General features: G+C 38.8%; 2 protein-coding genes across 4 annotated transcripts; both read right to left on the bottom strand.

Moving 5' to 3' along the window:
* Positions 1-17,579: 17,579 nt before the first annotated feature.
* LOC111150254 (ribosomal protein S13) lies at positions 17,580-20,789 on the bottom strand. Its single transcript, XM_022507688.1, has 5 exons — positions 20,682-20,789; positions 20,408-20,535; positions 19,031-19,200; positions 18,275-18,375; positions 17,580-17,658 (listed from the first exon to the last, which is right to left on the bottom strand). The coding sequence occupies exons 1-5, from the start codon at positions 20,702-20,704 to the stop codon at positions 17,625-17,627; spliced, it is 456 nt and encodes a 151-aa protein (XP_022363396.1). The 5' UTR covers positions 20,705-20,789; the 3' UTR covers positions 17,580-17,624.
* A 6,909-nt stretch (positions 20,790-27,698) lies between these two features.
* Positions 27,699-129,653, bottom strand: LOC111149457 (phosphatidylinositol-4-phosphate 3-kinase catalytic subunit type 2 alpha). 3 transcript variants are annotated; one of them, XM_022506548.1, is made up of 33 exons: positions 129,600-129,653; positions 103,575-104,709; positions 91,326-91,429; positions 83,915-84,072; positions 81,603-81,723; positions 80,764-80,875; positions 78,852-78,931; positions 78,657-78,720; positions 73,587-73,730; positions 72,083-72,131; positions 71,792-72,002; positions 69,591-69,713; positions 68,316-68,483; positions 61,899-62,010; positions 61,368-61,513; positions 58,787-58,975; positions 57,494-57,587; positions 56,917-57,011; positions 56,382-56,562; positions 52,040-52,144; positions 50,549-50,641; positions 48,255-48,384; positions 42,981-43,117; positions 40,270-40,439; positions 38,574-38,730; positions 37,852-37,961; positions 35,113-35,320; positions 33,652-33,776; positions 32,166-32,283; positions 32,011-32,083; positions 31,564-31,673; positions 31,354-31,479; positions 27,699-29,720 (listed from the first exon to the last, which is right to left on the bottom strand). In XM_022506548.1, exons 2-33 carry the CDS (start codon positions 104,643-104,645, stop codon positions 29,535-29,537), a joined length of 5,070 nt encoding a protein of 1,689 aa, XP_022362256.1. In that variant the 5' UTR covers positions 104,646-104,709; positions 129,600-129,653; the 3' UTR covers positions 27,699-29,534. The 3 variants fall into 3 exon arrangements, with proteins under 3 accessions (XP_022362256.1, XP_022362255.1, XP_022362254.1); XM_022506547.1 differs by lacking the exon at positions 129,600-129,653 and adding an exon at positions 129,382-129,428; XM_022506546.1 differs by lacking the exon at positions 129,600-129,653 and adding an exon at positions 115,900-115,913.
* Between the last annotated feature and the right edge of the window lie 1,645 nt (positions 129,654-131,298).

Below are 131,298 nucleotides of genomic sequence, written 5' to 3'. Positions count from 1 at the left end.
AACCCACTGAGCAACCCAGGTGCTCCTGTACCCAGAACTATTTGGATCCTCCCCTCATGTAGTGATTGTGTGGGTCAGGTCAGTGCTTCTCAAACGTTGATGGCTATCAGAAGTGCCCAGGGGAGTGCCTTGCTGCCTCAGTTGGAAGAGCATGCAATTCATGGTCTCGGAATGTGAGTTGGACCCCACATTGGGAGTAGAGATTACTAAGAAAAGTAAATAAAAATTTTTAAGAAAAGAAAAGAACCCACTGAGCAACCCAGGTGCTCCTGTACCCAGAACTATTTGGATCCTCCCCTCATGTAGTGATTGTGTGGGTCAGGTCAGTGCTTCTCAAACGTTGATGGCTATCAGAAGTGCCCAGGGGAGTGCCTTGCTGCCTCAGTTGGAAGAGCATGCAATTCATGGTCTCGGAATGTGAGTTGGACCCCACATTGGGAGTAGAGATTACTAAGAAAAGTAAATAAAAATTTTTAAGAAAAGAAAAGAATGCCCAGGGTAGTTTGTTAGAATCAGGGATGCCCTTACCCTGGTTATGGTGGGCGATGTGAGGCCTCAGATTCTGCATTTTAATAAGTGATATCCCCACCAGGTGATTCTGTTGAAGGTGGTCCCAGACCGCACTTTGAGAAACGCCACTCTGCTCTCAGCCTGCGGGTTCAGAGAGATATGGCAGGGAGCTGGTGACCCACAAAACAAATATAAAAGTTCTACAAAGGTATGCAAAAAACACTGTCAGCCTCTGAGGAGGCTTGAGGGTCTGCTATGAGAGGGAGGTTTATTTTTAAATTTTTGTTTTATTTTATATCTTTTATTTTATTTATTTAAAGATTTTATTTCTTTATGTGTGAGAGAGAGCACGAACAGTGGTGGGGGAGGCAGAGAGAAAAGCAGACTCCCCACTGAGCAGGGAGTCCCACCTGGGGCTCTATCTCAGGATCCACACCTCCCCCCCACATCATGACCTGAGCCCAAGGCAGATGCTTAACTGACTGAGCCAGCCAGGCACCCCTGTTTCGTAATTTTTACCCTTAAGAATGTACTATTTTTCAATTTAAAAACTAACTTGAGGGGCACCTGGGTGGCTCAGTCACTTAAGCGTCTGCTTTCGGTTCAGGTCATGATCCCAGGGTCCTGGGATCCAGCTCCGAGTCAGTCTCCCTGCTCAGTGGGGGGCCTGCTTCTCCTTCTGCCTACAGCTCTGCCTGCTTATGCTCTCTCTTCGTCAAATAAATAAATAAAATCTTTAAAAAAAAAACAACTTGAAAAGAGAGGTCATGAACTTGAAGAGCTTGTTATTGGCATGTTGCTCCACAAACAGGTGCTCAACAAGTAAAAATTCCTTTTATCGTCTTCCACTCAAACATTTGCCATCCCTGTCCTTCCCTCCCTCCCCCACCCAACAGTATCTTCATTTGTGCATTTGATTAGCAAATACTAATTTAATGTGTATTCCAGGCAGTATTCTAACAGTACAGCTGCTCCCATAAAACAGACAGTCCCTCCCAGCCTGTCTAGAGCTTTCAGTCCCCATCCTCACCTCTGGCAATTTTGACTTCTTAATTCCTGTCTCCCCAGGCTTAAAGGGGCCATCCCCATACACAAACCTAAACTAGCTTTTCCACTCCCGTCCCTCAGAACCTGACTTAAGCTCTCCTCCATGGAGCCTCCAGACCACTGATGATATTCCTTAGTCAGGGGACTCCTAAGAGCCTTTGGACCAGCTTCCTGCTGCCCTCTGCTGGGGCTCCTTAGGGCTCACATCCTTCTTCAGGGCCTGCCTCTCTCTGCTTGGCATCTACTCCATCTTGGGGGTAGACTTCAGGGACATGTGCCCCAGAATATACTGGCTTTTCCTGGCCCCTGTGACTCAAAGCTGGGATCTCTGTGATCATAAGTCTGAGCCAGAATGTCCCTAAAGACCACTCTCTTAAAACAGACAATGCTGTATGGGCAGGCAGTGGAACTACTCTGTGTGTGTGTGTGTGTGTGTGTGTGTGTGTGTGTGTGTGTGTGTGTCTGTGTGTATGTGGTGGAGGGAGGAGGGTGTGGGTCCTTCAGGTGATGCCTTTAATAGGATTTTTTTTAAAGATTTTATTTATTTATTTGACACACAGAGATCACAAGTAGGCAGAGATACAGGCAGAGAGAGAGGAGGAAGCAGACTCCCCGCTGAGCAGAGAGCGAGATGCAGGGCTCAATCCCAGGACCCTGAGATCATGACCTGAGCAAGGCAGAGGCTTAACCCACTGAGCCACCCAGGCGCCCCCTAATAGGATTTTAAAAATTCTTTCTTTTACTCTTTGTTTTTTATCTTTTGCCAAATGCAATTTATATTCATTTAGAAACATCAGAATATAGAGACATGAAAAGATTTAATTTCACCTAGAGACCATTTCTGCTCATACCTGGAGCAGGAACAGAGGGGAAAGAGTACTAGGCCAGGAGCCAGGACACTGAGTTCTAGTCCTCACTGTCCTCTCACTGTATGACCCTGAGCAAGCCCCTTCTTTCTTAGAGCCTCAACTTATCATACACACAAAAAAATGAGCACTGCAACAAAGTGCCCCAATGGCTTTCCTCCTCTGAGGTCTAAGTCAGTGGTCCCAAGTCAATTAGACCCTTAGGCTGCTCCAACTTTCAAACACTACAAATATTGAAAAGCAATAAAAGTAGGCTAAAACAGATTACAAATGGGGGGGGGCTCTGAAAAGTTCTGAAAATGCACAAAAATCCTTAAAAACTTTTATAGGATTGAAAATTGCCTTATGGAGCATTAAACAGCTGACACTACCAGGGGAAAAAAACCCAGCAACTGGGGAATATTTATTTTCAATCAAATCATTGTTTCAATCAAAATGTTTTATTTGTGGGGTGCCTGGCTCAGTGGGTTAAAGCCTCTGCCTTCGGCTCAGGTCATGATCCCAGGGTCCTGGGATCGAGCCCCGCATCGGGCTCTCTGCTCAGCAGGGAGCCTGCTTCCTCCTCTCTCTCTCTCTCTGACTCTCTGCCTACTTGTGATCTCTATCTGTCAAATAAATAAATAAAATCTAAAAAAAAATGTATTCGTGAGAATGCTTTCACAAAAATTGCTTTCAGTTCCATCGTATATCTGTGTGAGGCAGCCGGCAAGCAAGAGTTTCCATCCAGATCCCCCGTGAACTCAGAAGACGTCTGGGATCCCCGCTCTTGGCGAAATAAACATGAGACCGGCCGCAGGCATGCGTACACCCAGCAAGCATTTACTGATTCTCTTCTTGTCAGGCTCTGTGCCGGGGGCCTGGGATACGGGGCAGCCAGGACAGCCCTGCCATCCTCTTCCCACCGGGGCTCCCAGCCAGCCTGCCAGTGCAGACAGACGCGTCCATGTGTCATTCCAGGCAGGGTAAGACGAGGTGAGAATTGGAAGTCACAGCAAATGAAAGAGGCAGGCAGGGAAGCCACCACCCTGTCCCTCCAGCTGCCATGAAGATCCTCAGAGAGATCTACCAGCTATTTTTGCTGTGAAACACATTATCCCAACATTCAGTGTCTCAAACCAACCATTGTATCTTGCTCAGAATTCCGTAGGTCAAGAAATCAGAGGGCGCGGCAGGAAAGGCTTGCCTCTGCTCTGAAATGCCTGGGGCCTCCACTGGGAAGATCAGTGGCTGGGGGTGACTCCAGGGCTGGGGACAGGAGTCACACAGAGCTATGTTCACCCGTGTGCCCCGAGGTTAGTACTGCCTGCTGCCTGGGCCATAACTGTGGCAGTTTTCCAGAGTGCAAACGCATGGCCTCAGCACACACAGCGTGGAGGTGTCAGGGTCCCTGCGGCCCTATGTGGCAGCTCGGACCCCACACAGGAGCATCCGAGGCAACAAGGCCTTTCCTGCCCTCATTACAGAAGTCTTGAGGTGCGCTTCCCGGAATCCTATTGGTTACAAGCAAGCCACAGGCCTGCCAGGTTGACAAGAAGGATGATTAGACACCATGTCTTGACTGGCAAAGAATAAGGTTCCAAGAAGACGGGTGAGGAAGGAGGTTGTGTTGTGGCCATCTTTGACACCATGTACCACACCTGGGGTGATCCAGGCACCACATTTACTGCCCAGCATGGGAGGGCAGGCTGAGTGGAGCCCAGCTGGAGGTAGGGTGGAGGTCAGAAGGGAAAGAAGCTGGACTCCTCTGAGGGGCAATTCCATTGGACTGTGGCTTCAGTTTCTCCTCCTCCCTGAGGGTCCCATGTCTCCAGCCCAGAGCCTGCTTCTGAACTTCAGACCAGTGTGTCCACCTTCCCGCCCACTCTACCTTTCAGTGCCTCAGCGTGTTCTTGAGAGCAACAGAGGCGCCGATACTCTCCACCTCATGCCTGACACATGGACATGCCCAGTAAGTGGTAGTGATTATTCAGCATCTTTGTATGGAGATTTCAAAGCCAGTTCAAACCCAGCGACTCCAACACTGAACTCCTAATGTGCTGCCCGTGCCTGCCCCTCCCTCCGTGTCCCCTACTGCAGGAACAGACTACCATCCCTCCTCTTGTCCATGTCAGAGGTCTGGCGGTCATCTTTCATACCTCGTGCTGTCTCTCTCCCCATAGCCAACCCGATCCCAAATCTTGACAAATTTACCTTCTAGATGTGTCTCTAATTTTTCCACTCTTCTCCATCGCTACCCTAACACCTAGTCCAAGTTTACAGTCATTTCTCCTTTGGACTCTGGCCTCCTTACTGGGCTTGCAAATTCCCTAGGTCCTTCCACCCACCCACATCCATTTTTCACACAGCAAGCTGACAGAATAGTTTCAAAACATAAAGCTGATCATGTCACACACTCCCCCCCCCACTTAATGCCCTCTATCCTTTTTGCTCTAAAGCAAAGGCAGATCTTTTAAAAGGCCTACAAAGTCCTACCTCTCTCCCTCCTGTCAGCCCCACTCTCCATCCCGCACACTCACTGTGCTCCCTTCTGCCACAAGGCCTTCGTACCCCTGTGCCGGCAGTGCCCACGCCCCTTCCCACTCTGATCCCACTTCCTGCATATTAACAGCTCAAGGGTCACCTCCTCAGGGGAGCCTTCTCTGCCTACCTGTGAGATTCACCCACCAGACCTTGGTAGGCTCTTGTAGCACCAGCAATCTCCTTTGTGGTACTTGTGACAGTTGGCATCTACATTGGTATGGTGATTATTTGAACATCTTTCTCCTCCAAAACCCTGCAGGCTCCATGAGGGTAGGGATTGTGTCTGGTTTTGCTCACTCTTGTATCCCAAACCCTAAAACAACACCTGACACACAGTTCAATAAATATTTGTTGATTGGATGGATGGATGGATGGATGGACAAGAGAGAGAAGAGGGATCAGGGCCATAGGAATCATTTAGAGAATGTTGCTGAATAAAGAAACAGGCAGGTCGGACAGAGCCCAGCTGACTCTGATGACAGTCAGTACCCCTGATTTTCCAGCCTTCCAGCAGACGCGAGACCGGAAGGGGATCTGTTAGGCTGGAGGAAAAAGTGATTCCGTTAGGACTGAAAACACTCATCCTCCTTGCCCCAAGGCCTGTCTTCTGGAGGTGCTGGAGACTTGAATAGTTTTATCTGCTTCCAGAACTTAGTATGCCTCCCTGGTCCAACCTCCTTTTCCAGATAAGGATCAGCCCAGCAGTGAGACTTGGCCAACACTGGGAGGCAGTGCAGGGATGGAGAAAACGGGGCTTAGGCACTGACAGACTGTGCTATTCACAGACTCTCCAGCCCAGGCTCCTCCCCCTGGGGTAGTAGGACCTAAGTCTCGCCACCTGAATGGCTAACTGACCACACCCCCAAATCCTCAGTGACCTCCGGCAATCATCTGCGGGTGCCTTCCCATGCCCACCCACAATGACTGTGGCTTCCCTTTCCAGCCCCGACCCATTCTTCACTGGGCTTGCAGAGGTCCGAGAGCCGCCCTTCCACAGGGCTGAGAGTGTCAGACTCCAGGCTGCTTTGGAGAAATAGGAATAAATAAGTCCTCTGTTTCTAAAAGCTAACATCCAGTCTTTGTGGCCCCATAATTGGTCATGTGGGACTTTATATCCAGTTTACAGGAGGAAACTGAGGCAAAGAGAAGTTTAATAATTTGCAGCACAAGGTTGCTATAAAGTTCCAATGAGATTAAGGAGGCAAAAGGGTTTATAATCCATGACTCCCTGATCCAGGTTAGGAGTTCTTCGTGCTCAGGGACGATTTGCTCAATGAAGACACTTTACTTAGGGTAGGGCTTCCTTAGAAATCTTTGTGAACTCGTTAATAGAGAACTGTACTAAAGTAGGCTCTCAAATAACGTGCCAGACCCTCTAGGAAATGTGTGTGGCTCTCCGGTGACGGATTTCAGACGCTGCAACAAGCTAGCTGGAGAGATCTGCGGCAGCGCGGAAGGCTCGGCCTAATGACCTTCAAAGGGTATCTAATCAGTCTTCCTTAGAAGAAGGAAGACGACCAGTCTTGCCCCAATCTTTGAACCTAAAACCATACTGGTGGAGAGTAAGGACCAATGTGATGGCTCATGCTGAGAGGATCCCAGATCAGTTGAGACTAGAAGAGGAAATGCCAACAGAGGAGAACCCCCAGGATGACCCAGACTGCCCCCATACCTCCTGCACTAGATGTTCTCTCTGTCCCAAGTTCCCCCTGTAGGTTGGGTATACCAGTCCCAGCACCATGGCTTTCCCATATGGGCATCACAAAGGCAACCATGAGCCGCAACCTGCAGCCCGTTGGTCAGTGCCTAAAGGAACATAGCCCCAAAGCAGCCTCTCCCCCTTCAGAAGCCCCCGCTGGGCTCACCCTCAGGCACAATGACAACCAGAACCAGAGAGGACAGTCCCTTGCAGAAATAGCATGCTTTCTATTTGTCCAAGTTCCTCCTCTTCTACCTCCTTCCCCCTCACCACACTCCTGTGCAGTAGAGTTCCCTGTAAGACCTAGTACACGAATGAGGTAGTACTACCTAGCAGTAAAAACCAAAATTCTTTTTTTTTTTTTTAAGATTTTATTTATTTATTTGACAGAGAGATCACAAGCAGGCAGAGAGGCAGGCAGAGAGAGAGGAGGAAGCAGGCTCCCCTAGAGAGCAGAGAGCCCGATGCGGGGCTCGATCCCAGGACTCTGAGATCATGACCTGAGCTGAAGGCAGCGGCTTAACCCACTGAGCCACCCAGGCGCCCCCAAAAACCAAAATTCTTGTGTGTGGTGACCTTCCCATCCCTGGAGGAATTCAAGCAGGCACTAAATTACCACCTGGGAAGAGCACTCCCAACCCAAACTTAAACAGCCAGCAGGTCCTGCGGATTCTACGCCTGTGACCCATCTCCCCCTGCACCTGTCTCGGCAGATCCCAATTCTGCCCATCCAGGAGCCATTCCCCTGCCCTGTTGGCCCTTCCTAACAGCAAATAGCCCTAGGTCTCCTATAGGACAGTCTAGCAGTTTGGCCTGGACCTGGGCCATCTGGGAGTTGACCAAACTGCTTTCCCAGACTTTACTGCTAGGTTCACCAACCAACTAAAATACTCACTGGACCCTCACACTGCAGACTCTCCACCTCCATATTGTGCTCATGCCATTACCTCTGCTTAGCAGGCTCTTTGCCTGAAGTGCACCCCGTCCCTGCTTGCCCACCGTGTCCTTCCTGATCCAGCTTAACTGCCATCTCCTCTGTTGAAGCCCTTCAAATTCTGTGATTTGTTTCCTTAACACTTGGTCTGCATCACTCTTCTGAAGCTCACTTCTGTCTTGTGAGCTTTGCATACTTCAAGGATAATGTGTAGTAACCTGTACTAGTCTGCAAGTCTTCTAGAGTGCAGGACCGGACACGGGTCATCTTATCAGCCTCTGGCATAGCATGGGGCCCACAGTAGGAATGGTGCATTCAGTGTGCCTTGTGAATGAATTAGCGATCAATCCAGACCCTAGCTAGACTGCTGTTCACTGCTGAATAGAAGAATATTTGTCCCAGAAGCGCTCGATAAATATCTGTGAACAAACTGCTTTTATAATTGTAGACCTCCCTGAGACTTCCTGTGTTGCACATACAAAAAGACACAGAGACTGTGACAAAAATCCCTTGTACCTAAACCTAGGTTAGAAAAGAAAGCATCACAGGGGCGCCTAGGTGGCTCAGTGGGCTAATTAAGCATCTGCCTTCGGCTCAGGTCATGATCTCAGGTTCCTGGGATTCAGTCCTACATCAGGCTCCCTGCTCAGCGTGGAGTCTGCTTCTCCCTCTCCCTCTGCCTGCCTCTCCCCCTGCTTGTGCTCTCTCTCTAATAAATAAAAAATTTAAAATAAATTAAAAAAATAAGAGCATTACAGACACAGATGGACCTGTCTGTGTAGCCCCACCCAATCCTGCTCAGCTCCTCCCCACTAGAGAGGCGCTGCTCTCCTGATACGGAGCCATTATGTCATTACGTTTGGAGCCACAGCAACTCGTAGTAGTGGAAGCAGCAGTATGACTGCAGGTGAAGCTAGGATGCTGGGGACAGCACTTGCTGGAGTGGAAAGGCAACTCTTACCCTTAGCTTGGGAGAATGTGAATTGTTACTTATAGGTAACAAAATTAGAAACAATATAAGAAAGAGCAGTGCCTAAATTCACTTAGATGTCTGGAGATTTTAAAAGTTGATTTCTCGGGGCACCTGTGTGGCTCAGGTTAAGGTCTGACTCTTGATTTCAGCTCAGGTCTTGATCTCAGGTTCATTGAGTTCAAGCCCCACACTGGGCTCCATACTAGGCATGGAGCCTACATAAAAAAATAACAACAAAATAAAAAAACAAAATCTGATTTCTCTAATGGATGTATTTCCATACATTATGAATTAGCTAAAATGTTACTGTTAATAATTTTTAAATTGATTTGTCTAGAAGAACATGGATCTTTTAAATAAAGCTTTTGTAGGTATGTGTTTGTTTATTTTAAGTAATCTCTATGCCCAATGTGGGGCTTGAACTCATGACTCCTATATCAAGAGTTGCAGGCTCTACTGACTGAGCCAGCCAGTTGCCCTGAACATGGGTCTTTGTTATTTGCATTCCTCACAAAAACAAAATAAAAGGATTGCAAGAGGTACTGAGGGATAGTGATAGGAACATTAGACTTTCTAATGGTCTTGGTTTGAGTTACCATTTCTAAACCTCAATTTCCCCATCTTTTTTTTTTTTTTTTTTAAGTGGGCTCCACACCCAGCGCAGAGCCCAATGTGAGGCTTGAATTCACAATCCTGAGATCAAGACCTGAGCTGAGATCAAGAGTCAGCCCAACTGACTGAGCCACCTAGGCACCCCTCCCCACGGAATATATGTTGTTTTGAATTTATCCCAAGCCGCCTTTCAAGAATAGCTGGAATTAATTTGGGGGAGTTGTAAAAATCAAAGAAATAATAAATATGAAAGTACATGCAAATTATATGAAGCTGCAGGTTATTTGGTAGTGTTAGCACCAGCAACACTAAATGCGCCACCTAGTGGCAAAAAGAGTAACTGCATCTGGGTATGCCTGCTTGGGCTCTCTCGCCAGCTCTCTCTCAAATATTTTTTAAATGTGCAACCATAAGCATTTTATTTTATTTAAGATTTTTAAAAGATTTTATTTATCTGAAAGAGACAGAGATGGTGACAGAGAGCAAGATCAGGAAGGAGAGGGAGAAGGATGCTCCCTACTAAGCAAGGAGTCTGACTCAGAGCTTAGTTCCAGGACCCTGCGATCATGCCTTGAGTCGAAGGCAGTTGCTTAACTGACTGAGCCACCCAGACATTCCTCAAATAAATAAAATCTTTTTTGAAAAAGATTTTATTTATTTATTTATTTATTTATTTATTTGAAATAGAGAGAGAGAGATCACAAGCTGGCAGAGAGGCAGTGGGAAGCAGGCTCTCCGCTGAGCAGAGAGCCTGATGCAGGGCTCAATCCCTGGACCCTGAGATCATGACCTGAGCCGAAGGCAGGGGCCCAATCCACTGAGCCACCCAAGGGCCCCTAAAATCTTTTTTTTTAAAGGATATTTATTTATTTTTTTAACAGTAAGAGAGAGAGAGCACAAGCAGGGGGAGCAGCAGGCAGAAAGAGGGAGAGAAGCAGGCTCCCTACTCCATGGAAAAGGGAGCCAATGTGGGGCTTGATCCCAAGGTCCTGGGATCATGACGCAAAATGAAGGCAGACACTCAACTGACTGAGCTACCCAGGCGCCCCTAAATAGAATCTTAAAAGAAAAACAAAAACAAAAAAAAAGCTGACTTGATGGCTCAGTCAGGTAAGCATCTGCCTTCAGCTCAGGTCATGATTGCAGCATCCTGGGGTTGAGCCCAAAATTGGGGAGCCTGCTTCTCCCTCCCCCTCTGTCTGCCACTCTGCCTACTTGTGCTCTCTGTCAAATAAATAAGTAAATAAAATCTTTTAAAAAAATGAAAAAAAAAAAAAACAACCCTGAAGGTATTATTGCAAAACTGAGAGAATTAAGCTATAAAGAGATTATCCTAAAAGCGAGTACACACACACACACACACACACACAAGAAAAGAAAAAAGAAAAAGAAACACAGATTACAAAGGAGTAGGAAATAGAATGACACCTGACTTCTCAACAGCAGTTTTTTAATCTAGAAACAATAAGCACTAAAAATTCTTAGGAAAAGTTACTTCCCACCTATTTTCTATTCCAAGTCAAGTTCTCTATCAATCATCAGTGAGGGTTGAAAAAAGACTTTTTTTCCAAGATCTCCAAAACTTTTTTCAACTCCCATGTGCATTCATTTAACATTTATGTGCATTAAGATTGAGAACCTACTACATACCAGACATTATTCTAGATACTAGGGATATAGCAGTGAACAAACAATGTCCTTGTTCTAATGGTCTTATAATCTGAAAATATCAACATAATGTGTCAGGTAGTAATCGGTACTCTGAAGAACGGCAGGATTGAGGGGAAGGAGTGCTGGGTGGGAGGGTGCCCTCTTTTAGATAGGGCCTATGATGTTACAGTTGAACACACCTAAAGAACAAACCATGTGGATAGCTGGGGTTAAGAGCCTTCCAGGCTGAGGAATTAACCAGGGCAATGGCTCTGGGAGGAGGGTCTGTGAAATCAGGCCACCAGTACTGAAAAGGGTGGTAGGAGAACAGAGGTGGCTGGAGGAACCCAGGTCACAGGGGCCCTTTGTACTGGATATTTTCCTCTTGTCCCTCCAGACCTACTCTCCACCCTTCTTGGCTGCCTGGGAGCCTGATGTTCATGGACCATACCAACAGCCTCCCTTGGCCTCTGGCTTCCTGTGAGATTGGCTGATGGAAAGACTCTGCAATGAATCAGAAGGCACGAGTCCTTACTGAGGATCACAGCTTCTGCAGGTGACTCTCCGTAGCTGAGTTCCCTTGCACTCTTCACACTGGGGTGGAAATGCTAGTATCTCCCCCAGGTTGCTAGCTTGAGGGAATCATACGCGGTATGCCCTGTGGCTTCCCTAAACCCCACTCATATCTTTGTAAAACATTGCTTTAATAGATTCTTTCCAAATTCCTCAATGCTGGTATGACATCCATTTCCCATCAGGATCCTAACACTCCCTTATAGGGCAAGATAAGGATTTTCCCAATTTCATTCTGAGATGGGAAACCACTGGGGGTTTTGGAACCTATGAGACATCATGTGACTTGCATTTTACTTTTTAATAAAATAAAACGTGGGGGCACCTGGGTGGCTCAGTGGGTTAAAGCTTCTGCCTTTGGCTCAGGTCATGATCCCACTGTCCTGGGATCGAGCCCCACATCGGGCTCTCTGCTCTGCAGGGAGCCTGCTTCCACCTCTCTATCTGTCTGCCTCTCTGCCTACTTGTGATCTCTGTCTGTCAAATAAATAAATAAAATCTTTAAAATAAATAAATAAATAAAATGTGAGTGGTGCGGCAGGGGGTGGGGGAGATGGAGAGTAAGAATCTTAAGCGGGACTCCATACTCAGCACGGAGCCTGATGGAGGCTCACATCTCCTGACCCTGAGCCAATATCAAGAGGGGGACGCTTAAAAAAAAAAAAAAGAGCTGGATGCTTAACTGACTAAGCCACCCAGGCTCCCCAACTTAAATTGTAAAAGGTCACTTCAGATGCTGGATGTAGAAAATGCCTCAGTGGGGTCACAAGTGGTAAGAGAACAGGCAGCTTTTTGAGTGGGAAGGGTAGAAAGTGACTTGGGCTAGGGTGGTTGTAGTAAAGGTCCTAGGTGTTTAAATGTAGGCATAGGGGCGCCTGGGTGACTCAATGGGTTAAAGCCTCTGCCTTTGGCTCAGGTCATGAACTCAGGGTCCTGGGATCGAGCCCCGCATCGGGCTCTCTGCTCTGCTTCCCCCTCTCTCTCTGCCTCTCTGCCTACTTGTGCTGTCAAATAAATTAAAAAAAAAAAAAATCTTAAAAAAAAATAAATGTAGGCATATGCTGTAAACGTAAAGGCAGAGCTAAGAGGACTTGGTGATCAAGTATATGTGGCGTTAAGAGAGCAAAGTCAAAGACGGGTTTTTGGTCTGAGGATAAGTTGCCATTTACTGAGGTGGAGATGTCTGGGGAGAGAGCAGGTTTGGGCTGCAAAAATCAAGAGCTCTGTTTAAGATTAAAACAAAATATCTAGGAGTTTATTAGAGATCTAAGTGGGGATGTTGACTAGGCAGATGCACACTAAGGCTGGAGTTCAGACTGCAAAAGGGAAGAGATTTTTAGTTGTCTTGTAAAAGGATACTTCTAAAACCACACATATTCATAACTTTAATAAATAAGGTGGGGACCCCTGGCTGACTCAGTAGAGCCCATAACTTAATCTCAGGGGTCCTTGTGAGTTTGAGCCCCATGCTGGGCATAGAATTTACTTAAAAAACAAAACAAAACAAAAACAAAAACAAAAACCAGCTGTCACTTGAAGGAAAGATGATTCTCAAGTTTTTTTGTTTTGTTTTTAAAGATTTTATTTATTTATTTGACATACAGAGATCACAAGTAGGCAGAGAGGCAGGCAGAGAGAGGGGGGGAAGCAGACTCCCCGCCGAGCATTGAGCCCGATGCGGGGCTCGATCCCAGGACCCTGGGACCATGACCCGAGCTGAAGGCAGAGGCTTTAACCCACTGAGCCACCCAGGCGCCCCTTGTTTTGTTTTTTTGAAGTAAACTCTATCCCCAACACGGAGCTCAAACTCATGAGGATGCCGAGGTCAAGAACTGCATGCTCTACCAACTGACCAGCCAAGCATCCCCCAAAAAGGATTTTTAGATGAAGAGAACAGTTGTTGAAGGAAGCCTTCAAACCCTAGCTGCTCACATATGGGTAGATTTGGACAAATAGTACGCACATGCTGATTCCAACTGTGTCAGAGAAGATGTTACAAAGAAAAAACAAATGGAAACTTTTGTTTAAAAAGGAAGAATAGGGGCGCCTGGGTGGCTCAGTGGGTTAAGCCGCTGCCTTCGGCTCAGGTCATGATCTCAGGGTTCTGGGATCGAGCCCGCATCGGGCTCTCTGCTCAGCGGGGAGCCTGCTTCCTCCTCTCTCTCTGCCTGCCTCTCTGCCTACTTGTGATCTCTGTCAAATAAATAAATAAAATCTTTTTTTTTTTTTTTTAAAGATTTTATTTATTATTTATTTGACAGAGAGAGATCACAAGCAGGCAGAGGCAGGCAGAGAGAGAGGAGGAACCAGGCTCCCCGCTGAGCAGAGAGCCCGACGCGGGGCTCGATCCCAGGACCCCGAGATCATGACCTGAGCCGAAGGCAGCGGCTTAACCCACTGAGCCACCCAGGCGCCCCAATAAATAAAATCTTTAAAAAAAATAAATAAAAATAAAAAGGAAGAATAAATGTCTAAGTCTGAAAGACAGATGAAGACCATATTAAAGAGAAAGAGAAGCAGGAAAAAAACAATTTAATTAGACTGATCCATTTTTATAAAAACAAATAAGAAAAATCATTAGGCACAGTACCAATAAAATTCCTAAACTTCTAAACAAGATGAAAAGAGGGAAAAATATTTGTAGCACATGATAAAGCGTTAGGAATTACAATGTTCCAAAAGAGACAAACTAGAATAAGGCATGAATAGGCAGCTTCCCTAAGATATTCATTAATCTAATAAGTAAAACAGAATAAGGTATAAACAAGTATCATTCTCATTCCTTCAAAACCAATTTTGAAAGGATGTGAAATGACATTCTCATGCACTTTTTGAGAACTTTACCAGACTTCTGAAATGCAGTTTTGCAAAATATACAAAATATAAAAGATACATGCCAAAGTTCCCATTCGAGTTTTATCTTGAGACAACTACAAGGCAAGTTACAGTAGATGACACCTATGGAATGCCAAAACCAGAACATAACCAGTAAAAAATAATGGGATGATATGTATAGTATGATGCCCAGGTACCAAGTCTCTTTGTGATTATCTGAACAGGTATTATCTGGAGGAATGTTCACCAAATAAGCTAAGTTTCTCTCTGAATGACTGATGACCACCACATACGAAGCACCTCATGCAATCCTCACAATAATTTAGATTCTTGAGATTTCAGCCCCACAGCCTTCAAGTGGCTGTTGCTGAAAACTCATTTGACCCCCTCTGCCCACCATTTAAAAGGACTGCATGTTTTGGCATTTTATTTACTATCAAGTATACTACAGAAATTTTTTTTAAAAGATTTTACTTATTTATTTGACAGGCAGAGATCACAAGTAGGCAGAGAGGCAGGCAGAGAGAGATGGGGAAGTAGACTCCCTGCTGAGCAGAGAGCCCAATGTGGGACTCGATCCCAGGACCCTGCGATCATGACCTGAGCCGAAGGCAGAGGCTTAACCCACTGAGCCACCCAGGCGCCCCAAGTATACTAAAATTTTTAAGGCACTAAACACCTCCCACATATAGTCATATTTAATATTTGCAGTAATTCTCTTGGCTTGATGGCAAGAATCACAAATACACAAATGCTTTTTAAAGTAGGCTCCATGGGGCGCCTGGGTGGCTCAGTGGGTCAAGCCTCTGCCTTTGGCTCAGGTCATGATCCCAGGGTCCTGGGATCGAGCCCTGCATCAGGCTCTCTGCTCAGTGGGGAGCCTGCTTCCTTCCCCCTCTCTCTCCCTGCCTCTCTGCCTACTTGTGATCTCTGTCAAATAAATAAATAAAATCTTAAAAATAAATAAATAAATAAAGTAGGCTCCATGCCTAGCGTGGAGCCCGAAGCAGAGCTTAAACTCATGACCCTGAATCAAGACTGAGCAGAGATCAAGTCGGGACTCAACTCACTGAACCACCCAGGCGCCCCACAGATACTTCCTTTAATTAAAAAGAAACCTAGATATGCTTTGAAATGTCCCGCCAACTATTATTAATTTTTGGTCCAGAACCATCAATACCCAGCATCTGCATAGCTACTGAGGGATTACGAAGGACCGTGCCGGGTGTTTTGACTTGTTCATCACTCTGGGAGATGTTTGTGCCCTATGAGTCAGTTTAATTCCTGGTTTATAATGTTTAACCACTTTTAAGACATGAACACAAACACAAGAGATTTAAAAATCTACCACCAGGTAAGAATTGGGTAAAATACTGCAACAGACCGTTTCCCATTATTTGTGAGCCTATTAGTGAGGGAGACTGAGTCAGCTTGCATACCCAGCACAGAACACAGTACTGGTTAGGTGAGTATATAAGTGCCGTAAGAGGGGCACCTGGGTGGCTCAGTGAGTTAAAGCCTCTGCCTTCGGCTCAGGTCATGATCCCAGGGTCCTGGGATTGAGCCCCATATCGGGATCTCTGCTCAGCAGGGAGCCTGCTTCCTCCTCTCTCTCTGCCTGCCTCTCTACTTGTAATCTCTATCAAATAAATAAGTAAAATCTTTAAAAAAAAAAAAAAAAAGAAGTGCCCTAAGGAACAACCTAAGTCACTTAGTGTCTGTACCCTCAGTGCACAGCACTCAAATGGTCATCAATGATAGCCGAAGCTGGTCTCTAAACAATGGACTTTGCCTAACAGTGCGATTTCAAACACAACTTAGATTATTACTTAGGGTAAAACTTAAGTTGATCTTAGGGTCCTGGGACCGAGCCTGGCATCAGCCTCTCTGCTCAGTGGGGAGCCTTCTTCCCCCCACCTCTCTGCCTGCTTGTGATCTCTGTCAAATAAAGAAAGAAAAATCTTTGGAAAAAAAAAAAAAAAAGCTTATTCGAGCACCTGGGTGGCTCAGTGGGTTAAAGCCTCTGCCTTCAGCTCAGGTCATGATCCCAGAGTCCTAGGATCCAGCCCCATATCCGGCTCTAGGCTCAGCAGGGAGCCTGCTTCTTCCTCTCTCTGCCTGCCTCTCTGCCTACTTGTGATCTCTGGATGTAAAATAAATAAATCTTTAACAACAACAAAAAAGGCTTATTAGTTTACGGTCTTAAAATCTTCAACTCACCAGCTTGCCTCTTTAAGAAAAAAAAAAAAAAAAAAAAAAAAAGATTTTATTTCAGAGAGAGCACAAGCACGAGGGGTGGGGGACTGGGGGAACAGAGAGAGCAGTAGCCTCCCTGGCGGGGCTGGATCCCAGGAATCAGGACCTGAGGCGAAGGCAGATGCTTAACTGAGCCACCCAGTTGCCTCTTTTAAACAGGGATACCCACTTACCTCACTGGGTTAAGAATATTCTGAAAAGACCCAGGTGAGTACATTTTATTTTAACTCATCCAAAGTTGCCAGGCTCAGTCCCTGAGTTCCTCTCACAGACCATTCTTCGGTTCCCTCTGCTCCAGATAGAACTGTGCTTGCTGTTACCTGAATTCCTTCTTCCTCATCTTTAAGCCTTACCAGCAAGACTGGGATCCAATACCAGTTCTTCCTGAAGCCCTCTCCATACTGCAGAGGAACTTTCTTACACATTCCCGACGAGACTATACCACTACATACACTATCTGGATGGTATTTATCACAGGCCCAGCTCAGTATTAACACTGAATGTATCGAGAACACTTAAGAAAACAGGGAACCTGGGTAGCTCAATGTCTAATTTTGGCTCAGTGGAGCCCGAATCAGGCTCTGTGCTCAGTCTGCCTGTCCCTCGCCCTCTTTCTCAGTAAATAAATCTTAAAAACAAAAACAAAAGCTTAACATCTTTGTCATGACATCAAAAAAATTAAGTCACAACTTCCTTGTTTCTTCCAGTCCTGCCACCCCCACCCTCCATTTAACAACCCCTCATGAAGTTATAAACTGCTCAACTAGTTAACAGTGAAAGGATGAAAAAGATAGGTGCTATCTTGTTGCCCCCCTGCGTGGAATCACACACTTCTCACTGTGCTAACACACTCTCACATCTAAAAAGATCAACATAGGGGCGCCTGGGTGGCTCAGTGGGTTAAAGCCTCTGCTTTCGGCTCAGGTCATGATCCCAGGGTCCTGGGATCGAGCCCCGCATCGGGCTCTCTGCTCAGCAGGGAGCCTGCTTTCCTTCCTCTCTCTCTGCCTACCTGTGATCTCTGTCAAATAAATTAAAAAAAAAAAAAAAGATCAACATATATGAATCAACTTGTTATTTTTAGGAAAAGAAATACAAAATATGCTTCTAATTAGACAATGATTTTATTGCTTGAGTACATAGTCAAATTTACGCGACCAGTGCAGAGGCTGTGGATGACTCGCTGAAAAGGAAAAAAAGGGGGAAGAAGAGCTCATTAAAAGAGGTCCTCCATATTCATTCAGACTCTCACACCTATTGGAGCTACTTCTAAACAGCTAAAAATAAACCACAAATATATAAAATGCACTATAATGCCAAGTTCCTGAATTAGTTCATTGTGCCCAAACATAAGGAATGAAGATGGCTCACTCATCTAATGAAGAACCAGCCAACATAAGGAAAAGACCTTCTGGTGGAAAACTGACAATGTCTGGAAATTAATTATTATAGTGAGCAATCTATGCAAACCTGAAGACAACATAAACACAGGGAGCAGAGGTATGAACTGAAACTATACCCACTATCTAGAAGCGATTTAAAGGGCTTATTAATGTTTTAAAAAATCAGGGATCTGAAAACCACATCCCTTTGCTTGTCTTTGGAAATAAAGTTTCTGTGGACCACAGCCATGCCCATTTGCTTACATACTGTCTACGGCTGCATTCCTCCTAATAATGGCAGAGTTGAAGGATACCTGACAACGTAGCCATGGCCTAAAACAGCTTTTACTAGAGTTGCTACTGTATTTACTGTATGGCTAACGTCTGCTCTTATTAACAAAAAACGTTAATACTTACTATTTCCAATTGGGGGGGAGGACTCGTTTGGTCTTATAGTATCGAGCCAACCGGTGAATACGACTCTCTATCAGAATCAGTCGGAATTTAGCATCCTTGTCCTAAAAATAGACAGAATTCAAGAAAAACACTCAAAACATCATCAAACTTTATTTTAACATAAGAATGGACAGACACCATGCAGTCTAATGAAGTTACCCAATGCCCTGTAACAGATTCATAGACTAGGGTTCATGTGGCTCGAATTAAGTCCTTAGGGGGGGGGGGGCTGGGTGGCTCAGTGGGTTTAAGCCTCTGCCTTTGGCTCAGGTCATGATCCCAGGGTCCTGGGATCGAGCCCCGCATCGGGCTCTCTGCTCAGCAGGGAGCCTGCTTCCTCCCCTCTCTCTGCCTGCCTCTCTGCCTACTTGTGATCTCTGTCAAATAAATAAAAAATAAAATCTTAAAAAAAAAAAAAAAAAGTCCTTAAGGGAATTTAAAGTTTCCAGAAATCTTAACATGAATGATTTGCAACACTCTGTAACTAAAAAAAAATAATTAAGCAATAAAACTTTGCAAATAAACACCTTAACATTGTCAACCAACTGAATATACTGCAGCTACTAGAGCAAAAATCATGCCCCCACAATTTCTTCTGGTACATTTAAAGCAGCTGGAGTGTGATAAGTTTGTGCTTTAAGCCTCTTTAGGTAATTCACATCAGATGCCTAATACTTTACTGAAATTAAGTTCATATGAGCAATTCTATTCTCTCACCTTTCTGTTCCTCTCAAGATGCTTTCGAACAGCAACAGCTTTCTTAATCAAATGGTAGAGATCCTCAGGAAGATCAGGAGCGAGTCCTTTGGACTTAAGAATTCTCAAGATTTTATTGCCTGTCACAAAACGTACTTGTGCCACACCATGGGAGTCTCTCAGAATCACACCTGAAAAAGAAATAATATAAATTCCCCCACCAAACACGCAGCTGAAGCATGTGATGTCAAAGCTCTGAGATCAAGTCCTTTTCCAAGTATTCCTCTGTAAAACAGGGTTACTTATCTATCACAGAAACCAACATGAGAATGCATGCAAACCTGAGACATCCAAGGTTGGTTTACCCAACACTAAGAAAAACCCTTCTGGAGGAAACTGCAAATGTTTAAAGACCATCATCAGAGCAAACTTGCTGGATTATAGGCCACCAAAGAAATCAATGAGATTCCAGCTATGTGTATTTCCTCAGTAATTAAAACCCAACATTTATTAAGAAATTGTGTCGGACTTCTAAATTTTTTTTTTTTTTAGATTTTATTTGTCAGAGAGAGAGAGGGAGAGAGCACAAGCAGGGAGAGTGGCAAACAGAGGGAGAAGCAGGCTGCCTGCTCAGCAGGGAGCCCCATGCGGGACTTGATCCCAGTACCCGGATCATGACCCGAGCTGGAGGCAGACACTTAACAGACTTGAGCCACCCAGGCGCCCCTGTATCACAAGTTTTTGTAAAAACTTTACACGCGTTATTTTTTAATTCTCAAAACAGCACCATCTGAATACTTGACAGTCTATTACCTACTTCCTATAGTATGTAGTACCTCTGTTAGACTACATAAGCTCCAAGAAGGCACGTATTTTGTCCTTTTCTAGACTACTGTATTTTCAGGGTCCAGACCCACACAGCAGGGGAACATCTGCTGAATGAAACCACTTGGACAAAGTAAGAAGTGTGACAAGTACTCTTGTGTTGCCAATCCCAACTCCTCCATTTAATAGATGAGTGATCTGGGCGAGTTGTATAGCTGCCCAGTGCCTGTTTCCTCAACTGAAGGATGGAGAAAAACTTCGCATTTGAAGGGACAGCGTTCAGAACGAAATGAGGTCGGTAAAGGTAAAATGTCTAGAACCAAACTAAGAGAGCACCAAGCCCATAGTAAATGCTGATTAAATTTTGGAGACCATTTTAGTAATTTCCTCCTCTTCCAAATAAAAACCTGAGAGTCCGACGAATGAACACTAGGTCCCGGTCATCCGTAGTAAAGCCAGGAAAAGGAACAAAAGGCTTTCGAAGTATATATGCGGCACATTTACCCCCAGCGACTTTCCCAGCGAGTTACATGCGGGCAGGCGGAAGGCGCTACGTTACCCAGGAACACCCACCGATCTGCGAGGGAGTCAGGCCCTTCTTGGCCAGTTTGTAGATCTGTTCCTTCACGTCGTCAGACGTCAACTTCAGCCAGGTGGGAACGCTGCGGCGGTAAGGCAGAGCCGACTGGGACAGGCCCTTCCTGGGAAGAGAAACAGTCTCCGGATGAGGTGGTGGTCAGTGCCACAAAGGCCTAGAAAATCATCCTCTCGACTCGCTGCCCACGCGCTCTCCATTCCCCCAACCCCGCGGCCCAGCCCTGCAACCCGCTCAGAAACCCGAGCTCACCCGGGAGCATGCATGCGACCCATGATGGCGGCGGTCAGGCAGCGAAAAAGAGAGCGAGGGTAGGAACGCCGCAGGAAGCCACCCAGCACACAGGAAGTGACCTCACACACGTCCCCGTTTCTTGCGTGCGGGAGGCGGGACTACGCTGTGTGCTACCCGGCGGCCGCAGGCTGCCTATCCCGAAATGCATTTCAGCGCAGTACTGCGAGAGTCCTCAATCGACAGGACTACACTTCCCAGCATCCGTCAGGGTTTGAGGAGGCTCGAGGCAGGAGCGGGAAACGAAGACCTTGGCGGCGGACTTTCTGGAGCTGCCTTCGCTAAAAACGTGCAGGTTCGAATCCCGGCCTGGGAGAGCGCAGAGCTGAGGGTTTGGTGGATTTGGTCCCTGTCCTAGAAAGGCCGTTAATGTGCGACACCGCCGCTCAGTGAAGTTCAGCCATAGACAATCGTCCATTCATTCGCCAGCGCCAGGTCTCGTACTGGGACTAGCTACCTCAAAGTCTGCCCCTGCCCGTAATAAATTCACTGGTAAAATACCATGCTAATAAGTGCTACACTGAAAGTCACGTTACCTCCCAGCCACCCCTACCATTTATTTTTCTTTCTTCCTTCCTCCCTCCCTCCCTTTCTTTCTTTCTTTTTTTAGATTTTATTTGAGAGAGCACGCTCATGAACAGGGAGGGTGAGCAAAGGGGAGGGAGGGGCAGACTCGCCGCTGAGCAGGGAGCAGGACTGGAGGCCCCATCCCAGGACCCTGGGATCATGACGTGAGCAGACGCTCAACGGACTGAACCATCCAGACTCGCCCCCCCCCCCCATTCCTTATTTCTAATCCTAATTTAACATCTGGGGGAGAGATTACTGACCACAGAGAAGAACGCAGGGATTTGAACTAGGCCAGAACGGACCCCTACCCACTACCTACCCCTCCACCTGGTAAACTTGCTCCTTCCCCTACACGGCGCTGTAGAGCGCTTGGCTGGGCGGGGAGGCGTTTTGGGTGGATCCTCATAGCGCTGGGTGCCCCAGTGAGAGAAACTGGCCAACAGGGAAGAGTTTGGAAAACAAGATTGCAGAGGCTGAAGATGGGTGTGGAGATGAAAGTGTGGAGGATGAGAAAGAAAAACACGTAATGAACTCTGGCAAAAGGGAACTGCCACTAGAACTCTTAAGACTTACTCAGTGCTGGTACATAGGAATGAGTTCAAAGAATGGACAAATGAAGGGGCTTGTTCAAAAGCAGCATGGCTCTGGGAAGATGGGAGGTCAAATCAGGAAACGTCGGTCAATGTTTTAAGAAACTGGTAAGACTTAGAAACTAAAGTACTAGAACATCCACCTCCACTTTTTCAGCCTATCACTGCCTGATAATTTTCTTCTAAAGCATTAGGAACTCCATTCAAATTGAGTAATCTATTTTCTCCTAGCAAAGATGCATTCTTACCGTTAGCCAAATTTACATCTTTAGTGCAGATATGGAATAGATATCTCAAAATTAACAAGGCTCCAGTTCCTAAGCCCCTTACCTAGCCACCTACTCCAAACCCCTTAATTTCAGTTAAACACTACCCATTTGCTCAAACCACAAACCTTGGACTCTCGTTTTTTCTTTTTGTGTTACCACTAAGAGTCATCTCAGGTTTACAACAAATGTATCATGAATACGTTCGCACTTCTCCATTCCTGCTGCTGTTACCCCAAATCAAGCCACTATCATCCTTCATTTGGACAACTCAGTGGTATCCCAGATGTTTGTGCTTCCACTCATGTCTCCACCTCCAACACATGCAACCCATTCTCCACCTAGCAGTGATCTTTGAAAAAAAAAAAAATTTTTTTTTTTTTAAAGAATGTATGTTTTTGAGAGAGGGAGCGAGAGCTAGCATGAGTGGGGGTGGGGGAGTGTTGCAGAGGGAGAAGCAGGCTTTCCACTGAGCACGGAGCCGGGGCAGGACTCCATCCCAGGACCCCAAGATCATGACCTGAGCCAAAGGCAGAAGATGCTTAACCAACGGAACCACCCAGGCACCCCAAGCACAGTGATCTTTTAAAAACAGAAATTGATGTCCGCCTGGGTGGCTCAGTTGGTTAAGTGCCTGCCTTCCACTCAGGTAGCCATTCCAGAGTCCTAAGATGGAGTCCCACATGAGGCTCCTTGCTCAGCGGGGAGCCTGCCCCTCTCACTGCCCCTCCTCCTGCTTGTGCTCAGGCACGCTCTAGCAAATAAATATAAAAAGATAAAAAAATTGGATAATCTATTACTCTTTTGAGTAAATCCCTCCTGTGTTCTCAGTGCATTTAGAATAAAATCCAAACCCTTGATCTTGCCACACCCTTGGTCCTAAACACTCCAGCCACACTTACCCCTTTCTGACTCTTTGAGGTAACAGGGGTGTTCCTTCGCTCTTGCGATTGCCACTACTTAAACTGCTTTTTCCCAAGGTTTTCTCATGTCTTTCAGATCCTGACTTCCAGGTCATTTCAAAGGCAGCCTTCCCTGAGAAAGACCATCTAAAGAAGTCCTCCCTTCCAACATAGTGCACAAATCTCTAACATTTTCCTTTCTACTTGCTTGTTTGGTTGTCTGCTTTTTTCATTGCCTCCAGCAACCAGAACAGTGCCTAGCAGGTAGGGAGTTAGTCACTCAATATTTATTTGAATGAACCTAAATATTTTTTCCCCCATTTGAAGATGTCTAGACTACTAACTTTATTTCAGAAGGCAGAAGATAGTGAAAAGAATAAGATCTGGCAAACTAGACCAGATCACAATACATCTGTATGTAATTTGGATCAGGTCAGTTATTTAGTTACATGGGCGTTTAAGCCCTCAAGCATTGCTGGAATGATTTGCCTTGAGCCCCCTGACTTGTCATAACAATTATGTCCTTTAGTGAAATTGACTGAGGGAATATGATATAACCAACATTAATGCTAGATTGTTTTTTAAGAATGGCACTCTGGTTAAAAAAAAAAATCACTAGAATTGGTTGCTATAAAGACCCCATAGAACTTTTCTAAGTAGGAATGTTCAATTGAATATTCATGGAATAGGAATTATAATTATTATTTCAGGAGGCCTTTTGTTTTAGTCACCTTTAAGACTTTCACTAGTTTTTTGTTTTTTTTCTAATCAGAGAGAGACCGTGAGCTCAAGCGGGGTAAGCAGCAGGCAGAGGGAGAGCAGGCCTCCCGCTGAGCAGGGGACACCCCCCCCCACCCCGAGATCATGACCTGAGCCAAAGGCAGGCAGATGCTTAAGGACTGAGCCACCCAGGTGCCCCACTTTGAGATCTTTTGTAAATCAAACCTGATTTTTTTAAAAGAAAATAATTCTATCTAAAAAGATTTTTTAAAAGATTTCATTTATTTATTTGACAGAGAGAGAGATCGATCACAAGTAGGCAGAGAGGCAGACACAGAGAGGGGGGAAGCAGGCTCCCTGCTGAGCAGAGAGCCTGATATGGGACTCTATCCCAGGACCCTGAGATCATGACCTGAGCCAAAGGCAGAGGTTAACCCAATGAGCCAGCCAGGCGCCCCTGTTAACACAATTAATAAAAAGAGATTCAGTGATTAAATAGTTCTTAAGGATTGAACTTTTGAGGATTTTATTTGAGAGGGAGAGAGAGTGTGCGCATGTGCATGTGGGGGATGCAGAGGGAAAAGGAGAAACAGAAACCCTAAGCGAGAAGCCCAAGGTGGGCTTTATCTCAGGACTCTGGGATGATGACCTGAGCTGATACCAGACACAACCGACTGAGCCATCTATGCACCCATAGGGATTGAACATTTTAAAAAATTTTTTTAAAAGATTTTATTTATTTTTTTGACAGACAGAGATCACAAGTAGGCAGAGAGGCAGGCAGAGAGAGGAGGAAGCAGGCTCCCTGCTGAGCAGAGAGCCCAATGCGGGGCTCGATCCCAGGACTCTGGGATCATGACCTGAGCCCAAGACAGACGCTTAAGGACTGAGCCACCCAGGCACCCACCCCTGAGTTTTAGGGTTCTTTAAATACTCTAGATACCAGCGCCTTATTAGATATGATTTCCAAGTATTCTCTCTCATTTGGTAAAATGTCTTTTTCCTGAATGGTGCCCTTTGGTGCACAAAACTTTTTAATTTTGATGAGCCAATTTATTCTATTTTTCTTTTGTTGGTTGGGCTTCTTGTGTCATCCTTATGAAACTCATCTAATCCAGAGTTACAAAGATGTACACCTATGCTTTCTTCTAAGAGTTTATTTTAGCTATGTTTAGGTCTTTGATGTATTTTGAATCTTTGTATATGCTGTTTATAGTCCTACACTTCATTCTTTTTTTTTTTTTTTAAGATTTTATTTATTTATTTGTCAGAGAGAGAGGGGGGGAGAGAGAGCAAGCACAGGCAGACAGAATGGCAGGCAGAGGCAGAGGGAGAAGCAGGCTCCCCGATGAGCAAGGAGCCCGATGTGGGACTCGATCCCAGGACGCTGGGATCATGACCTGAGCCGAAGGCAGCTGCCCAACCAACTGAGCCACCCAGGCGTCCCCTACACTTCATTCTTTTGCATGTGGTTAGCTAATTGCCCCAGCACCATTTGTTGAAAAACCTCTTTCCCCATCGGTGGTGGCAGTCTGGTGTCTTTCGTGGATCATGATGCAAACAAAAACAACCAAATACAACCAAAGTTGTTCTAGAAAATAAAAATACAACAACCAAAATTAAAAACTCAATGGATGAGTTAAACAGTTGAAGAAAGAAGTAGTTAACTGGAAAAGAAGTCATAATAAATTATTCAGAACTGAAGAAAAATTTAAGAATAGATTGAATCCTAATAAATAAAGATTTTTATACCTAAGCCCATCTTAGCTAATATGGATAAGACAAGATTAGCCCTAAGGTAGAAACTATTGAAGTTATGTGATAGATTCATTCATGAAATTCATTACACTGGTGTCTAATTTTGTATATGTCTAAAATTTGCATGATAAAGTATTGTAAAAGAGGATAAAATAAAATTTTTTTTTTTCTTTTTCCTGACAGAAACCCAGCTTCTGATGGAGGTGATAAACCCCCCTAAGAAACTAGCTCTAATTGTTTAAGTTATTACTCTTTCATGGTCTTTGGGCCCTTTTACATGATCTCTTTAGGGTCAGAAAACCATAGCCTCACACTGGTATCATTCTGGAATGATGGAGGTAAGATATGAGAAGAATCTACATTTCAGGATGCCTGGGTGCCTTAGCCGTTAAAGCACTTGCTTTTGGCTTAGGTCATGATCCCAGGGTCCTGGGATCGAGTCCTGCATTGGGCACCCTGCTCAGCTGGGAGCCTGCTTCTCCCTCTTGTCTGCTGCTCCCCCTGCTTGTGCTCTGACAAATGAGTAAAATCTTAAAAAACAAAAAAAACTACATTTCTCTGTTCTGTAGATAGGTGTAAGACATGTTCTTACTATACTACTTAATATTTAAGTAAACCACAAAAGGCCAGGGACCATACTTATAGAAATCTGTAAATATTGCATATTTCATCATTCCAATGATATGAAATGGTGATGGGGCTAAGTGGCAATCGAGAACCATGATTTGGTTTCAAAACCGTAGGTAGAAGTCAGATTTGTCATTTTTAAGGGCAACCGACAGGCCAGGTTTGAAATTCAGGAGTTTTGAACCTAATAAACTCCTGGGTGAGATACGAAGAATACATCAGTGAGTTCATATTAAAGTTTATTAAATTTTTAAAATTTAAGTAAACTCTATGCCCAATGAGGGGCTTGAACTTACCAACCCTAAGATCAAGAGTTGCATGCTCTACCAACTGAGCTAGCCAGGCTCCCCAAGCTCCATCGAAGTTTAGAACCAAAATATTAATATGTTGATGAGGAAAGAAATGACGGCAGAGTTCCTTTATTCCAGAAATAGTTTAATACAATCGTAGTACAGTTATGAAGTCACATTCAATCCACTGAATATATTCAAGGTATTAATAAAAATATTATACATCTTTACTCACTACCTTAATATAATTAAAGTATTTGGTTCTTATAGATGAGACTACTTGCCATATTCATTCATATCTGCACTGCAGCATGTAAGTAAATCCATGGATTATGGTAGTGGGGCTTTTAGTGCTTTCTGATCTGAAGTCTAAGCATCAAAACTGAATATATTTTTTTAAAATGCCACAATACTTGAATCCTAGAAAGAATAGTCAACCAATTTAAGGCAAGATATTGAAACTTTTATACAACTTTAATTTGAAAAGATGAATACTTTATCAAAGATCATACATGCCTTAACAGTTAGCTACCTATAGATTTTTATAAAGGCAGTAATAAAAATGTCAGTGCAAGTTCTATCTTGGGTTCCTCAGTAGAGAAAATAATAGGTTCTTGGAGTACTCCATTATTTTCAAATCCCAAAACACTGCAAGAGGAAAGAATTCTGGTGCAGGACTTACATGTAGCATTATTTTTATTCAGTAAAGATAGGTATAAAACATTGTGATTATACATAAAAATTAGTGTCTTGGCCAGTTTGTTTAAACTTTTGCTTCAGATTTACTTTAATGCAAGCTTTAAAAAAAATGTCTAAAAAAAAAAAAAACTGATTTAAAATCTACTTAAAGTAGTAGTGCAAAGAGGCGCCTCTGTCCCTTTTTTTTTTTTGGTAAGGGCTGAAGATTAGCGTTTTACAAAGAAATAACTTATATTAAAATATATATAAAATATGTGTATTTTTTAATGACCAAAGAAGGCACAAAATGAGTTAAATTAAGAAAAACATTACCACTTGTCCTGAACTCTGGTTAAACTGTACAGTATTAATCATAATATACATTTTTAGGTAAGAAATCCAGATGTCTTGTAATTGAAAAGTGACACCACATTTTCTACCTCTATTATTTGTGCTAAAAGACACGGCTGTAACAGACTGCAAATAAGCAGTACATACTGCATCCCATTAACAATGACCTTTTACCAAGACAGGTTTGGGTTTTGTTTTTGTTTTTGTTTTTTTCTTTTTTCTTTCCTTTTTTTTTTTTTTTTACAGTGGCTATGTGACAATTCATGGAATGGAATTATGTCTCCAAAGCTTAAGTGAAAATATCTAACACTTCTTTATATCTGCAAAAATACTTACACACTTTAAGGAAATGTTCACTGTATGTGGAAAAAGTAAATAAATGGTGGTGCTTTGATTTGCATTTTAATTAAATTATTAAATAGACAACATATTTTAACATTAAGAAAAAAAAAAGACATTCATATATCATACTAATGGGGTTTCCTACAAATGGACCATTAGTGTTAGGCACCAAAAATTTCAAGTTTTTTTTTTTTTTTTTTTTTTTAAACCTATCTCACTGATACATCCTCAACTGTTTTATTTCTGCTCTACAGGTTTCACCACTTACATTAAACACCTGCACAGTTCATAAAAATTGTTATGGGCAACTGAACTGGAGATTGTCCTTTCTCTGTTGGTATTCTTCATTGCGTATTTTACCAGTTATCTCACAGCAACTAGATTACTACAATCTCTGTTACCATTTAAAAAGTGTCTGAACTTCCATTGAGCCATGAGAATTAATATATCAACATATTTACTCAAACTAAACATAAAATTATGTGTGTAGTTGAGTGAATAATAAAAATGAATTTTATCCTTAATGGTAACTGTAGAATAATTTCAATCATGTCCCTTATGATTCTGAATCCCACTGTATTAAGTAATTCATGTGAATGTATAATGTTTACAAATATAAGTAAGATACCTTACAAGACAAACTTTGCTATAAAAGTCTACATTAAAATTCAGCCTGGACCCTAGAATTCTTGTCCTGGGCCTCCTGTGAAGAGTCTGCCCTATTCATGGAGTTCTACCAAACAGGAATGGGTATGTGAGTGAACAATTTTCACTTGCTTAATGAGTAAGTGGAGTATAGATACATGGGAGGTGGATTACCAAAGTTCAATTCACACTCCTGGGAGTAAATGTAGTATTATAATGGAATGATGGCATTTAGTATACAGTTACATTGATGAATCTCATTCAGTTATGGGGCAACAAAAACATAAATCACCTGTCTAAGTCACACGAGAAGAAATAAAATCTTTCTGTGGGAAAAACACTAGTAAATGTAGGTAATTCTTTAGTAGGCTGAAAGTGAGTGAAAACTTACTAATTATCAAGTCAGGAAAAAATCAGAATGAAGTGCCAGGGAAGCATATGAAGTTAAGGCACCATTATTTACAACTTCAGTGATTGGCACTTATTCTGAAAAAGGTTTTAAAGACATGAGTGATAAAAAGCAGTATTATTTTCCCCTACTTCTATAAACTACATAGTAGTTCTGAACATAACTATTATTTGTGCTTTGCTTTCGGCCCTGTGAATAGCAGCTGCATTTTCTGGTAACATCCTGCACCTTCCCTTTCCTTTGGTGTTTGTGAACACACACAGTGGTAAAGGCTGTAAAAGGTGCAAAACAGGAAAACATGCTGTGTCTGTGTAAGAAACAATGTAAAACAGATGGCTGAATTGACACCGTACTGTACTATCAGACCAAACTAAAGCTATTACTCTGAAAGGATTAAATCCTTCACCAACTCAAGAGTCTTTTTCAGGACTTACTGTATATTAAGTTTAGGGTTTATAGCCTTCTATATGACTTTAAAACAGCAATGGCTTCAACTAGTTCATAAAACTTAATTATGTGATGTTGGTCCAACAGATGTGTTGAAATGCAGTAAGTACATTTACTTCATAATTTCTAAGTTTAAAAATATTATACAAAATTCCCAAGTGTGTGTGTGTTTAAGTATTTATAACTATTCTTGCTTTCAAAGCTCAGAAATTCACTAGCTTACAAATAGGTTGCTGCAGCAGTCAGCTGATACCACTTAACTGTCTCTTTGCTCAAGTTGAAATCTTTTAAAGGCAGGGTCACTCCACCGAGGAAAAAATTCTCCCGCAGAGACTCTGCACTGAGAACACTGAGTTGAAGTTCTCTTTGTCCTAGGGTTTCCTTGCTATATCCACTGTACACAAGCTAGAGCAAAGGCAAAAAGAAAACAGTAAGTTACAAATTTTTTTGTTTGCTTGGTTTCTTGGATTATTTTAAGTGAAAACAGAAGTGAGATTAGTAGTTAAAGAGACAACAATTAACAGATTATGACATGTTTAGTAGAATTTGCCTCATATTTAGATGCACATTTTGTATTTCAGGAGTCTTAGATTTTATTATCATTCCTCTGAGTGTCTGACATAGAAATGCACAGAGTAGAAAATTATTATTGTCTAAACACTGACAACATGGATTTTCTGAGCTGGAGTTATGGGGAAGGGAAATGCAATTACAAGGCGTCATGCCTTGAGATGGTCTGACACCTGGGAAAGAGAACGGAAGGTAGCAAGTGGGGATAACACAGCTATTTTACAAAATATGAGGGATTAGAATTTCTTTTTGTTGTCTTTTTTTTCTGTTAGATTTTATATGCCATGAAATAATTTCTGATTATCCATATTTCAATGCAAATTCACCAACTACCAATACAGCTTACAGCAAATCTAGAATGCTAAAAATTAGCTCTCTGACACACAACATTCAGCACTTAGAACTTTTTTCCAGCAAGGCCTCATCCTAACTTCTAAGAAAGATCTCTTTAATCTAGTCCTTCTTATTGTTTGACTAATAAAAATTAAAAACTGACCACATTTCATTTCTTGAAAGTATACTAACTAGGAAACAAACCAATACTTCTTTTTGGGAATAACACCAACTTGTCTTCACTAAACATTGTATATGCTTTTCAATAGCTACAAGGCTATTCTGCGGTTTTAACAAACTTAAAACCTGATGAAAATCCACATTTATTTCCAGACATTTTTGTGTGGATGTGATGTTAATGTACACAAATAGTGTGGTGCTTATCCTAAAAAGTATTAGACTAAAGGTTAGCAGGTTTTAATAGATGAGTAAGTTCATAAGGTGACCATGAATAGCTCAGCAAAGTCACAGTTTTGCTCCATCCTGTTCAGCTGATGCTTTGCTTACTGCTTTTAGCGGAGAGCACCTATCTGAAGTGGCTTGCTGACAGCCTGAAATGAATTAGGAGGATAATTTTGAAACTATATCCTATCAAACAAAGGTAAAGTTAGTGAAGATGGTTTAAAAGGATAAACAGGAAGGGCTTTTGAGAACTTCAGTTATCTGAGGAGCTGCCACAGAGGAGAGAAAGACTAAATTCTGTATAGTTCCAAGTCATACAACTGAGACAGGTGCAAACTACAGGCAGTGAAGATTCAGCCCAGTATTTAAAAAAAAAAAAAAAATATATATATATATATATATATATATATATATATATGCTGTAACTGCCCAAAACAAAGTGGATGGACTAGAAGTATTTCAGCATAGACTGGATAACCACTTCTTGAAAATGTTGTAGAGGGAGTTCAGTCACTGGAAAGGTGGTTGAAGATAACTCTTAAGATCTTTTTAAAACCCAAGGCTCAATGATGGTTTAATTCTGCAACATTTGATAAGTATCACTAGATTGCTACTGATTGGCTTTACTAGTACAATAAATAGTTCTGAATCTGGTACCTAAAAATTTTAAATTTAAACTGTTCAAAATTTAAAGAACAAATCTAAGATATTTTTAGAAATGACTTTAACTTACCATCTCATTGAATGTTGGATTCCTGGTTTTTCGTGAAATTTTGGTTTTACGTTTGGATGTTTTGTGGGTATCTGGAAGTAGGTATGTTTTGACGTATGGATTTGGATCAGCTCCATCCTCAGTAACCTATAAAGAAAAGTTTTCCCTTAATAGTAATGCTTCCTACCAAGTTATAGGTCTTCTCTACAATCATTATTTATAATCACTCACAAGGTCTTTGATGTGCATCACCATGATGAAAAGAGTACCATTTCGGTAAGAGATAGATAATTTCACTGCTCCTCCAATTTGGCCTGGAATAGGACTGAATGGACCTGCATCTGAAAATAAAAATATAATCATCTTTATTTTATCTTGCTTATAGTGGTACAAACCATGACAAAAAAATTTTGCTTTAATTCCAGGATCATCCTATGTGGGGAAAGGAAAGGGTAAATAACCTAGTAGGCCACTGATTTGTAGTTCTTTAATAATCACATTCTATTAGGAAAATTATGTTTATCCAGAAATTGACAGGCTTAAAAGGACTATCCTCTCATTCTCACTGGAGTATAGCCAGTAACCCCACTGTCACTGTACTACATTCACTGAGAAATTATTAACTTGCAAGTCATAGGGAAGCCATCAATTATCGATAAAGAGAAAAAATAATCTCACCGGCAGACCTAGCTATTCCTTCAGCTTTTTCATCACGAAGTAAAGGATGGAAAAAAGTACAAACAAGATCACACTAAGAAGAGAAAAAAAATGTATTAATTTAAATAGCATGTAGCACCAAGAATAGAATATTCTTTTTCAATTAGGACAGTCACCTCTGCTACATCGGTTGAAGCATTCATCAAACTCTGTAAATAACTGTTTAACTCAATTTTCCTTTTGGCTGCTACATCTTTTATGTGTGTTCTTCCTAGAACCATCCTATTAGGAAAGCTACAAAAGAAAACACAAGGGGGATTTAAATTATTTCACTTGGAAGTATTTATAGAATTAAGCACAATATTTATTTAGAAATATATATATTTTAAAAATATATATACTTAAATACAAAGTGGAATTTTAATCTACTAGAAAGTAAATTTCTGTAATTTCTTTTCAAGTACTAGAGATGAAATAGTTCAAGTACTTGTTAGCCTTTTATAAACCTTGGTACAAAAGAGACACTATTTTGCTATTTATTACTTATTTTCTACTGTTTTTTTCCTAAAGATTAATCTGTTTACAAATATTTTTGCATATCTTATCCTCCAAAATCATTACTCAATCAGCCACAGTTCCTGTTGATATCAGTCCCATACCCTTGTCAACACTTTGTCCACAAGTGAAATAGGACCCAAATCAAGAATAATCTTAACTTTGCTTATTTTGCTAACAAAGAAAAATGATACCGCATGTGGAAATAAACTGATACCCACACTTTGTTGACTCTTCATTTCTGAAATCTACTCTAAGAAGAGTATGAGCAGCCCGACACCAGAAATCTATTGGTCATTAGCTACATTAAAAATGAGGGTTTTAAAAGGGTTAACAGAAAACTAAGTACTAAGATTTTGACCAACAATCTCACTGCCTCAGCTTATTCTTTTTTAGAGGGGCTCGGTATGGCCATAATTATTTCTACAGTGATTTAAAATCCGATTTTGCTAAAACCAAGATTCCAAATTATTATGTTATGTTGCAGACTATGGTAGAGACAAATAATTAGAAGATTCTACAATTAGGAGAGCTTGGATGGCTCAGTTGGTTAAACATCTACCTTCAGCTCAGGTCATGATCCCAGGGTCCTGGGAAGAGTCCCACATCAGGCTCCCTGCCCGTCAGGGAGCCTGCTTCTCCCTCTCTCCCACCTCCCCACTCCCCCACCACCTACTTGTGCTCTCTCTCTCTAATAAATAAAATTTTTAAAATAGATAGATGAACAAACAAACAAAAGATTCTACTAAGTTCCTTGACCTCACTGTAAAGGTAGTTGCAGTAACAATTTACCTAATCCGGTATGACTTCAAACAAACAAACAAACAAACAAAAAAAAAGAAAGAAAAGCTTCAACTGAAATTAGAAAACTAGAAAATCCCCAACTTTAAGTTTAGGATCCCATTTATTCAGTTTATTCACTCAGCAGGATCTTACAGTTCCCTGTCTATGGATAGTACTGTTATCAGGTCCTTGGGATACAGAGAAAAGTCAGTCACACATGGTCCATTGTATCTTACTAAATGTTTACACAAAGATTTCGAGTGACACATGGTAAGAAATTGTTTCCTATAAAAAAAGGATTAATGTACAAAAATGGGAACATACCCTGGTAACTTCCAAAGTGGAAAAATAATACTGAGCTTATTGTGAAGTTCCTGAAATTCATCGAAAGTCCGGAACACAAATGATGGTTCTAACTGTCCTTCCCTCAAAATTCGGACTACATAAATCTGAAAAGAAACCACACCCCAAACAGATTAAGACAAGCAAAACAAAACAAAAAAGCCTTTCCCGACAGAAAATTTACAGCTTGGTCAAGTGCTTTTAACTTAGTAGTATATATGTCACTGAGAGGAAAGCGCATACATGAAAGTCATTGTATTTATAGACATCTAACTAAATCTAAGAGTGATATTAACCACTGTACAATATATAAACAAGAACTGGAAAGTGAAAATCATTTATTTCCAGGATTATATATAATAAATGTACTTCCTGAAATTTATAAATTTAGGACATTTCCAATGAATACATTAATAAGCTCCTTTAAGAGCATAAATAGGAAAGGCAAAATTTATGGTGGCAGGAGGATGAGAAAAGACTTGTCTAACTGGATATTTAAAGTATTATAAAGTCAGAGTACTTTACAGAATAAAATACTGGTGTAGAAAAAAACTATTTCTACAGAAGACCAGAAATAAATTCAGGGATATATATAAATTTAGTACATTTAAAATATGCTAACATTATAGTATCTATAACATAACATAAATCATTGGGGGAAAGAATGGAATATTCAATGAAATGGTGTTAGGATAAAATACTAAACTTACAAAAATTTACTAACAATAAAACAGGTGAAAATTAAAATAATAAAGTTGCTTTCTAAAACATCAGTTTGTCAAGGATTTAAAGACTGCTGCAGGGTGCCTAGGTGGCTCAGTTGGTTAAGCGACTGTCTTCAGGTCATGAACCAGGAGTCCCAGGATTGAGTACCGAATCCAGCTCCCTGCTCAGTGGGGTGTCTGCTTCTCCCTCTGACCCTCCCCTTCTCATGCGCTCTCTCTCATATAAATAAATACAATATTAAAAAAAAAAGAAAAAAAATAGACTGCTGTAAAGTATTTCCCAATAAAATTATGAGCACAATGATGATAATGCTATTCATGGGGTGGTGGAAAGCATATTGAAGATCTTGCTTTTGTTCAAACTTGAATTTTATATGTGTGTGTATTTAATAATACTTCATCCCTAGAAAGTGGAATGAGAACCGAAGATTTTATGTGTTTTTACATAGGTGGATTTTGTTACAGTGAGCAAGCTTTACCTTAAAATTAACAAATTGAAGAAAGGAGAAAAAGCACAATACCACCTTGTCTCTGGAAGGAATAATACTGTTTGTCCCCCATAGTTTGGGAGCAAATTTACCAATAAATAAATACCAAAAAACAATTAGGGATTCCTCAATTATTTGTTTATTTTTGGACCATCCATGGAGGAAAGACGTACGAAAAGAAAAACAAGCATGCGTGCATTAGTCTCTACAAATACCAAAACCAAACTTACATAATGTTTATCTGGGTTGTATTTCTTATGATAAGTGAAAACAGAGACTTCCTTGATTCGACCATCTTGTCTAAATGAGTATGTTTTGGGCGAAAATGAAAGGATGGGCTCATCATTGGAAGGAAGACCAGAAAAACGCAACTGAGCAAGATTGTGAATGAAGAAGTTAAACTTTGTGGCAATGCTTCCCAAACTTGATTCAATAAGCCTACAAAAAATCAGAAAATATCTTAATAGTAAATATTCATGGGAAAACATGTTCAGTTCTTTGAACATAATAAAGGATAAAGACATTTTCATACCTTTTAAAAAAAAGTTAAGATTTTATTTTTAAACTACACCCAATGTGGGGCTCAAATTTACAACCCTGAGATCAAGAATCTCACACTCCATCAACTGAGCCATGCAGGAGCCCATTAAATTCTTTTTTGTTTAATCTATCTACCTATCAACCAAGATATGTAAATCTCCTTTTAAAGTAAGCTCTAGGCCCTTGGGCCACCTGGGTGGCTCAGATGGTAAAGCACCGACTCTTGATTTCTGTTCAGGTCTTGATCTCAGGGTTTTAAGACAGCCCTATCTCGGGCTGCAGGGAGCCTCCTCAAACTTATCTCTCTCCACCTCTCCCTCTGTTCCTCCCCTACCCCATAAGTAAACTTTAGGCCCAACTCGGAGCTTGAATTTAACAATCCTGAGATCAAGAGTCACATGCTCTACTGACTGAGCCAGTCGGGCGCCCCCATTTTCATTCCTTTTAAAATATTAAGCATATTCTCACTTTGCCAGGATTCTCCCTTGTTCTTTAGGCCAAAAACCTATTAAAAGATAGTCCATCCCAACAAAATGTTTTAGCACAAGAAAGTGTCTATTCCATCCCATCCCACAGTCTCCCAAGAAATGATGCTGTATTTCTTGAGCTCTGTGGGATCTAACATTAACTTAAAAACTATTAGGGATAGAAGATGATTGGTATAATGCCAAAAAAGATGATCATTATTTAATTCCCTTTTAATAAATAGGGAAGTTGAAAACAGGTATAGAAGGAAGCACTGAAAGTAATCCAGGGGCGCCTAGGTGGCTCAGTCGTTAAGCATCTGCCTTCGGCTCAGGTCATGATCCCAGGGTCCTGAGATCGAGCCCCATGTTGGGCTCCCTGCTCAGCGGGAAGCCTGCTTCTCCCTCTCCCACTCCCCTTGCTTGTGTTCCCTCTCTCGCTGTGTCTCTCTCTGTCAAATAAATAAAATCTTGGGAAATAAAAAAGTAATCCAAATTTAATAAAATCTTTTCTATCAAATAGTAGTAGAATCTGGTATCAGACTTCTTCAAATAATCGTAATTTCCCTTAGTTGGAAAAAGAAGTTTTGACAGAATAGGGAGTTTCATGGTAACAAATCTGGAAAGCAGGCTTGGATAAAACATTTTAGGCATGCAAAAAAAAAAAAAATACTGTCTCAGAAGCAGGATAAAGAAATCCAGAAAGAGGAAAGAGATTCAAAAAAGAAAAGTCTAGAACTTCACACAAACGTTCTTGCTTTGCTATGGACTGAATATTTGTATCCTCCAAAATTCCTATGTTGAGCCCCAACCCCACAGGGCCTTTATGGAGTCAGTAATCAATATCAGATGCAGTCTTAAGGATAAAACTGATCCAAAAGAATTAGTGTTCTTATGAGAAGAGACAAGAAAGTTTATGCTTTCTTGCTCTTTATCTCCTCCTTTCCTGTGAGGAAACACAAGAAGGCAGTAGTTCACCAGGAAGGGAATAAGCTGGCACCTTGATTCTAGGACTTCCCAGCCTCTAGAAGTAAGAGAAAATAAGTGTCTATTGTTTAAGCCATGTCATCTATGATTATTCTGTTATGGCAGCTCAAGCAGACCAATACCTGCCTGCTTTATAGTTTTGTCTAGAGAAGCCAGCGAATCTCTTTTGAAAAACAAAACCAAACCCATCAATACCTAAATGATCAGGATTAGTTTGGAAGGCTATACAAAAGTCAGCTTCCTTCAATTCAATTCAGCCCAGACTCTTGAGACTAGAGAAGTCCAGTCCAGTTTTCTATCTCTTTTCCACTGAGAGGAAGAAGGCAAGAGAAAAGAGAAAAAAGAACATGAGCTCTTGGGTCCCTCCCTTCTGTGGCATAATAATGAGGTGGTATCACTAGATAGTGACCAACCTGGTCACCAGACTTTTAGAACATACTTGCCAGGAAGATCTGCTTTTAAAGCAAAAATGACAAGTTCAAATGCCAGTAATTAATATATGTATTTTAAGTACTACATCATATAGTAACAATTTATTATAGCAGTGTCCCAGAGTTTGCAGTTTTAATTATTTATGGTATCCATGAAAATGGTTATGGCAAAATCCTGAAAAACAGATTAGTACAGGTATTATTTTAGGGGAACCCCCCCCCCCACACACACATCCTTGTACTTGGCACTATAGAAAATATGCTTTGCAGAAATAGGTCATAAATAGGATGTTTATAATTCAAGTCATATACTAAATAAAACCTGAGTCATTTTGAAAAATAAATCTTTTAGTGTTATTGCAAATCCTTTACATTTATTCAGTAAAAAACCTTCTGACATAAAATATACTTCTGATAAACCTATTTACTAATACTGTGAATCACAATTATTTCCTAAAAATCAGATTCTGATATATAGCATTTATTTAAACTAAGGAAAACAAATCAAAGCTCTGTGCCTTCTCCAACATATTTAAATATGCCTTACCTAGTAAAGAAAATTGTAGCTTCTGCATCTGTAGTTTGTGGCTGAAGTGCATCTCTAACATATTTCAAGTCTTGAATACTTGTAAGTTCTGGTAACCCTGAAGGAATCATCTACAGAAAGGGAAAAAGAGTTTGTGAGTTACTTTTTAAAAGTCTATTCCCCACCCATCCCTTAAAAGCTGGCCAAGTAATTAGAACTAAAGCAAACAAAGTAATCACAGTTTTGAGGAATTTATATTAGTCTTATAGGCACCTAAGTGATTCAGTTAAAATGAGAAAAACTGAGGTCATATAAGTCAATTGTTGGAAGTCACAAAGCCAGTTTATGGAATAAAACCTGTGAAATCCAGACCTTTTGTCTAGTCCTTTTTTTTTTAAAATCAGGTTCAGTCTCAATAATCATAGCAGAGGTTTAACTTAATACACACCCAGAAAAGTACAGAAATCTGAACACACCAAAATTAAGACACAAAATATGTTCCAGCATCCCAGATGGCTCTCAGGGTCCTTTTTAGTCAGTTACTTTTACTCCACACCTCCAAGGTAGATGTGACTTACATTTTATATTTTATATAAATGATGTCTGGCAATTTTTGAATATTTGGTAACACTATTTCTGACATTTGAAACTACGGTAAATTTTATTCCAAAATATCCTTCTTTAGCTATTGAAACAGAACATTAATGTAAATTAATTAAGGGCTTGTAAAAGAACACAGTTACCAGTGAAAGAAGGTTAAGAAAGAGGTTTGTCTGCTTTCTTATTAAGTTGTAGGCTTGACAGCAGAGGTCCACAAACAACTGGAAACGAATGGTAGGCTTTTCACCCCCATTAATGACATATGCCATATCAGAGGTAAGCACAAAAGGAGCCCGATCCCTATTTAAAAAGAAAGTACACAACACAAAGTAATATTTACAGAAGATAATCAAATAGTGCTTTTGTTACCACATGGTTATTGAACTAAGCTACCTGAGCCAGAGCAATTTCCAACTGGGAAATTAACAATCAGGCAGGTTTGAATCTGCATTAAAACTTATAAATTTGCATTTTTCAGAAAAACCATCATATAATCAATCTCATTATTTAGATAGAACACATATATGAATTTTTTCCAAGATGATATTTATAAACTCACACACTCAAATAGAGAACAGTACTTACATACAGAGAGAAAAATTCGGCACTCATTGCCATCATACAAATGGGAACATTCCTAATAGGTACCACTAAGTAGTTAAATACACCTTAATTCATTCCAACAAATGTTACTAAACACACGCACACACACAGGGAGAGAGACAGACTCATTTTTATCTACTACATGGTCAAGACATTTGTTAGGGTCTTTTTTTTAATCCCTAGTCATACTCAATGAGAGCTACAAGACAACAACAAGAAAAGAGGCAAGTTTGGGGACATTAATTTGTGGAAAAGTGCCTTTCTTTTAAAACAAGCTGTGTTGGGGCGCCTGGGTGGCTCAGTGGGTTAAGCCTCTGCCTTCGGCTCGGGTCATGACCTCAGGGTCCTGGGATGGAGCCCCGCATCGGGCTCTCTGCTCAGCAGGGAGCCTGCTTCCCCCCACTCTCTGCCTGCCTCTCTGCCTACTTGTGATCTCTGTCTGTCAAATAAAGAAATAAAATCTTAAAAAATAATAATAATAAAATAAAATAAAATAAGCTCTCTCCCTGCTGCTCCCCAGCTCTACCCTCTTTGTGGTCTCTGTCAAATAAATAAATAAAATCTATAAAATAAAATAAGTTGTGTTTACTAATTAAAATCAATGTTTCACTAAATGTGTCGAAAGGTTCCTCAAAATATACACAGATATCAATCTTAAGTAAAATTCTGACCCTATCAAAATGAAAACATTTTGATTACTTGAAATGACAGAACTTAAAGTCATTTTAGCATTACTTGAAATGACAGAACTTGAAGTCAACGGCCTCTTGAATTAACCTAGGAAAGCAAACCAAAGTTTCACTTTTCTTGGGAAGAAGACAGTGGACAGAAAAGGAATACTTAGATTGTAAAGTGGCTGACATTAAAACCATCAAAAACTTAACCACTGTGTGGTAAAAAAAAAGTCGAATTCTTTTTCCTTCAAGTAAAATTATTGAAACGCTTCCAGATATACATACACATGTAGACAGATACAGATTATTTTACTAATACCTTTTGAAAAGTGACCTACAATGTGGAAATTCTGCTTCAGAATTACCTGGAGTACTTATTTTTCTTGTTTTTGTTTTTTAAAGGTAGGCTCCACCTGAAGTGGGGCTTGAACTCACAACCCTGAGACCAAGAGTTGCAAGCCCTACTGATTGAGCCAGCCAGGCGCCCCTCAGGGTACTTGATTAAAAAAAAAAAAAAAAAAAGCGCCCCCCTTTTCTTCAGCAACAGTAACAATGTGAGTACCTTTTGAAGCTACCAAACATCTGTGCATGGCCCAAAAACTTTCCAAAGTCAATGTGAAACATGTGTCCTGTGCTTCGAAGCATTATATTATCATTGTGTCGATCACAGATGCCTAGGACATAGGTGGCTACACAGCATCCAGCACAAGAATAGATAAAATTTTCTGAAGCCTATAATAAAGATATAGAATTATTTATTTTAGAAAAAAATTATTTTTAAAAAGGAGGCAGGTTATAAAGATTAAAGTAATTCATCACCCTTTGAAAACACTATCGTGATTCACTTTTTCAACACCTTATAAACTAGGTTATGATAACAAGAGTCAGCCTTGTCATATTTCAAAAAAACAAAAACACCCTTCTAAAGGTGGTTACTGCCCTATCTCTCCATCTATTGTCCTTTAATAGGCAGAGAAACTGCCAGTCCCTACTTGGGGTACATGCTGCCTTTAAACATCTTTTAAGAATCATCTTTGTGCAACTCTGCTCCTCACAGGCTCTACTGTTTAGTACAAGTGGTAACACTGTGACAAAGATTAATCTGAATAAAAGAATATTTTTCCCTTTTTTGGCTTATAGGGAGGGCATGTATGAAGAAAGTCAGCTTGTATCTTTAAACATACAATAGTATAATTAATATGTTTTGTTGACTCCTTATGTCATCTGCAAGTTTTTCGAAGCTGGAGATCGCTCACTTCAGTCTTACCTGCCCTGGGGGTTAAATCACTAACGTAGTATCATGCAGAAGGATGCAGCAAGATGTATATAATGAGGACTTTTATCTAAAGCATGTGCATTTAGTTTATCCTCAGGGAACTGAATTTCCGAATAGCGCAGTCCTATGGCTCTACATGTCCATGCGGTTATTTCATAACTCCCCAGAAATCATAACTGATGATGGTAAAGAGCCAAGGTTTACACAGCACTTATCACAAACCAGCGACTACACTACTCTTCCTACATACCTACAAACCTACACACATGCACACCATATGACATAGGTATGATTACGATTGTCATTTCCCTCATTGTCATGAGGGAAACTGAAACATAGAAGTTCTTTGCCCAAGATCACATAATTTTTAAGTGGCAGACACAAGGTTCACCCCAAGCAGTGTGACTCCTCTATGTGAAGTACATTAAGAGTCAAATGCATAAAAGGCACTCAGTGTATGCTACTTGACAATTATTTTGTGTCAAACCACTTCCCCAGAACCACAGAAGAACCAACGTTACTATGAAGTATCAGCTTCTGTTGCACTGCTTTCCCCACACCACAAGAAAAGGAAGTGATCTTAAACAAAGAGCTAAATTCCTCTACCTTCTTAGGTCAACAAATAGAATTTGTATTTATCTGTAAATGTGATATGTTAATGACCTGATGACATAAAGGAGGCAGGCAAATGACATTAAAACTGAGATCTCCTTACATTGCCATTGAAAGTGTTCTTGAGGGTGCCTGGGTGGCTCAGTGGGTTAATAAGCCTCTGCCTTTGACTCAGGTCATGATCTCAGGGTCCTGGGATCGAGTCCCACATCAGGCTCTCTGCTCAGCAGGGAGCCTGCTTCCTCCTCTCTCTCTCTCTCTCTCTGCCTACTTGAGACTATCTGTCAAATAAATAAAGAAAGTGTTCTTGAGTCTTTCTTAGGCAGTTTAGGATCAGAGGCCTTATGTCCTAAGAGATTTCCCTTTCCCTTTTCCCCCCATTTTTTTTTTCTTAAGTAAACTCTACTTCCCCCAGCCCTCACCAACATGGGGCTTGAACTCACAACGCTAAGGTCATGGGGCACCTGTCCGGTTCAGCCGGTTAAGTGTCCAACTCTTGGTTTTAGCTTAGGTCATGATCTCATGGGTGGTGGGACTGAGCCCTGCATTCAGCTCCATGAAGAGGGGAGTCTGCTTAAAGATTCTCTCTCTCCTTCTCCCTCTGCCCCTCCTGCCACTGATGTGATCACACGCACTCTGTCTATAAAAAAAGTAAGTCATACACTACCGAATGAGCAACTCAGTTGCTCTGAGAGTTCCTTTCTTGTTATAGAATTCAAAAATATGCTAAAACAAAAAATTGGCACCTCTAATATTAACAGCTATCAGCTACAGGATTTACTCTGTGTAGGGCTTTCTTTATAAACTCATCTAACTCTCACAATAGCCTTGTAGTGTTATTATTTTTTACAGCCATAATATGTACTATATTATCCCAAAAAAGTACTATAATACTGTAACGTATACTATTTCATATCCCAGGTTACTGAAGCACAGAAGAGGTTAATAATTTGCCTAAGGCTCAATACCTGATGACTTGGAACCTAAGTTCAAGCTCAGAAAGTCTGGCCCATAATTTTCCTCTCAACTCCACACTTACACACATGGAGCCACTCTTACTCATTTTCATAACTTGTCCCAAGATCTTTGTGAAATGTGAACATTCTGGGTCATAAAAATACCTGTTTTGCTGGCCTCTAAATGCATGCTTGGAAAGTTTTGGGGGTAATTTAGCATTGGTTTCTCTCAGATTCTTACCATTAGATGCACTGTTTATATAGAAACATATGTGTATATAACTTCTTTTTTTTAAACTTAGAGAAAGACACTGCTTTCACAACTTAGACTACATGGCTAGTCACCAGAGCTGGAAAATGAAAAGCACTTATAACCTATGTAATACATTTGTGATAAAGTTATCTGGAATAAGGAGACTTGCCAATCACCTTTTCATATTCCTCTTCAGAAGGATTGTATTTCCTCAACCACTCTGCAAGCGGTTTATCTTTAAAGGATCCAGTCACACCATATTCCACTTGGATTTTCCTGAGGGTATCTGAAGCAGGAACTAGCTCCACCATACCTTTAACAACAAAACATTAAGCTATGCAAAAATACCTCCCCAAAAGCCTTTAAAAAATTTATAGCTTTCAATCTTTGACATAAGATATCAGTTAGGAATTGTTTTTAAAAAATCAACTCTGGCAGCCCATGCAAAAAAAATCTGAGCAATCAAAATAATTTCTTATTTTCAGAAGTACCCAAAATATAACAGTTGAATGTGAATTTGACGCTCCATAATCTGTACAACCGTGTGCTATTACCCTCTACCAAGAATAATAATTTTAATTACTAACTAGATGATATTGACCTAGTTAATAAAGTTACTTAGTTAATAAACTTACTCTGATCACGTATTTGGGCAATGATGGAGTGTTTCAGAGTATACTAAGCCCTTTCAAAGGGAAGAACAGATTAAGATTGTCCTTATGAGGGGCGCCTGGGTGGCTCAGTGGGTTAAAGCCTCTGCCTTCGGCTCAGGTCATGATCTCAGGGTCCTGTGATCGAGCCCCACATCGGGCTCTCTGCTCAGCAGTGAGCCTGCTTCCCCCTCCCTCTATCTACTTGTAATCTCTGTCTGTCAAATAAATAAATAAAATCTTAAAAAAAAAATGTCCTTATGACATGTGTAAGTCTTTTTTTCTAAACATTTTTTTTTAAAGATTGTATTTATTTATTTGACAGAGATCACAAGTAGGCAGAGCAGCAGGCAGAGAGAGACGAGGAAGGAGGCTCCCTGCTGAGCAGAGAGCCCGATGATGCGGGGCTCAATCCCACGACCCTGGGATCATGACCTGAGCAGAAGGCAGAGGCTTTAATCCACTGAGCCACCCAGGTGCCCCAGACATATGTAACTCTTAAGTACGTGTTCTCTCTTCCTAAATGAAATGTAAATGCTTGGCTGGGCAAATCATTTTTTATTTTCTCACTTTTAAAACAAGTATCAAATTATGGCACATCCACGTAAGGGAATACAATGATGTAGATCTTTATGTGCTTATACTAAAAAATATGCTTTAGGGGCACCTGGGTGGCTCAGTGGGTTAAGCCTCTGCCTTTGGTTCGGGTCATGATGCCAGGGTCCTGGGGATCAAGCCCCGCATGGGGCTCTCTGCTCAGCAGGGAGCCTCTTTTCTCCTCTCTCTGCCTGCCTCTCTGCCTCCTTGTGATCTCTGTCAAATAAACAAATAAAATCTTTAAAAAAAAATGCTTTAAATACAAAATCCAGATAAAGGGGCGCCTGGGTGGCTCAGTGGGTTAAGCCTCTGCCTTTGGCTCAGGTAATAATCTCAGGGTCCTAGGATCGAGCCCTGCTATTGGGCTCTCTGCTCGGTAGGGAGCCCACTTCCCCCAATCTCTGCCTGTCTCTATGCCTACTTGTGATTTCTGTCAAATAAATAAAATCTTTAAAAAAAAATCCAGATAGAGAATTGTCATTTTGCGCTTAAAAGAAAGACTGGGGCACCTGGGTGGCTTAGTCAGTTAAGTGTCTGCTTTTGGCTCAGGTCATGATCTTGGGGTCCTAAAATTGAACTCAGCAGGGAGCCTGCTTCTCCCTCTCCCTCTGCCCCTTGGCCCCCTACCTCTTCCCCACGGCACTGGTGCTCTCTTTCAAATAAATTCTATTACCTGCTACATTTACTATATGCATGTATTATTATTATAATTAAAAAATTAAGTTTTATTGGGGCGCCTGGGTGGCTCAGTCGGTTAAGCAGCTGCCTTCGGCTCAGGTCATGATCTCGGGGTCCTGGGATCAAACCCTGAATCGGGCTTCCTGCTCAGCGGAGAGCCTGCTTCTCCCTTTCCCACTACCTGCCTCTCTGCCTACTTGTGCTCTCTCTCTGTCAAAAAAAATAAATAAGTAAAATCTTAAAAAAAACAAAAACAAAAACAGTTTTATGTATTTTCAAAATCAAGGAGATGCACTGGTGTCAAAAGATATGGACACAGAGACCTGCTTCAGACAAAGGACTGGAAAAAACCAAGTTGGCCAAGGTCTTCAGACCATCCCAAAAGAAGTGTATCATCTAGTTAATAGTTCACACTGAGATACTTTTTCAATGAGTACCTGCACCTTGATTCTATGACTATATTTAATCAAATTTTAATATACATATAAATTTCTAATTTCATAATCATATATACATACATATAAATCACTACGTGCTAAAACAGTGGACCAAAGTTCATAAAATATACAATGTACTACTCGCTATGTAAGATACGGTCCCTACCCTAAGATAACTTAAAATCAAGCATCCAGGGTGGGGAGAAGATACACCACTAAATGTGTCATGAATATTTAAAGACAACTGTTGAGTCTGAAAAAGTGAGGGATTATTAGAAACACTGAAATACTAGTAAAAAGTTCACAGAGGATATGGATGTGATTTCATTTGGAAAATAAAGGTACTTGTGAGATAACACAAATGAAAAGCTTAGACCAACCAGGGTAAGACACAAAGTAAGTCCTCAATAATCAGTTAGAAACAACATAAAAAAACAAGAGGAATCTGATTGCTTCTAAAGTTACATGGAATTCCATAAGAAAGAGAAAGTGCAACTACATGAAGTAAGTGTGGTGACAGAAAGACAACTTAATGAAATGGTAGGCTCTCATTGAGGAATCTTAGTAAAATAACTTCCATTTACAACTTATGAAAAACAATATTTTTAATCAGCAAGAATTCTTAATGTTTTATTTATTTTAGTAGGCAAGAGCAAGAGACTGCATGCAAGTGAGTGGGGAGAGGGGCAGAGAGAGAGAATGGTCAAGCAGACTTCCTGCCGAGTGCAGAGCCTGATGTGGGGCTCCATCCCACAACTTGAGATCATGACCTGAGCTGAAACCAAGAGTCAAAGGCCCAAACGACTGAGCCATCCAGGTACCCCCAACCAGCAAGAATTCTTAAATTGACCTAATTTTCTTTTTGACAAGATAAAGTTTGTAGGGATGCCTGGGTGGCTCAGTCGTTAAGCGTCTGCCTTTGGCTCGGGTCACGATCCCAGGGTCCTGGGATTGAGGCCTGCATCAGGCTCTCTGTGGAGCCCTCTCCCACTCCCTCTTCTGTGTTCCCTCTCTCACCATGTCTCTCTCTGTCAAATAAATAAAGCTTGTACATTCTAAACTGAGAAAGGAAAGTGATAAGGCTCTCATACTGTCCTAATGGATAAAATGGAGAAATGTGGAACAGCTGATAACACAATGAAGTAGACAAGTACCCAAGTAAAATACAGTACCTAAAGATATTTTTAAAAAGATTTTATTTATTTATTTGACAGAGAGAGAGACTAAGCACAAGAAGGGGAAGCATCAGGAAGATGGAGAAGCAGGCTCCCCACTGAGCAGGGAGTTTGATGTGGGACTCAATCCCAGGGGTCTGGGATCATGACCTGAGCTAAAGGCAGATGCTTAACCAATGAGCCACACAGGTACCCCACAGTACCTAAAGATTTAGCAATCACCTGACAGGAAATCTCATGTCTCTAGCGATAACAACACATTCGTTGGTCCTTGGTCCTCTCTTAGTAAACACTTTTTTCAATGCCTTAGCAGAAGCTACAGAATATATATTCTTCAAATCAGTTCATGACAGAAATTAAGAGGTTCGACAGATAACAAAACTCGGATTTTAAAAAGAATCCAAGTGGCTGAAAAGTAATGGATCCAATAATAACAAGTTAATAGGTAAGGTCCTATACTTGGGTCTAAGATACAAAATGTACAAGTACGAAATGGCCAAGACATGATTAAGCAGGAGCTAGCTAGTATGATGGTTTTATTTGTGAATAAGTCCTGCATGTGCAATATTTTGCCTATTTTGCATTCTACAAAAGTCCGGTGCCATTCTCAGAGACTGGATCACCTGAGCCTTTACAATGGGAATAATCAGATAATAAGGTAATCTAAAGTTATATGACAAATGGCTGAAGAATGTGGAACTCAGGATCTGAGGCCACAATATTCATCATCACAAAGACTTATTATATGACTGTCTATAAAGAGAACTGGAACTGATGGGTAGAAGACATTAGGAGTCAGTTCCCATTCATTAGACTGTAAGAAAAAACTCTACAGCCATCAGAGTTATCCAGGATAGGACAGACTACATTGAAATGCAGTAAACTTCCTTCAGTATAGGCATTTAAGCATAACGTTAATGGCAAATATCATAAGGATGACTAGATAATTGTTCAGGTGACTTTCTAGTGTCTATGATTAGAATCTGAGAAGCATTTCTCATTTCCACCAACTATAAATGATCTTTCCCTCCTTTAAAACCCCAGAGCACTGCCTCTGTTAATCCTCTTAGAGATTTTCGGGATTCCTGGGTGACTCAGACAGTTAAGTTTCTGCCTTTGGCTCAGGTCATGAGATCCTAGGGTCCTGGGACAGAGTCCTGCATTGGGCTCCTTGCTCAGCGAGGAGGCTGCTTCTCCCTCTGCCTGTGCGTGCGCTCTCTCTCTCTCTCTCTCGCTCTGATAAATAAATAAAATCTTAAAAAAATTCTTTTAGAGCTTTTAGCTAATTAAAGCATCTTCAAATTACTTTGTAGGTCTTTAAACTGCTTCCCTCTAAATATAAACGCTACATGTTATTAGCATTTTGTGGCTGGCAGATCACAAACATTTGTTGATAAGAGTAATGACAATGGCTAAAATTACTGAGAACCTAATACATGTCACGTGCTGGGTGTTTCACATTCATTACCTTTTAATTATCACAATATTTCTGGGTGTAATGCTTTTATTATTCACACTAAACATATGTGGTAAGGAAGAAAACTTATGCAATAAAATAGTAAGATGAAGCCTGTGCTAAAGTAGAAAAAAATTTTGAAACCATTATTTTATTTTGCAGAAATTAAATCAAAATTGGTTTAACTTAAGACACCTTAATTTTAAGTTAAAAGCTAAAGACTATGAAGTCCTCATTTAGTCAATCAATGGGAACCTCTGGTTACTGCAAAGCATTTATTAGGGCTACTCAATGAGTTATTTAATTATAAACAAATAGATCAGTAAAGTAACACTAAAGTAAGAAACAACTGAGATTATAGTGTACCAGCATCAGGACTCCCACAGGACAGGTGTACTCTGAGCTAAGTTCACAGAGAAGAAATAATAAGACACCAAGACAAAGCTGACAGACTTACCTCGATCTCTGCCAGTTGAGAGACATTTGAAAATTACCATCCTCAGATCTAATCCTTCTTTAAGCCAGATCTTGTCCATAATCTTTATCATCTGTAAAGCTAACATATCTTGCCGAAGATCTTCACCAACCTTGAAATCAAGGAAATAAAATGAAACGTATCTTTCCAAAAGACTTACTACGTTACATTCTGTAAAAGACAGGGGGAGGGGGAAATGGTGGAAAGAATGAAGAATGAGATGAAACAGAACTGCCTTTTATTTTTCTTTAGTATTCCAGAGGAAATTACTTAACCTCTTCACATCTCAGTTTCTTGAACTCTACACTTTTTAAAAGGTTAGATTTTGTGGTATGTGAATTATACTCAATTTTTTAAAGGGGCAAAATGGAGGATCTTTGCCATGATAAAAATATTCCTTACCTTGACTGTATCATTGCCAACAGCCTCATTGTGATATTGTAGGATAGTTTTGCAAGATGTTACACAGAAGGAAACTGGGTAAAGGATACTTAGGATCTCTGTATAATTTCTTACAATAGACTAAATCTATAATTATCTCAAACCAGAAGTTTATTTTTTTTATTTTTTTTTTTAAAGATTTTATTTATTTATTTGTCAGAGAGAGAGAGAGAGGGAGAGAGAGCAAGCACAGGCAGACAGAATGGCAGGCAGAGGCAGAGGGAGAAGCAGGCTCCCCGATGAGCAAGGAGCCCTATGTGGGACTCGATCCCAGGACGCTGGGATCATGACCTGAGCCGAAGGCAGCTGCTTAACCAACTGAGCCACCCAGGCATCCCCAGAAGTTTACTTTAAAAAATGGAAAGAGTTAACCCTCCCAAAATGAATGAAATCTAACTGGAACCACATCAATTTATCATTTTCTTTTTTAAGCTGGATAAAATAACTTTAAAACATATAACAATGAATATATTTTTTGAGACCAATTAAGAAAATTATGAAAAGAAATTACAGGAGATTAGCCCTAACAAATATTAAAACTTAATATATAAAATTTTTGTACTCAGATGGTACTATTTTAGGAAAAGGCAAATATATTAGTAAAATATAGTCCAAAACCAGATTTGAGTTATGAGAACTTGCTCTCTATATATATACACACACATATATATAGAATATACATACATATAAATATATACACTTATATTCATAAAGATAGCTTCTCTTGAACCATCATATATATACATTATCTATATAAGCCTGCACTAACTGAACTCACTGAATTAACTACAACTCTCCATTCTTCCTTAAAAATATACAAATTATGACCACAACACACAGGACTTTGGTAATAGATTACTCTTGTAGTATTCCACTCCTGCTGCTTCCCACAGGTAAGTTTTATGTTTCCAAAACCCAATGCCATTGCCCATGGTTTTGCAGTATCATGCTGCACAACTCAGGGGGTACCATTCAAATCATATCTGTGTGAAAGGCATTATCTGCGAAAGCTATGGCCATAGGTAGCAGCTGTAGCTCAGGGCTGCATTTGTTCCCAAATCTGTTTTAGAACAGTTTATATCAGCAATAACTTTTCACATAATTATTCAATTTTTTTTTTAAAAGATTTTATTTATTCATTGGACAGAGATCACAAGTAGGCAGAGAGGCAGGCAGAGAGGGAGGAGGAAGCAGGCTCGCCGCCGAGTAGACAGCCCGATGTGGGGCTCGATCCCAGGATCCTGAGATCATGCTCTGAGTGAAGGCAGAGGCTTTAAACCACTGAGCCACCCAGGCGCCCCATAATTATTCAATTTAATTAAATATTAAATAAAATTACATTTGCAATTTGGAAAAGGAACTTGAGAAAGTAATTTTTATTATTTTTTATTTTATAAAAATTTTATTTATTTATTTGACAGAGATCACAAGTAGGAAGAGAGGCAGGCAGAGGAGGGGGAAGCAGGCTCCCCGCCGAGCAGGGAGCCTGATGAGGCGCTCAATCCCAGAACCTGGAGATCATAACCCGAGCCAAAGGCAGAGGCTTAACCCACTGAGCCACCCAGACACCCTGAGAAAGTAATTTTTAAATTACCACTTAAAAACAGCGTAACCTTCGGGTGCTTGGGTGGCTCAGTCGGTTAAGTGTCTGCCTTTAGCTCAGGTCATGATCCCAGGGTCCTAGGATGGACCTGCACTGGGCTCCCTACTCAGTGGGGAGTCTGCCTCTCCCTTTGCCTCTGCCCCTCCCTTCGGCTTGTGCTCTCTGTCTCAAATAAATAAAATCTTTAAAAAAAGAAAAGAAAAGAAAAACAAAGTAACCTGATTTTGCTCACCTTAAACATGACATTAATTTCTTCCCCCATTGGATCAGCATTCAGCATTGTCACTTTTAGGGGCACAGCATTGGAACTGAAGAAGGAACATGACTACAAATACAACATGCTATGCATTAGAAGGATAACACTGGAATAAAAATGGGTTTAAGATTTTTTGTCCTAAGCATCGCTCTCTTCACCTGTTCCTCTGAAGTATGGCCAATGAAATAACACATGTGAACTGCTTTTTAGATCATCCAGCAGATAAGAGGTATTTAAAAATATTTTGAAACTTAAACACAGCATGAGTAAAATATCATTTACTACTCTCTAGATGAGAAGAAAAACCTTAAAACTTGAGACAAAATTATTAAAAGTTTGAGCTTTAAAAGTATCTTAATTCCTCAAAAGAGCTCAGAATTTTGTATATTCTTATCTCTCTCTAAAGCAGTATGATCTGGGATGAGATCTCTACTTCTCCTATTTATGGTAGTCTTCTAATTAATAATTAGCCACATAGGGGCACCTGGGTGGCTCAGTGGGTTAGGGCCTCTGCCTTCGGCTCAGGTCATGATCCCAGGGTCCTGGGATCGAGCCCCGCATCGGGCTCTCTGCTACTCGGGGAGCCTGCTTCCTCCTCTCTCTCTCTGCCTGCCTCTGACTACTTGTGATTCTGTCTGTCTAATAAATAAATAAAAAAAAAAAATCTTAAAAAAAATAATTAGCCACATAATCAAATAATGACACTAAATTTAAAAATTTCATCAGCAAAGACCAAATCTTATTTTAAAATGAAACTGGTTAAAAAAACTAATTTAAGAAAGACCAATTAAAGGAAATAACAAACAAAACACAAGGAGAAAATGTGATCCCATGGCCACCACCAATAACATACAACTCAGGCACCCACTGTTAAATTTCAGTAAAGAGAAGCCATGTATCAACTTAAAAAGAAATAAAACCTGAGACGCTTTTATGGATACTTATACCCTGGCCTTTCCAAACCAGAGACTCTAATGGATGAATTAATTGATTGCTTTTGCTGAATTCATTAAGGGAAAATCTACTATTTGCATAACTACTGGCCCACTCTGAAATATAATTACTCAATGCTGATGATTCAACTACTTTTTGATGGCTCTAAAAAGTGTTATAAACTTGAGAGTCTTTCTGACCATTCACAGGGGAGGAAAGGAAATGCTATCGGTGACTGGAATCATAACATATGCCTACAAGGCAGCTATTATATCATAGTAAAAAATAATTTATTTTGAGACAGCAAATAATTTTATATTGTTTTTTCTTTCAGGAATGGTGGTTAAGTAAAATATACTGAGGTAAATATGGATCTTACACAAACAGATATCCATAAATACTAATAACCAACCTATATGCAGATATTATCCTTATTTGCCTTAAGTATATCAGCCCATCTGCTTTCTTCCTACACATTTTCCCTACAGATTATTATGAAGTATAATATTAACTTATTAGTATTTTATATGTCACCTTAATATTTAATTCTTTTGCAACAAGACTTGGATTGAGAGGAAGACGGCATTTATTTCTTAGAAAAAAGGACTGTACTCGTTCCATACTCCTTTGAAGGACAACCTAGGAAAAGAGAATGACACTGTAAGTACATACTGAAAATGAAGACCTACTTTTTAAAAAGATTTTATTTATTTATTTGACAGAGAGAAACACAGCAAGAGAGGGAACACAAGCAGGGGGAGTGGGAGAGGGAGAAGCAGGCTTCCCACTGAATAGGGAGCCTGATGCAGGGCTTGATCTCAGAACCCTGGGATCATGACCCAAGCCAAAGGCAGACGCTTAAGCCACCCAGACACCCCAGGAAGACCTATTTTTAAGACAAAAAAAAGCTGTTCCTAAAGTGTTAATTTTAGAATTAGAATGGGCAAAGGCTTATAAACATGGGGGGGGGTACATATGGTTTATTTAACGTATTAATTAAAAGTCTCTAACAATCAAATAAATAGAAATTAAGCAGAAATGAGATGCAATTTTTCCTGACAGTATAAAAATTTAAGGTTAACACCCCAGTCCCAGCAACAGGGCAGAAAAAGATACTTTCATAATCTATTGGTGGAGAAAAAGATTTAACTAAAAATATACAAAGTTCCTGACTCAGCTATTTCACCTATAGGAATATCATATAAGGAAAGAGTAGCAAAGGACAAATACTTATACACTATATTCACTGTAGGAATGGAAAAAGAAAAATGTGTAAACGATCTACAAAGGTAACGGTTCACAATTTACTCTACAATACCTTGTAATACTATGTACCCATTAAGAAACATGAGGTGTGACTATAGGTCTTCACATAAAATTCTCTAAGATGAAGTAAAAAAGAGCAAGCTGCAAAACAAAACAAAACCCCAACAAAAACCCCCCCCCACATAATTGCTGAAAGAAATTAAAGATCCAGACGAATGAAAAGACATCCTGTGTTCATGAACTGGAAGACTTAATATTATTAAGATTGCAGTATTTTCCAAATTAATCTACAAACTCATCACAATTCCTTTCTTTAAGATTTTATTTATTTGACAAGAGAGTGAGAGAGAGAGGTTAGGGAGAGAGAGCATAAGCACACGGAGCAGAGATGGAGAGGAAGAAGCAGGATCCCCGCTAAGCGGGGAGCCCAATGCAGAGCTCAATTCCAGGACCCCGGGATCATGACCTGAGATGAAGGCAGACACTTAACTCACTGAGCCACCCAGGCGCCCCACAGACTTAACACAATTCTTATCAAAATTCCAACTTCCTTTTTGTAGCAATGTACAAGATGGTCCTAAAATTCAGACAAAATTGCAAGGACTTCTGAATAGACCAAAACAACAACAACAACAACAAAACCCTTGAAAAAGAAAAGTTAGAAAACTCATACTTCTTGATTTCAAAAATTACCACAAAGCTACAATAATGAAAACAGTATGGCATAAGGCTAATCTTATAGATCAATGAACTAGAATCCAGACCCATAAGTCTATGGTCAACTGACTTTTATCAAAGGTGCCAAGATCATTTATGGGAAAGAACAGTCTCTTCAACAAATGGTGCTGAGAAGTTTTGAAGATGCTGCCCAAGGGAAAAAGCAGATCTGGAAAAGGCGGGGTGCTGAGGGGGAGTGGTGAGCAGCCTCTAGGAGAGACAGTACTGACAAGAAGTCTCAGGGTTCCAAAGGTGGTGGCAGACATTCTATGTGAAAAACATGGGGAAAATAATGGAAGCTATGGAAAAGTTAAAGTCTGGAATGAGATTAAATAAAGTGGCTGCACATTATAGTGAAGATAAAGTGATGTGGTTGGATGACCAGAGGTTCCATGGTGGGACCACTTCAAAAAGCAGCATTTAGGGGCGCCTGGGTGGCTCAGTGGGTTAAAGCCTCTGCCTTCGGCTCAGGTCATGATCCCAGGGTCCTGGGATGGAGCCCCACATCGGGCTCTCTGCTCAGCGGAGAGCCTGCTTCCTCCTCTCTCTCTGCCTGCCTCTCTGCCTACTTGTGATCTCTGTCTGTCAAATAAATAAATAAAATCCTTTAAAAAAAAAAAAAAGCAGCATTTACCTTGCTTTTAAGTGGGTTGAATAGGCCAGTATTTACAGACCCTCCAGTTAAGACAAAATCTGGCTATCATATCATTATGAAGGGAGAAAATTGTACAAAAAACTGGAATAAAAATGGTGCTAGAACAACTGAATAATTGCATGTAAAAGAATAAAGTTGAATCCTTACTTCCAAGCATATTAAAAAATACTCAAAATGGATCGAAGATTATATAAGAGCAAACAATAAAACTCCTAGAACTGTATAATTTTTGTGACCTTGGATTTGACCACAAATTCTTAGTTATCAATTGCACAAGCAACAAAAGGAAAAATAAACTTTATAAAATTAGTAACTTTTGTGCATTAAGGGACACTACCAAGGAAATAAAAAGATAATTCAAAGAATGGGAGAAAATATTTTTTTTTAAAGATTTTTATTTATTTGAGAGACAGCGAGAGAGAGTATGAGAGGGGAGAAGGTCAGAGGTAGAAGCAGACTCCCCGTGGAGCTGGGAGCCTGATGCAGGACTTGATCCCGGTACTCCACGATCATGACCTGAGCCAAAGGCAATCGCTTAACCAACTTAGCCACCCAGGCGCCTGAGAGAAAATATTTACAGTGTCTCTGACAAGGGTCTAAATCCCAAATACATAAAGAACAACTCAACAACAAAAAGGCAAACCATTTAAAAGAAAAACAACTGAAAACAGAAACTCTCCGAAAAAGATATACAAATGGTCAACAAACACACAAAATGTGCTCAAAATCACTGATCATTAGGAAAATGCAAATCAAAACCACAAGGAGGTACTACTTCATACCCACTAAGATGACTATTATTTTTTAAAATTATTTTTATTAACATATAATGTATTATTTGCCCCAGGGGTACAGGTCTGTGAATCATCAGGCTTTACACATTTCACAGCACTCGCCATAGCACATACCCTCCCCAGTGTCCATAACCCAACCACCCCATCCCTACCCTTCCATCCCCCAGCAACCCTCAGTTTGTTCTGTGAGATTAAGAGTCTCTTATGGTTTGTCTCCCTCCCGATCCCATCTTGTTTCATTTTTTCCTTCCCTATCCCCCAACCCACCCCCCGCCCTGCCTCTCAAATTTGAGGATTATGATTTTTTTTTTTAAAGGCAGAAAATAACAAATGTTGGTGAGGATGTGGAGAAGTTGGAATCTTCATACATTGCTAGTAGAAATATAAAATGATGAACCTACTTTGGATAAAGGTTTGGTGGTTCCTCAAAAAGTTAAACATAAAAATTGCTTTATAGCCCAGTAATTCTACTCCTAGATAAAGTTAAAAGAGGTATCCTAACAAAAACTTGCACACGAATAGATAAACAAAATGTGGTATATCCACAGAACGGAACATTATTCAGCTATAAAAAGGAGTGAAGTACTCATACATGCTAGAATATGGATGAACCTTGAAAATATTAGGCAAAGTGAAGAAACCAGACACAAAGGCCACATATTGTATAATTTCATTTAAATGAAATGTCCAGAATAGGTACATCCACAGAATAGAAACCAGATTAATGCTTACCAGGGCCTAGGAGAGGGAGGGAATGAGGAATGAAAAGTAAGTGGGTACAGGCTTTCTTTTTGCTATGATGAAAATGTTCTGGAATTAGTGGTAGTGGCTGCATAACATTGTGAATGTACTAAAAGAGAATGAATTAAAGAGGTGAATTTTATCTCAAGAACAATATGTATGTATATATGTATGTATGTTTATTTCTATAAAAATTTTTTAAAATCCAAATATTTGTGTATATATTTAAGTGCATATATGTATAAAGTCATATGGAAGACCAGAAAGGACATAAAGCAAACTATGAATAATAGATACCTAACAGGGAGAAAATGAACTGGAAAATTTTAATTTTTACATTCATTTAACATTTTAATAAAAAAATTTTTATCCTATAAATTTATTATTTGGATTTTTTAAACATTAGCATCAACTCATACTTGCATTACTTTCATAGTTACAAAAAGTTAAAAACAAAATAATGAAAAAGAAACTCAAGAATTGTGACCAGGAAGGAATTCATAAGCATGGAAATTAAAAAACCGTTTTTGAGTTAGGTCGTAAAATCTTTTCCTATGGTTTTAAACAAACTGAATTCATCTGCTCAAAACAGCATAGGTATAGTTAGTCTACTGGATATCAACTGGTAAAGAGTAACAACTCATCAACACTATAGAGATCCTTCAAGATCAAAATATTCATATTCCCTCTTTTGGGTACATACCTGTCTGGCTGATCCACTAGCCTGCCTTACTTTTTCTGCTACTCCTCCTAAAAGCTGCACAAGTTTAGTCTGCTTCAAAAGTTCTTCTCGGAGTCCTTTTCCTCCTACTGAGAGGAGAGCTCCCAAAACATGTTCGTATCGGGCACCAAACTGTGCATCATGCAGGGCATCCTTGAGGAGCCTAATACAGCAAAACAGTTATGTCAGCCACTTCTGAAAACTGGATGAATGTCTCTTGAGTATCGATGTAGGTTCATTTTTTTGGTATCTAGGAATTTATTTTAAGCTATATAAGTAAAAACTCATTATTATGGAGCTCTTAACATTTTGTTAGCTCTTTATTGCAAAGAGATTTGGCATTTTTGGTTTTATTTCTAAGGACATAAAAATCTGCCTTCTTTATAATAATACCCTTAATAAAACATCTGGTATTGACATAAGCAGTCTGAGGATACTGTTTAGACTTTCAGAGTATACCATCTCTATAAATACTAGGAACAGAAATAAATTACTTTAAAAAAAGTTTAACTCTTACCAATATAAATTGTGCGCTATGTGTATATTTCCCAATGCCCTGGACAGAAGGAAGCGCACTAATGAACTGTTCAAGTAAATTTCGTATTTCAAAGCCTACACATAAAGGAAAGTAAGAATTACTAGTGGTCAAACCCATACCATATTATTAGGATAAAATTATCAAAAGAGAAACTATATAAAGCAAGATTTAAGATAACACTGATAAAAATGAAATAGATGAATTAACTTAGGCTATATATGTTATAAAATCAAGCAGAAAAGTGTAGGTTTAATATTCATTAGTTACGTTTAAATAGCTAATAAAGAAAAATCAAAGAAAAGTTCAAGTCTGGTTTGTTCTGAGAATCTAAAAATGTAAGTATTAAAAATCTAGGTGTGTGTGTTTGTATATAAAATATTCAAGTGGGGCAGTTAACAATAGTGGAAAGAAATTCATACTACATCCAAACTTAAGGTACCTCAACATTCCCACAAAAGTACTTTTAATCAAAACAGAATGGAGATCCTCTAGCAAGTTCTCTACTCAAAAAATGGGTGGAGAGTAAGGTGAACAGGTAAACCAGTAAAAAACATACCTGTACAAACTGTGGAAGAAGATCAGTTAGTTCATCATCACTTATAGCCTCAATCCAGGTCACAGCCATAGACCTCACTTCCTGATCCGCAAATCTAAAGAAGCACCACAAAAATCAAGATTTAATGGTGATTTCTTTCTAGTGAAGCTGCATTTCCTTTTTTTTTTTTTTTTTTTTTTTTTTTTTTTTAGATTTTATTTTTTATTTGAGGAGAGTGAGTAAGATAGAGAGCACACAGGAGCAGGGGCAGAGGTAGAGGGAGAAGCAGGCCCCTTGCTGAGCAAGGAGCCTGATGCAGGGCTCAATCCCAGGACCCTGGAATCATGACCTGAACCAAAAGCAAATGCTTAGCCAACTGAGCCACTCAGGCGCCCCTGAAACTGTATTTCCTAAAAACACAATCTTAATCTATACGTGACAAAGAATATTCAAATAGCTCTTTATTCAAAAGCAATTATCTTTTTTTTTTTTAGGAAGAAAAATCTTTCTGTACTATACAAATTCAACTTCAGGACTGTTCAGAAACTGTTTAATTATGAAAATTTTGACCCATATCATAAAAAAAATAACAAATTATTCAAAATTTAGAACTTAAATCCCTCTTTAGGCTAGTTTTATTATTTTTTTTAAAGATTTTATTTATTGACTGAGAGAGTGAGAGCCGGAGAGGACAAGCAGGGTGAGAGAGCATGAACAGGGTGAAGGGCAGACCAGAGGGAGAAGCAGACTCCCCACTAAGCAGGGAGCCTGATGTGAGGCTGGATCTGGGTTAGTTTAAAATGATAGGACAACTTTATTCTTTTTCTAATTTTTAAAAGTGAACTCTACACCCAGTGTGGTGCTTGAACTCATAACTGCCCCCCCAACCCTGAGATCAAAAGTCCCATGTTCCACCAACAGAGGCAGCCAGGCTCCCCATGACATCTCTTTTTAATAACCCTAGCACAGGGCGCCTGGGTGGCTCAGTGGCTCTGCCTTCAGCTCAGGTCATGATTGGGATGGAGCCCGCATCGGGCTCTCTGCTCAGCAGGGAGCCTGCTTCCTTCCTCTCTCTCTCTCTCTGCCCACCTCTCTGCCTGTCAAATAAATAAATAAAATCTTAAAAAAACAACAACAACAAAAAAAACCCAGCACAAAAAGTATGTTTATAAAAATACACATTTACACATTTATATTGCACTGAATTGCTTTCATGGTGAAACAAAGGGAAATACTCCTGCAACATAATATACCCTATTGGAAAAAATGATAACAATAAAATAGAGCAAGTACATTCACTCACGGTTAACTTACTTTGAGTCAAGTAGTTCCAAAGCAGTCAGTGGGTGTAACGGAGGCCATTGCTGAAGCAGTGAGTAAGTTTTGGCAAGATTAACCCATTTCCAGTTTGGGGCACTTGCTAGTACTTTAGGAAGACAATTTGGGTGTCTGAGGCAGTAATAGCGTTTGTCCCACAAAAAGGCTTTATCTTCTTTAGAAAGTCTGCATATATGACAAAATTAAATTACTTCTCAATGATATCATAATGACAGTTATAATCTCAATGATTAAAAATACGAAAAAGAAATTTATTCATTTTAGGACAGCCACTTCTTGGTAGAATCATTAATACTAATTTTGAATAGAAAAATACAATATACAGCAAACACTACTAATTTACTCTAATTTGAGGGATAGAAAGAAATCATTCTGCCTTGATAAAAGTCTTAGTTATGAAAATGAAGGATAATTCAGTATTATAAAAATTTGTTGAGCTCTAACCAGATGCCAAGCACTAAAAATCAGAGTTGAATAAGCAGAACCCACCCTACGAGATAGCAAGGATATCATCCATTTTATACAAGTAAAATCAAATGTCATGCAAAAAAAAAAGCTACTACATATTAGAAGATGATTTTAGAAGACGATTATTCAGCTCAAATGAGGAATATTCAAAATGAGAAGTATTTGTTTGGAAGACTCTAATTCAGTCTTAATGACAAATGTTTATGTGAATGAAATATTCACTATTTTACCACCCATCCATCTACTTTTGTGTATAAATACATGCACTGATGCATTCATGTGGAGAACTGAAAAAATTCAAATATTCCCAAAAAGTGCACAGTTAAAGTCTCTCCCGCCAGTTGCCCTCCCAGTGACAGCTGCCTTATTTATCTTATTAGACTGCATATCCTTGGGGTGCCTGGGTGGCTCAGTGGGTTAAGCCTCTGCCTTTGCCTCAGGTCATGATCTCAGGGTCCTGGGATCAAGCCTCTCTGCTCAGCAGCGAGCCTGCTTCTCCCTCTCTGCGTGCCTCTCTGTCTACTTTTGATCTCTGTCAAATAAATAAATAAAATCTTAAAAAAAAAAAAAAGAAGACTGCATATCCTTCCAGAGATAGTCTATTGATATAAAAGCATATACATAGGCATGTGTAGATTCTTTTTTCTTTACGTAAATAGTAACATACCACATAAACTATTCTGCTCCTTGCTTTCTTCATTTAACGTCTTACGTATTAGTACAGCTAGATGTAAGTTTTTTTGTTTTCTTTAAGATTTTATTTATTTATTTGAGAGAGAGACAGTGAGAGAGAGCATGAGTGAGGAGAAGGTCAGAGGGAGAAGCAGACTCCCTGTGGAGCTGGGAGTCTGATGCAGGACTTGATCCTGGGACTCCAGGATCATGACCTGAGCCGAAGGCAGTAGTCTAACCAACTGAGCCACTCAGGAGTCCCTCTAAGTTCATTCTTAATAGTTACATAATACTGCACTGGATAAAGGTACAATAATTGAACATTTACTGATGGACACTCCCTGTCACTTACAATAATCCAAATACCACAATGAATATTCTTTACCCCACAAGCAAATATAAAAGGTTTTCTCGAAGACATATAATTAAATGGAACTACAACCACTAGGTTACAGACTATGTACACTGTGACCTTTACTGATTTTGATCTCCCAAAGCTCCGTAGCCAACAGTTTTAAGTCCCATTTTTCTGTATCCTCATCAATACTTTATGAGACATTTTAATTTTCATCTACGACATGTGTATAAAATATTATATTGCAGTAATTTTCCTTTTTTTGATTACTGAGGGGTCAAACATCTTTTCAGATATTTAAAAGGCACTGTATTTTCCAAAAAATTATCTAGTCATATTCTTTCTATTACTAAGTTGTTGGTTTGTCTAGTGTCTAAAAAACTGAAGTTCTTTACACATATATTTTTAAAATCTATTGATATTTACTGTTAATTAAGTTCTCAATGTTGTTTGCTTTTTGATCATGTAAAAGTTTGACTTGTACAAGTTTTTAAAGTTTTACATAGTTAGGGATGCCTGGGTGGCTTGGTTGGTTGAGTGGCTGCCTTTGGCTCAGGTCATGATCCCAGCGTGCTGGGATCGAGTCCTGCATTGGGCTCCTTGCTCAGCAGGGAGCCTGCTTCTCCCTCTGCCTCTCTGCCTACCACTGTCTGCCTGTGCTCGAACTCTAACAAATAAATAAATAAAATCTTAAAAAAAAAGTTTTATGTAGTTATATGGGTTTTTATAGAATTAAAAACAACAAGAAAACCTTCCATACCAAGATTACTAAATCATGAACTAAATCAGGGCATTTAATAAACTATTAACTTGAGGGGCACCTGGGTGGTTCAGTGGGTTAAAGCCTCTGCCTTCGGCTCAGGTCATGATCTCAGGGTCCTGGGGCTCTCTGCTGAGCAGGGAGCCTGCTTCCTCTCTCTCGCTCTGCCTGCTGCTCTGCCTACTTGTGATCTCTCCCTCTCTCTCTGTCAAATAAACAAATAAATAAAAATCTTAAACTATTAACTTGAGATTTACAACATAAGAAAATACCCAGGCAAAACAAAAATCGAAGGAGCATACCCAAGTGATGAGTCTCTATGAATAATATCAAGAAGTTTCCCTTTTGTAATATTCTCCAGTGTTTCTAAGTTGTGTTGCTGTATGATGCTTCTGTCAACTTGAGGAGTAGTATAGATGACATCAAACATAGGAGAAGGAAAATCAACCTTAAAAAGTTAACAGAGTTTTATCAGACTGTAGCTAAATAGTCCACTTATCTGCCACATTGTCTTTGAGAAAACGGATTCTGAGCCATCAGGGTGACTATTAGATTGAATGTTGAATTAATACTTCTTGTCCTTTTGCTGAAAGTGATTACCATCACTGGTAATTTTCAAAGGCACATATATTACATGGGATAAATATAAGCCCCCCCCTTTTTTTTGCTGTTTCTCAGAAACAGGAAATGGTTTATTAACATTTAAATTGAAGACAGGTCCTAAGATCAAACAAGACCAATTAGGCTTCTTTAGTTAACAATCCAAATCATGGAATACATATACATCTTAATAAGAAATCTCAACCTCCCCATGTATGAATAAGTACCATTACCTGTAACACTATTCTTTCCATCACATAGCCTTTTCTGGGTACTGTTCCAGGAACAGGATTTGTATGTGACGAAGTCCAAAGATACAGAAGCTTAGTTCCACATGTTAAAAACCTTCATGAATGTAGACAGAATACTGTAGCTTTCATTTTATTTTTGTAGTTTTCATTTTAAAAACTGCTTCAAAATTCACATCACACACACACACACACACACACCAAAAAACTCACAGTACATGGTAATGAATTTGAAACATTTATCCATTTATTAAGCATCCATTAGATAAAAGTATCATCTTTAAGAACATACCAGAGTCACTCTCCATAGAGTATTAATATTTCAGGTAAATGTATTGATGAGTGGGGGCTGGGACAAAGGGAGGGAAGAATGAAATAATGGATCTTGGGAAGAATGGGTTAAGGATAGAACACAAGAAGGTAAAAACTCAGAGTCACTTGTTCCTAAAGCAACTTTAAAAAAGAGATCAAGTTGGGGCGCCTGGGTGGCTCAGTGGGTTAAAGCCTCTGCCTTCAGCTCTGGTCATTATCTCAAGAGTTCTGGGATCAAGCCCCCAGTCGGGCTCTCTGCTCAGCGGGGAGCCTGCTTCCTCCTCTCTCTCTGCCTGCCTCTCTGCCTACTTGTAATCTCTGTCTGTCAAATAAATAAATAAAATCTTAAAAAAAAAAGAGAGAGAGAGAGATCAAGTGTTGAACTGTCTTCTGACTGAGCTAGCAGGCGCCCCACCCTTGGTCCCCCTCCCCCACCTAAAGCAACTTTTATAAATAGAAAGGTGAAGAACAGTCTTTAAAGATCATCTACAATGGAATACATCTCAAGGTAATAGTTTGGATTACATAACGGCTCACTTTCACCTTAAGAACAAACCACATGCCAAGGAAACCAATACAGTATACTTTGCAACAAAACACTAATCATCTTGGAAGTTGTATCTGTGCTCTAAACCAGGGGTCAGCAAGCCTTTTCGGTAAAGGGTCAGACGGCAAATATTTGGGGCTTTTCGGGTCAGACAATCTGTTGCAGACTCAACTTTGCTGTTATACTGCAAAAGTAGCCATGAACAATACATAAATAATGTATACTGCAATCTAACAAAACTGTTATTTACAAAAACCAGGCAGTACACGGGAGTGTGCTGACCCTTACCCTAAACTACCAATTTAAATTAAAAACATTTATCAGTAAGACACTGATATATCTTTACACAGAATAAATTTCTGAAAAATAACATGAACTAGACTCAAGTCTTAGTGTTTTCTCTTGAAGGTTAACAGCCTTTAAATCTCTGACACATTATATTCTTTTTCAGATCCACCCTCACCCCCAACTAGATTTTAAGGCAAATTCTGATATTATTTCATCTGTGAATACTTTTAGATCTCTCTAAACAATAAACACTGTTTTATTTTAAAATAAGTACAACACCATTATCACTCCTAAAATAATTAACAATTACTTAAAATCATCAGCTGTCAGTATCAGTATTCAAGTTTCATTGTCTCAAAAGTTTATTTAAAATTGGTTGTTTGAATAAAGATCCAAGCAACTTCCAACACTGCATTTGGATGATGTCTTTTTAAGTATATTTTAATTTAAGGGCCTAACTCCAGGCCTATCACCTGGTTTTGTAAATAAACTTTTATCAGAAGGAAGCCCCACTCATTTATTGACTATTGTTGCTTTTTGCCTTTGATTTTGCATTTGTGACAGAGATTACAGTTAACCCTTGAATAACACCCTTGAACTGTGCAGGTCCACTCATTTTTTTCAATATAGTACTATAAATATATTTTCTCTTATGACCTTAATAACATCTTCTTTTCTCTATCTCACTTTAAGAATATACTATGTAAGGGGCACCTGGGTGGATCAGTCTTTAAGCCTCTGCCTGCTTCTCCCTCTCCCACTTGCCTTGCTTGTATTCCCTCTCTCGCTGTGTCTCTGTCAAATAAATAAATAAAATCTTAAAAAAAAAATATATATATATATACACTATGTAATACATATTAATATACAAAATACATGTTAATCGCTATGTGTTACCGATAAGGCTTCTGGTCAACAGCAGGCTACTAGTTGAGTTTTTGGGGAGTCAAAGTTATTTGCAGGTTTTGACCACATGGGGGGGGGGCAGGGCAAAAAGGCACTGCTAACCACCCCCCCCACTGTTATTCAAGTGTCAACTGTATTATGACCTGCAAAGCCTTAACTACTTCCACCTGGTCCTCTTTACAGAAAAAGTTTGTTTTATTTTTATCTATACATTCTTCCTCTCTTTTTTATCCTTGCCATTTGTTGAAAAAAAAAAAAACAAAAAACGGGTTTTTTGTTCTAAGAATTTTCTATATCCTGGATTTAACTGATTGCATTCCTCTAGTGTCATTTAGGATGTCCCTTTATCTCCTACACTTCCGTAAAGTAGTAGTTAGATCTAGAAGCTTGATCTGATTCAGGTTTAGTTATCTGGCAAGAATACTTAAATAAAGGTAAAATCGCATACTACTTCCTATTACATCAAATAAAGAGAGACACTGTTTGGTTTCTCTCTCTTTCTAATTATTTCTAATATTTAAGATAATCAATTTGTTTGGGTCCAGTCAGTCTAAACTACCCATTACGAAGTTCCAGAAAAGTTAATCACTTAATGGCTTTAAGCAAGCACTGATAATACTTAAATCAATGGTTTTCAACCAAGAGTGATTTTGCCCCCAGTGGATATCTGGCAAGGTCTGGAGGCACTATTGGTTGGTAACTAGGGGACAGTACTGGCAAACAGTGGGCAGAAGACACGGATGCTGCCAAACATCCTACAATGCACAGGACAGTATCCCACAGCAAAGAATGATCTGGCCCAAAATATCAATAGTGCCAAGACTGAGAAACCCTGGCTTAAATCTATTATTTCAGTAGGGGTTACAAAATTGTGATATTCTATCATTTCTTGATGATCTATTAGCTGGAATTTTTCTATTAACTTTCTCATATCAATTATTTGGTAACCCTGAATTACAACTGCTAAGGAAAGGCAGGTTAAACGCTTGGTTCTGTTTATTTAAAAATGAGTTAAGAACTCATCTGTTATTGAAGCTGACTGAAATGCCTCTAAGTTTTTTGGCTTCCCTCTGAGAGTGACTTTATCAGGTTGTATGCAGGCTGCACCTTAAACATAAATTTTTATTTTAAGATTTTATTTATTTATTTACTTGAGAGACAGAATGAGCAAGAGAGAGAGAGCACACAAGCACAGGGAGAGGGAGAAGCAGGCTCCCCTGCTGAGCAGAGAGCCCAATTCCAGGCGAGGCTCCAGCCCGTACCCTGGGATCATGACCTGAGCCGCAGACAGACACCTAACCGACTGAGCCTCCCATGCACCCCCAACATAAGTTATTTTTACAAAGAATTTCAAGACCAGGATTTCTGATCACTGTACTACAATAAGTTAACTGAATTAAATCATTAACACTTTGAATTAACGTTTAACCATCTTCCCTTTGAGTGTTTCTTGAATGCTAAGACCTAACAACATTACCTACCTAGACCAATTGCACTATTTGGCAAAATCTCAAGCTTAATGCCATCTGCTTATTGTTTCAATAGCAGAGTGCTGGATGCAGACTATTTGTCTAACAAAAGTCAACTGCCCTTCACCTTACTCTCTTGAATTTTTAGAGTGTTACATCATTCATAAAAACAAGCAAAAGAACCCCACACATTAAGAAAACATTTATTACCATACAATAAAAAGGAACAAAAAGTGATGTTACTTCTCTAATTAAGCAAAGATCCATAGTTTTTTAATTTTTTTTTAAGATTTTATTATTTGATAGAAAGTGAGAGAGAGAATGACAGGAGAGAAGGTCAGAGGGAGAAGCAGATTCCTCGTGGAGCTGGGAGCCCGATGCGGGACCCGCTTCCGGGACTCTGGGATCACGACCTGAGCGGAAGGCAGTCGCTCAACCAACCGAGCCACCCAGGCGCCCGAACCATGGTTCTTTTAAGAGCAAGGTTTTTAGAGCTGACATATATATATATTTATTTATTATAAAAGATTTTAGGGGCACCTGGGTGGCTCAGTGGGTTAAAGCTTCTGCCTTTGGCTCAGGTCAAGATCCCAGCGTCCTGGGATCAAGCCCTGCATCTGGCTCTCTGCTTGGCAGAGAGCCTGCTTCTTCCTCTCTCTCTCTGCCTACTTGTGATCTCTGTCAAATAAATAAATAAAATCTTAAAAAGAAAAAAGATTTATTTGAAAAAGTGAGCGTGCGCATGCGCATGCGCGCACGCGCCAAGGGGGGGGAGAGAGAGAGAGAGAGAGAGAGAGAGAGAGAGAGAAAAAGCACGCGCATGAGCGGGCGAGCATGCAAGCAGGGGAGGCACAGAGGGAGAGAGCGCAGCAGACTCCCATGATGAGCTCGGAGCCAGAGGTAGGTAGGGCTTGATCCCCAGACTCTTGGGATCATGACCTGAGCTGAAGGTAGATGCTTAACTGACTGAACCACCAGGTGCCCCAGAACTAACTTATTCATAAAAATTAATGATAATGATGCAATTATTTAATTTTCTCACATAACTGTTCCCTGACACTAATTCACCACAACTGAGAACACAATTTCCCTCCTTCACATGGCCAATATTCTGTTTTAGAGTAATTATGGATTATATTTAGCAAAAGGTTCTAAATACTCATCCATAATGATAATAACTTCAACTGCTTTTCTCTAGCCTTTGGTGGTTCAGAATTACTTCAGATAGCAAATAAAATTTGAGCCTACCTAAAGGTAGCAGATAAAAAAATCTCATACTGCCTCCTCAAATGGGAGGAAAGTAACTAAAGAGAAAAATAAAGGAATAAATGCTATGTTTAAGTACATAGGAAAAGAACATTTTAAGAACAAAATTTGTGGGGATGCCAGGGTGGCTCAATTGGTTGGATGACTGCCTTCGGCTCAGGTCATGATCCTGGAGTCCCAGGATCGAGTCCTGCATTGGGCTCTCAGCTCCACGGGGAGTCTGCTTCTCCCTCTGACCTTCTCCTCGCTCATGCTCTCCCTCACTGCCTCTCTCTCAATAAATAAATAAAAATCTTTAAAACTTAAAAAAAAAAAAGAAAGAAAGAAAAAACAAAATTTGTGAAGTCAATGTTTCAAACATATGATTTTAATAAATGATTACTAGAAAACCAAAGTATAATTGCCATTTAAGAGGAAAAAGAACTAGATTAGCAAAATTTTTTCATTCTTCATTTTTATTATAGAACAGATAAGTTATTAAATCACTTCTCAAACTGTCCCACAGAATACAATGTTTTAGAGCATATATTCCAGAACAAAAAAAAAGTACCATAGTATCAAATAAATTTGAGAATAGCAATTTAGGGTAATAAGAACACAGACCCTGAGGCCAGATTGCCTAGATTCAAATCCCAATTCTACTCCTTATTAGCTAAGTGCCCTAGGGCAAGTCACTTAAGCTCACTCTACTTTGATTTCCCCCTCTGTAAAAAGGGACAGTAACACCTGCCTTCCTAGGCAGTAACCCTACACCTAGGGTTGGTGTAATACATATATAGCACTCAGACTAACACCTAGCATAACAAATGCTGTGTGTTTGTCATTACAGTACTACTGTTACTAAACATAATAGGTTTCTTGACTGCACAACTTTATAGAGATACTTTAATATACTAATGTGCTATCACTCGGCAAAATATTATTCTGTACTGTATGAAAAATATCTGGAGCTTATTCAATTTTTTTCCCCTCATTTAGATAGATACTTGATAGTCTCATGGAACATACTACTTAAAACATAATTAAAATAGTTGAAAGGCCAGATAAATTATACTACCACAGGGCTATTAGATACAAGGCTCAAAAGGAATTCCTTTACCCCTAAGGATCAATAAGGTTTTGAACATATGCGAGACTTTTGGAGGTTAAAGGCTGGGGCCCACAGCAGCAAGGGTAGATCAGTTAGGTAAAGAGAAGGAAATAATGTGAAGCTGTAGACTCTGAAACTCTGGAGAAGAATGGGAAAAGTATGAGAAGAGGAAAAATGGGAGTTTTATTGGTATCAAGGAAACTTAGAAGACCATGATTATTATGTCAAAAACATAGTACTTTGCATAAATGACAGAGCATAAACTGGCTGCTGCTTTTCTCCTGGAATAGTGAGTGGCAAACAATCTTCTAAGTACCCAGGTAGATATGTTAAAATTACAGCAGAGTTACTTTGTGATTTCTTCTGATCTGTGTCTCTGAAATAACCTCCTTTTATTCATACTGCAAAAACTGAGGTAGCTCATTATCTCATATATGTCATTGTTCCCCACGCTATTCTCTAGCCAATTCTGATGTTGCAGATGTGTCCACAGTAACTCACCATCATAACTCAGTAAAACTTACCGTTTAAAATCAAAAAGAGGTAAAGAAACTTTGCCCAAAGCTTCTGGCCCCTTTCTCTGCTTATTAGAATCAGGGGAACTTCCACTGCTCTGATTTAAAATTCCAAAAAGAGTAAGGTGAAGAAGTGATTCTAATGGCAATTGTGATATCTGGATGGGAAAAATGATTCTAAGGGGGGAAAAATGTATTAATAGAAAAGACAAATTAGATCAAATATGAAATTTAACCATTTAATGAGACTGACAATTTTAGGCATTTCATTTGACTTATCAAAAAATCTTTAATCCTGAGTAACTTTTACTTAAGCAGCAAGTTTGGCCAATATCTACTATAAAAAGTCTTAAATAAATTTCATTAAAATTTCAAATATGTAGTAGGTCTTAAAAAATTTCTTAGTGCATTTTCTCAAGACTTGATACCGTCAACTTCTAGGGAAAATAATAGTCATTTTTATTGCCTTTAGGAAAAACTAGATGATTGAGTATTTCTGATTCGGATATACATATATATAAAATATATTTTATACATAAATATAGATACACACACACACACACACACACACACACACACACACATAAGAGCAGACATGTATGTTTACCTTTTTAAATTTTTTAAGTCTGAAAGGATACATTGGGTCAAAAGTGGTCACTCTGAGGGGTCATAAGATGGTTAAGTGTTGGAAATAAAATGATACCGTTTTTACCCATACATATTTTTGTATTATTATTTTCAAAGATGCGTTATTTTTATAATTTAAAAAAGTGAAAATAGGAAAACACTTAATAAATGCAGAATAAAAAGTTCTGCAATTATATACCTCCCTAAATAGTGAAAGCATCCCCTTAGTTTAAAAACAGTATTATAAAAATATTAACAATGCAAAGTATCTTGTACATGGATTTAATTTTCTAATGTTAAGAACTAGGCTTCATATATACAATATTACAGAATAAATACTAAACTAAGCAATGTTATGAAAACCGTATTTCTATGGTATGTGTGTACAATATATGTAAATTTATAGTTTTCGCTTGACAAAAGTCTAAGAACAATTAATGGCATGTTCTGTAATTTAACAATATGCACATTTTTCAGAACAGTATTTCAGATTTTTAAATGAGAATTTGTCTCTTCTATAGTATATCTAGGAGAGATCTTAAGATATAAGAATTTAGCGGACTTTAATGGAAATTGTGATAAAAATGAAAAGTAGGATGCACACATGGAAAAGAGAGGGCATAATGAAAAAATAAAAAAGCCAAAACTTTCACTTACAGTTCATCCCATTTAATAAGATAGAAGAAATTCTTATAAGTGCCAACCTTCTTTGACTGAATAGGTTTAAAAAGATCCTTTCCATTGTGAGACAGGGAACATATCAAGTAGTATTTTTCATAACTGAGAAAAGAAAGATTTTTTAATTTGATAATACAAATTTGTTAACTGATACAAATGCATATCATTAGCCATTTTTCTCTAAAAGCGATTATTATCTGAAATTATGTGGCCACCATTCATCTGAATTTTTGGAAAACATCTAAAATTCAACTACTGCAAATGCTACAAAAATAAAGTATAGCAGAGGATTTGGAATACAGAAGAAACGTGTATGCCCAAGTGCAAGTCTAAGGCGGCTGCGCTAGAAACCTCCTCATGACTTTGTCATCAGTTATTAGCTTTAGATTTTAGCTGAATGGCACTGAATAATTATTTATTTCTAGGTAAATTCTTAGAAGAGAAAGTAGAAACATTACCTTCCGTCGGTGCTATTTTCTTCGCTAAGTAACTAGAGTCAATTGAGCATACTAATGCATGGGCCTGACTTGCACTGAGCCAGTCTTTCTAATCTATTAGGAGTCTTCCATCCATGGAATACATGCTATTGTATTCTCATTAGACAGCAATGATTTAGCCCCTAATTGCCACAAGTACAGAGCTGGTTGGATACCATCAGGCAATCTTGCAGGCTAGGAGCCTTAGGTTCAATAAAACTGTATTCTCCTAGATTTCTAACTTACTGCTAGGCTTACACATTAGCCATTTCGTTCATATATACAATCTATTAATCATTTGGAATATATTTTAAATCTGATCTCACTGGTTCACAAAACACCTCTAGCTAACTACTTGACTACTTTTCTCAACCTCACTTTATTTGTCCCTCTTTTCTTCAGCATTTTACTTTCCTTCCATCTTAATTATCATTGCAGTTTTCTGTACTATCTTCTACCAAGTATCTATTTTCCTCATTAGTATCCCCAAATTTGTGTGTATATAAGAATCTGTATGGAGGATGTGGAAGGTATTACCCCTGTAACATTTAAAAGAATCAAATACCTTCACATGGCAGTAGTACCCATACAAAGGCAAGTCCCAAGAGGGCAGAGATTCTTCTCTTGCCTTGTTTACTGTTGAATCCCTAGTATGAAGAACACTGCCCAAAGATGGTATTCAGTAAATATTTACTGAATGTTAATATATCACTTTCAAGTAATTACGTATTCTAGTATATTAATCTAAAGCTCAATTTAAGCAGAATGTATGTTCAGTATCTATTCACTAGTCTTTATTTTACTTTATAGCATTAAGTTATTATGGAACTATTTCACTAAAAATATTCAATTCAGACTTTTCAGTTTATATTAGTCATTTCATAAGCTGAAGCTGGCAAACTTTGTAGCACTGACAAAAAAATAAAAAAGGCAGGGTGCTGGGGTGGCTCAGTGGGTTAAACCTTCTGCCTTTGGCTCAGGTTATAACCCAGGCTCCTGGGATGGAGCCCTGCATCTGGCTCTGCTCAGCAAGGAGCCTGCTTCCCTTCCTCTCTCTCTGCCTGCCTCTCGGCCTACTTGTGATCTCTGTCAAATAAATACATAAAATCTTTAAAAAAATAAAAATAAAAAAGGAAAAGCCCATATTAAAAATTCAGTAGAAGAGGGGTGCTTGGGTGGCTCAGTGGGTTAAAGTCTCTGCCTTCGGCTCAGATCATGATCCCAGGGTCCTGGGATTGAGCCCCGCATCAGCTCTCTGCTCAACAGGGAGCCTGCTTCCTCCTCTCTCTCTATGCCTGCCTCTCTGCCTACTTGTGATCTGTCAAATAAATAAAATCTTTAAAAAAAAAAAAAAAAAATCAGTAGAAAACATATGCTCTTATAGACTTCAAAGCCTAGCAATCAGTAAATTGCCTTTTCTAAAGGAAAGGCTGAAAAATAACAGTCATAAATGGACTAATTTATTAGTATTTGTCTTTATAAACTTACACATATATTTTCCTGCCTTTTTTTGCATGTAGTGCGTGGTATTTTTTATTGCAACAGTTTCAAACATCTCTGTAATTTTTATGAAAACCACAAAGGTATCTGGTAATTCCTGTATCATCCACTAAATATTAAGAGAACAGTGCATGGCTGACATTTATAGAATTAGAACAGCTTCTGGGTAAAGCTGTACATATTCCATTTTAAACAGTTACTTACTTTGATACCCAATTACTCGAAATTCCATGTGCAGCAAAAATTGTAAACTGAAGCTGCTCTGTTGTTGTCCAAGCCTCCTTGACATTCCTGTTACTTTGGGCACCGTTTGTAGGACTCCTACCACAATTTGCATGGAGTCTGAGAAGATCATAAATTGCTGCAGTTAACTGGTCCATGCTTACTTGAACAGGATTTTCAGAATTCAGTGATCCTAGATTTAAAGAAATTGTTAATATAATTCCCCGAAAAACCAACAATTGTTGCTAGAATTTAAAGAACTTAAAGACATACCCCTAGATGAACTCTCACTAATATCTCCTTCTCCAGACAGTGAAGTCACCTGCATGCACACATATAAATTAGTCAGAAAATTGCCCATATGTACTGAAATTAAAGGTAAAAATTAAATTAAATGCTCTATCAGGAAACCTCCCAAAAGTTCCTACAGAATAAAACAAAGCAAAAATTCAAAAAAGGGTGAAAACCCCCAAATAAACAAATTATTTTTAGTTATCAAGAAAATCAGAGTAACTGAAAATTAATGCATGATACAGAAACTCAACAAAATCTGCCTCATTCAATCAGTCTAGTAATTAAGATCTGAAACCCAAAAGTGATAAATACACTAATATGATGCTTTATATTCCATTAGTTGCTTTACTATTAGTATAGTAAGAATATCTTTGGGGTGCCTGGGTGGCTCAGTCAGTTAAGCATCTGCCTTTGGTTCTGGTCATGATCCCAGTGTCCTGGGACTGAGCCCCACATCGGGCTCTCTGCTCAGCAGGGATACTGTTTCTCCCTCTCCCTCTGCCTGCCGCTCCCCCTGCTTGTGCTCTCTGTCAAATTAAAAAAAAAAAAAAAAAAATCTTAAAATGGGGCGCCTGGGTGGCACAGCTGGTTGATTGTCTGACTCGGTTTTGGCTCAGGTCATGATCTTCAGGTCACACTGCGTCGGGCTCTGCACTCACTGCAGAGTCTGCTTAGGACTCTTTCTCCCTCTCCTTCTGTCCCTCCCCTGCCTCTCTCTCCCTCTCTTAAAAAAAAAAAAAAAGAGAGAGAGAGAGAAGAGAAAAGAGACCCAAATTTCTATATACCCTATAGATAGGCTCTCTGTGAGAATGAATCGATAAAGCTTTCTCTTAGATATGCTGAAAGGCATACCATCAATATAACTTTTTCTTTCGTTAAATTTATTGTGTCTTGGAATCCACCTTCTCTCATCCTTTCATCAGAGCTATGAACAACCCGATGAACAGAGGTAATTAAATCCCCATGGAAATACCATAGGGAGAGCTTTTACTAAAAGCAACAGTATGATATCAAGAAAGGACTCCCAACCTGGTTGTTTCTGAGGCAATAAGTCACTATTAGTGAGGTTTCTGGATATTTTCAAGAGGAAGAGGTTATCGCCAAAGTAGAACTTCTCCCATGGACAGTCATGGACGTTTCCATCCAGAAGGACAAACCCAGTTTCTGAAGCTCAGTATCTACCTTGAACTCTCCAACCAACTTGTTTATGCCACAATTCCTCCTTCACACATTAAAGGTTTATAGTTTGACATCCATGTATTCAGTATCAACCCTCACAAAGCCCTTCCAAAGCAGCCCATCTCCTCTCAGGAATTCCCAACTTTACCAAGTAAGTGACCAAATCAACTCAAAAGTGAAAGCCAAGGTTAAAGTGCTAACACATTGTCCAGAAGAAGCAAAAATCTCCCAGTTTAAGTGACAGATACTCACTGAAATACATACTTGCATTTAACAAAATGCTAATTACTAAAAGAATACTCACATCAGCACTTTTACTCCTCGGAAGATTAACTGCTCTCTTTAGCTTCTTTACTGCTTCTGTGATGGCAAGAGTCTCTACACCATCTAAAGCGCTACAGATTTTTCTTACAGCTTTAATTACTTGATCTACAGCTCGGTGCTGGTTCTTTAAAAATAAAAAAGTAAAATAAACATAAGTATGTAGAATTTAAAGGATCTGTTTCAGAAAAGATAAAGTCAGAAACTAGACATTTTAGATGTGCTTAAGAACAGATATCCTTTCCTCTTTGTGATGAAAAAGATACAAGATAATCTTTTCAATTATCTATTTTATTTTGAATAGGAAAAACTGGGTCTGATTTTTCACTTTGCAGGAGACAATTATTCATATGCAAATGCCATTAATTTCATCGGAATAATAAATTATTAACAAATTGTTAAGTCATTAAAAAAAAAAACTGGAGTTATTTTTTATTCTCATTTGGGATTAAGTTCCATATTAAAAACACCAATCCTGCCTGCCAAAAATTTGGTATCAGAAACCAAGTTCTTCAGAGGCTGGCCACATATTAATAACATTGGGCCACAGTTATGAAACGTTAAATCAACTTTTAAGCACCGTTTACATCTGTACAACCATCACTTTTTTATGTTTTGTCTCATGAAAAAACTTCCTTGAGGACTATCCCTCCAGCGTATTCAACCACAGTTGATTTCACCATGATTCAAAAGTATACATGTACAAATATATTATAAAATCATTTATCCAATGAGAATATTTAAAACTCCCTCCCCATTCCTCCATCCTCATTTTAAAGTATATACCTTATTAAGAAACATTTTTACATAATGAATGAACTCATCAAACATTTAAACCAACCTTATAGGCCAAGTACTATTAGAATGGGCTGAAACTTAGTACTGTACCATCCCTTAAAAATTTAAACTTTTCCACCCTTGAGGCTTGGCAACCATAAACTAAATGCCCCCTGTACCTTCATGCTTAAATAAAACCACTTCATTCTCTCAAACACCCAATTACCATCCAGTCCTCAGACCTGACAGTCTGTTTCCTAGCTCCCCATTTTGGCTTAGATAACTTTTATTTCTGCTTCTACTCCTACACCTTCATGCAAAAACCTTTCCAGTTTTGAGGCTCACGTCATTCTCCTATACTACTCCCCATCATTTTTTATGTGCCAGTCATCAATTTATTGTCTATCAATTTCAAATCCATCCTTCTTTGCTCTACTTTGTGATACTGAAGCTAGACCTATAAACATTTTTCCTTTGCCAGCTGGCACAATGTTAGGTTTTGTCAATAGAGGGCACTGAAGGGACACTCACACAACAGCATGAAGACACTTCTCATCAGGGTTCTAGTCCTCTATTTTTTACTTCAGCATCAGATCCCAGTGATCCTCAAAGACCAGCTCCAGCTGCTACCTGCTGACCCCCACCCCAGGTCATGGTCTCCCAATCTGACAACTCTATCAAGGTTCTTTGCTATAGGCAACCCATGTGTCCCTGAGATAGCCAAACCCTCTTGGAAGAGGCTGAATTTCCAAAAAAGGGCTGAATTTTAGCCTGAGGTTGGAGGGGAGGTTCTATCCTAAGTCCTTAGAATTCCTTCACTATCGATTGTTCCTCAACCTAGAGCTAACAGATACTTTATCGCACCTATTATTACTGCTGGACCCCTCAAAGCATGATTGGCAAACTTTTGAACAGCCAGAGAGTAAACGTTTTAGGCTTGGAGGGCCACATCGTCTCTGTCACAACTCAACTCTGCTATTATGGTGTGAAAACAGATACTGACAATACATGAACTAATAAACTGTGTTCCAATAAAACTTTATTTACAAAAACAGGCAATAGGCCAGATTTAGCATACAAGCCATAATATGTCAAATCCTTCTTTAGAATCCTCTTTTACTCTTTATAGTAATTAACTATTTTTTATTAATTAATGACTCTCTAATTTTCCCTGTTCTACTACTATATTTCCTGTCTTCTAACTTGTCCTCTAATGGCCTGATCTGCCTGACAATTGACATGTAGTCATTTACCCCACTGTACACCCTATTTTTGCTCTGGATATTCCCCCTGACTTTCTACCCTATATCCTGTAAGCCTCAGTTATATAAATGTCCACGTGGAAAATTCATAGCATCTTCAACCCCCAAATTATACCCTATCAGAATCTAAACTGCAGTATCATACATACTCTGATCACAATCTCCTTTGTTCTCACACATTCACTCTGACTAAACAAAGTCTTTGAGCTCAGATACTATTCTCTGCTTCTTCTACCAGGGAGCTGAATACTTTCAGAGAAAATCTCAGAACTGTACAGACTCAACATTCCCTAATTTCAGCAGGAACTTGCATGCTACTTAACATTCCTTTTACTTGTTCTTGGTCAGTTCTCTTTCCCATTCTTCTTAGAATATGAAGCCAAACCATTATTCCTTGGCTCAAAACATTTGCCACTACCCTAACTTCTCTTTACTAAAATAAATTAATACCTTATCTCTAGAAAATTAAGGCCAGTAGGAATCAAAACTTCTAAAACTTCCTGATCTCCCCTAAAAGCTAAATTAAAATGTACAAAGATTTATATGTGAATCTTTATAGCAGCATAACTCATAACTAAAAACTGTAAACTGACAAAATGTCCATTATTTGGTGGCCAGATAAAAACAAAATATGGTGTATCCATACAATGAAAGTATTTAGCAATAAAAAAAAAATTTAGCCAACTGTGGATACACACTACAACTTATATACAACATGGGCAGAGCTTAAAAACAGTAGGATATGTGGAAAAAAAAAAATCAGATATAAAAGATTCCATAGGATATGACTCCATTTACATGAAATCTCCAATAAAGGCAAATCTATCAAGCAGGAACCAGATTGGGCATTATCTGTGGGTGGGTCTGGGAATGGGGAATGACTGTAAAGTAGCAAATGGAAAATTTGGGGGTCATGAAAATGTTCTAAAGAACTAGATGTGGGGATAATTATGCAATTCTATGCATTTACTAAAAGAAATCATTGAATTATATACATCTAATGGGTACATTTTATGGTATATAAATTATACCACAATAAAGCTATAAAAATGTGGGTAATAATATTTTTTAGTCACTATTTTAGATAAGATGGTCATGAAGACATCTGTGATAAGTGAGTGGAGACCTTAAACTGATGGGTAAGCCATGCAAATATCTGGAGGAAAAGCATTAAAAGTAAAGGGAACAAAGGGGTACCTGGGTGGCTCAGTCAGTTAAGTGTCTGACTTTTGACTTCGGCTCAGGTCATGATCTAGGGTTGTGAGATCAACCCCTGCATCCAGCTTTGCCTACTTAACACTGCTATTAAGGTGAACAAAAGTCATCACAAACATAAAGTCCAAAATTAAGTTCCATATCTTCCATCCAAATCTGCCCCTCTCCTGGTTTCTCCCTCTGCCATCCCCTCTTCCCCCATCCACCCTCTGCAGCTAACAAAACATCTTCCATTCTCTCCCCTCTTCCTCACTCTATTCTAGCTAGAAAGACAGACCTTATATATATTAGGCACCCTCCTCTTCCCCTAGAAAACCAGATAGTTTCTTTCTCTCTACTTCTTTGCTCAATTTCATCTTCTTAATAAGGCCTTCTCTGAATACAAATGTTGAAACTGAAACATTATCCTCCTTTATTTTTCTCTGTAGTGCTTACCACCTGATACAGCACATGTTTTGCTACTTTTATTGTCTGTCTCATCCAACTAGACTGTAAACTAAGAGCTGGGATTACAGTTTCATTTGTTTGCTGCCATATCCTCAGCACCTACAGCAAGCCTCACAATGAAGAGATATTCAACATTTACCGAATAAATGAATGTTTAAATGCTGACAAGAATGTATTAGTCGCTAGAAATTTAAGAGTCATCCTTCACTATTTCTTCTCTTACATCTCATTACTTACCAAAATCCTGCCAATTTTATCTCCTAAATATTGTTAATCAGATCCCTCCTTCTTGCCTTGTCCACACTCATTATCTTTCACTTGGAATACTATAAAACATCTTCCTAAGTAGTCTCCCTGAAACCAATCCTGCCAGAACTCAATGTAACTTACACAGTATGTCCAGAGGGATTTCAAAGCTTAGGACTAAACAAGTCACTCACCCCAACCACCCCCTATCATCAGCTAAAAATACCTTTAATGGCTAAAGCAGGGGTCAGCAAACCTTCTCCATAAAATAGCAAATAGTAAATTGTTTAGACCTTGCAGAATATACAGTATCTGTCCCAACTACTCAACTCTAGTATTAGAGCACAAATGCAGTCACAGAAAATATGTAAACTAATGAGTGTGGCTGTGTTCCAAAAATTATTTACAAAAATAGAAAATGGACTGGATATGGCCCTCTAACCTAGAGGACAGATTAGAAGTTAACATGGATTATAAACTGGTAACTTATATCTGGTATCTCCAGTGTCCTCTTCCAATCTTCCTGTCACACTCTGTACTCTATTACAAAAATGCATATATTTCACATCTGTATCAAATCTGTGTGCTGTTCACACGCCCTTCCCAACTATCTTCTAGCTAACCCATACTGTTGACTTGGCTCAGGCAAACTCCCTTCTTAGAGGCTTTCCATGAACTCTCAAGTTGGAAGAGTGCCCTTCTTTGATCTCCCAAAGAATGCAATGTATACCTCTGTACTACATTTACTATATGAAACTGTGTTTAAATCCATCACTAGTTTTAAGTTCTTGGTAAATGGGGACTAGATCTTTCATTTTCATAACTCCAGCATCTAGCACATAGTAAACATTCAGTTAATGCTATCTGAATTGAACTGAAGGCTCCTCTTAGTAATAAAACTGAAGTGAGGTGAAGTGCTGACTCATGCAATATTGAGAACTTTGGTTAACAAGATGGCTCAGAAAACAAGTCATCAAATGTCAACATCAAGAATATAGTTTTAATCATCCTTCTATAATATTTCCTCCACCACCACACTAATATTTAAGATAGAACAAAGACAAGAATCCTTAAGTCATCATGCCAAAATGTGAATTAAGACATACTTCAATTTGAAGAGCCAGTTCCACTTGGTTGTGGTAAGAATCTAAAAGTTCTTCAACAGGGTATCTGAAATAAAGAACAATTATTGTGACTAAAGGATACTATATACAAATACTTTGTTTTATTCGCCAAAATAAAGGTATTCACATCCAAAAGCAAAGTTTGAAAACCTGAAATTAATGTTTTAGATGCCACACCTTGTCATGACTTCTTTGTAAGGTTTCTCCATTTGATGCAGGTGTTTGTTTAAATCCACAGGTGTTTTATCATCTTCTGCCTAAAAAAAATGTGTATATATACATTTTTAGCAGAAAAATAAAATCCATTCTTTGGTCTTTCTATTGTCAAATTAAATATGGTTAAGTGTATGATAAATTCTTGAAACTAAAGTGATTTTTCAGAACACAGGCTAAAATATTATCAGAATTAAATGCTATTTATAACCGAGTGAGGAAAAAGTACTCTAAAAAATTCATTTTATAAATTAAAAACATAAATGTTGGGGCGCCTGGGTGGCTCAGTGGATTAAGCCGCTGCCTTCGGCTCAGGTCATGATCCCAGGTCCTGGGTTCAAGCCCCACATCGGGCTTTCTGCTCAGCAGGGAGCCTGCTTCCTCCTCTCTCTCTGCCTGCCTCTCTGCCTACTTGTGATTTCTCTCTGTCAAATAAATAAATAAAATCTTTAAAACAAAAAACAAAAAACAAAAAAAAAAAACATAAATGTCTTAAGTCTAGTTTCTGATATATAAGTAGCTCCCAAAGTAATAACTATTTCTGTTCTATAAGGAAAGAATAGAGAGCTTTAAAAAACAAAACAATTTTGGGGCACCTGGGTGGCTCAGTGGGTTAAGCCTCTGCCTTCGGCTCAGGTCATGATCTCAGGGTCCTGGGATCGAGCCTGCATCAGGCTCTCTGCTTGGCAGGGAGCCTGCTTCCCCCTCTCTCTCTGCCTGTCTCTCTACCTACCTGTGATCTGTCAAAAAGAAAAAAAAAAAAAAAAAAAAAACCCACAAACAATTTTTATTTATTTATTTTTTTGAGATTTTATTTATTTATCTGAGAGAGAGCACAAGCTGGAGGAGAGGCAGAGGGAGAAGCAGACTCCCTGCTGAGCAGTGAGCCTGATGTGAGGCTCAATCCTAGGACCCTGGAATCATGACCTGAGATGAAGGCAGCTGCTTAATCAACTAAGCCACCTAGGTGTCACAAACGAAACACTTTTAAAGGTGGCTGACAACCAAATGAAAATGATGGTGGGGTTGGATCAGATGTGGAAGAAATCATCTGAATGTCTGCATTAGTTGTCTAATGATAGTTAAATTGCTCCCAACCTTACCCTCAACAAACAAGGTACCAGTCTCTTCTGCCATACTAAGTCTTTAGTATGTAAATATATTCAAAAAAATCATTCCTTAAGAAACTGAAGAAAAGCCACTGAAGACTGCTAAAATATACTGAATTTCATGAAATAGTTTCCACCCAAGTGAAATAAATTTTATGAAACACAGGAGTAAAACCTAAGAAAATAAAGTAAAAACGACTGCTATTTTTCCATCAAAGTTCTACCAGGTGAAGAATAATTCTCTTTAAAGATTAAAGTTTATCAAGTGTTCATACAGTACTAAAACAGCCTAATCTCCTGTACTCTAATGTGCTTTAACTTCAAAAGGAAGTACTGTATTTTAAGAAGAGAAATAGTTTTCTTTGGTGCAGAATAATGTATATTTTTCCGTTTGATGCAAAAGTCAATGTGGATCTCTTCTTCCCCCAAACCGTATTTACTATTCAAAATCTTTCCTCCTTCCTCATTTCTCTTTGACCCCAATGTTTTCATTCTTGTAAAACCATTACAAATCAAGCTTTTATTTCCACCACTCTGATTTTCAAATATGCCTCCAGCTCACAGTAGTATGCTGTCTAAGACTCCATAATTGAAAAGATGCCCCCATCTGCTGAAAACCCTTGTTGCGGGTAGAATTAGTTCCTCATTCCAATCCATTCACCAGTCCAACCCAGAAATCTTGGAGAATGTACAAATTGCAAATTGGCTAATTAGGAGAATTACTCAGATTCAACCAAATGCAATTCAGTTATGAGGTACATACTTACTGTTCGGGCCAGATTTTGACACATTGCGCTGAAGGTCAAAAGTTGTAGTTTAATCTCTGTGTCCCATTTTCGGCAGTTTTGAATATATTCATGACTTCCAAGGCAATGATTACTATTAAAATATATTAATTTTCATCAATGTTATTCTCAAAGTAGAAATTACAGAGGTAAGAGTAAAATTATAACTTGTATCTGCATCAGAAATTGAAGAGAATGGTAAAATGTAGAGACAGTTTTTTAACCAAGTGTGGGCACTTAAATAAAAGAGTAATTCTACGTGAGAAGAGTCACAGCACAAAAGAAAGAAGATGAAGATGAAAAAAAGAAACAAGAAAAACAAGGGCAGGGCATTTCGAGTAACCTAAAATACTAAAATCTGTAAAATAACTGCACTAAAAGCTAGATACAATAAATTATCTGGTTCAGAAAAAAATTATAATGATTATTTTAGGCAACTAAAAGGAAGTCGCAGCTGACCACTGTGTGAAAAGTAATGGTACATGCTACGAAAGGAAAATGGAGTCTATAACGATGTGACTATCAACTCTTAGCACAAAGAAAAGAGCCATTAAATTCACTTAGCAACCAATTACCCACCATTCTTCCCATTTAAGACTATAAGCTTAAGGGCAATACCACATTTTAATTATGTCTGATAGTCCTCCACTGTCCTAAACACATCTTAAAGTGTATCTCAATATAAGCTTATTGATCCAATGAATTAACTTAGTAGGACCCAACATATTCTTGGAGTACAAATTTAACTTGAAATTTTTCTAATTTAACTCCTTAAAATTGAATTTCAAAAGACGTTGCTCAGTAGTTAAATGAATACTTACTTTTGTAGCACTTCCTCTTGACCACAAACTTTCAGAACATAGCTGCCAACATCTACTTGATTCAAGTCATCATGTACCCAGCAAAGGGCTTGCATTATAATGATTTCCACAGTAGAACTCACTGTAAAAGAGGCATCAGTTTCATTTTGCTCATTTCACTCTATACACTTGAGAATGTAATTTTTATCATTTAAGAGAGCCTATACAACAGAAATATAGTGTAGGCCACATACAGAATTTAAGATATTCTACTAGCCAGATTGAGAAAAGTTAAAAAGAAACAGGTGAAGCTAGGGCGCCTGGGTGGCTCAGTGGGTTAAAGCCTCTGCCTTCGGCTCGGGTCATGATCCCAGGGTCCTGGGATTGAGCCCCGCATCGGGCTCTCTGCTCGGCGGGGAGCCTGCTTCCCCCTCTCTCTCTGCCTGCTTGTGATCTCTGTCTGTCAATTAAATAAATAAAATCTTAAAAAAAAAAAAAGAAAAAAGAAACAGGTGAAGCTAATTTCAACATATTTAACTGAATAAATCCAAAATGTCATTGCATCATATAACCAGCATTTTAAAATTACCAATGACACAGCTTATTTCTTTTCAAATTGGGTCTTTGAAATCCACTTGTATTTTACATATATAGCACATCTCACTCTATATTAGCCACATTTTGAGTACTCAATAGTCACATAGGGCTAATGATTACGGTATTAGATAGGGCAGATTTTAGCTAAGAAAGCCACCTCCCTACCACAGACTCCTTCAAAAAGGTTAACATTTAGCAGGATACAGCAAACAATGATTTAAACCAAATCATAAGGAAAAAATAATCACCATTTTAAATGTCTGACATGTTCCTAATAAATTTTCCAAAGAATAAAAATATAGCAAGTAGGAAGTACTGTTCAATTATTGTTCGTGACAGTAGCTGGATACTAAGATTACAAGACACTAAAAATTAAAGTAACCCTTTAAAGTAATTTACTCCTAAAAGAGTTCCTATGTTCAATTTAGAAAACAATTATTCAGTTCAGACTTCATGAAAAATCAACAGATTGGCAGAAAAGGCCATAAAATATCTAATGCAATGGGTACATTTCTGAATAGCCAATTGTATGGTAATACTTATCATTTGGACACACTTCTATCATAATGTGGTTAAATTTCTTAAGAGAGATGTACATTGTAAATGTGCACATTTATGAAGAACCAAACGATAGGCATTTGAGATATTCTCTCAAAAAGTAATGATATCTTGATATATTGTCTTTTTTATATTAAGTCTTGATATATTAAGTTTTTAAGTCATTACTTTTTTCCTCAAAAAGTAATGATATCTTGACATATTAAGTCAAAACCATACAAATTGAAATACTTGTCATCAGTGTTTACTATTTCTATCAAGGGGCCTATTGATCTTTTTTCAATTTTAGTAGTAATTCTTACAACATAAGGGTTTTAAATAATCCCCAGATCAAAATTCAAAGTATGTTTTATAAGAATAGTTTTTTCTTTAGAAACTAAAAGAATAATTATTATAGTTGGCTAACATTTTTGTTTCAGATTCATATTTTTTTCAAAGAGCCTTGAAAAGTGCAAAACTACAAAGAAAGTGTCCAAGATATTGGACATCTTCCTAGTCATAACCATGACAGAAAAAAAATGGCATCATTTTTAGGTCAAAGTACTGTAGAAATATAGCTCTTATTCTACTGCTGGAATCCCATTAAAACAATATACATAAAAAACATAAACATAAAAACAAAAACAAAAAACATAATGAGACTCAAACTATGACAAAAAATTTCCTACAGACTTAAGGATACATTTCTAGAAAGGATATCCACACCAAATTTGGAAGAGTTAGAACTAAAGGAGGATTATCTACTTCTTAGAAGAGCTTAGCAAGATACCTGGAATTTCAATTTCACTGACAGCTATTTATAAACAAACACTCTTCTTGCCATAAAATGGAAAAAAAAAAAAAAATGGGACTATAAATAGCCTTTCAATACCATGTTTTGGGACCTTGGCCAAATGTCACCAATTAATCAAAATTACTCAGCATTTTTCACAGAAATATGCATTCATGAAGGTAAACTATTTTCCCACTAGTCCTAACCAGAAAATTATCCAAATGAATGCCATTTTTTTGAAAAGGGTAACTAATGAAATGTTAAGTATTTTACCACACACACACACAATACAAAATTTTTTAAAAGGATACCTAATGATAACAGGGTCAAGAATGATTAAAATAACATTTTAAACATTTCTCCCAAAGTAGACCGAAACAAGATGGTTGGGAAACCACAAACCTACCATCACATGTAAAAGTAACTGGCAGTTGAAATCCTTCAATTTCAATGGAGACCTTCATGCTGGCATTTTCTCCAGATGTATTTCTTTGCACTGTAACTGGACTTAACAAATAGCCTGGATTTGTGCAGTGATTGGTATATGGAAACTTGGTCTTCAATCTGTTCACAAGAAAGAAGAAGTTAAAAATATTTTTAAAGCTGCATTTGAGAGCCCTAAACAAAACTTTGCATGCTTACTACCATTCAGTTCTGTCTTTGTTCAATTCTAAAGTAGCTCATGAGAACTGTAATGAATGGACCCCAGTTAAACTCCAAATAACAGCATTTGCCTTTTAGATAAGAGGAATCCAAGAAAAGAGATTAAAGTGCCAGGAGATCTGTGGTAACGCTAGCAACATTAACCAGGCATACACTGGATACAAGGCATTAAATGAGGTTTTCTGCTTCAGATTTTTTGGCTATACAGTATAATTATACAAAATGTACACTTTTAATGAATCTACTCTGTACACTTTTAATGAATCTCTCTACTGAGAATACAGCAAAGTAACCCTCAACTGCAATTGCTAGAGGGATAAAAAGTTTATTGTCTTTTAAAAATCTTTTTCTTAGAGCTTTTTCTCCTACATTTTGGGGGCAGAGGGTTGGTTGTTAGACAACAATAAAAAATCATTATCAGTTTTTACCATGCTGTAGGCCTTTATTCTCTCAAAGTGATTTCTAAAACTCAGGGAATGGCAAGAATCGCCTGTGAAGGTATTCACAGGAACAACATAGTTTAAAGTGAAATGCATGAATACAATATATATGGCTCTTCTCCAACATCACTTTCTGTTACCAGAAAACAAAGGAAAATTTGATGCCTTTTTTAAATTTGTAGCCTTCCTTTAACTGACGTTTTTCTGGATGTTAGAAGACAAGATCCAATTCTCCTGAGTGCTTTTCACAGGAATATAAATGGAATGAATGCTTGAAGTATTATGTATTTCCCTCTGTAGAGATTAAAATAATCAAGTCATAGGAATAGAATAAAATAGTTTGGGAAGACAAAAAGAAAAGGATCAGGAGAGGGGCACCTGGGGGGCTCAGTTGGTTAAGTGTCTGACTTTGATTTCCGCTCAGGCCATGATCTCAGGGTACTGAGACTGAGCCCCTCTATCCGCTCCATACTGAAGTGTGCTTGAGCACTCTCTCTAAACAAAATCTTGGGACACCTGGGTGGCTCAGTCAGTTAAGCATCTGCCTTCAGCTCTGGTCATCATCTCAGGGTCCTGGAATGGAGTCTGGAATCTGCACTCCCCACAGCGGGGAGCCTGCTTCTCCCTCTGCCTGCTACTCCCCCTGCTTGTATGCTCTCTCTCTGACAAATAAATAAATAAATCTACAAATAAATAAAGTCTTTAAAAATAATAATAAAATAAAATCTTAAAAAAAAACAAAAGAAGTTTGAGAGGCAGTGAGTATAACTGTTCACGGTCTCTAGAGCCAGACAACCTGAGTTTAAATCCTGATTTTACTACTTACCAGCCATGTAACCATAGGCAAGTTATTGAATCTGCTTCCAGTTTCCTCTTCTACAAACTGAGGATACTACCACTAACTTCATAAGGTTATTGTGAGAATTATGTGAACTAAGTTTTTTTAAGAATTTTTTAAGATTTTATTTATTTATTTGACAGAGAGAAACAGTGAGAGCAGGAACATGAGCAGGGGGAGTAGGAGAGGGAATGCAGACTCCCTGCTAAGCAGGGAGTCCAATGGAGGGCTCCATCTCAGGACCTTGGGATCATGACCTGAGCCGAAGGCAGACACTTAACAACTGAGCCACCCAGGTGCCCCTATGTGAACTAAGTTTGTAACACACTCAGAGCAGTGCTTAGTAACAGAGGCGCTACAGGCATCTTGTCAAATAAATGAATAAATGAAAAAATCTGAGTTCTGCACTGTGGTCTTAAGTACCACAAAAGATCCAATATTAAAGAGAAGAAAAGTAGGGGTGTCTTGGTGGCTCAGTGGGTTAAAGCCTCTGCCTTCAGCTCAGGTCATGACCCCAGGGTCCTGGGATGGAGCCCGGCATTGGGCTTTCTGCTCCTCGGGGAGCCTGCTTCCCCCCACCCCTCTGCCTGCCTCTCTGCCTACTTGTGATCTCTGTCTGTCAAATAAATAAATAAATAAAATCTTAAAAAAAAAAAACAACTAATAAAAGTTGGGGTGCTTGGGTGGCTAAGTTGGTTGAGCGTCTGCCTTCAGTTCATGTCATGACCTCAGGGTTCTGGGATCAAGCCTGGTATTGGGCTCCCTGCTCAGTGGGGAGCCTGCTTCCCCCTCTCCCTCTGGCCCTCCCTATTGCTTGTGTTCTCTCTCTCTCTTTCACTTTCTCTCTCAAATAAATAAAATCTTAAGAAAAAAACTACTATAAGTAATAAACTTATATTGACATTGGAAATGCACCTTTATACACGGATACAGCATCTTCAGATATTGAACTGTTTGAAACTTACCCCTCTACCACATAATGCCAAGACCTTCATTGGACCTTGCCCAAGATTCTTTTTTCTAATTAATTTACTAGGTATTCTCTTGTTTTCTACACTATAAAATACTTACGGCAAATCACGTATCAGAGAATTCTGTCTATATCCAAGCAAGATTTCAAGTTTCAGAAATCCTTAAAGATGATGAAAGGACAAGCAGACATTCCTGATAATAGCTCAGAAATTTATTAGACTAAATTTCCAGTGATCAAAGTTACATTCAATGAACTTGATTTGCTAGGGTAGGTTCCTTCAACTCCTTTCCTTAAAGTGAGTCCTTTTTTGAATACATGCACCCCAATGAATTTTATAGCAGCATTATTTATAATAGCCAAATTATGGAAACAGCTCAAGTGTCCACTGAATGATGAATGGATAATGAAGAGGTAGGAATATTGGAATAATGGAGTATTACTCAGCCATAACAAAGAATGAAAGCTTGCCATTTGCAATGACATGGATGGAGCTGGAGGAGAGTATTATGCTAAGAGAAGTCAGTTAGGAAAAGACAAATACTGTATGATTTCACTCATATGTGGAATTTAAGAAACAAGCAAATGAGCCATTGGGGTAGGGGAAGAGAGAAAGGTAAAAACCAAGAAACAGACTCTCTCTCTCTTTTTTTAAATGTAGGTTCCATGCCGAGTATGAAGTCCAGCATGGAGCTTGAACTCACCTGAGCTTAGATCAAGTCAGACCCTTCCTTAACTGACTGAGTCACTCAGGTGCTCCCAAGGAACAGACTCTTAACTACAAAGAACAAAGTGATGGTCACCAGAGAGGAGGTGGGTGAAGGGATGGGTTAAATAGGTGATGGGAATTACGGAGCACACTTACTATGATGAGCACAGGTGATACATGGAAATATTGCACTTATATGTTAACTGGAATTTCAATAAAAACGTCAAAAAAACGAGTCCCTTTTTTACACAGCAACGTGAATGTACTTAATATCACATACCTGCACATGTAAAACTGGTTAAAATAGCAAATTTCACACTATATATGTTTTATCACAATAAAAAATTTTATAAATGAGGGGTGCCTGGGTGGCGCTGTCAGGTGAGTGCCTGACCCTTGGCTTTGGCTCAGGTCATGAGCTCAGGGTAGTGAAATGGAACCCCATGTTGGGCCTTTTTTTTTTTTTTTTTTTTAAATGAGTTCTATCTCTGCTTGACATCTTGGAAGATAATCCAGAAAAAAAGTCATTTTGTTTCTGCAAAACTGACATTTCTTCATTTTTATGGTTTTGTTTGCTTTATCAAAATTGGGGAAAAACTAAGATGATAACAGATTCTTTAAAGTTGGGGTTTTTTTTTGTTTTGTTTATAACTAAACTTTTAAACACACAAAAGCAAATTAAATTGTTGAATTATTTAAATCAACCACCAGAGGTGTTTTTATGGACACTCTCATACATTGGAGCTTGATATTCTTAAGTTATAACAATACAGATTACTTTTTACACTCTAATTTTCATTTTCTCTAAAATTTCCACTTCTCTGTCATCACCAAAGAAACCGCTTTCTTGGCTTATTTTATTATTTTTTAAACATTTATTTATTTTAGAGATACTGAGAGAGAGTGCGTGAGTAGGGGAGAAGCAGAGGAGAGAATCCCAAGCAGACTCCCTGCTGAGCACAGAGCCCTACCCCAAACCCATGAGATAATGACCGCAGCCAAAACCAAGAGTCAGATGCTCAACCAACTGAGCCACCCAAGTGCCCCTTTGTTTGCTTATTTAATGTGGCTCTACAGTTCAGGAAATTTAAATCCTTTATGGTTTATTTTTCTACTGTGTGCTCAATCAAGCTGAAGTTAGGTACAGACAGAGCCAAATCATGTAAAATCAGAAGAACAGGAAAAAAGATAAAAATGAGGGCTTTTTAAAAGGCAAAAATAAAAATTATAGAAGTAAAGTCTGTATTGTTTAGAATAAAATTACCTAAATGCAGAAGTTAAGTCCTTGAAAACATACAAGGAATCACTGGGATCAAGACACTATTGCAGGATGTAAATATTAGATTTGAACTATATAGGAAAAAAAGAAACTAGAAGGCTATTTAAAATGACAAGTATAAGGTGTAGTTTCTCATCCTATCCTCCTAAGAAACCATTAAAAACTTTGGTACCTAATATTCCTCTAAGAACTTTCTCTGGAACTAAATAAGTAGCAGATCCAGCAAGCTTTGTCAATTACGATAAATGAGAGAGGAAAGAAAACAAGAAATAAAAACCAGAAAGATGCAGTGATAATGAAATGTCCTGAATCATAGCAGTACAGTCCTTTAAACTAAAAAAGACCTTGAGATCACTGGGGCACCTGGGTGGCTCAGTGGGTTAAAGCCTCTGCCTTCGGCTCAGGTCATGGTCCTAGTGTCCTGGGATCGAGCCCCACATCAGGCTCTGTGCTCTGCGGGGAGCCTGCTTCCACCTCTCTCTATCTGTCTGCTTCTCTGCCTACTTGTGATCTCTGTCTGTCAAATAAATAAATAAAATCTTAAAAAAAAAAAAAAAAAAGACCTTGAGATCACTAATCCAGCTCCCTAATTTCACACAAGGAAAAAAAAAAGTCTTAGAACCACCAATGTATCAGAGTCTGTTATACAAGTAATCTTAATTGTAAATAAGTATCTTGACAAATCTTTCATAGCTGAGTTAAAATGATTAATCATTTTAAGAGATTTCAAAAAGTAAGGAGTTTAAGGAGTAGAAGTATAAATACTTGTTTAAGGATTAAGAATATAAATACTTGTTTAAAAATTTCAGTGCAAAAATGACCATACTGGGGAAAAAAAATAGAGCTATTAATTCTTCAAGGGATATCTCCTGACCCCAATCTCCAAAGTCGCAGGAGAAGTGAAGAGCCTAGAAGATGGCTTCAAAAACACCCGTGCTTCTTACTTCTCTGAAATATTTTTTGGAATCACTCTCTACTAATGGAAATAAAATTACAAAAAGAAGTCATTCTCTCCTTACTTCATCTGGGGTTTCAAATTACATAAACCACGGTGCACGTGTATAAATAAAAATAATAATTTTAGCTTAGTGGCAGAGTCTGTGTAAATAACTATACGATTCAAATGGGGAGAAAGGTAGATCTCAAGACAGGCTAATTTCCCAACCTGCAAAGCTTAAATGCAATAGTCACTCAAAACAGTCTAACAGAAAGCATATAGGGCTTATTTAGGGAGAAAACTGAAGGAACCAGATAAACACATAACAGATTACTTCCAAAATTAAGGCAAAAGAGTATTTCCAAATTATTAACCACACACACACATATGGTATAATGACATGAAGGCATAGGTAATTTATAATACATGTAATTTGAATACTAAGTCACCTAAATATCTCTTCTATCTTAAAAACCTTTCCACAGAGAAGAAAAAGTGCCTCTACTGATATTTTTCTTCTTTTTCTCCCCTAAGGTATTCTGAAGAAAAGAAATGTTGGTTAAGAGGTAACAAAGACAGAAGTTTAATGAAATATTACCAATTGTCTAGAAAATCTAGTTAATAAGTTCCTTAAACATTAAAATGATGTATATACTCAAAAATGATTTGGGAACCCCACACTCTGCTTCACTTACAGCAGACCACACTGAGGAAAATACTGAATTCAATGAATAAATCCCTCAGTGGTGATATACTTTCTTCTGATAACAGATTTCAACCCCTTGGCCACAATGTTTGTTGTTCCACTCTTTCCTTCTGTGGAATTTTTCTATCTGGTGTTGGCTGAGGTAACTCCCTTTCCTCCCTTCCTGCAAGACCATCAGAATATAAAGTCTAAGTAAGCTACAAGTGGCTATATTCCCTGCCTTCAAAAGACCTGCAGTAGTAGAAAATGAAGCCAACATTCAGGGAGGAAGGGCAGGAAAAAGGAAAGGATGAAAATGGGAAAGGGGAATCCAAAGGGAGGAGAGATCATCAACTCAAGCATGTGAATTCCAAGATCTTGCTGTAACTGAGCTCTGTTCCATGCTTCCTCTTTCTGCTATAGGGGTTTATGAATCAATACATGACTGTTCTTTAAGCTAGTTTAAGATGGGTTTCTAGCACTCACAACAGAAGTCAACTAATATAGTGATACAATGGAAAGAAAACAAACTGAATCAAAAGCAAAGGAGACCTGACTTTGCTGCTGGCTAGCTGAGTAAATTTTAGTAGGTAACTTCTCTGAGTCTGTTTCCTCATCTACAATAAGTATTAGACATATTTAAGATAAAAAGAATATTTCAGAAATGCATTTTTCTAACATTTGCTCCTATAATCTCCTGTTGTACAAGCATCTCTTAAAGGACAGTATTTTGAATGTCAGAAAGTTTACAGTAAATTAAGTCTCCCTAAAAAAAAAAAACAACCGGATTTTTTAAGTGTACCAAAACTTAAATATGTTTAAGCCATGTTTTCAATGGTTAACAGTGAAATTACTGTCTGACCTCAATTTTTTCTTCTAAGTACTCATAAACTAAACAGGTTAGGAAGGATACAGGTTCAACTACAATTTTTTTTTTTTTTAAGATTTTATTTATTTATCTGAGAGAGAGAGGCAGTGAGAGAGAGCATGAGCGAGGAGAAGGTCAGAGGGAGAAACAGGACTCCCCACGGAGCCGGGAGCCCGATGCGGGACTCGATCCCGGAACTCCAGGATCATGACCCGAGCCAAAAGCAGTCGTCCAACCAACTGAGCCACCCAGGCGTCCCACAACTACAATTGTTGTTAATGTGTTAATTAATGGTCTTGAAATTTTAGCCACAGGGAGAAGATAACAGAAATTTTAAAAATCTTAGAATTATTAGTACTAACCTTGTTTTCAAGTTAACTTTTTAAAAGTATTTAATAAAAAAAACTTTATAAAGAAAAATTCCTTACTTTGTAATGGACTGACAAAAAGCTGCCACTTCCTCATTCTGTACTTCAATTTCTCGTAGAAGAGAACTTCCGGTTGACAAACCACTGGTCCCATTTGGGTCTTTCTGTAACCAAAAAAATGTTTTTATTTTTAAAGTAAAAGATCTCTAAATGTTAAGCAGCAGTAGAGCACAAACACGTTTTTACAAAAGTATGTACAAAGATATGGAGGAAAAACAAATCATATCAATAGCAAAGTTTTATATTATAGATTTCTATCTTTGTCAAAGTAATACCAGCTAAGCCTTGAAGTTCATTGGTTTTACTTGCTCAAAAGTAGAAGTAGGTTGTACTTTGTATTGGTCAACAAGAATGGAATGCTGAAGATATTTCCATTCAAAACCTTCCCAAAATAAATGCTTCAGAAAGTTAACGGCTGAATAAAATTAAAGGACTACGCTGTTTTAAAGAAAGTGAAAGGATCAAGCCCATTTGGGACTCCTCTAGTAACCAGGAATTCTATTTTTTCAACTTTGGCCCAATTCCAAGAAGGCAGCTGGTTCTTTATATAAGAGAATGAGTTTTAGGAGTTAGCAGGCATTTTCCATCTTAATAAACTTACGCACACATCCTGACAGTCCTTTAAAAGTTAAGTTTATGTCTGATCAAACTCTGTGTGCAATACTTGAATGAGATAAATTCACTACCCAAGCAGAGCCAAAGAGCAGAGTCCATTTGGAACTGTCTTTTTAAAAAAGGATTTTATTTATTTGAGAGGGAAGCGTGCCTATTTGTGCAAGTGCCTGAGTGGTGAGGTCGGGGGCGGGAGCAGAGGAGGAGGGAGAGAATGTTAAACCAACTCCCATGTTGAATGCAGAGCCCAACTCAGGGCTAGATCCACAATCCACGACCTTGAGATCATAACCTGAGCTGAAACCAAGAGATGCTTAACGGACCAGGTCACCAAAGCACCCCCATTTAGAGGTGTTTTGATTTATTACATAAAAATACTTAGTTGGACACAAATTTCAAATGTAAATTTCCTTTGAAATTCAATAAATTAAAAGTGGAATATTCTCAATTCAAAACTAAGTGAATGAGAATACAGTACATACATTTCAAGAATTCTAATGGAGTTCAATGACCACGGCACACAAAAAAAACTTGTCAGAAAAATTACAGCAACAACTCCTTTATGAATTTCCTTCTTTTAAAACGTATCAGAGCCCTTTCTCCTAGAATGGGATATGCACATTTAAGGGGGGAAAAACACAAAACAAACCTTGAGTTCTAGAAAAATCACAACTCAAAATAACACAACTCATGGGAAAAACGGAGTTAAGGCAAACTATTCAAAATCCACGTAACTTTGTAATCAAGGCCTCAACTAAAATAACAAGTCCTTATAAAAATATGTGCACAGTTAAATCTCCACTTGAATTTGCACCTAGCATTATGGTCTAGATCCTCTGAAGCCTTAAACCCTGGAACTCCTGCTTCTACTCAAGACCAATTTCAATGAAGTTAAAATACAATCTAGAAAAAAATATATAATCTAGGATGTACATCTTCATGAAAGTTCTTAAAGCAAAGAGAAAGGTCTTCACAACTTTGCACTTACTGGTCTTCACCAGAGAGCTTAACACTGTGGAACATGGAATCACTCTTGACGTCACTCATTCAACCACCATCTTCACTAGAAGAAAACACTTCTGCAGAATTTCCAATGTTTTCCTTAATATTTTCTCATATTACTAAGGATTTCTTTTTAATTATAAGAAAGTTTGTTCTTTCTGTTTTAAAATGTTACATGCTGGAAAGATTGTGTTTGAACAAATGCCACTTCTCCATTTTACTGACATCAAGCCAATATTTACCAATTCTGAGTTAATTTCTGTTACAGAAACAAGCACTATAGCAAATAAACCATACAACCCTGAAAATGGAATTTGATATTCCTAAAAATTCTCTGGCCTGACATATCAAGTTTGCCATAATCTAATCCAATCACATTTCTCAGAACTTCCCAATGATTTCTATGTTCCAATTAGTTTGAATCATATCCTGTTCCTATAAAACACAAACTGAACTATCCTGCCTCTGAATCTTTTAGTCTTCAATGGCTTCCTCCTAACCCGCTCTCACAACCCAAGTCAAAATCTGTTATTTTTAAGGCCCAACAAAATGCTACTTCATCTATAGTGCCCTTTATGATTACTCAGCATGAAACAATTCTCCCCTCCTGCCACCTTTGAGTACTTAGTCTGAACCAAACACCGTATTATCACATTCTGTTTTATATTTATCATAATGTGAAAGCCCTCTGAAGATAATCTAATTTTACTCAATGTTATATTCTTGTAGAACTTAATCTCCGGCTCAGAAAACACCCAATCATTGGTTCAATTTGGGAAAGGGAGAATAGAGAGTTATTAGTAAGTATAATTTCATTTTTGTATGATGAAAATTTATGGCGATGGATGGTAGTGATTGTACAATATGAAATGTATTTAATACCAGTGAACTATACAATTAAAAATGGTTAACACAGTAAGTCTGCTTATGTGTATTTTACCACCCCTCCCCCCAATCTAGCAATTACTGAGCATTTATTACATGTCAAGCCCTGCTATATGAAATTTTTAAATATGTTTTATTTATTTCTTACAAAGCTCTAGTAGGTGGGTAGTATAATCCCCATTTTACAATGAGGCACAGAGAAGTTAATTAACACAAGGTCACACAGCTAATATAATCAGAGTTAAGATTTCAAACCAGGCAGCCTAGCCTCAGAATCACATGCTTAATCACTCTGCCATTCTCACCTCTCAAAAAAGTCTCCCTAAAAAAAAACTTAAAAACATGAGAAAAACAACATTATGACCTTTGCAGGAGCAATGCTATATAGAAAATGTATACTTTTGCATGACCCAATAATCATCTTTCCTTCTTTAATTCTTTTTCATGTTTTACTTATTAACAGATTTTGAATCTCCTTAGTGGCGTTTATAGATTTTTTTTAACCCCCAAAATTGTACTATTCAGAGTACCTTTCATGAATTAGGTCTTTCCTTTCAAGAAGATTGTAGATCATAGATCACACAGATCATTTAATTTCTGCAATATTCTATATACATTTCAATTGACAGTGACAGAAATAGACTACAACTAATTCTCTAGTCCTACATCAAGATAAAAACACCACCTGAAAAGTTAACTCAAAATGTTGTTTTTTATTTTGTTTTTACAAGTAAAAAACAGCTGAACTGCCAATGTGTCATCTCATATAGTAACATTAGGGTTTTTGTTTTTCTCCATTCTTCCTGGAACAACTTATTTTTTTTTTTAACATTTTACACTTTACACCTATTCCCTCAACTTTTGCCCCCAATCCCTCCCTTTAATTCCAACAACCTAGGCATCAAACAACCTCTTTTCTCCCTTGATCTTGCACAAACCTTTTTTTTTAAATTTTTATTTTTTATTTTATTTATTTTTTTTTAGATTTTATTTATTTGACAGACAGAGATCACAAGTAGGCAGAGAGGCAGGCAGAGAGAGAGAGGGAAGCAGGCTCTCTGCTGAGCAGAGAGCCCGATGCGGGGCTCGATCCCAGGACCCTGGGATCATGACCTGAGCTGAAGGCAGAGGCCCAACCCACTGAGCCACCCAGGCACCCCAATCTTGCACAAACCTTTATGTAGCATTCAAGGCTTTCTATTCTGTATTACAGTTATATGCCCATACAGTGTCTCTCCTTCTAAACCAAGTTCTTTAAGGATTAGGTCTGTGAATGATTCATCTGTAACCCACACACTGTATCCTCAAATATTTTTCAACAAATGAAAGGGACAAAAAATTGCTAATGCTATTATCTAATATACAGAAGAAAGAAAGAAGAGGTCTGTAGGGGGGTGGGGGACGACAGTGAGCTCTCTAGTAAGATAGTTTAGGTTTGTAAATCCATGTAGTTGGTTACCATCTAGAACCATCCTATTCCAGAGCTAAAGGCACAGATTTGAAGATCATTTAATTTCTGCTATTTTCTACTGGGAAATTTCTCTCTGCTAATGGCTGTAGGCATCCATCAAGATCAAGGAGAGAGCAATATCCCACATATACACATATGTAAAGAGATTTACTATAAAGCATTGGCTCCTGTAATTATAGAAACTGACAGGTCTGTCAGTTGGCAAGCTGGAGACCCCGGAGATAATGGTATAGTTTTCATCTTAGTCCAGCAGGCTCAAGACCCAGGAAGAGCTGATATTTCAGTTGGGAGTCCAAAGGCAGGAAAAAAAACCGACGTTCCAGCTCAAAGGCAGTCAGGCTGGAGGAATTTCCCCTCATTAGCAGTAGGGTCAGGGTGCTTTGTTTTATTCAGGCATCGAACTGTTTGGATGAGGTCCACCCACAAAAGGGAGGGCAATCTGCCTTTACTCAGTCTACTGATTCAAATATTAATCTCATCCAGAAACACCCTTCAGACAACCCCAGATTAATGTTTGACCAAATGTCTGAGCACAATCAAAGGGACACATAAAATTAACTATCAGATCATCTCAACCACAGAGAACCAAGGAGTCTTATCACTGCAGGAATGTAGAGCAGTAGCTTTCAACCTAACTTGGAGCCTCAAAATTAAGCACCAACCAAGAGAGTACAGGTAAGAGATATTAAAGACAACAAGAGCAAAACCTTGGAGAAATGCCTATGTTTAGAAGCTAGACAAAGGAAAAGGAGGATTACAGGAGGGAAACTAGGAAGTAGATTTAACTAGGGCACAGAAAAGAAGTTTCAAGGAAAGGATGCAGTCAGCTGTTGCAAATGAAGCAAAAGAGTTGGACAATGATTATGCTCACTAGATTGGCAATTAGTATTCATATTACCAGAAACAAGTTTCTGCAATACAATGAAAACAGGAGAGACTGTAAAGGCAGTAACTACAAATTCTTCTTTAAAGAGTAATGGTAGAAAATATTTTGGGGAGACAAAAATAAGAAATGAGGTGAAAGAATTAAGTTTTGAAAAAGTGAAAGAATAGCTCCTCCATCCAAACCAGAAAGAAGAGGCAAATCTGAGGTGGGTAAATGCATACAAAAAATGGTCCTAAACTCAGTAGTTAAAAAAAAAAAAAGTAGTTAAGGTCATCCACCAGAGGAGGTGGAAAGGGTGGATTAAAGAAAGTGATGAAGGTTTGAAATAATGTACAAAACTCCACCAGTATATACTTTATAAAATAGTTTTAAGAATGGGAAAGCTTGGGCGCCTGGGTGGCTCAGTGGGTTAAGCCACTGCCTTTGGCTCAGGTCATGATCTCAGGGTCCTGGGATCGAGCCCCGCATCGGGCTCTCTGCTCAGCAGGGAGCCTGCTTCCCTCCCTCTCTCTCTCTCTCTCTCTCTCTGCCTGCCTCTCTGTCTACTTGTGATCTCTCTCTGTCAAATAAATGAGTAAAATCTTTAAAAAAAAAAAAAAATGGGAAAGCTTTACACCTACACAGATGCAAGGTTCATGCCAGACTGTCCCAAAAATCAGACTGAACAAAACACCAAATTTTCTTTTTTAGAAGATTTATTTGACAGAGAGACACAGTTAAGAGAGGAAACACAAGCAGGGGGAGTAGGAGAGGGAGAAGCAGGCTTTCTGCTGAGCAGGGAGCCCGATGCCGGGCTCAATCCCAGGACCCTGCGATGACCAGAGCTGAAGGCAGACGGTTCATGACTGAGCCACTCAGGAGCCCCTAAATTTTCAATAAATGTATTTTAAGTGTTGTGTGTGTGTGTGTGTGTGTGCACGCACATGTGTGTAAATATTATATGTCTATAACAGTTACTATTTGGAACAAAGTTAATCACTTCTTTATATGAACTTTTAAATAGTTTTAAAAAGATACTTCACTAAGCTATTGAAATAGTTTACTACGTTCAGCTAGACAATGAAAAACATGTTGTTCAGTATTCCCTCTTACTTAGGGGCACCTGGGTGGTTCAGTCAGTTGAGCATGTGACTTTTGATTTCGGCTCAGGTCATGATCTCAGGGTTATAGATCAAGCCCCAAGACATGCTTCAAACTTCAGTGTGGAGTGTGCTTGGGATTCTCCTCTCCCTCTGGCCCCCACCACCCTATGAAAAAACTAAAATCTTTAAAAAAAAAAAAAAAAAAAAAAAAAAAAAAGATTTTTCCTTGTTTAAAATTAATAATAGAGATTCTGCCAATGGGATATATAAATGCTTATAATGTTAATACAGTTAACTTTTAGAAAGAACTAAAACCCATAGAACTTTGCAAAGCCAGTTCTATGAAAATAATTTGATTACTAAAATCTTTGCAATCTTCTCAAAGTAGCTAAATTTATAGCTATTAACTAAAAGTCTGATTTAAACTTAAGTTGCCGTAAGACAATTTTAAATTCTATGCTGCCTTTTCCTGGTATCGGTCACAAAAATTTGAACCAAAGCCTTTAGATTATTAACAAAAGACACTAAAAGGAAACAGGAAGTAAGCTTGCTGAGTAAGAAGAAAAACACTCTTTTAACCACAAAGCATAAATTCTTAGAGGAAATGAATACTTCAGCATGTAAAGTAATTATAAAGAATACGCACTGCTATCCCCCCCAAAATATGAGTATCAGGGAAAAGTTTTAAAATAACCTGAGAGAAACCATCATTATTAAATGACTACTTATAAGTTCTACAGTCAATATTTATATTATTTGCCTCCTTGAATTTTCTTCCTCATCGGTCCTTGTTCTATTTTCTGGAACAATAGACTTTAAAATTAAGTTACTAACTTGAATTTCTCAATTCACATCAAAAAATATAAATGGGATTTGCTTAATTTTAACCTTTTTATAAAACTTTCAGAACCTGCTGCTACTTTTCTGTTAAAATCTAGCACAAAAATGCTACTTACTATAGCACAAAGGTAATATACTTAATATACTGTGAAATTTAGTATATCACTATTTCATCTTTTTTACAATACCATGATTTTCAGTTATCCTACTTCCTGAATTGGTTTGAGAAACTATGTCCACACTACAAAACTTCATTATTATTATTATTTTTTAAGATTTTACTTATTTGAGAGAGTGAGAGAGATCATAAGCAGGAGGGAAGGGTAGAGGAAGCAGCAGACTCCCTGATGAGCAGGGAGCCCGATTTGGGACTTGATCCCAGGACTCTGGGATCACGACCTGAGCTGAAGGCAGATGCTTAACCCACTGAGCGACCCAGGTGCCCTCAAAATGCAAAACTTTCAAGGAAAGAAAAAAGTCCAGTTCCTCTTACATGGGAACTTTCCAAACTTTAAGTATTACTCTGGAAATGTATCCCAGAACTCATCCAGTTTAACTGATAAGGGACAGAAGCAGAAAAATGTTCACCTTTAGCCCAGAAGGCTGACCGACAGCCTGCATAGTTTCAAAAAGGTTGCTATATTCTTCAAGAGTCTCATGTAAATCTCACCAATAATTAATATCAAACTGAATGATAAGCACCACAGAAATATTATGAAAGTAGTTTTACGAGTAGAAATTCAAAGACATCTAATGATTTAATACTCTCTGCACATCCCCTCCCCCTTGAGCACTAAGCATATAACCACTAGTTTCATACTATTCAAGCTCTTTTTGCCCATGGGTCCTGTCCCCATTCTAATTAAATAAACCAAGCTGCACCACAAAACATCTCAAGAATTCTTGTCACACTCAACGATCCCACAATATAACCATCTTTTTCACAGATGAAGAAACTCAGATCCACGAAGTGACTTATCTCCAATTAATATTCTCTTCAAAAAATAAAAAAAAATTATCTTCTTCAGGCAAAACATTTCCAATCTTTTCAATGGTTCCTTAAAGGACTTAGCTTCTAGCTCCTGAAAACTGCAGTTCTCTTTTCAAGATATACTCTAGTTTGCCAGTGGCCCCTCTTTGAATGTGGTGCTCAGACAAAATTATTAAATGGGATTTTAATAATGGAATGATTAACAACTGCATCCCTCAGCCAGGCTGCAGTTAGACTCCTTTAAGACTGGGCAGGTGGCCTAAGCCACCTCAATTCAGAAATAGTGCCATTTAGTAAAGCTGTTGATATATACATTCTAGAAATCAAGCTCCCATCTGAGTGCTCAGCTGCTCAAGTCATATTATTTTTGCTTACCTCGCTTATTAGCACACTCATGTTTCTCATAAACTGTTTGCTTACTCCGTGATCCTTAACCCCCACCCCATACTTAAACTTTTTTTTTTTTTTTAACATAGGCTCCACACCCAGCATGGAGCCCAATTTGGGCCTCAAACTCATGACTCTGAGATCAAGGGTAAGACACTCAACTGACTGAGCCACCCAGGTGCCCGCCCCATACTTAAAACAAAATCTAACAGGTTTCTGTTAAAACTGATGCTTAGAAGCCTAGTTAATTCTTTTTTTTTTTTTTTTGAAGATTTCATTTATTTATCTGAGAGATAGGAACAGAGAAAGCAACAGAAAGCACAAGCAGGGAGGACAGGGAGAAGCAGGCTTCTTGCCGAGCTGGAATAATGTTTCCCTTAGGATAAATTACTTTCCAATCCTGAGAAAGTTAGAATTTGAGACAGATAATGAAATAAACCAGTCATTTATAAATATTTTATTAAATTCAAGATAATCTATGTATTGTGGTCATAATGCATATATTGTAGAGATGTGAATACATACATACAAAGGTGTGATGCAAGGAGCAGGATTATTTGAAAGTGACCTGGATGCTCATTCGGAACTACATGGACAATCAAGGGCTTTCTGTCTTCTACCAATGGGAGGACTAAGCCTACACTCAGATCCCTACAAGACTAGCAGCTTCCTTTTCTCTGATAGCAGACACTGCAACTTTCCATAGTTCCTGAGATCTCTAAGTTCTAGGCAGCTGCCCTTCCCAAACAATTCCTGAAAACAGCTGAAATCCCTAATCCCTCATGCTTCACCCATAAAAAGAAGACCCACACTTGGGGAGGGATCTCTCCACTGGAACACTGACTGAAATGTGAATCCGGCAGTGACCTGACCTGAGCAGGATAGGCTTGGTTTTAACCATTTAAAAATGTACAATTCACTGGCTTTCAGTACATTCACAATGTTATGTGGTCACCACCACTATGATAAGAACACTGAAATGGTCTAATTCTTTTTTTTTTTTTTTAAGATTTTATTTATTTATTTGACAGAGAGAGATCACAAGTACTCAGAGAGGAAGGCAGAGAGAGAGGAGGAAGCAGGCTTCCTGCTTAGCAGGAAGCCTGATGCGATGCGGGGCTCTGGTATCATGACCTGAGCCGAAGGCAGAGGCTTAACCCACTGAGCCACCCAGGCGCCCTGAAATGGTCTAATTCTAGAACATTTTCATCACCCCAAAAACCCCTGTACCTACTAAGCAATCACCTTCATTCCTACCTTCCCACACCCCTGGAAGATACTGGTCTGCTTCCTTTCTCTCTGGCTTTGCCTTCTCTGGACATATGATATAAAATGAATCATACAATACATGGTGGTCTCTTGTATCTGGCTTCTTTCATTTATGTTTTAAGGTTCATCTATTATATATACTAGGACTTCACTCTTTTTTTGTAGGCAATATTCCACTGTATGAACATAACACTTTGGTTTACCCATTTATCAGTTAATTGGGGTTATTTCCACTTTGGGACTATTATGAATAAAGTTGCTAAAACCAATCCAATTTGTAGAATGAGCAAATGACTTAGACATTTCTCCAAAAACGATATACAAATGGCCAATTAAGCACATGAAAAGATGCTCATCATTAATCATCAGGAAATGTAAATCAAAACCACAGTGATATGCTTCCTATCTATCAGGATGGCTATAATCTAAAAAATGGAAAATAACAAGTACTGGCAAGGATGTGAAGAAACCGCAACTCTCAAACATTGCTGGTGGGATGTAAAATGGTGCAACCACTATGGAAAGAAGTTTGGTAATGCCTCAAAAAGCTAAACAGAATTACCAGCAATTCCTCTTCTAGGTATACTCCCCCTCCACCCATGCTTTTTTTTTTTTAATTGGATGACTCATGGCTTAAAGTTTCCCCTTCTCTTTTTAAATACTTTAGAAAATGACTGCTATTTTGTAAAAACAAAAACCACAACAAAATGACAGAGATATTAAGAGAAAATAATTTGACACTGTATTTAGGATTTCAATTTAAAATGTGTAATTAGGGGCGCCTGGGTGGCTCAGTGGGTTAAAGCCTCTGCTTTCGGCTCAGGTCATGATCCCAAGGTCCTGGGATCGGGCCCGCATCGCATCGGGCTCTCTGCTCAGCAGGGAGCCTGCTTTCCTTCCTCTCTCTCTGCCTGCCTCTCTGCCTGGTTGTGATCTCTGTCTGTCAAATAAATTAAAATGTGTAATTAACTTGTGATTTTTTAAAGTATTAAGAGATTATGTGACTGAATTTATAAATATTGAAAAGCTTAAAAGAGCTTAACATATTCTTAGTGTGAGCTGTAATCAAAATACATTTATAAAACACTATCAATTAAGATTTTCCTCTTTCTTCTGATGATGTCCTCATCTTTTTTCCTAAGCTTCCTTATTACTTGCTTCTTTCTCCAAAGTGGCTTTTCAAAGTCACAATTCAAGATACACCCATCCAAAATCATGCAAAATTTGATTATTTGTGAGTGAGGGGATGGGGTAACTGGATAATGGGCATTAAGAAGGCATGTGATGTGGGGCGCCTGGGTGGCTCAGTGGGTTAAAGCCTCTGCCTTCGGCTCAGGTCATGATCCCGGGGTCCTGGGATCGAGCCCCACATCGGGCTCTCTGCTCGGCGGGGAGCCTGCTTCCTCCTCTCTCTCTGCCTGCCTCTCCGCCTACTTGTGATCTCTGTCAAATAAATAAATAAAATCTTTAAAAAAAAAAAAAAAAAAAAAAGAAGGCATGTGATGTGAGGAGCAACTGATAAATTATTGAACACTACATCTGAAACTAATGGTGTACTTTGTATGGGCTAATTGAATTTAAAGGTTTTTTTTAAAGATTTTATCCATTTATTCAACAGAGTGAGAAAGTAAGCACAAGCAGGGGAAATGGCAGGCAGAGGAAGAAGGAGCAGGCTCCCCACCAAGCAAGGAGCATGACCAGGGGCTCCATCCCACAACCCCAGGATCATGACCTGAGTCGAAGGCAGACACTCAACTGACTGAGCCACTCAGGCAACCCTAACTGAATTTAAATTAAAAAAATTTAAAAAAAATTAAAAAAATTGCAGGATGCCTGGGTGGCTTAGTCGGTTAAATGTCTGCCTTTGACTTGGGTCATGATCCCTGGGTCCTGGGATCGAGTTCCGCATCAGGATTCCTGCTCAGCCAGGAGTCTGCTTCTCCCTCTGCCTGCTGCTCACTCGCTCGCTTGCTCTCTCTCTCTCTGGGAAATAAATAAAATCTTAAAAAAAAAAAAAAATTCACTTCTCCTTCCCTATAGGCTAGTTGGTTACCAGCACCTAAAGAGTAGTTAAGGGCTGATCTAATTAGCCGAATGCTATAATTCACATTAAGGGGAGAATGAGGCTTAAACATTCCCAAGATCCATAGATATAAGAGCAAAATAGAAATCTGTAATGATATACTGTATTTTGAAAGGAGAAGTCTAAACCCTGCTGCCTCTCTTCTGAGGGAGAAAGACATCCTTTCCCAGCCACCCTTAACTAATTTTTACAGATAGTAAGATGATATGAACTCGGTAACTACACCACACAGGCTATAGTTCCATTCTTGACTTTTATCAATATAGGTGTTTAAAGAGAGACCTTCATTGGCTTTTACTTCCCTTCCTCTTGCTCTTCCATTCATTCATTCACGGTTAAAATCAATAAAATAATATATGAGAAAATTTCCATAATGGGGTTAAAACCCAAAATTCATTGTTTACCCTGAAAAATTAAAGAGATAAGGAAGAGAAAGTAGGACCATGTATAATGAGAGGACAGGGAGAGACATAAAACTTATCTCAAATAAAAGCTTATCAGTGACAGCCAGATCCTTGATTAGGTTTTTTAAATTTGTAATCCTATTAAAAATATTAATAGCACTAATTATTCAATTGACCTAAACATATTTCTTTCCCATACAATCTAAGATTCACAGCACATTTAAGAAGAAACCAGATTCAAAATGAAAAACAGTTCTTTTACCTAATAAATTATATACTTACCATGAATTCTGTGTTATACTACTAAGTTTGAGAAGTTAGTAAGAAAAGACTATACCTGAGATACTTGGCCCTGGACTTTTGTAAACTGAGTTGTTCGAATATTTAAAGACTGGCTTCTTGTTACCGTTGCCCCAGAAGGAGATTTTCCATTCACCTTACTTTCAAGGTGACCACTTGTTGGTGATTGCTCTTCAAGAAGAACAGCATCCCAAGGATCCTCTGGTAGTAAACCTGGAATATTCTTCTCTTCTTCATGGTCTAATACCTCTACATTGTCCACCTTAGGTTTACTTAGGGGATCCAAGTCTAACCAGTCAAATTTACTTATATCTTCAGACTTTGGAGATACCTGTAGATTGTTGACTGTTGCTTTTGAATCTGTGATCTCCAAATCAGTCCTTGCTTTTCCATTTTTTAAAAATTCTGATGTACTGGCTATTTTGTCAAACAGTTTTGCCATGTCAGGACTGACTACTGGACGATAGACAGGTAAGCTTCCTTGTGGATGAAAGGGCGTGGCAGGTGTCAAAGGGTATGAAAAATATGGAGACTGTCCTGGGAAAGTTAAATATATAGGTTCTGTGGATGGAAAAGAAGGCATTCTTGGATTGAAGCCATTTTGGAATACAGTCTGTTTACTGCTATAAGTTGACTGATAAATAGAAGGTAAAGTGTAAGTGGAAGGCCCAGATAATCCAGGTGGCCACTGTCCTCTCTGAATAGTAGGTCTAAGATAGACCTGTGTTGAAAATGAAGGGCTCAGAACAGGAGTAACTGGCAACACAGGTGTTTTCCTAGTTTCGAAACTGTCATCCAGCAATAGTTTCTCAAGTTCAGCTTGGGTGAGCTTTTCAACATCAATATCTACTGCTCTTTTTTGGGTATCAGATTCAGGAAACACCATGAGATCATAATCCTGTTTGTTATAAACTTGTGCTTTTTGTCTGGTGTTGCTTGACAACTCAAAGCCTCTCTGATTATCAGTCACTCGTCTATCCTTTTGCAGTTTTGCTAAAGCTTCTGCTTCCATCTGTAATGCTTCTTCTTTGTCCACTTCTTTTGTTCTTGTTGGTTCCAAATGTGATGAACACTGTTTAAATCCATTATTGCTGGATATCTGAGCCATGTCCACTTAAAAGACCAAACCTTCCCTAATCTATTTTTTCTTGTAGCTTCCAAGATGGCAAGACCTATACATAAAAATAAACATAAACCTCAATTAGATTTTTTAAAACACAAGTAGATTTATTTTGTTTGTAACCTACCTCATATGATTTAGGATTTAAAGCCACTTACACATAAACAACCAAATAAAATAAAATGAACAGTTGTGGGACATCTGGGTGAAGGAACATTTTTAAAATATCTACACATTGCTGGGTTAAGGGATATGTTTAGTCATACATGACTTTACCTCATTCCCTGACCTAACAGGAAAGCTAGCACTGTAAATGAACTTAAGAACCTTTCATTTTAGGTGTCTCAGTGGCTGCTGTTAACCAATGGCACTTTCCGCAGGACTCTTGGCACAAAACAACTTAAGGGATAGTCACATATTGCCAAGAGTTTGAACAGGGCTTACTGTTATGCAAATAGCAAGTTAAAATGGTTTCAATCTTTTGCTATTTGTTAAATTACTCATAAGCCAATTAGCAACAAAAGTACTCAATATCTAATCAACAAAATCAAGGAACTATTATCAAAACACATATGAAATATTGATTAAGGGGTTATAATATTCTACAACTATTAATGTACAATGTAACACAGATCAGAAAAATAAGAGTATTAAAGCTACAAGAAGTTGCAATACTCCTCTCGAAGGTTAAATTACGGCTGAATTTGTCACAGTTTTGACTATACTTCTATTGGGTTATCTGAAGTTAAATCATTAGTTGTAATACTGGGGTATCTGGCTGGCTCAACTGGTGGAGTATGCAACTCTTTTTTTTTTTTTTTTAAAGATTTTATTTATTTATTTATTTGAGAGAGAGGGAGAGAGACAGCATGAGAGAGGAGAGGCCAGAGGGAAAAGCAGACTCCCTGCCAAGCAGGGAGCCCGATGTGGGACTCGATCCCGGGACTCCAGGATCATGACCTGAGCCGAAGGCAGTCGCTTAACCAACTGAGCCACCCAGGCGCCCCGAGTATGCAACTCTTGATCTCAGGGTTATGAGTCTAAGCCCCATACTGGGCACAGAGTTTAAGAAAAGAGTTATAGTATTAAAATTCTTCCTTTTTAAATTGCTAAAATATTTATTCATAAGCTACAAGAAATAGTTTATTAAACGATCTCATCAGTTAGTTCATAAAAATTCGTAGTCTTCTACTTAAGGTAAACATAGTTCAGATCAAAATTACTGTATGAAGCAAAATGACCAGTTAAAGGGTTAGTTAGCTGCTGTGTAACAGACACATTTCTTTTCTTATCAATATGAATCAGGGATTAATTATGGGTCTGGAGTCCCATCAGCTTGATTTATGAAGCTGTAAGAACTTGGGGAAGTGAAAACTTTCCCACATGCCTTTTTCCTAAGTTTCCTAACTTTTTTAAAACAATATTTTATTTATTTATTTCACAGACAGAGATCACAAGTAAGCAGAGAGGCAGGCAGAGAGAGAGAGGGGAGGAAGCAGGCTCCCCGCTGAGCAGAGAGCCCGGTTCGGGGCTTGATCCCAGGGCCCTGGGATCATGATCTGAGTGGAACGCAGAGGCTTTAATGCCCCAGTTTCCTAACTTTTAAAATGAGAAAGTATCTATCTCCTAAATTAGAAGGATTAAATGAAACAATGCAACTGAAAAGTGCTTATCATTGGCCTTGAGCATAAGCATTAAATAAATCACATCTATTATTAATCTAAACTGATTTGAGATTCACCTAGTTTGAACACCTAGAAATCAAGGGAGTGGGGCGCCTGGTGGCTCAGTGGGTTAAAGCCTCTGCTTTCAGCTAAGGTCAAGATCCCAGGGTCTTGGGATGGAGCCCCACATCGGGTTCTCTGCTCGGCGGGGAGCCTGCTTCCCATCCCCCTCTCTCTGCCTGCCTCTCTGTCTACTTGTGATCTCTGCCTGTCATTAAAAAAAAAAAATCAAGGGAGCTCCTACTTACATCCTTTTTCTAGCACAGTGCTTGTCTATAGTATATACAAAATAAAAGTTTAATGATAGGAGGTAAGGAAACACTCAAAGTGATTTCAGATTAATGTAAAACAAATGAAAATCCTAAATGCTGAGGTAACACTAAATGAAAAAATTACTAGTGATTAGGACATAAAGAGATGTTCAAGGAAGACATCCTTTGGAAGTCTTTTTATACAACTATAGTTGAACTTCTGAGGCATTTCATTGAAAAGCTTTTCCATATTTTTCCCTTCTGTGGTAGACTGCAAAACCAGGCACAATGTACACTTAAATTTGTATACTTCATTGTACACAAACATCTCATCTCAAGAAAAACTGTAAACAGATACTTTTACTAAATATATACAGACTACGTAGAGAAAAAAACTGACATCTACTATTTACTCTGAAATTCAACAAAAAAATAAGTTAATTAGCTGAGAGAGGGATAGATGGATAAACATGTGCTAAAGCAAGTACAGGAAAATATTAATAGAACAATCTAGTTGGTAAGCATATGGGTATTCACTTTGAAATCCTTTCAACTTGGCAGCATGACTGAAAATTTTCACAAAATGTTGGATGGGGAAGAAGAGGTACAAATTCCTCCCACTCCAGCACACACTTCCCCTTTATAAAGTTACTTCGCTTCTCCTCCCATAAAGGGTGGGAGTCTAGTTCTCTGTGTGACTTGCTTTGTCCAATACAATATAAAAGAAGTGACACTGTGGGAGTTCCAAGTTCATGAGAGCCTGACTGCTTCAGCTCTTCCTTTTTTCAGTACAGCCACTGCCATGGAAACACTCACAGACGATGAGAGAGCACTAGGAGAAAAAGGTCCAGCCAACAGTCATCACCAACCAGCAAATATGAGCAAAGCCACCACCTTAGACCATTCATCCACAGTCCGAATGGCCACATCCACATTACTGACCCAAGACAAGACAGCAGAAAAAACCACCTACCCTGAGTTCAAGCCAAACTGCTAACCCAAAAAATCATTTTGGAACGAATGGCTTAGTATATAGCAACAGATAACTGGTCAACCTTTCCTTCTCACTTTCAGAAAGCAGAAGCCAATTACCAATTTAACAGCAAATTTCCATCTTAACTTTTCACAGCCACCACTACCACCTTCCTTCAAGTATCCTCAGAGAATGAACAGTTCCCTTTCCCTTCCTAAGCCCTTTCCTTTTATATCCTTAATCCCACTGAATTCCCCTACTTATCAGTGATTGCCTCCTCTGCATTATTTTCTCTTATTTGCTTCTGCTCCTCTGCCATAAAAATGCCAAGTTTTGTACACACTGAGGTGGAAAAAAATCTTAACATTCCTCTTTAGACTCCAGTAGCTTTCATTTTAATATTCTTTTTTCACTGCCAAAATTCTCAAGTGAGTGACCTAGAAAGTCCTTTCTTTACTCATTCTGCCTTGGAAAAATTATAATTGTCCTTCAGGGCCCAGTGCAAATACAGACACCTGAAACTTTTCTTAAGCAGCTCCTCTTAGAAACTATCTTTTCAGCTCATATAAAACTTCTATCTTAATTTTCATAGACTTTATGCTGTTTTTGCCTCATCAATATCCTTTCTTCTGATAATAGAAATTATAACTTCTTTTTTGCAATCCTCATCTCTGTTTTGTTCCATCTAGTTCAAATAGGGCTCGAACATCCTTAGTCCTCCCACCCACAACCACATCAGAGGAACCGTCTGGCCAATTAGAGTTAATCCCAAGACTTCTGAAACTATTTGGAAAGGAAGCCTATCATTGAAGCTGCTAAATTTATGGGATTTAAGTCTGGCATCGCTGTGGCCATCTTTGCCACTACTCACTGAAGGAGATGCTGCCCGAGAACAGATTCAAACCAGAAGAGAGCAAAGCTAGGATAAATAAAATGGAATAGATTCTGGATATTACAGGGACGCCTGGGTGACTCAGTTGGTAAAGCAGCTGCCTTTGGCTCAGGTCATGATCCCAGTGTCCTGGGATCGAGTCCCACATCGGGCTCCTTGCTCATCAGGGAGCCTGCTTCTCCCTCTGACTCTGCCTGTCACTCTGTCTGCCTGTGCTTGCTCTCGCTCTCTCTGACAAATAAATTTTAAAAAATCTTAAAAAAAAAGATTCTGGATATTACATTAAGTGTCAGGATCCAACCCATGTCCAAGACCAGTCTTTTCATTTATGTAAGCCAATAAATTCCTCTGCTTAAGCTGGTTTAAAATTACTTTCTTCCACAATAACTAAAAACCTCTTTACACAGAATCTGTAACCTGTATGTCTACCCAATAGTATTGAATAAGCTTAAGTGCAGAGACCTACTTTGTAGCTTTCTTCCCTACGTTTAAAAGCACCCAGCTTAATAAATATGATTTATTAATTTAATGAACATGTGGGTTTTTTTTTTTTTAAGATTTTTTATTTATTTATTTGACAACAAGTAGGCAGGGAGGCAGGCAGAGGAAGAGGGGGAAGCAGGCTCCCTGCCGAGCAGAGAGCCCGATGCAGGGCTCCATCCCAGCACCCTGAGATCATGACCCGAGCTGAAGACAGAGGCCCAACCCACTGAGCCACCGAGGTGCCCCTAATGAACATGTGTTTTAAAGAAGGGAGTAAGAGCTATCAGACAGCTTTGAAGAAGAGATTTCAGATGGCACATGACTGGAATATATGGGAGAAATTAAGTTCAACTGCCTGTTACTGAATACCACAACATGGTCTATTTTTCACAAAATCAGATGAATTAGAACAAAACAACGTTTTGCAAAGGGAAGCAGATACTGAACTGCAATTCACCTTCCACAGGCATATTGGTAATTTATTTAACCATTTTCCTGGCCACCATATTTGGTAATGATATGACATTGTTCTGAAAGAGAGAATCAGGATTTTTTTAAGTGAGCTTGAGATCGTTTACTCAAAAGAGAGCACACTGGGGCGCCTGGGTGGCTCAGTGGGTTAAGGCCTCTGCCTTCGGCTCGGGTCATGATCTCAGGGTCCTGGGATAGAGCCCCGCATCGGGCTCTCTGCTCGGCGGGGAGCCTGCTTCCTCCTCTCTCTCTGCCTGCCTTTCTGCCTACTTGTGATCTCTGTCTGTCAAATAAATAAAATCTTTAAAAAAAAAAAAAAAAAAAGAGAGCACACTTATTCCAAATATTTCATACTAATGTTACCTTTTATTTACTGACAAAGGTATAAAATAGTTTGAAAAATATTTTAACAGTGAATATGGCATTTTTTCACATCAATTTATTTGCTTGCCCTATCCCCAGTATCAACCCCAAGCAGTATTTGCTCAAGTAAATTCAACTCTAAGTAGTAAAAGTAAGCTATTAACGGCTGATTTGCCATATTTTAGCTTTCCAAAAGATTATCATGCATGTATACTCAAACGGTAATAAAGGACTTAAAAGGTTGTCCAAAAGTAACCCAGTGCTTCAGCTATTTTTTCTGAGGCTGCCACAGTGACATGCTCCATTAATTTTTTAAAACAAAACATCATTTGATGACAAACATTTAGCAGGAAACAATTTTGCACATGCTAATTCAAAATGCAAACTTCAATGCTAATGTTCTCCTAATTCAAGCTGGAAAAGACAATATAACTAGTTTCTGAATGATGACTGTATACCATCTGCCAAAATTTCCCAACACTGAGTAACCCAGTAATAATCACAAGGCTGTAGCTACTTTAAATTCTTCAAAAGAGAGCAATTAAACTATTCAGTTAAACTTTGGGATACCATTTGCAGACCCAAAAGAATTAATTTAAAAGCTCTTGGCTTCTTTGGTAGACATTCATTTAAAATTTAAATTTAAATCTCAGAAATAAGAAATAAAACAAGCCAGTACTGCTACCCATCTAAATACTTTGTGACCTTGAAATTAAAGATAAGTAAAAAAAAAAAATAGAGAAAAAATCATTTGAGTTCAACAATGAAAATATTTCTCATCTAAAATGAAAATGAGGGGCGCGTGGGTGGCTCAGTCAATTAAGTATCTGCCTTCTGCTCAGGTCGTGATCCCAGGGTCCTGGGATCCAGTCCTGCATTGAGCTCTCTGCTCAGCAGGGTGCTTCTCCCTCTTCCTCTGCCTGCTTCTCACCCCTGCTTGTGCTCATGCCCGCACGCTCTCTTGCTCTGAGTCAAATAAATAAAATCTTAAATAATAATAACTTAAAAAAAATAAAATGAAAATGAATCTCAAAGAAAATTAAATAATGGCACCCCTATGGAACTGAATACTATGCCACCATTAAAAATAAAATTATTGGGGTGCCTGGTTGGTTCAGTGGGTTAAAGCCTCTGCCTTCGGTCATGATCTCAGGGTCCTGGGATTGAGCCCCCGCATCCGGCTCTTTGCTCAGCAGGGAGCCTGCCCCCGTCCCCCCCCCCCCGCCTGCCTCTGCCTGCCTCTCTGCCTGCTTGTGATCTCTGTCAAATAAATGAATAAAATCTTTAAAAAATAAATAAATAAATAACACTACAGTAACCATGGAAAATATTTAAAACTGTAGCAAATATCTACATATCTCTATCTATACATAAATCTATAGACATACACCAATATACGTTGTTTGCATAGAGATATGTAGACACTAAGTGCCAAAAACACTGCTTAAAGCAATGTATTAACTAATTTAATCCTCATAAATTAAGTAGCTACTATTATCTCCAGTATACAAACAAAAAAACTTCATACAAATTATATAATCTGCCCAAGTTCATAGTAGTTAGCAAATGGTGAGAGAACTCAAATCCAGGCACTGCTAATTTACTATATTTTTATGTTAACAGTTACCTAGAATAAGTGTCTAAACATACCTTATCCTTCATAAATACCAACTTTCTTCCTCAAGGGTAGTTACCTCATTCTGCATTAATAAATTTTATTGTTTAATTCTATCATGAAGCAATTAATGCTATTTAGTTATAACATGTGCCAATTTATTAGTTAATTTATTATCACATGACTAGCAAATTTATCATTTCTTTGAGAGCATGAATTTGGATTTTATTCATCCTCTTCTACTCTCCTGTAGTTGTTGAATGAATGCCTCCATGACTAGGAACTTAAGACACCGTTCTTTTTATCAAAGAGAAGCTCAAATTCTGCAACAAGCAAAGAAATAAAAAAAACAGACGAAAACTTATTAATGAGGCAACTAAATTTGGGACACCTGAGTAGCTCAGTTAAGTGTCTACCTTCGGCCCAGGTTTTGATCCCAGGGTCCTGGATTCAGCTGGGAGCCTGCTTCGCCCTCTGCCTAACGCTCCCCCTGCTCATGTTCTCAGACAAATAAATAAATAAAATCTTGAAAAAACAAAAAAACTAAAAGTGAAAAATCATGTGGTTGAGTTTAGAATAAACAAGTGGTGGCAGAAAAAAATTATCTTGGAAACTACGAGGGGAGACGGCAACAGAAAACTAAAAATAGGAGAGGAGAGGGTGCCTGGCTGACTTAGTCAGTGGAGTGTGTGACTCCTGATCTCAGTCAGGATTGTGAGTTTGAGCCCCATGCTGGGTATAGAGATTACTTAAAAAAGTAGAACTCTTAAATAAAATAAATATAGGAGAGAAGCGTCATCTGTTCTAAAAGGAAGAACTCCAGTAGACAAGAGAACATTCTCGAACTATCTCTATGATTCATGGAGGAAAAAAATTCATCTGACAAAAGTAATCAAGTACTTTGGTATTAGGCATTATACAACTTTGTCAAAAAGATTAAATGGATGAATGTCCTGGTGTTTGTTGGGTGAGATTAGGTTAGCACTATTCAATGGGAATGGAATGCATGCCACATACCGAATTTAAAAATTTTTACAACTACATTAACGGAAAGAAGCATACAAAATTATTAATATTTTATGTAATCCAATATATTCAAAATACTGTCATTTCAATAGGTAACCAATATAAAAATATGAATGGGACATTTTACCTTCTTTTTTATATTAAGTCTTCAAAACGTGGTATATATTTTATACTTACACATTTCAACTTAGACTCGCCATATTTCAAGTGCTCAAAAGCTAAAGGTGGCGAGTAGACAACTTATGGACAGAATTTAAAAGGAAAGGAACAAAAAGCATGGTGAACGAGCATCATTAATTTCTGGAGAGGAAGGAAAAATTTATTTTCCCAAGGGAAGTCATCCCTTCCCTCAACTCAATAAAATATCTCCAATGTCTATTAGTTAGTTAATTTTCAGGGGAAGAAAAATTTTAAGTTCCCTAGATAACATACAGCCTTTTAACTAAGGTCTGTCTTAACCATTATGAATAAGTTTTGTATTTTTAAAGTATACAATTTCTAATTGTTCTACAATTAACAAACTGTTAACATTTCATAGATAAATTTCATTTCATAGATAAATCAACCAAACAGGATTACAAAATTACAAAAAGGTTAACTTATTTAAATGTAGGGGAAAAAAAAAAATCATAAAGCCAAACTATCCCAGGGAATTCCTAGTTAACCTCAGTATAAAGAAGGCCATCCCAATATGATTTAAAGCCAGGAAGAGAATATTCAAATATGTATTTTTTTTAAGCTTATTTTTGGTAAACAAGCACTACATAATTTATTCACTTCTTCAATAAATATTCATTATTGGGTGTATACTAGATGCTGAAAGCAAAAAAAAAAAAAAAAAAAACAACCATTGGGGTGCCTGGCTGGCTAAGTCAGAAGAGCACATAGCTCTTGATCTCATGGTCCTAGGGCAGGAGTGACAGACTGGGTGTAGAGATTACTAAAATAAATAAACTTTAAAAAAAAATTAACTATTAAAAATATCAATGAAAAAATAAACATGGGGCGGCCTGGATGGCTCAGCAGGTTAAGTGTCTGCCTTCAGCTCCCTCAGGTCATGATCGTGGGTTTCTGGGACAGAGCCCACACAGGGCTCCCACCACAGTGGGGTGTTTGCTTCTCAGGATGCCTGACAATCCCCACTCATGCTCTCTCTCTCTGGAATAAATAAAATCTTTAAAATAAACAAAAGTTATACTAAACCTAATATACCAAACTGATTAACACATGCACAGAGAAAAAAAAATATTCATCATACTAAACCTCGTAAGATACAGTAAGGAGATATAGGAAAATTTACAGCATTTTTTAAGATTTTATTTATTTATTTGACAGAAAGAGATCATAAGTAGGCAGAGAGGCAGGCAGAGGGAGAGAAGGGGAAGCAGGCTCCCTGCTGAGCAGAGAGCCTGATGTGGGGCTTGATCCCAGGAGCCTGGGATCATGACCTGAGCTAAAGGCAGAGCTTTAACCTACTGAGCCACCCAGGAGCCCCTTACACCATTTTTTTAAAAAAAGATTTCTTTCTTTCTTTGACAGTGAGAGGGAAAGAGTGAGAACACAAGTAGGGCGAGTGGCAGGCAGAGGGAGAGGGAGAAGCAGGCTCCTCGCTGAGTAGGGAGCCTGGGCTCGATCCTAGGACCCCGGGATCATGACCTGAGCCGAAGGCAGAGGCTTCAACCCACTGAGCCACCCAGGTGCCCCAATTACAAACCAATCTTACTCATGAAATACAAAATACAAAAAGTCCTAAACAAAATAGCAAACCAAACTTAGCTGTAAATACAAAATGCAATTTACCACATCAATAAAGAATTAAAACAGAAAAAGCATATGTTCATCTCAATAGATATTCTTAGCCAACTATGAACAGAAGGGAAGTTCCTTATTTGACCATGAGTAGCAACAAAAATCTTATCTAATGATGAAACCTTGAAAGCTTTCCCTTTGACCATGAACAAAAACCAGGATGCCCACCACCACTTCAATGCAACACTTTATAGACTACTAGACAGCACAGAAAAGGAAAATGTAGGATCAAATAGGAAGAAACAAAGTATTATTCCGAGATAGAGTAAAAATTCCAAAGAATATGTAGGTAACAGCAATGCTAGATTTTAGCAAGATTATTGGAAATGATACTAATATATAAAAAAAATCAATTGTATTTCTATATATCCATCATAGTTAGACAAGGCAATTTTCAAACCAATTATATTTACAGTAGTACACACAGAACCCACTAACTAGCAGTACATATAACAAGTTGTGGGGGAAAATTATAAAACTTTACTGACAAATACTAGGATTATCTGAATGTAAGGGATAGTTTTCCATATTCAGAAGCTTGAAAACTTAATTTTGTGAAGATTCCACTTCTCCTGAAATAGATATATAGGCTTGATGAAATCCCATTCAAAATTCAATAGCTTTTAAAATAAAATTTGATAAGGTGAATCTAAAATTTATTCAGTAACCAAAATGACCAAAAGAGCCAAAACCCTCTTGAAAAAGAACAAGGTGGGAAGATTTGCTCTACTGAATAAAGATTATAAAAAGTAATTTTATTAAAGATAATATGGTATTTATGCAGGAAGAGAAAAATCTCATAAAGAATAGGCTAAGAGGTCAAAAACAGAAACACACCTGCACAGACACCTGACTGAAGACAAGCCGCATATCAGAGCCCAGGGAAAGAATGGTCTTTTCAATAAATGAAGCTAGAACAAATGAAGGGATATAAAACAGATTCCTACTTCCCTCCTTAAGCAAAAATCAACTCAAGGCAAACCAAACGTCTAAATGTGAAAGGAAAAACTAGAATCAGAGAAGGGAAAAATTTCTTAAACAAGACAGAAAGCACTAACCATAAGAGGAAAAAAAAAAAAACTGGACTATAATCCACAACTTTTATTTATCAAAACACACCAAAGAGGATGACAAAAACAAGCCACAAGAAAGGAAGAGATCTTTAACACATAACCAAAGGACTCAAATCCTAGATTACTAACTTGTACAAATTAAAAAGAAAATCCTAAGAACTTTCAAGTAACACTGCCCACAATAGTCCAAAGTAGAATCAAACCTGGAAGTAGTCATTAGCTCAGTCTCCAGTTCTCTCTCATCTCCAGAAGTCAGGGGATGAAACTGAAAGTTCCAATCCTCTGAACATGCCTCAGCCTCTGGTGACCAGCCCCATCCTGAAACTATCTAGGGATCTCTGACACTATTAACCTCATTAGCATACAAAAGAAACTCTAGAAATTCCAACAGCTTTAGGAATTCCATGAGAGGAACCAGAACAAAAACCAAATATTTATTTTTTATTATATCACAGTTCATTCAGTGGAAATCTATATAGTAATGCCAATGAACTACAGCTACAAGAAAAAATGAGTAAAATGTAGAAACATGACAAGCACATGGACACACAAAAATACATACAATGAGGGGCGCCTGGGTGGCTCAGTGGATTAAAGCCTCTGCCTTCAGCTCAGCTCATGATCCCAGGGTCCTGGGATGGAGCCCAGCATCAGGCTCTCTGCTCAGCAGGGAGCCTGCTTCCTCCTCTCTCTCTGCCTCCTTCTCTGCCTACTTGTGATCTCTGTCTGTCAAATAAATAAATAAAATCTTTAAAAAAAAAAAATACATACAATGATTCCAGTCACATAAATTTCAAAAACATGAAAAACTATATTGTTTAAGAATGCTTACATTAAAAAAAAAAAACAAAAAAACAACAAAAAAAGAATGCTTACATAATGGTAAAACTGAAGAAAAGGAAAGGACTCTCAAAATTAGGATAGTGGTTACTCATGGAGGGAGGCAGAGATTCATGACCAAGGGTAAGTATATTAGGGACTTCTGGAATACAAGCAATGTTCTAGTTCATTACCTACTGACTGGTTATACAGGTGTTTATTTTACAATTACTTGTTAAATAATCATATATGCTTTATGCACTTTTCTGTGCATTATTTCATAATAAAATAACCTACTCCCCATATATTTTAAATTTAAGTAGCTTAAATATTTTCATATATTATACATGGTATGTGAAAATCAAACTACCTACAATTAATAGTATGTGGGGGGGCTTAAAATTCACATGTGGCAAATTACATGAACACAAGAAGCTCAACTTTTTAACATCATAAAAAATATAAATAAGAGCAATATTACCCCTTTTTATTTGCCAATCCTTAGGCTAAATTAAGGACACTACTCTCATTTATTAAGGCATACAAAGAAAGGGTAATTAAGACTGCAAAAGAAAACAACAAAACAAATTACCGTTTCCCATATTTTCACCATCTGTGAATCACTTAACAGGCACTGCACATAACATGATTTATGTTAAAAAAAAAACTTCACTGCATTTTAAAATACAACTACAATATTTAAAGATAGATACTATCAGCAAGAGAGATGACTGCACACTCTCACCATTGTATGTTATATCCAGCAAATTTATTTTACTTTAATTGAATTAGAAAATCCTAATTTAATTATAGCTTGTCAGGAACGCAGCAATGTTTGATGGTAACTCTATCAGAAAGTTACTGATATGTACATACAATCTTATAGCCTCCACTTTCAACTATTTCTTGAATCTGAGCATTTTTTCTATATATTCCTACTACCATCCTAGGCCAACCATCATCTGTTGCCTGGATTATTGGAATAAATACCCAATCTGTTTCTGCCAACTCTCCACCCTCCACCTTCAGATCACTCTCAACACTGCAGCCAGAATGATATTGAAAAACTAGATCTTTCCACTCAGACCTTTCAACAGTTCCTATCTCACTCAGAGAAAAAAAAGGTAAAATCCTTACAACAGCCTACCGGGCACTCTAATATCTAGTCCCCCTATTACTTCTGTAATTCTCCTCTGTGCTACTATCCCAACTAACCGCCTTGTTATTCCTCAAATACATTATACTTCTCGCTCAGAGCCTTTGCTCTTCTGTTCCCTCTAGACTATTCTGCCCCTGGATAGCTGAATGGCATACCCTCTCACCTTCCAAGTGTTCCCTGAGAAGGTGATATCTAAGTCCTCCCTGATAATCAAGATAAAACTGCAACTTTCTCTAACTCCACTGTTCATACACTTTGCTTTTTCCTTAGCATTTAGTACCATCCAGCATACTATAGATTTTTAAAAAGATTTTATTTATTCGACACAGAGAGAGAGAGAGAGAGATCACAAGTAGGCAGAGTGGCAGGCAGAGAGAGAAGGGGAAGCAGGCTTCCTGCTGAGCTGAGAGCCCGATGTGAGGCTCTATCCCAGGGCCCTGAGATCATGACCTACCTGAGCCGAAGGCAGAGGCTTAACCCACTGAGCCATCCAGGTGCCCCCAGCATACTATAGATTTTACTTACGTATTTTGTTGTCTAGCTTTTCCCCCTCTAGACTATAAATTTCATGGAGCTAGGATTTATCTGTTAGGCTTACTCTTATATGCCCAGCGCCTAGAACAATCCTAGAACAAGCAAGCTCACATTCAGATGTTTGTTAACAAATAAATGAAATTTAATCTAATATGCTCCCGATTAGGAAGCAATTCTTCATTGTAGAGTGCCTCTGGTGCTCTGTAAGATACTTAAAATTACACAGAAATATCTTACTCAAAGTGAGTATTTTAAACTAAGAGATACCATAGATTTTTAACCCACTCTTGTTGCATTCGTTTTCATTTAAAATATTTTGAAGTCATCTTAAAAGTGCCAAATTATAAACCACTAATTTCTTTCTCTGGGGGAATAAAATTATGTGCATTACTCTCAGAACTGTTCTTCAGAGCCACATGGTCCTTCCCCGTCAGACCAAAACATACTACTATTTTGAAGTACTTGTGGAAAATATAGTTCACGTCTGCCTGTCGATTAGAAATAGAGGCCTTGGATACAACAGAGCAATTTCGCTAGAGATTGAATCTTGAGGTGTTACCTATATAAAATTAAAGACCTGCAGTCATGAAAGTAGTTGTAATTGCCCTGGGAGAATGTGTTAAGTGAAGCAAATAAAAGAAACAAGGAGGAAATCATAAGGGCCACTAATACTTACACAGGAAACAAAAGGTCAGAGGAACATAATAGGTATGAAAAATGATATCAGAGAAGGGAATGCAGTGTCCTAAGAAGAATGTGATTAGTAGTGTCAGAAACTACAGAGAGGTGACACAGGATAAGGGTTGAAAAAGAAAAAAGAAAAAGAAAACCCTCAAAATCTACGAGCTTGTTTGTGATTATTTTAATAATAGTTTCATTAGATACAATTAACTTATAAAATTCACCCATTTAAAGCATACAATTCAGTTGTTTCCATATATTCAGAACTGTGCAACCATCACCACTACCAAACTGCAGAACATGTTCATCATCCCAAAGAAACACTTTACCCATTAGCAGTCCCTCCTCATTTCTCCATCCCACAGACCATCAGCAGTGATTTTTTCTTAAGAGAACAATTTGGAAAAGCGCAGAAAACTAAAAAAGTAAGGAATTACAAGTAGCAAAGACATATTATTCTTTCTATTCTTTCAATTCATTGACAGTAAAAGGAACTCAGACAGGAGGTATCAGGAATGGCTGTTTAAAATGGTTTAAAAAGGCCTTCAATAGAGTAGATTGAAGACAAGAATTCAGGGAACAAAGAGTAATAGATATATAAAACTGGAGATTCACACTAGCTTAAATATTGGGTACAGTTGGATATGAATCAGAAGCATGGATGAAGGGTCTTTTCTTAAAAAGGAGAAGACATCTTACAAAACAGAGGTGATAAAGGTAAGGAACTACTAGGTCAGTAACTAAAAATGGAGGACTGAGGGGAGCCAATGGTGGAAAGCAGATTTTCACTACCTAAAGTTTGGTAGAGTTTTAAATACTTCATCATTTGTAAGCTTTACTATTTTAAAAGGTAATAAAAATGTGACAAAGGGGGGCTCCTGGGTGGCTCAGTGGGTTAAAGCCTCTGCCTTTGGCTCAGGTCATGATCCCAGAGTCCTAGGATTGAGCCCCACATCGGGCTCTCTGCTCAGTGGGGAGCCTGCTTCCTCCTCTCTCTCTCTGCCTGCCTCTCCACCTACTTGTGATCTCTTTCTCTGTCAAATAAATAAATAAAATCTTAAAAAAAAAAATGTGACAGAGGGATTTTCCTATTAGAATATACAGAGTGGCAAGAAACTGTCTCACTTCAACAATGAAAAGCAAGCTAAATAAGCTTTAAAAAAAATACTTTTAAGAGACATCAGAGAGCAGAGGACACACATTAAAAACCCTAATGAAGGGGTGCCTAACTGACTAAGGGTGCCTCGTCAGTTAAGCATCTGCCTTTGGCTCAGGTCGTATCCCAGGGTTCTGGGTTTAAGCCCTTTGTCACGCTCTCTGCTCAGTGGGAAGCCTGCTTCTCCCTCTCCCTCTGCCCTTCTCCTCTACTTGTGCCCTCTCTCTCAAAAAGATAAATAAAATCTTAAAAAACAAAAAAACCCTAATGAATTAAATTCCCAAAAGTGATAAACTTCTTATAGGAGAGGCAGATCCATTGTTATTCTCATCTCTGGTACAGAAGAGCAGGAAGAATGCACTGCAGACAGGGTTAAGGAAAAAACTGTAAGACTTCTGATAAACACTTTTAACAGGCATGGGTAGGCTACCCTGACACATTAGAATTCTGAGGCATGGTGGAGATAAATCTGAATGTGAGTGGTCTAAAGCCCTGGATTAAGAATTACAAGGAGCCCCAGGCATGGAACAAGTCTGCACCCATCCACCAAATATTTCCCTCAAGTCTTCACCAAATGCACAGGAAGCACACTGAAAGCTGGGGATAAGGCAGAAGAGCTGAAAGAGATCCCCTTTAAGTATGTGGGCCTCCCTGAAATATAAGGTAACCACCCTCCAAGGGCTGGGCAGGTGAGCAGGGAGAAATCCACCTGAGGCATTCCAAGCTTTTAGCTACCAATGCCTGGGGATGGGGGCAAGAGAGCTGACAAAAAAGCCTCAAAAGCATCCTAGGCCTTTATAAAAGATAGGTGCCCTCCAGTGGCTGGGCTAAGGGCAGCAAGGCAAAGATCTCCTGAGACACAGAAAGCCAAGAACAAAGAAAGCAGAGAACAAAGGGACTTCCCAGCAACTTTAAAAAAAAAAAAAAAAGCTAGCAGCTAGGCTGCAAAACAAATCTCTAGAATCAAGTCAGAGCTCAGATCCCAAATCCTTCTGAAGAGAAACTCATTACTGCCACCCAAAGTACTTCAACCCAGAACGGAATCAAATTAAAGTTGCAACAAAGCACAGACCCATCTTACTTATAAATCAGACTTTCTCAGTTTAGTGGCTTGACAGAATAAGGTACTTTTAAGTTGTGCTAATATATAATCAAAGATTATGAGATAAAGAAAATGTGACCTGAGGTGCCTGAGTGCCTCAGTCAGTTAAGGGTCTGCCTTCAGCTCCGGTCATGATCCCAGGGTCCTGGATTGGAGCCCCATATCAGGCTTCCTGCTCAGCGGGGAGCCTGTTCCTCCCACTTCCCTCTGCCTGCCACTTCCCCTGCTTGTGCTCTGTCAATAAATAAAATCTTTTAAAAAAAGAAAGAAAATGTAACCCATGGTCAAACAGTCAAAATAAACAGATACAGCAAAGGCCCAAATGCTGGAATTATCAAACAGGAACTTAGGGTAAAATTACTAATTAGGATGAAAATACTAAATGATCTAGCAGAAAAAATGAAGGAGATGCATGAAGGAAGGGGGGTGGCAGTTTCAGCAGAATGATACAAATTACAAAAAAGAATCAAACAGAAATACCAGAAAAATAAATCAGAAATGAAGAATTAATTAGATGGACTAAACAGCATTAGAAAAGACTGGTAAACTTGAAGACAAATCAATAGGAAATATCCAAACTATGAGAGAAAAAAAGGAGAAAGATAAATGGGCATGCCTGTTGGACAATTTCAAATGGCCCAACAGTTATAACTGGAGTCCCAGGAGAGGATAGAAAAGAATAAAACAGAAGAAATACTTGAAAAGAAAATCGCCAAGAACTTTCTGCAAGTGAAGAAAGACACCAACACAACAAATTAAGAAGCTTAGAAGCCCGTGGGCGCCTGGGTGGCTCAGTGGGTTAAGCCTCTGCCTTCGGCTCAGGTCATGATCTCAGGGTCCTGGAATCAGGCCCCACGAGCCCTACATGGGGCTCGCTGCTCAGCGGGGAGCCTGCTCCGCTCCCGCTCCCCCCCCCACTTGTGATCTGTCAAATAAATAAATAAAATCTTAAAAAAAAAAAAAAGAAGAAGAAGAAGTTTAGAAGCCCAAGCAGGATAAAAATATATTAGAGAATGAACTTCATGGGATCACAGAGTAATGTAAACAACTACTTGGAAAGAAGTGGTTTTAGTTCTTAATATTTGTGAAGTTAAGGTCAAATAAATCTCATATACAGAGCCTAGTCCTAAAGAAACCTGGCAGGTTTCTACAATGACTTAAAGAATTTAAACCTTTTCTCCAAATTTAGATATGTTCGATATACAGCTATGTTTCTAGTTTAGGGTATGACACAATCAAACTCTTATTTAGACCTGATTTTAGGGTATTAAGGAGGGCACATGTTGTGGTGAGCACTGGGTGTCATATGCAACTAATGCTTTGTTGAACACTACATCAAAAACTAATGATGAATTATACGTTGGCTAACTGAACATAATTTTAAAAATTAATTAAAAATTAAACCTAGTTTTACTCTGGATTTTTAGTGAAACTTTTTTTGGGGGGGAATATTTTCTGATAAAAATAACAAGCAGGGCACCTGGATGGCTCAGAGAGTGTCTGCCTTCAGTTCAGGTCATGATCTTGGGATCCTGGGATCAAGCCCCACATCGGGCTCCCTGCTCAGGAAGGAGTCTGCTTTTCCTTCACTCCCTCTCACCCTCCCCCTCTCTCTTGCTCACTCTCCTTCCCTCTCAAATAAATCAGTAAAAAAAATCTTTAAAAATTTAATAAGCTAAATCACCAAACTCAACTAGCACAAATCAAAAATATTCTCTCAAAAATTCTAAAATCTACATCAGTATGAACTTTCTATAATTGAATATATATTTCCAAGGGGAAAACCACTAGTATATTCAATTATTAGGTGTGACAGGAAAGAAAAGGTGTGTATATCTCTAGTAATGTGAGCTTCACAATGTTCAATGATTTTTATTTGCTTTGTGGAAAAAAAACATAAGAAAAACCAAAATGGAAACCGTGAGACCAATCAATAAATAACTGAAATAATCTAGAAAAGAACTAGTAACGACTTGAACTAGATTGGCAGCAAAGGAAAGAATGGGTTTCTTTAAATAAGCAAACAAAAACGTTAAATTTAGACAGTAAATGAAATGAGGAGGGAAAACAGTGATGTGATAAAGAATGGTTTACTTGTGGGGAGGGGGGATACTATTTTTAATGGTATGGTCAGGGAAAAGATGAAATTAGAGTGATAACTTGGACATAAGGGGTGAGTCATGGGAAAAACCAAGAGCCTTCCTAAGCTTCACAAGTTTAAAGATGGATAAGCCTAGCCAGCTCCCACAATCTTTAACCTCCACACCACACTTTATATGTACACTTTGTCCAAGTACTACATGCAATTAATAAGGGGCTTGATTCTCCCTGACAGTCATTCTACTACCTTCAGCTCTTAGGAGCAACATTCTACACAAAAAAGATTCACAATGGGGCATTCATCAAGAATGCATTCTCTAACTGCATATATGTGTCACTGTCTGGGAGGGGAACATGACGGGGTGGGGGGGGCAGGGAGAACAGTTACAACAAGAGAGATTCCTCTTGAAAAGAAATTTTACTGACAAAGCAGTTTTCAATCTAACTCAGAAACCCAACAGTAGTACTGCTTTGTGAAGATAATTACTGAACCTTGAACTACTTTACTGTCCATTCATTTAACATGAATCATTAAATATACTCTGACATTACCCCAATTCCAACATGACAAATAACAGTAAGCTTTTGTGCTAAATGTTATGGTATATGCCTCCATTTCCAACATAGCTTAAGACAGGAAAACATAAAACTGAGTTACAACTGAGAAACCCCAAAAAGGGAATAATGAAAAATTGACATTAATTATTTCTGGAATTTTCCCCCAAACTCCATAATTTCTATGGCTAACAAAATCTTGTTTTCAAATAACACAACTACATTAAACTGGTAGTTTTACAGAACAGTGATAACAAAGAAGAGAAAATGATGCAGTAGCAAGACTTGAGGCTCAAATAGCAGATCTCTTAGTAACTGTATAACCTTAAGCAAGTTACTTAATCTCCCTTTGTCTTGTTTTCTCATCTGTAAAAGATAGATTAGATCTGTGTTGTCAGGCTTAAATAAAATAACATATATAATGACTCGTTTGTAACAGATATCTAATAATACATATATGTATTACATCTTTCCAATTATTGGAACAATCATCAGTGTATTCATACCACTAATAAAAGGTAGCTTACTGGGGTTGAGTGGTGCAGTTGGTTGAGTGACTGGTTTCAGCTCAAGTTGTGATCTCAAGGTTGTTGAGATGGAGACCCACTTCCCTTGCACTGGGCTCCTGGCTCACCGTGGAGCCTGCTTGAGATTCTCTCCCTCTTATGCTCACTCTCTAAAATAAATCAATCTTGGGGTGCCTGGGTAGCTCAGTCAGTTAAGCATCTACCTTTGGCTCAGGTCATGATCCCAGGGTCCTGGAATCCAGCTCCATATCGTGCTCCCTGCTCAGGGGGGAGTCTGCTTCTCCCTCTCCCTCTCCCCTTCCTCATTGTTCATGCTTTTTCACACTCTCTCAAATAAACAGAATCTTTCAAAAAAGAACCAAATAAATAAATCTTTTAAAAAAGCAGCTTATCACCAATAATCTCATGGAAAGATGTTCAATATCATTAATCATTAAGGAAATGCAAACCAAAACCACAATGAGATACCACTTCATATCTACTAAAATGGCTAAAATTTTTAAAATGGAAAGTAAGTGTTGATAAGGTGCAGCCACTTTGGAAAACACTTTGGTGTTTCCTCAATAAATTAAACATAGAATTTCCATATGACCCAGCAATTCCACTCCTAGATATATACACCCAAAAGCATTAAAACAGAGTTAACTGTACACTAATGCTCACAGCAGTACTTAACAATAGCTAAAAGGTAGCAGCAGCCCAACTGCCCATTAAAAAAATAGATATACAATATGTGGTGTCTTATTGAATCTCAAAAGCATTCCGCCAAGGGAAAGAAATCAGACTCAAAGGCTAGGGCACCTGGCTGGCTCAGTCAGAAAAGCAAGTGACTCTTGATCTTGGGGTTGTGAGTTCAAACCCCATGTTTAGTGTATATTACTGAAACAAAAACACCTTAAAAAATAAAAAATGGAGAAGGATGACTTCCTCTGAGTTGAGATGACCATTTGTTTAAAAAAAAAAAAAAAAAGTCTGAATACATTCTATGATACCAACTTATATGACATTCTGGGAGGGTAACACTATAGGAATAAAAATCAGCTGCCTGGAGGTAAGTGAAAGAGACTGATTACAAAGGAGAATAAGGATACTTCTGGAGTGACAGAAATATTCTGTATCTTAAATGTGGTGGTGGCAATTAAAGGCTATCACTATCTCTTCAACTTCTAGAGCTAATACCTAAAACAAATGAATTTTTCTATAAGTAAATTATATCTCAATAAATCTGATTAAAAAAAACAACAACAACAACAACTCTACATACTTACAGGGTCATGTCATACATTTCAATACAGGCAGAATTCCAGTCTGATAAATGTCATTATGCAATCCAGGCTACATTCCCTGGAGCCAAAGACCACCTTTTCCCAACTCAGCACTGTAGTCTAAAAGATATGTACACACTGAACTAGAAATATAGGTCAGAACAGTTATAAATCACATTATAAACACATATAAAGGGACTTAATAAATAACTCGGTTATGGATACTCAACAGCAATATGGTTTTGTTTATAGGTATAACTGGGTCTCCTTCAGAGCTTAACTTGGGGGAAAATACATGCTTCACATAATTCTCTAAACTGCAAATAAAACATCTGAAAAGATGTTTTCCTGTTTCCTAATTAGACAGGTGTTTTTTCTGTGTCTATCACTCCAACATCCACATTCTTTTCCCACCAGAAGACAAAGTACCTGCACTGATTTCCCTTTAGAAAAAAGAAAAAAAAAAGATTTTATTTATTTATTTGACAGAGAGATCACAAGTAGGCAGAGATGCAAGGGGGAGGCAGGGAGCAGAGAGCCAAATGTGGGGCTGGATCCGAGGACCCTGAGATCATCACCTGAGCAGAAGGCAGAGGCTTAACCCACTGCGCCACCCAGGCGCCCCTGATTTCCCTTTTATTGTCTCCTCTCATTTTCCCTTTTGTCTTTGCTTTTCCTTCTCATTCCATAGAACTTCATTAGTTTTTTTTTTTTTTTTAAGCAGGCTCCACACCCAAAATGGGGCTCAAACTCACACCAAGATCAAGAGTCACAGCTCTGCTGACTTAGCCAGCCAGTCCCCATAATAGAACTTTAATATTTAATGTCTCCCTGCCTCCACCGATATTTTCTGGATATAAACCACCAAGTTCTGTTTTTATAGGAAAATACTTAAAAAAAAAAAAAAAAGCCTATTTCAATTAAAATTTCCCATAGTGCAAATTTTTTTAGCCAATATTCCTAACACTGCCTATTCCCTTCTCTTCTCATAGTCAAATTCCTTATCAAACCCTTACTCATTTCACAACAGGAACTAACACTACTCTGCTGTTTAGAGTCTCCAACTTCTTCAGTTCTCTTAACCATGTCCTCTGTGCTAATCAAGCCACAAATTCACAGCCTGTGCTAAGATTTCCTGAATCACGCAAATAATATAAAAGTTCCGACCACTGGCCTCTTGAGTTTTTTATTGCAGAGGTCTACTTATTCTCATCTCTTAGTTCACCTCTGTCCTGTCTTTATTTTTTCAAACAGAACTCGCAGATCCTTCCTTAAACCTGTATTTTTACTTCCTCTTATCTAAGTTTTCCCCCAAGTTGTTCCCTGTGCATTGAAACAACTCTGTCCCGGAAATCTCATCACCTTCTTTCTACAGCACCCCAGAACCTGATCACCCTTATCTCATTAACAGAAGAAATTTGTCCTTTAAGACTCAATTTGAGCATCATCTTCCTCATATGAACTCACTCCCCTTCTCCAGCTCACGTGATCCCATCCTTTTCAGTACTTTGGATCTATTGATGCCCTTATAACCATACTATCATAATCTGTGTGTCTCATTTTTTCTATCCCTCAAACCACTACAGTACCAGGCATCCTTGCAGGCCCTGATAGCAAAATCTTTCAGAGGGTTAATTTTTTGCCCTACTCAGGTACAACAAATCAGATCATGTACTATGTAAATGCACAGTACTAAAACATTTGCTTTATCATTTACCTGCCTTGATTTATTCTTGAAACATGAGAATTAGGAGTGCCTGGGTAGCTCAGTTGGTTAAGCAGCTGCCTTCAGCTCAAGTCATGATCCCAGGGTCCTGGAATCAAGTCCTGCAATGGGCTTCCTGCTCAGTGGAAAGCCTGCTTCTCCCTCTCCCTGTGCCTCTGCCTGCCGTTCTGCCTACTTGCACTCTGTCAAATAAACACAAAAAATCTTAAAAAAAAAAAAAAAGAAAAAAAGAAACATGAGAAATATAATAAAATGGATAATTTATGTTATCAAAGTAAGAAGTTACAAAACATTTAAAAAAATGCTTTGCAGTGCTGCTCTGAAAAGTCTGGTCTGATGCTCTGATAAGAACTCTGAACTCTTGGGAAATTCAACACCCTCACAGGTATAAGTTCACTTACTGAATGTGCTTACAAATGCAAAAACATTGTGCTAGATTAAAGAAAGATTCCTGGGCATGGGGGCACCTGGGTGGCTCAGTGGGTTAAGCCTCTGCCTTCGGCTCAGGTCATGATCTCAGGGTCCTGGGATTGAGCCCTTCATTGGGCTCTTTGCTCAGCATCGCTGCTTCCCTCTCTCTCCGTACCTGCCTTTCTGCCTACTTGTGATCGCTCTCTGTCAAATAAACAAATAAAATTAAAAAAAAAAAAAAAAGAGAGAGAGAGAGAGCTTCCTGGTCATGGAACTGATGCAACAATGTTCAAGTGAAAATTTAAGAATCATTCATGGCAGAAGAGAAAACAAAGAATCAGATGCTTAATACACAACTAATTCCTTGTAATTTCATAATATTATATTTAAAGTTATAATTCCTAACTTATAAATGCAAGCACATCAACTTTTATGTTCCATGAAGCAGAAAAGGTTGTGAAACCTATAAATGAAAACATTAAAATACACTGCTTGCCAAGAAAAACTGCAAGCAACATGCATACAAAACAGATTTTCATAAGGAAAAAAAAATACTTCAGAATCTATTCATTCAGGCAAAATTACTTTTTGCCAAAGTAGTCAATACATATGTGCTTGTAGCTATATAAAGTCACATTTGAATTAAGTTTGAGTTAAATAATAAAATCTATCTATTCTCAGTCATAATACTTTTCAGTACTCAAAAACGGTCTTACTATTAAACTAGCAATTATCTTCAACTGTATAGCTCTCAACTAGGTTTAAGTCCCCATGGTGAATAAGAGCACTAACACCAAGTATGGCACAATCCTAAAAGGAGTCTCCTGTGGAGACTTAATCACAAGCCAAGAAGGCAAAGGTACAAAGTCTCTCCTGGAATCAAGCGTTCCCGGACCTCCAAAGAGGCTTCCTCTCTATACGACGTCTCCACAGCTCTTCTAATAGCCTTTCTCTACATCTCTTCTAAGTTGTAGCTTTGATACTCCAATATATTAAATAATTTTCCCAGCAGAGCTTTCCTGACACCCATCTGGAAAGATTTTAGCTTACTCTTTAGGAGGTAATCTTGTTCAAAGACGAAGACCTCCTTCCTTCCTCTCAATTCTACACCCACTGTTCAAAATAAAAATATAATTACAACTTCAATTTCTATCTGGCTAATTAAGAGAAGGGAAGGAAATACCACAGGCTCTCTCTTCCACGTTTTATCCCCCAGACTTTCCTCCTCACTTAGTTATTTTCATTTCCCTCCTCAATCCCTGCTCCCCCCCCCCCAAAAAAAAATTTCCACAGCTAGAGAATCTCCTTTTTAAAGCCAAACCATTTAGTGAGGAAAATAAGTATGTGATTTCTTCAATACGTATTGTTCCTCCGTCACTCAGGAAGGGTTAAGCAAATATTTTTAAACTGACCGCACTCCCGGAAAGATGATGCGCTAAACACACACTTAATAGTTTCCCCGAAGCAAGTGGATTCAAGGCAAAAAGGCAAACCGGGAGAAGTGAAAAGAAAAAGATCATTATCCCAAAAGCTGGAGATGGGACAAAAAGGTGAAGGGGTGTGTGTGTGTGTGTGTGTGTGTGTGTGTGTGTGTGTGACACAACTGAGAGAAGTGCAACACACTTCGTCAGAATCTAACAATTCAACAAGAGAAAAGGACCGGCCACAGTGTCTCCGGCCCCGTACCCAAGCACAAGGGGGTGGTCTCCCCTCCCCCTTGGGACAAAACTAACTCCCAGACGCACCACCTCCCAACCCCCGCCGAGAGGGGCCTAATGGGGGCGCGAGCCACTCGCACCTTAGGCGGGGCTGTCAGGAACGGTCTAGGTGGAAGCAAGGCCCGGGGGAGGGAAGTCGGGCTGGGGCAACGCCAAGAGTACCAGATGGGGGGGTCAAAGGCGGACACCCGGGAACCGGGGGCCGCAAGGGACCCTCTCATCCGGGGCTCCCCGGGTCCCTCGCTGCTCTTGGACAGCAGGGTCCCAGGTACCAGTCCCCGCCGCACTTACCACTCCTCACCTCACGCTGTCCGAACCTCTCCCTCCACCACTACCCAAGCCGCCGCAGCAGCCACCGTCCGAGCCATTTCCCTCCCAGCCTCCTCAGCCGCCGCCAAGAATCTCGGCGGACTCCGCGGCCAGCCAAGCAGAGCACGTCACTTCCGACCAGGAAAGCACCGCCTTCCGCGCCCAGGCTTCTGGTGGATTGGCTGGTACGGACGGCCTACCTGAGGTAGTAGGCGGGGCTTGGGCGCGTCCAGCGAGGCTAGAGCTCGGATGGTGGGGGCCTGGTTGTCGCTTCCCCCGGGAAATGTTGAGTCGGCTCGGGACGCTGTCGCTGTCGCACCAGACCAGGGGGTGGAGGTGTACCTTCGGGGACCTCCAGCCGGCCCCTTCTCTGGCCGGGCGTCCGCCAACCACCGAAGTACTCTATTGTTCCCGTGCCCTCTCCGGGGAGCCTCCTCCAGCCCGGCTGTGGTTCCCAAATTCGTGGTTTTGGCCTCAGGCCGCGGCGAGGTTAGTCGGTGCCTGGAAAACTGAAAGGAACAGGCAAGATACGCGATCGTGCACTCCGAGCAGCATTTACCGACTGCTCACGGTGGATCAGGTGCTGTGGGGCGTGTAATTAGTAGCCCATCACGTGGATTGAGTAACGCTCTTTCACATCCGTGTCTCCTTTAATCCTCAGAAGCCAGGTGAGGAAGATCGCTCCGTGATAACTCACAGCTGGACGGCTTTTCTCTGCGTAACGAAGTATCTTTACATACAATCTCCAAAGTAATACCTGCCTCGTGAGGGGGCCTCATGAATGAGATTATGCTTGTAAAGTTTAGGCCTTCAGTGTCCGGTTTAAAATTACATAACCATGTCAAGCAGATAGGAAAATTATCCCCATTTACAGAGAGTGAAGCTGGGAGCGGGATTCAGACTCAGCTCTGACTCCAATCTGTACCATTTTACCACAGGTTGTCCCTTAAACAGTAAGAAGGGGACACGCTCCTTCCACAGGCTTACAATCTAATGTGGTAGACTGATTTGGGCTGCAATTCTCAGTAAAAAACAACCACGACGAACCACACTTTTTTTTTTTTTTTTAATTGTGAGAAGGCTGTAAGAAACTTCCCTCCAACAAATAATGGGAAAGAAATCTCTTTTTTCTTTTTGGTAGGGTGGATGTGAAATGGTTAGAGCCCTCTAATCACTAATAAACATGCCTACACATCCCAGGAAATGAGACTGGAGGGAGTTGCTACCCTGGAGAAGCCTAGAAGCAACTACACTCCTTGAGGCTGTGGCTACCAACTCTTTTCCACTCACCCTTCCTACTCCTAGCTTTCCATCTCTTCCTCCCCTTCCCCCCACTTCCAGGCAGACCTTACACACCCTAGAAGAATGTCCCTTAGGAATTTGTTTAGTTCCACAGCATTGTTCTGCTTTATCTTCTCATCAAAGGAGGAATTTCTAGAATTGGCAGCTCTTTCACAAGATTAAAAGGGGAGGGGAAAACGATTTATCTCAGCTGGTTTCCTAGCTTCTGCCCCAGAACTGAATGTGCCTTCAGAAAAGAAGGAAGAGGCCTTGAGAGAAGACCGTGTCTTGAGGGAAGATTAACTGCTTGACTTTTTTTTTTTAATATTACTTATATTTTTTCTTGTGAGAAATATTTTTTCTGGGTCCTATCAGTACAGAGCTCTTAGTAAGTGAATTTCTTGTAATTCCAACTTCATTATTTTATTGTGCCTCTAAATGGCCAGTAGTTACTACCCTGTGATCAACCAGAAGGGTCCCAATAAGAAGAGAAAGGGAGTCTGATGGTTCTCCAGATTCCAAAAAAACTTCATTCACCAATTGCCAGGTGTCAAGAATCTAAACTAGTAAGCATCCCTTAGCAATTCATCTCTCTGGCACCAGGTGTATGAAGATGGA

The sequence above is a fragment of the Enhydra lutris genome, unplaced genomic scaffold (assembly GCF_002288905.1).
Source record: "Enhydra lutris kenyoni isolate GAN:26980312 unplaced genomic scaffold, ASM228890v2 scaffoldscaffold22, whole genome shotgun sequence".
In the NCBI taxonomy this organism is placed as follows: Eukaryota; Metazoa; Chordata; class Mammalia; order Carnivora; family Mustelidae; genus Enhydra; species Enhydra lutris.
This window is presented reverse-complemented; position numbering and strand designations above follow the sequence as displayed.

What these genes read in the sequence shown, in the direction of transcription:
- LOC111149457 (XM_022506548.1), bottom strand. Translation starts at nt 104,645, where the DNA reads ATGGCTCAGATATCCAGCAATAATGGATTTAAACAGTGTTCATCACAT. An exon ending in TGGAAAGAATAGTGTTACAG is followed by an intron (nt 61,514 to 61,898) that starts GTAATGGTACTT and finishes TAACTTTTTAAG; the next exon opens with GTTGATTTTCCTTCTCCTAT. An exon ending in ATCCAACATTCAATGAGATG is followed by an intron (nt 29,721 to 31,353) that starts GTAAGTTAAAGT and finishes CCTTTGCTCTAG; the next exon opens with CTTGTGTACAGTGGATATAG.
- LOC111150254 (XM_022507688.1), bottom strand. Translation starts at nt 20,704, where the DNA reads ATGGGTCGCATGCATGCTCCCGG. An exon ending in GGTCGCATGCATGCTCCCGG is followed by an intron (nt 20,536 to 20,681) that starts GTGAGCTCGGGT and finishes TTCTCTTCCCAG; the next exon opens with GAAGGGCCTGTCCCAGTCGG. An exon ending in CCTGACTCCCTCGCAGATCG is followed by an intron (nt 19,201 to 20,407) that starts GTGGGTGTTCCT and finishes TTTCTTTTTCAG; the next exon opens with GTGTGATTCTGAGAGACTCC.